The 143,884-nt window shown below is 36.6% G+C and overlaps 9 protein-coding genes, 1 long non-coding RNA gene and 5 other non-coding genes across 25 annotated transcripts in view; 5 read left to right on the top strand and 10 right to left on the bottom strand.

Annotated features, from left to right (window-relative positions):
* LOC132139629 (5'-AMP-activated protein kinase catalytic subunit alpha-1-like) overlaps nt 1–4,334 on the bottom strand; it is a 16,866-nt gene extending 12,532 nt beyond the window's left edge. The window contains exons 1-2 of the mRNA XM_059548127.1: nt 4,167–4,334; nt 559–700 (exon numbers count right to left, since the gene is read on the bottom strand). Of these exons, the coding sequence (XP_059404110.1) occupies nt 559–700; nt 4,167–4,263 (239 nt within the window). The 5' untranslated portion in view covers nt 4,264–4,334. The remainder of the gene's footprint in view (nt 1–558; nt 701–4,166) is intronic.
* Nucleotides 4,335–8,708: 4,374 nt separating this feature from the next.
* Nucleotides 8,709–15,713, bottom strand: LOC132139627 (kynurenine--oxoglutarate transaminase 1-like). Its single transcript, XM_059548125.1, has 15 exons — nt 15,580–15,713; nt 14,007–14,573; nt 13,643–13,732; nt 13,473–13,531; nt 12,674–12,821; nt 12,385–12,534; nt 12,160–12,246; nt 11,946–12,071; nt 10,894–11,014; nt 10,735–10,811; nt 10,503–10,592; nt 10,232–10,418; nt 9,682–9,758; nt 9,495–9,581; nt 8,709–9,050 (listed from the first exon to the last, which is right to left on the bottom strand). The coding sequence occupies exons 4-15, from the start codon at nt 13,523–13,525 to the stop codon at nt 8,991–8,993; spliced, it is 1,263 nt and encodes a 420-aa protein (XP_059404108.1). The 5' UTR covers nt 13,526–13,531; nt 13,643–13,732; nt 14,007–14,573; nt 15,580–15,713; the 3' UTR covers nt 8,709–8,990.
* Nucleotides 15,714–18,099: 2,386 nt separating this feature from the next.
* On the top strand, nt 18,100–20,594 carry LOC132139628 (surfeit locus protein 1). The gene is made up of 9 exons (XM_059548126.1): nt 18,100–18,259; nt 18,400–18,469; nt 18,977–19,104; nt 19,196–19,278; nt 19,360–19,551; nt 19,641–19,713; nt 19,873–20,035; nt 20,148–20,229; nt 20,427–20,594. Exons 1-9 carry the CDS (start codon nt 18,197–18,199, stop codon nt 20,491–20,493), a joined length of 921 nt encoding a protein of 306 aa, XP_059404109.1. The 5' UTR covers nt 18,100–18,196; the 3' UTR covers nt 20,494–20,594.
* An 847-nt stretch (nt 20,595–21,441) lies between these two features.
* LOC132139625 (large ribosomal subunit protein eL8) lies at nt 21,442–25,070 on the bottom strand. Its single transcript, XM_059548120.1, has 8 exons — nt 25,047–25,070; nt 24,176–24,296; nt 23,812–23,961; nt 23,166–23,306; nt 22,739–22,818; nt 22,347–22,477; nt 22,064–22,133; nt 21,442–21,583 (listed from the first exon to the last, which is right to left on the bottom strand). The coding sequence occupies exons 1-8, from the start codon at nt 25,047–25,049 to the stop codon at nt 21,479–21,481; spliced, it is 801 nt and encodes a 266-aa protein (XP_059404103.1). The 5' UTR covers nt 25,050–25,070; the 3' UTR covers nt 21,442–21,478.
* On the bottom strand, nt 22,224–22,295 carry LOC132140128 (small nucleolar RNA SNORD36). Its single transcript, XR_009433721.1, has one exon. It is a non-coding gene; the product is annotated as a small nucleolar RNA SNORD36 (small nucleolar RNA).
* LOC132140127 (small nucleolar RNA SNORD36) lies at nt 22,598–22,674 on the bottom strand. The gene has a single exon (XR_009433720.1). It is a non-coding gene; the product is annotated as a small nucleolar RNA SNORD36 (small nucleolar RNA).
* Nucleotides 23,412–23,483, bottom strand: LOC132140130 (small nucleolar RNA SNORD24). Its single transcript, XR_009433723.1, has one exon. It is a non-coding gene; the product is annotated as a small nucleolar RNA SNORD24 (small nucleolar RNA).
* LOC132140132 (small nucleolar RNA SNORD24) lies at nt 24,037–24,108 on the bottom strand. Its single transcript, XR_009433724.1, has one exon. It is a non-coding gene; the product is annotated as a small nucleolar RNA SNORD24 (small nucleolar RNA).
* On the bottom strand, nt 24,371–24,441 carry LOC132140129 (small nucleolar RNA SNORD36). The gene has a single exon (XR_009433722.1). It is a non-coding gene; the product is annotated as a small nucleolar RNA SNORD36 (small nucleolar RNA).
* Nucleotide 25,071: 1 nt separating the features above from the next.
* LOC132139626 (mediator of RNA polymerase II transcription subunit 22-like) lies at nt 25,072–28,640 on the top strand. 3 transcript variants are annotated; one of them, XM_059548122.1, is made up of 5 exons: nt 25,072–25,183; nt 25,560–25,714; nt 25,807–25,887; nt 25,966–26,174; nt 27,974–28,640. In XM_059548122.1, exons 2-5 carry the CDS (start codon nt 25,592–25,594, stop codon nt 28,161–28,163), a joined length of 603 nt encoding a protein of 200 aa, XP_059404105.1. In that variant the 5' UTR covers nt 25,072–25,183; nt 25,560–25,591; the 3' UTR covers nt 28,164–28,640. The 3 variants fall into 3 exon arrangements, with proteins under 3 accessions (XP_059404105.1, XP_059404104.1, XP_059404107.1); XM_059548121.1 differs by lacking the exon at nt 25,072–25,183 and adding an exon at nt 25,257–25,465; XM_059548124.1 differs by lacking the exons at nt 25,072–25,183; nt 27,974–28,640 and adding an exon at nt 25,257–25,465 and having other exon boundaries at nt 25,966–26,480.
* A 522-nt stretch (nt 28,641–29,162) lies between these two features.
* On the bottom strand, nt 29,163–31,295 carry LOC132139636 (splicing factor C9orf78 homolog). Its single transcript, XM_059548139.1, has 9 exons — nt 31,193–31,295; nt 31,004–31,063; nt 30,751–30,802; nt 30,563–30,633; nt 30,391–30,468; nt 30,072–30,269; nt 29,827–29,963; nt 29,373–29,471; nt 29,163–29,289 (listed from the first exon to the last, which is right to left on the bottom strand). Exons 1-9 carry the CDS (start codon nt 31,270–31,272, stop codon nt 29,195–29,197), a joined length of 870 nt encoding a protein of 289 aa, XP_059404122.1. The 5' UTR covers nt 31,273–31,295; the 3' UTR covers nt 29,163–29,194.
* A 367-nt stretch (nt 31,296–31,662) lies between these two features.
* LOC132139632 (ubiquitin carboxyl-terminal hydrolase 20-like) lies at nt 31,663–49,585 on the top strand. 2 transcript variants are annotated; one of them, XM_059548131.1, is made up of 26 exons: nt 31,663–31,823; nt 32,579–32,677; nt 32,759–32,812; nt 32,920–32,982; nt 33,104–33,238; nt 33,469–33,571; nt 35,897–35,966; nt 36,118–36,231; nt 36,529–36,607; nt 36,996–37,428; nt 37,879–38,025; nt 38,140–38,252; nt 39,600–39,692; nt 40,045–40,217; nt 40,690–40,784; nt 40,936–40,969; nt 41,167–41,212; nt 41,318–41,498; nt 41,676–41,802; nt 43,030–43,199; nt 43,598–43,679; nt 43,950–44,058; nt 44,605–44,707; nt 45,816–45,884; nt 46,007–46,165; nt 48,196–49,585. In XM_059548131.1, the coding sequence occupies exons 2-25, from the start codon at nt 32,597–32,599 to the stop codon at nt 46,159–46,161; spliced, it is 2,829 nt and encodes a 942-aa protein (XP_059404114.1). In that variant the 5' UTR covers nt 31,663–31,823; nt 32,579–32,596; the 3' UTR covers nt 46,162–46,165; nt 48,196–49,585. The 2 variants fall into 2 exon arrangements, with proteins under 2 accessions (XP_059404114.1, XP_059404115.1); XM_059548132.1 differs by lacking the exon at nt 39,600–39,692 and having other exon boundaries at nt 31,665–31,823.
* A 1,717-nt stretch (nt 49,586–51,302) lies between these two features.
* On the top strand, nt 51,303–55,309 carry LOC132130692 (uncharacterized). 2 transcript variants are annotated; one of them, XR_009428757.1, is made up of 3 exons: nt 51,303–51,391; nt 51,459–51,558; nt 53,293–54,075. It is a non-coding gene; the product is annotated as an uncharacterized LOC132130692 (long non-coding RNA). The 2 variants fall into 2 exon arrangements; XR_009428758.1 differs by adding an exon at nt 54,124–55,309 and having other exon boundaries at nt 51,317–51,558; nt 53,293–53,502.
* Nucleotides 55,310–56,084: 775 nt separating this feature from the next.
* Nucleotides 56,085–60,418, top strand: LOC132139624 (prostaglandin E synthase-like). Its single transcript, XM_059548119.1, has 3 exons — nt 56,085–56,315; nt 56,589–56,671; nt 59,337–60,418. Exons 1-3 carry the CDS (start codon nt 56,208–56,210, stop codon nt 59,584–59,586), a joined length of 441 nt encoding a protein of 146 aa, XP_059404102.1. The 5' UTR covers nt 56,085–56,207; the 3' UTR covers nt 59,587–60,418.
* A 9,272-nt stretch (nt 60,419–69,690) lies between these two features.
* Nucleotides 69,691–129,363, bottom strand: LOC132139622 (GTPase-activating Rap/Ran-GAP domain-like protein 3). 7 transcript variants are annotated; one of them, XM_059548112.1, is made up of 32 exons: nt 129,170–129,362; nt 128,868–129,066; nt 108,365–108,434; nt 99,190–99,264; nt 95,680–95,779; nt 93,597–93,715; nt 93,218–93,282; nt 93,045–93,108; nt 92,655–92,681; nt 92,442–92,517; nt 92,094–92,192; nt 91,907–92,010; nt 89,216–89,324; nt 88,977–89,022; nt 88,625–88,731; nt 88,069–88,184; nt 87,004–87,126; nt 86,854–86,928; nt 86,654–86,768; nt 85,562–85,588; nt 85,269–85,373; nt 84,462–84,578; nt 84,054–84,229; nt 83,740–83,898; nt 83,104–83,170; nt 82,921–83,028; nt 82,682–82,800; nt 79,704–79,839; nt 79,321–79,380; nt 75,177–75,395; nt 74,540–74,657; nt 69,691–70,149 (listed from the first exon to the last, which is right to left on the bottom strand). In XM_059548112.1, exons 2-32 carry the CDS (start codon nt 128,966–128,968, stop codon nt 69,984–69,986), a joined length of 3,168 nt encoding a protein of 1,055 aa, XP_059404095.1. In that variant the 5' UTR covers nt 128,969–129,066; nt 129,170–129,362; the 3' UTR covers nt 69,691–69,983. The 7 variants fall into 7 exon arrangements, with proteins under 7 accessions (XP_059404095.1, XP_059404097.1, XP_059404101.1 ...); XM_059548114.1 differs by having other exon boundaries at nt 87,004–87,108; nt 128,868–129,363; XM_059548118.1 differs by having other exon boundaries at nt 69,691–70,134; nt 87,004–87,108; nt 128,868–129,362.
* Nucleotides 129,364–143,884: the final 14,521 nt, after the last annotated feature.

Genomic DNA, 143,884 nt, shown 5'->3' with positions numbered 1-143,884 from the left:
ATGAGAAAAGTCAAATAATCCCTAATGTTTTTGAAGCATGGCTGGATAGCTCTGACATTCCTGTGTCTTTTCTAGCCACAGTACATACAAACAGCTCACATGTACACACACAACTAACAAGGTGACAGAGTAGACTGACCACCAGGGGTGTGCAAAAGAAGGAATTTGATGATCTGGGTTGAATTTTACTTGCAAATTCACATTGATTTTATACAAGAGTTCAAACGAGTAGTTAACATTAAGTGACTTACATTTTAGTGCAGTACTCGATTTGGTTAATGAAAATAGCCCCAAACAAAGATCACAGCAGAACTGTCGTGCATATCTGAGCAACACACAGCGGTTTTGTTACTGAATGATTCAGCGTTTTTGAATGAATCATTTAAGTTAAGAATTCAGTAGTCCATTCATAAAGACAGGCATTCATTCTCAAAAAAAAGAAAAACTCAAAACAATTACGAATAGGTCAAAAAGAGTTGCACATTCTAGCCTCGAAATAGAACATTGTAAATACATAATCTGTGTATCAGAATACAGGTGGAATGAATTAGTACTCACAGTTTGATTATATGTGGGTGACGGAAGAGTTTGAGGTTCTGGATCTCGCGTCGAATCTTCCCCACAACATCCAGACTGCGGATCTTCTGCCGGTTCAGAATCTTCACTGCCACCTGGTGCTTGGTCAACTCATGCTGGCCCACTGCACAGACAGGTAGAAGAAACACGTTTGTGAAGGCTTGCACTGGTCACTGGAGAACATACAATAAAATGTCCAATGTCTTTATGAAAAAGACCCACATGTGCCAGTGGGTGACAGGTCTGTTCTGATAGGGCAATGGACAGTAGTGGAAAAATGGCTAAACACAAATAATAAAATCCAAGCAAGCATTTAACCATGCATACTTATGATAGCAAAATAAAGAGGCTTTAGAAAAGGAGCAGAAAGCGTTCTCTCAATCTTCTGTTGTTGGCAAGGACTACTTGTACAAACCGTACAAATCCAGGTCACTTGGTAATTTGGCTAAAACTAATACTTTATTTCACCTTGTGTTTGTTCCATACTGATAAATCACTCATTTGCTGTTTTTAAGCCCAATCAATTTCCAAATTGTTAGGCCAATGCTGTTTAAGGTAATAATGATAACTACTACAATATATTGTTGTTTGATATTGTCAATACTGGTTTTACATTTGTGTTTACTTTTGTACCATAAACACTGCTACTGTAAAAGTTGTGTCCTGAAGTAACTCTGAAGATACATTGAGCTAAATGATGCTCAAAGTGCTGAAAATCAACACCTTTGAAGCTTGCAGTTACTGTGTGAAGTTCACCGCACATTTTTATTACATTTTTCCATAAACTATTTTTTTACATAAACTAGTTTCTTATAAGGCTAGATATTGCTGCATCAGTAAGTGCTGAAGGCCGTGCGTACACTGAACCATTCCTAGAAGATGTGTATTGTCTCAGTTAAGTTGCAAGATTTAAAAAGGTACTCATTAGATTGGTCATTAGTAGTTACATTGTTCTGTCAGTCATATAACAACTTCCCTTTTCTCAGAAATTCTTATACACAACAAACACACTTCTGTCATGAAATCTTTGGTCTGAATCATTTATTGCCTCATAACCCAGGCAGCATTGCTTTCAGGTTAGGAAGCCATGATTTAGTGTTTTCTCACTGTTGAAAAAAGGCATTTCATTATTGCATCAGATTTCGTGTGGAAAAAATAATAATAATAAGAAGGAAACATGGCCAAGAAAGATTGGGCTTTTTGAAATGTTGGCTGCTACTTGGCAAACATACAGTTATAAGTAGGCCTGTGACTGGGACTATTTTGATTAGCCAAATCAATTAATCTGCCTTCATTTAACCTTATCTGCTTAAAAGCTCATTTTTATTTTTAACATCCTGCCTAATGTTGTCCTTCAAACAGTGTATCTATGTAGGCCATGCTATACATTATATGCAACAAAAGGCTTAATATAAACATTACATTCTAAAACGTGACCATAAATAATAAAGAGAAAAAGAAGCACAGACTAAACAAACACACACATTCACTTATCTGGATAAAGTAATTGTATTACATTTATACTTTATTACAACCATCCCTTTACATTTACAGCTCTAATAAAAATATAACGATAGTAGACGGAGTACATTTGGGACATGTGTACAGTTGAAACACCTTAAAATAACTTGCGTGCACAGGAACCCCGAGCCCTGATCTTTGCTCCACACATGCTTATTAGCGTTCTCTTTGATTATGGGAAATTTGAAAGGTGTGTGTGTGTCTTTCCACTCTGAAGATATTTTTTTTTCTTCCCAATGTGAGATTTTCATTTCACTATGACCCTTCCACAATGAATAGCTTAGTATCCTTTTATGAAACTAAATGTATATCATTGCAAACATTACCCTGTGCTCTAAAAATATACATTTTATGACACCGTGCCATGCAAGGTCTTTGCATAATCTAGAGAAATGTGCGAGTAAGTATATCAACTGTACCCGGATTTGCATCACATGCTTGCCGTTTCGTTGTACAGTGCAATGATAATAGGTTAAAAGTCACATTTACACACATGCTACGCAAATTATGTTTAAAAAAATTATATGAGATATTTCAACTGTCTATTATTAAGGGACATATTTTCTAACATGAATGTTAAAAGTAAAAACTGTGAAAAATACCAAGGTGGTAAAGTGGGTACAGTTGATCCACCCTTTATGGGTCACTATAAATGAATCAGGCTGATGGTGTCTGTGTGTGTGTACTGATATTACCTACGTTATGGGGACCTAATGTTCCCCACAAGGAAACAAGCTTCATACAAAAAATACATCATACTTCATACAGACTGACTGAAAATGTAAAAATACAGAAAATTACGAGTGATGTGTACGTAGGTTAAGGGGTAGGGTTATAAAATATACTGGTGTGTAGGGGAATGAAATATACTGCATGTACAGTATAAAAGCCTTATGGAATGTCCTATAATACCTGTGTGTGTTTGTGTCTGTGTGTGTGTGTGTATGTGTGTGTTAGGCAACAGTCAGTGAGTTGACTTTGTATTTTTACTTTGAGTTTACAGTTTAGATTTGTACTGTTTGCAACATCTTTTTCAGTGTTAAATATTTTTTTTTTTGCAATTTTTTTTTTAACTCAATCTGAATTAAATCGAATAAATAAATCTGAATTAAAAATAAAAAAAATCCACAACTGTAATTGATCACATTTGCAATAAATGGTTAGCGAGCTTTAGAGCATTAAGAATGGGTGATTCAACTTTATCATGGTAACGTTACTGACAAAAATTCATATTATTTACACTCGCAAAATAAATATGTGTAAAAATCACTCCATTTCAGCATCTAGAATTTATGTAGTGATGAAAAAAAGCTGAAAATGTCTCTTTACTGTATTCAGTCTACACTACATGTTAGATGTGTTTCGTCCAGAGAAATGCGTTTCTCACTTCTGTAAAGAGACGTGACTGGCGGGTGCTGTATTTTCAATCAATGATCAAATTTGCTGACGATTATTCTCAGTCAACTTTATCATTACGTTGTTACACTCCTAGTACATACGAAGGCCATTAATTGGCATAAATATACATATCAAACTTGATTTATTAAGTCATAAAGACAATTATGGATCACACAAAACGAGCAAGAAGTTTTTTTTTCATCTGACTAAAAGCATGCCAAATTTACTTTTTTTTATTATTTAAATAAACTACTTTCTTGTCATTCTGATGAAGACTTTATGAGTAGCTGCACCTATAGCTGTTATTTGGCCAGTGCACGAGCGAGTTTATCAATCCTCATCAAACTGCAACTTCAGAATACTAATCACTTCATAAACGATGAAGCTAATCAGGTTAGCTTCGCCCAATCCCTCTACAAACCACACTAACACAACACATGCACGCAGATATTCAGAAAACCACGTAAGCATCGAATGGCTGACACTATGAAGGCTGATCACAGCAGAAAGCTTTGCTGTTTAATGTTTGTTTCATAACTAACGTTGCACTGTCATTAGCCAACCAGTGCTGCAGCTTGTGCTTCTGCTTTAGCCGCATTTAAAGCCTCGATCATCGCCAGTTTAGCTTTACTGTTTTCAATAGAGCTGTAACACGAAACCCCAACCTTTACCTTTGACTTTTCCAAACGTTCCCACTCCTAGTGTGTCTCCGAGAATATAATGTCCGATTTTCACCCTGCCTTCATGTTTCTGTTTGTCCGTCGCCATCTTCGCTCTGAGGCACTACATGAGAGAGGCAGCAGCGGGACGGGACGAGGCGAGGGCGGGGCCTAGAGCGGGGGCGGGGCCGAGAGTGGCGTCTCGACTGACAACTACGGGGACAGAAGAGCGCGCCAAAACAACAAGCGCCAAACGATTGGATCAATGTTTAATACGTTATAACAAAATATTTACTAATTGTACCAACAAAATTAATATAATACATTAAATAAAATAAAATTATAATGAATAATAGTAATGTTATATGACGATGATAATAATGTTAGTATTACTATTATTATTATAGCCGGAATGAGTGATTAACTGGCTAAATCTAAGTGTTTTTTACTGTGGTAGCCTACATTATTGGTCAAAAATGAAAACAATTAGAATACAATCATTATAAAAAGTTAATTCACGGTAATGAAAAGATAAACTGAAAATAATGATTAGAGAAATTTCTGTTCTCCTGATGTACACAAAAATAATTATTATTATTTTGGTTAAATTATTATTAATGATTGAAAAAAAAACTTTTATCCAGCAAATGATGTTAAATTGATAAGTAATAATTCAATTCAATTCAAGTTTATTTGTATAGCGCTTTTTACAATACAAATCGTTACAAAGCAACTTTACAGAAAATTATGTTTCTACAATATTTAGTAGTAGCTAGTAGTTTGTGCACGTTTGACAGGATTTTAGAAAAAATAAAAAATTATAATAATAATACAAGACGTAGTCAGCTAGAGGATGAACTATCAATATTATTAATTAATAGTAATTATATGATGCAGTCACACATGTAGCAATATTTGTTAGTTCTGTTTGTTGATTCAAGGTTAGGATCATCTGGGGTCCTCTGAGGGTCAGCATCATCTCTTCTCAGGTGTTCTGGATCCAGACTGGAGCTTGTGTAAATCCTAATTACCACGGGATGTAAATCCCGTGGCAAAACATAGAAACAAAATAGAGACATCATTAGCATAGCTGCTGATCCAACAAAGTAAAATTAGTTTAACCCAAGCTAAAGAATAAAAATGCAGATGCAACTACACTCACAATTTAAGAGATACATTATTCGAATGCTTGGTGAAAGAGATGCGTTTTTAATCTAGATTTAAACAGAGAGAGTGTGTCTGAACCCCGAACATTATCAGGAAGGCTATTCCAGAGTTTGGGAGCCAAATGTGAAAAAGCTCTACCTCCTTTAGTGGACCTTGCTATCCTAGGTACTACCAAAAGTCCAGCGTTTTGTGACCTTAGGGTGCTTGATGGGTTGTAGCGTGGTAGAAGGCTAGTTAGGTACGCAGGAGCTAAACCATTTAGGGCCTTATAGGTAAGTAATGATAATTTGTAACTGATACGGAACTTAATAGGTAGCCAGTGCAGAGACTGTAAAATAGGGGTAATATGATCATATTTTCTTGACCTGGTAAGGACTCTAGCTGCTGCATTTTGGACGACCTGTAGCTCTTTTATTGATGAAGCAGGACAACCACCTAGAAGTGCATTACAATAGTCCAGTCTAGAGGTCATAAATGCATGAACTAGCTTTTCTGCATCAGAAACAGATAACATGTTTCGTAGCTTGGCAATGTTTCTAAGATGGAAGAATGCAGTTTTTGTAACATTGGAAATATGATTTTCAAAAGACAATTTGCTGTCCAATATAACACCCAGATTTCTGACTGTAGAGGAAGTAACAGTACATCCGTCTTGCTGCAGATTGTAATCTACAAGATTCTGTGTGGTGTTTTTTGGTCCAATAATTAATATCTCTGTCTTATCCGAATTTAATTGGAGAAAATTATTTGTCATCCAATCTTTTACATTTTTAACACACTCTGTTAGCTTAGATAATTGGGAAGTTTCATCTGGTCTCGTCGAGATATATAGCTGAGTATCATCAGCATAACAGTGGAAGCTAATTCCGTATTTTCTAATAATATTACCAAGGGGCAACATGTATATTGAAAATAGAAGGGGACCTAGGACGGATCCTTGTGGCACTCCATATTTTACTGATGATAAATGAGATGACACCCCATTTAAATAAACAAAATGGTAGCGATCGGACAGGTAGGATCTAAACCATCTTAGAGCCTGCCCTTGAATACCTGTATAGTTTTGTAATCGATCTATGAGTATGTCATGATCTATGGTGTCGAACGCAGCACTAAGATCAAGTAAGACTAGAAATGAGATGCAGCCTTGATCTGACGCAAGGAGCAGGTCATTTGTAATTTTAACAAGTGCAGTTTCTGTGCTATGGTGGGGCCTAAAACCTGACTGAAATTCTTCATACAGATCATTTTTATGCAGGAAGGTGCTCAATTGAGCAGACACAACTTTTTCTAAAATTTTAGACATAAATGGAAGATTTGAAATAGGCCTATAATTTGCCAGTACACTAGGATCTAGTTTTGGTTTCTTAATAAGAGGCTTGATAACCGCCAGCTTGAATGGTTTTGGGACGTGACCTAAAGATAACGACGAGTTAATGATATTGAGAAGCGGTTCTTCGGCTACAGGTAACAGCTCTTTTAGTAATTTAGTGGGTACAGGATCTAATAAACATGTTGTTGGTTTAGATACAGTGATAAGTTTATTTAGCTCTTCCTGTCCTATATTTGTAAAGCACTGCAGTTTATCTTTGGGTGCGATGGATGAAACTGAAGTGTTAGACGCTGTAGAATCTACATTCGCTATTGTATTTCTAATGTTATCTATTTTATCAGTGAAGAAATTCATAAAGTCATTACTATTTAACGTTGGTGGAATATTTGAATCAGGTGGCGTCTGGTAATTTGTTAATTTAGCCACTGTGCTAAATAAAAACCTTGGATTGTTTTGGTTATTTTCAATGAGTTTGTGGATATGCTCTGCCCTAGCAGTAATAAATACATATAAATACATATATTATGTAATAAATACATATATTGTTATATCACAGGTTAAAATGTTGATACTAAATAAAATCAAATGTTGATGCTACATAAAATAAATAAATAAAATAAACAGCTGAACTGCTTCTATATGTATAATTAATGTGTATAGCTTGTATAACTTTATTAGGTACACCTGTTCAATTGCTTGATAACACTAATTGCGATCAGCCAATAACATGGCAGCAACTCAATGCATTTAGGCATCTAGATGTGGTGAAGACGACTTGCTGAAGTTCAAACTGAGCATCAGAATGGGTAAGAAAGAGGATTTAAGTGACTCTGAATGTGGATTGTTTGTTGGTGCCAGACGGGCTTGTCTGAGTATTTCAAAAACTGCTGATCTACTGGGATTTTTTTACGCATAACCGTCTCTAGGGTTTACAGAGAATGGTATGAAAAAGAAAAAAAAAATCCAGTAAGCCGCAGTTGTGTGGACGAAAATGCCTTGTTGATGTCAGAGGAGAATGGGCAGACTAGTTAGAGATGATAGAAAGGCAACAGCAACTCAAATAACCACTCGTTACAACCAAGGTATGCAGCATACCATCTCTGAATGCACAACACGTCAAACCCTGAAGCAGATGGGATACAGCAGCAGAAGACCACACCAGGTTCCTCTCCTGTCAGCTAAGAACAGGAAACAGAGGCTACAGTTCACACAGGCTCACCAAAATCGGACAATAGAAGTTTGGAAAAAGTTGCCAGGTCTGATGAGTCTCCATTTCTGCTGCAACATTCAGATGGTAGGGTCAGAATTTGGGGTAAAGAACATGTAAGCATGGATCTATCCTGCCTTGTCTCAATGGTTCAGGCTTCTGGTAATGGTGTGGGGGATATTTTCTTTACACGTGTGTGTGTGCTGAATGTGTGTATATAAATACACACACATTATATAGAATATGAATACATATACAAGTAAAAATAGCTTTATATATATGTGTGTGTGTGTAAACACAATTTTATTTGGTTGTGATTAATTACCCTTAATTGATCTGACAGCACTAAACACAACCCAAATTTTTTTTTTTTTGCCCAGTGGCTGAATACAGGACAGAACAGATGTTGGGCTATTCTCAGAGTAGGTTAAAAACATAGCAAAGGCAAAATCGTGTGAATGCTTGAATGGTGGCTGGCCCTGTCTTTTATCAAGTGGCTAGTTCCACCGAATCTTTCTTTTCCAGACCACTGACTTTCACACCTTCTCAACAAGCCTGACATTAAAGATCCTCACCATAAAAGGGGTTCCAGATGAAGAAAAAAAAAAAAAAAAACCTTTTAAACAGGGGCGTTACCAAAAAGGTTTGAGAACCACTGGGCCAAGCTGAACCAGCAAGCTGGGTTGTTTATTTAACCCAGCATAATGAAGACATCCCAGCTCTCCCAGATGCTCCGGGAGTCTCTCGCAAATGGATAATATAACACAATTACGTACTCTGCTGTAATAAAGATTTAATCAGGATAAAACCGTATATCAAAAGCAAACAAACAGCAGTGGCAAATCACAAAACAGTATATCTAAAAGTATGAGAGAGCTCCAAACAAAAACATACTATTCTGAAACGTCCTGTAAGAGCTGTGCTTGCACAAGTTCTGCTTGATCCCCTTCTCTAATATTCACTGGGTCTGATTCGGGTTCAAACTGATAAGGCAATACTGACACCACTGTTTACCATACACCAGAGTAGAGATGAAACAATATGAAATTATTATCGATGAAGAAAATCACAAAGTGGTTCTCTTGCTTTTCAGTCTGTGACAGGCCTGTACTGCCTGAATTTAGAATTTTCATTTGCCATCACTCCACTGCCTCAGTATGTCCTCTGCTGCTTGCAGGGTTGAGTTCTCCTATTGATGTTTACAAAAATATTAATTAAATAATATAAACAACATTTTAACAAGGCGAACAGATCACAATAGCAATCACTTTTCCTTATTTAGTATCAAAATGTACTATTCACCACATAAAGCAATGCATATTACATCAGAAATGATCAGGGCTATCGAAGTTTACATGTTAACTTGTGTGATTAAGCAACAGTTTGCTTATCAGAGTTTACTAAAAGTAATTTAAAGTAAAAAAAAAACTTGTAATGATGATAACTAAACTTAATAAAGTCTCTGAAGCATAAAATTCACAATGCAGTAATTTCTAATAAAAAGCTAAGCTAATAAATTAAGCATACATATTTTTATTGTAATTTTATTGTAATATTGTAATTATAAAGAACTTAATTTTTAAAATGTTAAAAATTGTGTTCTGCATAATATTGTTCTTGTGTTAAAAAATACCTTTACGAAGCAGAATCGGATGTATTTCTGGAATTGGTCTTTGTGTTCCGGGCTGAAGAACGCAGACACAGGGATAGTGGCCAGTCCCTATTCAGAAGAGAAGAACTTGAAAAACATATTTTGCTCATAGATGTCATATATGAAAAGATTTTTATAACCAATCTGTAAATGCTATGTTTAAGTTTACCTTCTCTTTTATGAGCCATTTCACAAATCTGTAGTCATAGGGTTCATCTTTAGTATCAGGGTCAGTAAAGTCAACATCTTGTAGAAAAAAAAAAAAAAGTTTATTTTATTATTATTTATGAAATAATGTCAAAACAATGCTATCACAGATGTAGGATTATGAGGATTCCCCAACTCACGGAAAACCTGGAAATATCAGGGAATATGTAACTTTCTGGAAATTAATACAATCTTAAATTACAGAAATATTCTATAATAAATATATATTTACAATTTTATAAAAGATATATATTTATCTTCCAGTCAGTGCTACAATATTTTACCAGCTAGAAATGGCTCTATAATATGATGTAAACCCTATTAAAATTAAGTGTATTTATCCAATAAACATGGAAAGTGTGGGAACAAGCTCAAGAAGAAAATTTTCAAAACAAAAACACAAAAGCACCTCATCTCTGGAATTCTCAAATATAAAAATTGTATTTGTATAATCCATAAAGAAATAGTTCCTGCTTTAATACTTTGTTCTACATTTTTTCACTTTTACGTACCAAGATTTGAGATATCTGCGATCATGAAGTATCCTCCCTGGGGTAGGACAGGTTTTAGTCCAACGCTCTTCAGACAATCTGCAAGCCTCAGCCGCTTTTGATGAAGATCTATGGGGAACTGGTGGAAATAGCTTTCCTCTGTTCCAAAAACATCATATTCCCTCTGAAAACCTACTGCTACAGCCTCCTTAAGAACAACATTAGACAACGTCAGCCAACTAAAAACAAATGACACACACTTGACCCCTAAAACAAAGGAGCACTGTTTTACCTGGGCAGCTGTGGCACAGTGATACACTGAGTTCTGATGGACGGTTTTTAAGTGCTTCAAGATATGCCCTGGTCCCATTGCCCAACCCACCTTAATAAAAATTACAGAGTTATTTAATGACCTGCAAACTGAACCTTATCACCAGGAAACCTTCAGGCAGTCAAAGACATTAAGACAAACAGAGGAAAATAACAATGCAAGAAACAAACCCTGTTCAATTTGACCAGCTCACCTTCCATCCTGTGGCACTGAAAGTCTTGCCTGCACTCCCAATGGTTACAGTGCGTTCCCACATACCTGGCAGACTGGCTGTCAAAAAAAAACAATTCTGTTGCTGTAAAAGTCCACAAAATTGTGATTAATTGCATTACCAACAAAGTATTGTCCTTACCGATTTTCACATGTTTTGTTCCATCATATGTGAGCCACTCGTACACCTCGTCGCTGATGCAAATGATGTCATGTTTAATGCACAAGTCAGCAATCATCTGAAGTTCCTCCTGCTGATAGACCTGCAAGAAACCACAGTTCAGGCTTAGGCTGAACATATCTGTCCCAGCTCAGTGTCAGTTTTTTACAATAAATTAATACTTTTATTCAGCAATGACGCATTCAATTGATAATTGAAAAGTGACAGTTAAGGCATTTACCATGTTATAACAGATTTCTATTATAATAAATGCAGTTTCACACTTTCTAATCATTAAATAATAATAATATAAAAAAAAACTGTAACATGGTTTCCATAAAAATATTAAGCAGAACAACGGTTTTCAACATTGATATTATCAAGAAATATTTATTGAGCATAAGACACTGGAGACCGTAGTAATGCTGCTGAAAATTCAGCTGTCATCACAGGAATAAATTATTCAATATATATATATATATATATATATATATATATATATATATATATATATATATATATATATATAATAGAAAACTGTTATTTTAAATGTAAATAATATTTTGCAATATTACTGTTTTTACTATATTTTTGATCAAATAAATGCATAAGACTTCCTTCATTGAACATAAATTTAAAAAAAAATGTTGACCTCAAACATTTGAACAGTAATGGGTATAAAAATTATCCAAATATAAATCTTATGTAATGTGAAATATAGCATTTTCATTACAGTAACACCTGCCTGTTCAGACATATGTTGTTTCTCTTTTCGCTCTCTCTCTCTCTCTCGCTCTATATATATATATTTATGTGTTTGTGTGTGTGGGTGTGAGTATATATAATGTCATGATGAAAAATGTAAATGGCATTTAAAAGACCTAATTTCTTTGCAAAATGTAATTTTGATTTGGGGTGAAACATGACCCAGATATTTCTTGACAGTTTCAGTGAAACTTGCTCATAAAAGTATATATTGGACAACAGTACAAGTAAGGGTAAAATTTTCCTCCATGTGTTGGTGACTGACTCACCTTGCCAAGAGGGTTATTAGGAGTGTTAATGACAATGGCTTTAGTACGAGGACTAAATTTACTCGCCAACTCTTCAGGAGACAGCACCCAGTCAGCACTGGATAGAACAGGACCAAAGCCTTCCCTCTGTCAATACACAGCTAATATTATTCCAAATAAACATTTTAATCTCAGATCAAGTAAATAGGTCCTGTGACGTGATATATGAACATACTGGTTTAAGGGGCACATATACAGCCGTTCCGCCCGCCATCATTACCATTGGCTGATAACAGTCAAAGAATGGCTCCACAATAATCACCTGTGCAAGAAAGGTGAAAAAATGGGCATTCTGATACCACACATTTTGAACATTAAAGTGACAGTGAGTGTCTTTTTATCTTCTACTAACAATGTAATTTTCTGAATATGAATATTGTCTTTATAACAATAATGTTACCTCATCGCCCTCATCAATAAGAGCCTGAAAGGTGCAGAAAAGTGCTTGATATGCTCCTACAGAAACCAAGATATCCTCCATTGGGTCTATTTCCTGGCCAACAATCCTACTGAAAAATTTGGCCAGGATCTTCACAAGATTTGGGTGGCCCTGCATGACCGCATATTGTAAGATTCTTTAGCAAAACTTTACCAATATAATTATTATATTGTGCAGTGGTTGAACATTTACTAAACAGACAGACTGCAAACTGAAAGCGAACAAAGCACTTGTACTTTTAATGTCTTACAAAAGCACGTGTGTACTGGTGCTTGGAGAAACCTCCATTCAGGGCCTTGCAGAAGGCCTCCTGAATGAAATGAGGAGGGGAGAAATCAGGGAACCCCTGACCCAGGTTCACAGCCTTATAGTCAGCAGCCAGCTGACTGAATTCCACCCTACAGATGACACACAAAAGGTATAACATGCAGGTTTAACATTAAAATGAGCCAACATTTGAGTTCATTTACTTGACTTGACAGTATGTGGGAGTAATAATCTATTCTTCAGGTCGTTTTTGGGTAGATTATTACACAGCTCACTGAAATAATAAAATAGCTAATTGGCCCCATCTTGAGACTTAAAACTGTTATAGCGACTACCGCTTTTAAAAATGGAGGACATTAATAATTTGTATATTTATGGAATGGAAAACATTCGTAGATTACATTGGTTGCATAATATTAATAATAAGAACAATTAAAAAACTGAAAAAATGTCGATTATATTTAGGAAAACTAAATTAAAGAAAATTGCAAAATATAAATTTTTAATATAGCCTACTAAGATTTTTTTTTATGCATAATTAAACAAGTATATTTTGCGGTTGCTGTTGACAGGATGTTTTCTAAGTTAAAATGACTTTTTAGCGGAAACGTAGGCCTAGGCATTCCAATAATTAAATAAAATAACTCCATGTAGGCTATTTACTTATTTGGTTTAGCCAACTTATTAGTGTCGTGTAATAAGCCGGATGTATTGCACTAAATGGCTACAGTCTTGCCTATTTTTTGTCTTTCACTTCATTCAAAGCCATGAAACTTAATTACCATATATTCTTGTCAATTCCTTCAATTCTTCTCGCGTGCAATTTACGAGACATATTGCCCTGCATAATCAAGAAGAAAATAATGCAGTAAGATAAAATGACTGCATATTATTAAACCAAAGCTGATAATGCATATATATGTGTAGCGATCGAGTGTGAAATTTCTCATACCTTATCACGAACACCTGCGTTTACTGATCCGACTGACAGAGAAGATCCATTTACCGCCGCTCTTTTCCGAATGCCAGTGTTTCCGAAACACTTTGTGCAGGATTTCTGCTCGTAAATCACACACACACACACACACACACACACACACACACACACACACACACACACACACACACACAATAAGATGAGAATTACGCCAAATCTCTAGCATTTGAACTGTCTAATGATTCATTGACATGACCGCAGTCTTGTCCTTAGGATTTAGATTCAATTGACAAACGAAGCATAAAATACATTGGTAAATGTCGATTTCATACTGTAATATACAAAACTAAAATACAGAACTCCCCGTTTTGCACCAAACCTTGTTCAGTCACTTTCACCAGCTGTTAACGACGTCCACGTTGACTTCTCAAGCGTCTTCCTCAATAAAACTGCGAGCAGACCTCGTCCAGCTGCACTTTTGTAAGACTACTTCTGCTGTGGGCGGGGCCAGTGACTGCTAACCATAACATTGACAATATAGACCTACATGTTGTCATTTGTAATGATAATTCTTATTGTACAACTTTAAATATACAGAACCGACAAAAGAGGCAGATCGTCTTTTGTCACCTAATCTTTGAATCCTTTCTGCCTATAAGATGGCCTTCTTGAGATCCTCACATAACCCTTTTTCCTTGCCCTGTTTGTGTTTCTCCATCTTGGCATCCTTGCATTTCATAATATTTCTTCTTCGCTTGTTTTTCCTCTTTTGCATCTTCTCCTCTGTGCCCACTTCTTTTTTTTTCCCTGAGCCTGCATTTTCTCCTTTTTCAATGATGCACACAAGAGCTTCTCATTGTCTTTTTATTTTCATGCCTTCAGCTTTGTAGAGAACATTGGTCCACCTCATAGTCTCTTCCTCTTTTTTTGCTTTCCCTTCATCCTTCTCTTTAAACAGGTCATATGATGCTTTTTATAATATTATTTTGTGTATTTGGTGTCACAAAATATGTTGAAATGATTTAATGTTCAAAAAACAAATTATTTTTCAAATACTGTACATTATTGAAGGTCCTCTATTCCCCACCTCTCCCAAACGCATAGTTTTCTACAAAGTCCCTCCTTCTGATGAGCGCAGTCTGCTCTGATTGGCCAAATGACCAGTGCATTGTGATTGGCTGAACACCACAAGCACTTGTTAGAAATGTAAGCACCTTTCCATAATCGCAAGCTTCCTCTTTCAAAATAAATGTAAAGACAGTAAATAATATCCTTAGTTTTAGCATCAGTTCAAGCCCGAAAGGGGAACAGAGTCGCATGACAGACACCGTGATAAAGCTTGTATGTGTTTGCAGAACACAAGCCACGGACGGTTAAGACAGCTGACTCCACTGTCATGTGACCCTATCTCTCTCTCTCTCTCTCTAACACACACACACACACACACACACACACACACACGTGACGTCTGACTCCTCATCTGAACAGTGAATAGTAAATACTTAAACTAATAACATAACATACTTACAGTAGCTGATTCAGAAGCACCAGATTGTCGTAGCAAAGTAAGAATTACCTTCTCTCATGGATTCAGGAAACGGTCATCAATAAAATGCGTTCATGTTCTGTTGTAAGTAATCTTAAAGATTCCTAAATGCTCTACTTTTGAAAGGCCAAATTAAGTGCTTTTGCTTTCACCTTGAAAGACACAGCATCTCCCTGATGGCTGCTTCAACACTAACTACACAAATATTTCTACATAGTGACGTAGACATGTGGGAGCGTGTTTGAACGAGCCGTTTTAAGGGGAGCGTGGCAGAGTCTTGACTTTAATAAATAATCTCTCTTTGGATTTGAGACTTTAGAATTTACAAATTCACAGATCTTTTTAATGCACTAAGAGCTTGTAACACTCCAAAGAGAAAGGAAAAAATGAAATTGCATCATATGACCCCTTTAAGCTGCTCCAGGTGAGCTTTTCTTGCCTCAATGAGTGTTAAAAGCTGTTTGTAGTTCTTGCCAGTAAGTGGAGTCAGCGTTCCTTTCACTTTCCTTTTTTTTTAAATAATACTTTTAATTTATTTTTGCAGCAAAACATAACTTAGCTTCTATAAGCAGTTAACAATTTCTCTGACTTATGGCATTTTTAAAGGGATAGTTCACCCAAAAAATAAAATTCTGTCATCATTTTCTACTTTCTTTTCTTTATTTATAGCAATATAGACAATGCAATTATTATAGCTAGAAAAAAGCTATTGACAATAGATGTTGTTTAAGAAGGGACTTGAAAATATGAAATTGGTCATTTGTTCCATAGACTAGGAACAAAACACTAAATCTTCTATTTGTTAGAAAAGATTGAAAGCGTTTTAACAATGTGCTCTGTAACCCAACACAGCTCTCCAACCTGGAGATCAGGGTACTGTGGTCGACCATGTCAAATGCAGAACTTAAACATAAAAGCACCAAAGCCACAGCTTTTTTTCAGTTTCTAATAAAAGTGCAGTTTCAATGATATGTTGGGACTTAAAACTCGATTGGAATTTTTCAACATCAAATGAGACAATGTTTTCAAGAACCTCAGAAAGAAATGACAAATTAGATATAAGCCTAAAGTTATTAAAATTTGTAGAACTGAGATTGGACCTCTTCGATAATGGAGTTACTGTAGCTGTTTTTAAGTTCCAAGTATATAAACTAGTTTTTAGGATAATTAAAAGATCGTGCTCACACTTGATATCTTGAGAAGATGAAGTTGATCTCAGATGTAAGACAAATAAAATGGGCTGGAAATCACTCCACAGTATCGGGCCGCTTGATCTATCAGGTTGAACAGAATTTCCCAAGAACAGCTTAGATCTTAAATGAACAGTTTTCTCATTAAAAGAAATACACTGTTGTTAACAATGAAACAGAAGCATCAAAAAAAAAAATGCTGACAGAAGGACTGAGCACAGAATTAATAAAAAGCCACGGCTGTGGTTTAGTAACACTACGTTTGGGTTTTAACAGGGCAATAAGCCCTGGTAATCAGTACTGGTTTTACCCCCAGTCCGACGCCCCTGAACGTGTGACCATGAGTATGAATAGGCTCTGGCACCCACTGCACAAAAACAAGTGAATCAACAAGATTTTTTTAATTCAGTTACCAAGCGTTAAGTGGGGCAACATAGATGAATATTAAAATCACCCAACACTAAGATTTTATCAAACCAGTTCATTTAAAATAATTTACTCACCCTCAAACTGAATTAGTTTCATTATTCTGTTTAAGATATTTCAAAGAATGAGGGCAACCAAACAGTTGTTGGTTCCCATTGACTTCCATGGTATAAAATTAATTTGAAAGTCAATAAGGACCAGAAACTGTTTGGTTACATTCTTCAAAATATCTTCTTTTGTGTTCATCTGAATAAAGAAACTCATACAGGTTGAGGGTGAGTAAATGATAACAGAATTTTCATTTTTGGGTGAACTATCCCTTGAAGTAAAGTGATTCAGCATATTAACATTCAAATATTTAAAATTCCTTTGACCAAGATAACACTTTTAGCCGATTTCAATATTTTAGTCCAACTTGAGTATGTACCTGTCCACTAGTCTCCTCAATCTTCTGGTGAAGCCCCTGACGAAGAATATCTGCAACATTAAATGATTCAACTAACAGAAATGAGTCAGTAAAAATGCAAATCAACAAGAATAAAGCATACTGGATGAACTACTAATCTCTTTTTACAAACTACCTTTTACCCTTGTTGTGTCTCTGAAATCCCATTCTGGACAGTTTTTCTCTGAGCTGGAGGTGCGGCAGGCTGAGAGGTCTTTGGGACTGGTTTATTCCTGTTCGCACTCACTTTATCTCCTTTTGTTGGCTTTTTTGTTTGTTCTTCTTTGAAGGAGCACCATCATTTACCCCACTGCCTCAGAATGGAATTAACAGGGGAATTAATGAAACTTTATTAAGTTATTTATTTTAACTACTTACTCTGACAATACAAACTTTGAATGAATTAATAAACCAGCAATAAAATGGCATAACTATTCCAGGTGCCTGTTTAGTATTTACTAATTAATTAATATTCAACTGATAATCCAGAACTTGGCCACAGGGTCTTCCTTTGGCTCCTGGTTGTGAGACACTTTACTTAACGGGTCAACTTCTCAAGGTAATCATACTTCGCAGCAAGCCTGGCCATTTTCTATTATAAACAAATTAACAAATAAATAAATAAATACAAATCAAATATAAATATAAAAAATACAATCGAAAAACTGATGTCATGTTGTAACCGTTTCATCAGCTGAGAATGTGTAGAGGTTTTTTTTTAACCTCCTTAGAAATTACAAATCATTCAGATAAAAACACTGGAATGTGCACTAAATAAATCCAAGCCCTTATAAATTCAGAAACATGCCCCGGCACGTGTTTGTATGATCTTGCGCATGCGCAGGATGGTTCGGAATCCCCGGAAATGGTTACATTGAAAACATTCCCCCGAAAGCACAAGGCAGGTTATGCAGTCGACCTGACAGACAGTTGCTGTTCAGGTTACAACAGTTTCAGCTATCATGAGCGGTTTCAAATTAATGCTGATGTTCTCTAATAGCACATCTAAGATCATTCGATGCAGTGTAAGTTCATTTGAAATTTTCCGCCTCAAAAGCAGTTTACCAATAATAATTTTTTTTTAATCAAAACGTTTGTTGTCAAACACTCATACTTGACAGCTAAAGCTTGTTTAATTTGAAAAGTTTGTTTGTTCTTTTCCCAGACTCTCATCTCACCAAAGAGGAGCCTATTTGTGACAGGACAGGGTCTGTTCAGACGGCAGGATGCCCCAGGTTTTGCTTGCTCACTTTTGTTTGCTACATTACCGTTTCAAACTTTGAGGTTTTAATAACTTGAATAAGTCTCTCATGCTTACCAGGGCTGCATTTGTTTGCAAAATACGTCAAACTGTAATAATGCAGAATATTATATATATATATATATATATATATATATATATATATATATATATATATATATACTTGATATGTATTTAAATCTAATGTAATTTAATCCTGTGATGGCAAAGCTGAATTTTCAGCTGTTCGATTTTTCAGCCGTCACTTTTCATCAATCTACTGCATCCTTGCTGAATAAATGTATTATGTCTTTAATAATAATAATAATAATAATAATAACAATAATAAAATGCCAACCCCAAACTTTTTAAAGGTAATATAAAATAAAAAGGTTAACCGTTAGAGTGAGTTTCTAATAGACTTAATATAGCTGAAATATATTCAGGCATTATGCTTGTGCAGTTTGTGGTTCTAAAGTGTTCAGATGTTTTTTTTCTATAGGTAACATAACCAGGTTTGTTCAACGGTCAAGTTCCACTGTTGCAGGAACCGAGAAAGGAGAAGACTCCTTCCTGAAGTGGTTTCTCTTGTTGATTCCTGCCACAACCTTTTGTCTTGGAACATGGCAGGTACAGGCATGAGCATGGTGTTTAAATGATACAAATCATAACTAAAACAGCAATTAGATTTTTGTGAAAAGCCTTCCCTTTGATTTTGTAGTTGAAACGCAGAAAGTGGAAGTTGGAGCTGATCCGTGAACTTCAGAGTCTGACGACTAAAGAGCCTATCCCACTGCCCATAGAGTGAGTCTCTTTAGAAATCTATGTGCCATAATCTCTAGTGTTTCTAGGATGAACTGGTGATGTAATCTGTGTGTGACACAGTCCTATGGAAACTAAGCAGCTGGAATACAGGAGAGTAAAGGTGCGTGGACACTTCGACCACTCTAAAGAGCTGTACGTCCTGCCCCGCTCCCCGGTGGACCCTGAGAGAGAGGCTCGGGAGGCAGGCAGGATTTCCTCCAGCGGGGAGAGTGGAGCTAATGTCATCACACCATTCTACTGTACTGATCTGGGGTACAAACACACACTATTTGAATTTCACTTAATTACACTTGCGTTGCACTCTGATATGGGTGTGTAAAAACCTTCAATCAAATTTTTAGGATCACTATCTTGGTGAACAGAGGTTACGTACCAAAAAATAAGATCAGGCCAGAAACCAGGATGAAGGGACAGGTAATTCTGTCTTTAGCTCTTCTGAATCAAATCTAGGCATAAACGTTATCAATAGATAAACAGGTCTTTCTTTATTAATTTTATCGTTGAGATTTTTTATTTTTCATATTCATTTTTGTATGATTTAAATGTTAAAGAGGAGTTTATGTTTTTTAAAAGGTGACTGAGGATGTGGATCTTGTTGGTGTGGTGCGTTTAACTGAGCAGCGGAAACCATTCATCCCTCAGAACAATGTGGAGGCGAATAGGTGGCACTATCGTGACCTGGAGGCCATGGCGACGGTCACTGGTGCTGAGGAAATCCTCATTGATGCTGTACTTGGTTAGAGCTGCTCTTAATATTAATATTTGGTGAATGTATGGTGTTCAAACTTATAAAATGTTTTGATCAGAAAAGTAGGTGAGTCTTTAAATCTCATTTTTTTTTCATTCAGACAGCACGATTCCTGGTGGGCCAATAGGAGGACAGACAAGAGTGACCTTGAGGAATGAACACATGCAATATATCATCACATGGTTTGTTTAATTTAACACATTACTAATCTATTGCTATGCCTTAAAACAGAACCTGTTTTTATTTAAATCCTGCATTACTCTTACATTGCATTTACCATTGAATTGAAGAAGAAAGTTTAAAAACTATTTAGGAACTATTTGATTGTAATCTTAAAGATGAGCATGAGGTGAACTATTCTTTGTTGTTCTTTTTTTAGGTATGGATTGTGTGCCGCTACCTCCTACATGTGGTACGCAAAATTCATTAAGCGTATAGCTTTATGAAATATATTCAGCACTTTGCCCTTCTGGAATATACGCTTTAGAATTATAAAGCACTTATGTTGAACTCATTACTGTTAATAAAAACTTGGATGTCAAAATTAGTTTGTGTGTTTGTGCATGTGTATGGTTCTAATGCATTACTTTGATGGATACAAAAGCTGTCAAGGCAAATGTAGCCTCTAGAACAGTGGTTTTCAAGGAAGGGGCCACAGGATGAATTGTAAAAAAAAAAAAATGTAATACTAAAAGTTAAATTAAACAACTCATATATTGTCCTCTCAATATTTTAATAAATGCACATAGGAGGCCAAATCAGAATTTCACATCTTAAAAAAAAAAAAAAAAGTTTAAAAACCTCACTCAACACACACTTAAAACATGTAGAAATACCATTAGTATCTACACCTAAATGTTCAAAAATCTTTTCTAATTGCATGTATTTTCTTAAGCTTTAACCTCTTAATGGTCACCCATCCACTCTGTGGTACAAGTTTACTTCTATATTATAATTAAATCCTAATCTAAATCAAACTATACATCATTGGAACGTTCTAAGACTACTAAATAGATATTTTACCAATGTTTTTTGTAAAAAGAAAAATCGTAGAAAAAAAGATTAATTTAAGAGTGCACCTTAGAAATCTACATCATAACTGGAGTTCTGACCTTTGTCGAAGTCTTTTGTACCTTTCACAATTTAGAAATAATAAAATTATATATCAATTGAGAACTTAATCTCAAAGCTCATCCTTTGAAACCCATTTTCAAATCAGAAATTGCATTACCATGAAAATGGTACATCAATGTTACAAAATGTTTTGTTTCATGAATCATAAAAATGTAAGTTTCGATCGTGTACTTTCAAGTCTGTTAAAAAATTTGAGTGACCGTTAAGGGGCTAAATAAAAGCAACAAACACACTGAAAGAACCAGTCAAACTTCAACCAGTTTTGTGGGAACAGTTTTATTTAAACAAGACAGGAGCTCAGCCCAGTTTAGTAGCCAGCTCCTTGGCCTTTGCCTTCTCAATTTTTGCAATGCGAGCAGTTGACTTGTGACCCAGGACATTGCCTCCCCAGTGACGACGGATCTGAAGAGAGAATGGAAGCAGGAGAAGAAAAATTATGATTTTAATGCCTTGCGAGCTACCTCAGCTATATTCATGGTGAGAACAAGGTTAGTGAAGTTAAATTACATTTTTAAATTTGATCTTGCATAATTCTAAAATAAAATCTGGTGTTCATTAATCTTTCCATAAGTCAACAGAAAAATGAATTCTGACAGAATTTAAACTATTACAATCCATCAAAATATGCTTCAAAAGATAATGGATTTTATCAAAGAACAAACAGAAAACTATGGGGTAGTCTGGAATGTCCTATTCAACAGCGAGTGTAGACAATATGATCGCATCGATTTTCAAAGTGGGTACAACATTTTATGAGAAACAAATTCAAACAAATTATAAAATCTGAATTACATTTAGAGATCAGTTATAGTAAACTAATTGAAACCCCATCAAGTTGTAAGTTGATAAATCAATAGTTTATCATCAGAACTGATAACTGACCTCCTCGTATCTGTCATTGTAGTTGGTCTTGATGGCCTCCACCAGTTTAGCAAGAGCTGCTTTGTCTTCGCTGAAGATGTGAAAAAAAAAAAAAAAAAACATCTTAACCACAAAGGTCTTGTGTCCATGATGCCCAGATCATTAATCAACTGCAAATCATTTAGCTCAGGGTTAAAAAGCTCATTTGAAACCACATGGTTGTTCAGCTGAAGAAATTCAGACATCATAGCCATAGGAAGTGCAGCACAGGAAAGTTAAACCTGAGTGTGTGTGTGTTACTCACGGGTTGGTCTGTGTGAAGGCAACAGAGGTGCATGTCTTTCTGTGCACCAGTTTGCCTAATCTGGCTTTGCCCTTGACAATGCAGTATGGGACTCCCATCTTACGGCACAGAGCAGGCAAGAACACCACCAGCTACAAAGAGAATTACTCCAAATCAATCACGCATCGACATCCATCCTCACATTCAGCAGTCTAACAAATCAAAAGCCAAAACAACTCTAAAGAGTCATTACAGAAATACTCCTGTGGGTTGTTGCTCAGGGTTAAAAAGCTCGTATTTTTGATCTTCAGTTTGAATTCAGGTGAAGAAATTCAAGACATCACTGCAGACAACCACAACATTATTTGACAAGATGTATACATGCTGTAGAAAAACAACCGAGAGACATTCACCTCAATGGGATCCACATCGTGAGCAATAATGACCAGCTGTGCCTTCTTGCTTTCCACTAGTGTGGTCACGGTGTTCACACCTGAGAATAAACCGAAGTGTTAAACTGATATTAAAGCCACATGATATACAGCAGTTGTGCTCAAGCAGGGCTCAGTCTCACTAGGATGCTGTAGCAAACATCCAAGGGCTCCCCATTAAAATTATTTATTAATCCCAATTAAAATGCTAATAACTCAGTTTAACATAAGTACCAGAGGTACATATCAGCTTAGATAAGAGGGTCATCAAATATCATCTTGAAAAAAAGAAAAAAAAGGTGGGCCTTAGAGTCGAAAAGGTTGAGAATGATGAAGGCAACTCGTAACTCTGGAAAGGGCTGGACCTTTCGTTGTCTTCAAAGAAAAGACACTTTTTAAAAAGACCCACCTGCACGGAGGACTGGTGGCCTCTTAGTGGGCACGTCTCCCTTTCCAGCAGCCTTCTGTTCAGCACGAGCCAGCAGTCTCTGTTTCTTCTCCTGCTTGGTCTCGGGCCTGTACTTGTGGGCCAGCTTGAACAGCTGGGTAGCTACAGAAATAATTTACATTTATTTAACATTTTGGTGAAAACTTAGGTCATCAGTAATATCACAATACAGTTCAAATTAAATTTTAAGCAGCAGCAATATAATCGTGCATCAGTGATCTTGGTGGAAATTGTCAGCATTGACTATTCAGATAGCAAATATTCTTCACATCATCTGCACATTCCCAAACGTCTAAAGCATTTAGAGGTCGACCAATATCTTGTTTTCAATGATTAACTGAGGCTTATATTTGCTTGGTGGAATTAATGACAAATAAAACAACTATTTAATTCCTCTGTGAGAAATACAGTAACAACATGGTTAGGTCATTGTTAATTTTCTAAGTACAGCACTCTTACATCAAGATTTTATTGTTCATATTACTGACTAAATTCTCAATTGATTAGTTATTGATAACATCCACTACTATCCATCGACCTCTACATGCATCGTTGTATTAACAACAGCAGAAAGACGTAGGAGACTTAAGTCAAGCAAATAACTCACCAGTCTGGCGGTCCAGAGCCTGGGTGAACTGGTTGATCGCAGGGGGGACCTTCAGACGTTTGTAGAGAATGGCCCGCTGGCGCTGCAGCCTGACGTAACGTGGCCATTTCACAAATCGGGTCAGATCCCGCTTCGGCTGGATGTCCTGACCTGGAGATTAAAAGTGCATGACTTTCATTAGCATTAGGATCAACAAACTCTCAGGTACTTTCAAGACATAATATGTGCATCAGCGATCTTGGTGGAAGATTGTCTGCATTATGGTTAAGATAGCAAATATTAATGTCATCATCTGCACTTATTTGACAGCTACACTTTAAATCACTTACGACTCAGTCTCATCTATGGTCCAGTTGTTACTCACCAATGCCAAAGTTCTTGGGCCTCTTCTCAAACAGGGGATTCACGACTTTCTTGGCCTCATGCTTCTTGGCCACTGAAGGGGCTGGAGCCACCTTCTTCCCCTTACCCTTTTTCCCCTTAGGCTGTGGAGAGAAGCACGAGACTTCAGCTCATCATCCAAAATGGGCAGAAACTTGAGAAATATAATTCTGTGGCACATGCTCAGTTTTTATAAAAATGAGTTCTACACAAAAGGTTCAGGTGAAGAAATTCAAGACATCACTGCAAGAGCCAAAACAAAATTACTACCGGTTGTCAAAACACAGTGACAAACGTTCTATCAACTTTACCACTTTAGCATCCAAGAGATACCCGCTTGACCAACTACAGCACGGTCACTAAACATGATTAGATCTTTAATTGACCAACAGGTGTATAATAGTGTACAATACAGCAACACATGCGTGTTTAATAAGCACCACTGGGCCGATCCGATTCATTTTTGGCCTACAAATCAGTCCGCCAACAGGTTAGCATTCGCGTTGGAGCCCACAGTTAAGGTTTTTCACAATAATAAACATGTTAATTGAAAAGATATAGTCAAGTGTGTCCGTATTAATACAACGGATAATAACGTTTAACGGCTTACGATCTAACGGCGCCACAACTCGAGGCGTCAATGCCGACGGTAAACGGTCACTACACAGCTCACCTAAGGTCTCGCATTCTTCTTTAAAATCCTTAAAATCATCACAATTTTCATTCAGAGAGCAAGCGTCGGTGTTTTATTTCCCATAACCAATATTTTATGAGTCAGGCAACACACTACAAAACTGGATGCTAAAGGATTTATGAGAGTAGCGGCTTCCCAGTCAAACCCATCCAACACTCACCATGTTGGTTCAGACGGAAAGGAAGACGAAAAGGACTGTGGGAAATATAATACCGAGATGACATCATCTGTGCGCGACAGAACAAAAGAGTGTGGCTAGTGTTTATTTGGAGTGAAATTAAAAGAATGTTTGCAGCTGTGAGTTGCGATTTTATTTGTGTTTAAGTTACAGCAGCGACAACAGGTTTTTAACCTCATTAATTATTCATGCGTGGTGTATGGTAACAGAAACCTGCACGCGCTGTTTAGTTTCACCGTCTGAGAAAAAAACAAAACAAAATGACGAATGTTGACGGCAAATGCATTGATTTGCGTTGTGTTTTCGCTTTCGTGCATTTCTTAAAATATACATTTTCACAGATTGACAAGCATTTTAAAAAATCGCAACAACAAAACTGGCTGCAGTTATCTTGTGGACATGTAAACATTGACTGTTTATTATATGTATTTAGTAGCGGTTAGTGTGATAACTAATTGCAATTCTAACAGTAATGTCGTGTTTCTGATCCTTTAGCACTGAGTCAAGTGTTACTGGAGAGCGCTGAGATGGCCACACAGAGAGTCCTCCCGCAAAGCAAAGAAACTCTTCTGCAGAACTACAACAAGAGACTTAAAGATGACATCAGGTCAATTCTAGACAATTTTACGGAAATAATCAAAACAGCAAAGGTATGTTGGTATGCAGTTTGCTGTGTGACATAGAAATATCCATATCAATAGGATTATTCATATCAATTATGAGATGCTAATCTGGTCATCAGGTGGAGGAAGAGACTCAGGTTTCCAGGGCGACACAAGCTGAGCAGGACCACTATGAAATGCATGTGCGAGCCGCCAACATTGTAAGATCTACAGTAATAGTATGTTAATAAATAGGCATATCAGACTTGGATAACATTCACATGTGTAATATGTCTTAGGTACGTGCAGGAGAGTCTCTCATGAAGCTGGTCTCAGACCTGAAGCAGTTCCTCATCCTGAATGACTTCCCCTCAGTCAATGAGGCCATCAGTCTCCGCAACCAGCAGCTGCGCACGCTGCAGGAAGAGTGCGACAAGAAGCTCATCTCCCTGCGTGATGAGATTGCCATTGACCTGTATGAGCTCGAGGAAGAGTATTACTCCTCCAGGTACAAATAGACCAGTGTTCCCAAACGTGTGCAGTCACCTCTGCCTTCCCTTGCTTACCAATGCCATACATTTGATATGTACATCCTAAGAACATAAAACAGGGTGATTCGTGGAGCTAAAGGTATTTTTAACTTGCACAACTGATTATTGGCTTCAACGGTTTTCATTTTTCTTAAAATATCATGTGCTAACCATTGTGTTTTGCTATTTGTTTGATTACACCATCCCAGTTTTTGTCCTCCATACACATAATCATATCATACCATTGTGCCTTAATAAGACTGTTCATTCTCGCAGGTAAGACTGTAAATAATGAAAGAGTACATTCTCTTTTGACCCAGCTCAGTCACGTAGTAAGACTCAATTACTAATTAGATACTGTAGGGTTTTATTCCACTTGTCATATTTATATCAAGCCAGACATAATATATTTTACTGCTATGCTTCTGATATGGCAAATTTATAGCAAAATTCATATATCCATAGTGTCATACCCATCCATATTGTAGACATGCCAAAGACAATATCAAGCACTTTCAGTATAACTGGTTTTGCACAAGAAAACCCATCTGTTATATAGTCTGAAATGCATGTAAATACCCCCCCCCCCCCACCCCAGGTGCCTCAAACGATAATGTTTTAGAAGATTTTCGTATATTTAGTATTATTAGTGGTGCTGTCTGGAGTTAATTTTTATAGAGATTAGTATAGGATAAATCTGGATCTTAAGGGCTATTCAAAGATTTTAAATTCAAATTTAAGCTGTCTTTGAAGCACTTAAGTGGAAAGGTTAATAGTAATATGAGAAGAGACATTTTGGAATTATGGAAATAATTTTATACATTTTTTAAGAAAAAAGTACATGTGAATTTAAATTTGAAATTGGGCACATTCATTTTGGATGCCTATAATCAACGATGAGCTGCAAAATTAAAAGTAAAAAGTAATATATGGTGCTGTACATATAGTAAAAATTACTTTAAGAATCTTTAATTAGCTTACTGGAAGAATTTTGTCAAGATGAAACTCTTTGTTATTGTTGTTGAGATTTTCACTGTATATTCATAAATGCAGTGATTTTTTTTCTGTTATACTAATTGAAGTTTGTGAAAACTGGTAAAATATTTGAGCTTCCAGAGGCATACATGTCATGTTCAAAATGCAATATTTATCATTAATGGAGTTTTTGATTTCCTCAGTGGTTAGAAATTGGACTACTCTTTGTTTCTTTGTGGTGACATATTTAGTAGACACAGTGTTGGTCACATTAGTACCTGTTCAAAATGTGTAAGTATATTTGTCAGCTTTTTCACAAACCAACTGGTCATTTCAAATTTCATAAATAAACCAGAGAGAAATTAGAGCACATGTAGTGTCTGATCTATTATTTGCCTGCCTCTGATTTGGAATTTATTCTCTGCCTCTGTTGAGTGCATCATCTAAATTCTCTGCTGCTTACAGCCTTTTGCTTTTCATCTGTTGAGCAATTCTATTATTAGAGACTACACACATCTGTTCAATGCAAACAGAAGAATAATGTCATGTGACCACACGGTTCCATTCATGTCAGTAGCAATCCTGAAATAATGCTTTTCACAGCTTCTTTCCCTGCTTGTGCTTTCTTTCTCAGTTCCTTCATAGGTTGTGTGAGTTTGTTTTTGTAATGAGTGAATGATTGTGCAACATCATTCATTCATACTCCTAATGGCTTTTTGGGTGTTTTAGGCAGAAGTGGACAGAAGAAATATTAGTTTGTGTGTAACGTGTGTGTGTGTGTGTGTGTGTATAACGTTTCTAGCTGTGGACAGTGGGATGGTGTTGAGTTGCCACTTTGTGAGGCCTTTCATCGGCAGGACAGTTGGGGGTCCCCTGAGATGACCTCTGACCCCTCACGTTTCAACCCAGAGGATCCAGACAACTTGGGGACCCAGGAGTCCATGCAACAGCACCTCAACAGTCAGGACAGCAGCACTAGTGAGCAGTCATGAAAGACTGCTGGCTTCCTTCATGGACCAGTTAGATTACACAGCTAAGCAATTTAACATCATAATAAGCCCCATCTTAAACCACCAGCTGCTGACTGCAAATATAAACAATTACTTGAATTGATTATGTGTCTTTGTCCTTCAAATATGGCACACTGAATTAATGCTGAGAACTATTGTAGTTGGTAACTTGCTATATTGGTCTAATGAAGTGTTTGCCTTTCTATCTGTATATAATTAAGTTTAATGTCTCTGAGCGATATTACAAAAATGCTATTTCTTCTTATTATTCTAAAAAACAATACAACTTGTTTAGGCAAGTGGTGTTTTGGATGCTGAAAGAAAAGAAGACCTCTGTAAACAATGCTGCACACATTTCGGAGTAAATTTAGCTGCTACACTGTTACATTTTATTGTATGTTACATAGTACATGTGCACTGTAATGCTGTTCACTTTTTCAAAATGTGACTGCCAACGAAGTGTTCGCTTTTTGTCTTTTTTTGGTTCATATATATGTATATTAACACAACACCAATACATACATACAGACATTAATGTGAAGGCTGTATGGAAAGTATCCAGTCATATAAAATAGACATTTATCGAAGAAGATATATGAAACATTGTACATAGGACAATGATACCCCAGTCCCCTTCAAAGGTAATTTTAGGTTTAGTTAGATGCTAAATCTGTGCTGTGGGTGCTGAGTCACCTGGGTGATCTGATGTTTCGCCAAAAAAAAAAACCACAAGATATGACGCACAGGTGGGCACATTGTCATGATGAAATTGCCAGTCATTGGTTGCCCATAGCTACTGCCGTTCTCCTCATATTGCATCTCTCATCTGCTATTTTTCATATTACTTGGCTGGATACTTTCTGAACAACCTATTTTATAGATGAAACCAAAATGTTCTTCTGCTTTATAAAGTTTGCAAATTTAACCAATTTTTTGGGGGGGAAGTTTTATTGTAAAATGTTTGACTGTTTGCAAGCTATGAAGAAATTCAGGTGACTAACAATGGTGGAGGATTAGTATCGTCGGTTCATCTTCTTGAATTTCTCATAGTGGTAGTCATCTGTGGCCTTCTCGTTATTAGGCCTCTTGCGGTAATTAGGTGGTGAAGCTGGAGAACAAGAAGAGATGTAAACACAAAACACTGATATAAATCCACCAAATGTGTTAAGCAAAATATTGTGATGATCTTACTCTCAGGCACAGGGTTCTCAGTGTCTCCTACTCGTAGTGGCCTGGCTTTGGGTTCTTCTCTGTGCCGTCTCTGGGGAGCGTTTACATCCTCATGATAGACTTGAAGGAAAAAATACAGAAAATGACTTAATCTTTGTTCTTTAGGGAACGATAGCAAATACTGAAATAATTTCACTTGTAATGAGTAAGCAAATGAAAATGAATAGTCCTTGGTTAGTAATCAACAAACCTAAAGGTGATGCACGAATAGAGCTGTAACTTTTAAATGTTTGGATTAAATGCAGATGCGACTGATAACCTTGATGAAAAGCAAATACTACTTCTGAATATAAAATACACAGAGGTTACTGATTCTTTAGAAAGATAAGAAAAAGTGTGAAGACTATGTACGAGCACTAAGCACATGACCTTAAAATACAAAAAGCTAGTTGGTCAGATATTTGTGTGCACTTACAGCGATTATGCTGGACGTAATTTACAGCAATGTTAGTGGGAACAAAGGAGGTCCTGCTGTCCTTCTTTTTATTCCTCTGCTCTGCAAGCAGCTTTGCTTTGGCTTCTTCTGTGCTGATGATGTTCTTTATCTTTGCACTGATAAGAAAGGTTTTGAAGCTGACATCCATAGCTAGGTGGACTATAAAGAAAAATCTCAGATGTGATCAAAGGAAAATGTCTGAATTAGTTCTGGTCTTTACTTACTCTATCCCCAGATCCACCTCTGGAATTCCACTCAACATTTGATTGGACAACATCTCTTCTGTCTTTTTGGCAGAGCTGACACGGATGCTCTCTGGAAGCTCATACAGGAGGTCCTCTGGATTCTTCACCTTCACTTTCTGCTCTTCCGCCTCCACCATGCCTTTCTTTTTCTTTAATTCGGTCTCAATGTACTTCATCCTGAATGAAACAGCATACAAGGAGAGAGAGAGAGATAATATAAGCATTTAAATGGAGACCAAAAAAAAAAACATCAAGGACAAAGAATACAGATGGTTTGCGTGCACTCATATGCATTTACATGTCTGCATCTTCATCTCGTCTGTTAGTCTCAGCAGAAAAGGAGGTACCAAGATTCAAGTCGTTTTCATCAGCTGTCCTGTAGTGGAGGGAAAATTTTTATTATTTCACTTATAATATACAGAACCATCAACATAAAATAAAAAGCAAACATGACCCCATAATATACTTACATGTCTCGGTTTCTGTCTTTCACTTTCTTCATGTCAACAACACCTCCAGTCTTCAGTTTAAATGGGTCGTCCTAATGCACAAAACGGAGTGGCAATATTTTATTTTACATCATACATTTACTGTAAGACTGCAAGACCTTCATTGAAATACAAAATGTAGTTTGCTTAAAAAATAAAAAAAAACCTGCCTCAAGCTCAGCCTCCAAAGGAAGCTTCTCTCCTACAAGTAACGTTGCAATGCTAGAGAAACACAATGGAAAGCAGCATATATTATTTCGATTTTTAATCAAACATAATTGAATGGACAAATTACTTTAAATACATTTAAATAAAAGTTGGAAATTAAACAATGCAAAAAAAAAATCAATGATAATAAGACTTGGGCAAACGTGTAAAACTGTCATATTGGTATAAAAAATAAAAAGCATTGTAAATACCAACCTTACTCCATGCTGCCTTTTTCGTAAACTTTGAAGCTCCTTAGCTTCATCCAGTTTGGACCTTAGAAAATATGAACAGTCGTCTGCATGCAGCCTTTGAATGAATTTGACACTTAACGTTGAATAAATATTTTTCTACACGGTAATGTTCGGTTACTCTATTTGGCTTTAATGTGATACACATATCTACCTGACCACGGCTTTTGTCTCATCATCTTCCTCGTCGGATGAATCCTCTTTCCTCCTCCTGAAATTTTTTCCTGGGGGCATGATTTAAAAAAACGTCTAATTGTATGTTTATTCCTTCACACGTCAGTACCGTGGACTGTGGTCCAGACGCAACGTCGGCGGCCTGTGTGTGTTTAGTAACGGACCGCTTTCTTCACAATTCCCGAAATTTCCGCTGACATCACAATCTCGATATTATCCACTGATCTGAGGTCAGCTCGTCTGTTTTCCATACAAACGTTTAAAGGTGTAAAGCGAATAATTGGACGACGAGGCAGGTTCAAGATCAGCAAACTGACAATGAAAAAAAAAAACGAATTAAAAATAATTACAAAACTATTAAAAATACCTACTCCTAAAACAAGTAGCACGTAAACTGTATTATCTTAAGTAAATTAAAAATCGTTTTGATCAACTGAAAGAGCTGAAAGCAGTCAGTCATTGGCTCTGGTCAAAGCTGTGACGCACACTCATCATGCTGTTGACTTCAGTATGGATGCTGTTTAGTACACTGCTACCCACCACTGTTACAAATACCACCGATTGGCCTAAAATGATCATCTATGAGCCTTATTTTTGTTTCTGTCTGACAGGTAAATGTTTGTTTTTATCTTTCCCGGCTGAAGCGGAGTGCCAATATTAATTTGCTAAGATACCATTGTGTCGACTCAGCGTCTGTGTCTTTCAGCCCGAGTGGAAATATGACTGTTTATTCTGTAAGATCTTGATGTTAATCAGCTTTACGGTGGTAGACGATGACATGTAGAGGAACTGAAGTGCGATTAAAAACAAAAAAAACACCGGATATGCAGAAAGACTTGATTATTTAGTTTTGAGACATATTTTTAAATTCAGAAGAGTGAGGCCGACTCATATTATTATTAATATGATTGTTTGCCCTTTCTTTTTTGATTTCTGTTGGAGATTTTCGTATGGGAAAACAGATCCACAGATTAATACATCTTTATGATGCATTATTGTGCATTTTTCATAATTGTAACAATAGACGAGGTGATACGGGGTGAACGCATCCCTCTCAGTCGTGCTTGGCGCATGAAACAGCATTTTTGGGCTCCTGAGAGTTTAGGCACAGACTCACAGCTACTCGCATCTAGATATTTCACCCTGAGTTTTCTTCTTTTTTCCCCTTTAATTATCATTATTTTTAAACAATGCATTCAGTGATGGCAATTTATGCTATTTTACGCCGATGTTGAGTCTGTAAGTGCATAATTACTTAAAGGGCGAGTTCTTCAAAAAAATTCTGCCATCATTTTTATATTTTCATATTGATGCTGTGTAGAGCTGTACTAGTATGTCTCAAAATGTTCTTTGTTTATTTGAATAGAGTGAGGTGAAAATCAAGATGACTGACAATGGGGATTTCTGTCCTCACTTGGACTCTATTGGTGAAGTTACTAAGGAGGAACTGATTCAAAAATCAAAGGTAACACTTTTGCTAATATTTTAGTCTTAAATGTGTCTTGAGTGCTGTGTATTTAATTTGATCGCATTGTATTTACTCAAGGGCACATGTCAGTCATGTGGAGTAGGTGGACCCAACCTCTGGGCATGTCTACAGGTGGGCTTTTTCCCTAGCAAACATGATAGATGAGTAGAATGCATTTTTAGGCCATGAAAATTTCTTAAAATTCATAATCGTTACTCTCTGTCCTGCTTTGCCCACAGTGTGACTGTCACTATGTGGGCTGTGGAGAATCTTATTCTGATCACAGTACTATACACGCACAGGTGACTTTCTTGTTCATTCAGTTATTCAGTCTATTCTCTGGCATTTGTTCTGTTCAGTCATTATGCATATCAGTTTCTCTTATTCTTTTATACATGTGTGCATCTTATTTGTTTTTTCCAGGCCAGAAAACACAATCTGACAGTAAACTTGACCACATTCAGGGTGTGGTGTTATTTCTGTGAGAGGGAGGTGTTTCTGGAACCAAAGCCAGTTACTCCTGTATCATTAGCTCACTGCTGCAAACCACATGAACAGGTAAAGTCATCAGACTGTTTAAAACAACTCAAAGAAATGTCAACTTTTAGCTTTCTAGGATTGTGTAAACATGATGTATTTGTTACTTCCCGTTTGAGGTTGGCTGTGTTTCCTGCATTATTAATATCTGTCTGAAGATCTCATTTAGGCATAATAATAAAGTACATAATGATAATAAAGTACATGAATGATACAAGAAAGATAATTCTCTTGTTTTTTCATCCCCAAAGGATCCTCTTCCCCAGACAACATGTTACCCGTTAAAAGCAGTGCCTATCGCAGTGGCAGATGAGGAAGGCTCAGAATCTGAGGAGGATGAGCTCAAACCTAGAGGTATCAAAATGTTAAGAGGAAGATAGTACACATTGCATGGCATTTCAAATCCTCAATATAGCTATGACACCCACCTAGACATTGAGAGGGAAATATACACTAACGTTCAAAATATTAAGATTTTTTTTTATGTGTTCAAAAGAAGTCTCTTATGCTCACCGAGACTGCATTTGTTTGATTGAAAAACACATTTAAGTAAAAAAATTTATATTTTGAAATTTTATTACTTTTCAAATAAACATTTTCTAGCTTAATATATCGTCAAATACAGTATATTTCTGTGACGGCAAAACTGAGTTTTCTGATTCTGTGTTCAAGGAACATTTGAAACTCAAGAAACAGATTTGGCTTTTAGAAAACATTTATTACTATTGTCAGTGTTGATAATTTTTGTGGAAACCGTGATACTTTCTTAGGATGTTTTTGATGAATATAAAGTTCAAAAGAACAGCATTTATGCATCCTTTCTGAGTAGAAGTAGTATTGATTTCTTAAAGGGGTGGTTGACTGGTTTGTTTCTAGGCTTTTTTTATTCCATTATTTTTTATTTACCTTTATTCCACACCGATCTGTCCCTTCTTTGACAGACGTCTCAATCATTTCCTGTTTTTATGAGGCCTCTTCCTCAGAAATACGCGATGGGCTGAGATTGGTCAGCTGGCTCAGTGTGTTGTGTTTCGCTAAACCACCTCAAGAGCATCTGAACATCCCGCCCCTCTCAAGCTCAGAATGTGCTACTGTTGTATTTGTAAACAATGACGTCCTCTATATTATCAGCTTATCAGTTTGAGCCCGATTGAGACGCAGAGAATATTAATGAAGAGGATCGCGCAGAACCTGTGCAAGCACGGCTATTAATGGTATGTTTGTTTGTTGTTGTCTCATACTTTCAGATACGCTGTTGTCTGTAAATGCTACTGCTTCTGTTAGCTTTTAATATATGGTTTCATTCTAAAAGCTTTAATACATTACAGCAACCATACGCGCATCCATGTTTAATGCTTCTCATTGCTTTGTAAAAATAAGTGTATAAATGGAACAGTTTGTTGGAGCTGATCTGATGATCTGAAAGAGAGAGAGGGAGAGAGAGAGAGAGAGAGAGAGAGAGAGAGAGAGAGAGAGAGAGAGAGAGAGAGAGAGAGAGAGAGAGATGCAGAGTAGGGCGACGCGAGGAACAGTATTGAGAACCAGTGCTGTAGAACATTGGTTCTGAAACTTGTGAATCCATTAGAATCTGTCACGGTGTCTGGTCGCTGTTTCCCTGGGTGTCCACTAGTGGTCTCACTTCCCCATAGGCACCTCACCTCAGGCACTACAATTCCCACAAGGCCTTGTCCCTTCATCACAGTAATTGCACTCCTGTTAATTGCACTCAGGTGTCTTCACTTGATAGTCATTACCCTGCCTATTTAAACTGGTCTGTTTCTGTTTGTCTCATGGAGTCCTTACTTTCCGTCACCAAGTTTCCTCACGTTCCTTGTGTTCTAGTTTCTTGTTTCCTGTTTGTTTGTTTTTGACTGATGTTTGGTTATGACCCCTGCTTGTTTTAGTTCTGATTTTGGATTACCCTATTAAAGCTCACACTGCACTTGGATCTTCCGTCTCCTGTGTTCCCGTACGTGACAGAATCATTAGAAGACAGCATTGCGATTCATATATGAACAGATTTTTACATGTACCCCTAGTTTTCTCTTCCTTTTATCTAAAGCAGCACAACATGACCTTTCCCCTTTGTTGCGTGTTCCCGGGGCCAGGGTTTTTCTGGGCTTGTGAAGTAATGGACCCGGGAAGCTCGTTGTAGTCCCTTACCAGCCGTTTTTGTAGGCATTAAACTGACAGAATTTTAAAAGACAATATCTCTGTTTGCACTGAACTTTCAGCGCTGCAACTTTGCAGATATTGTTTATGCTCAAACAGCAACATTACAAACGAACTAATGTTAAAAATGTGAAATCGCAATCAACCACCCCTTTAAATAAAAGTTAACTAACCGAAAAAATTCATGTTAGTCAGTTTGAATTTTTCAAATGTCCTTTTCAGTAACTTGTATATTTACTAACATATGGCTATCATGTCCTGCTTATACAACATTTTAAAGGAGCAGATTGAGTAATGTATATATTAAGGAATAACCAGCCAATTACTTGTTCTGTTCTCTTAATATGAGAAGGCATAATGGAAGTATGTCACCCGAATTAAATTGGATCTTATTGTCATTAATTATGCGGAATGACTAAGATTCTGTTCCATACTCCAATGTTGTAGGCGAGTGTTAGTATTTCTCATTATACTCTTTATTCTGCTTAATACTATACCCTTTCTAAGGTCTCACTGGGATGAAGAACATTGGGAACTCTTGTTACATGAATGCTGCACTGCAGGCCCTGTCCAACTGGTGAGCTCACAATTTGAAAGCATAAATGAGCATAATTCAGACAACACAAATGGAAAGCATGACTGATTCAACTGGTTTATTTTTTAGGTCTGTCCATCCTGCTTCTGAAATTGATATAGGTTTTCCTGTTTCTTTGTCTTTTTCTCTCCAGTCCTCCTTTGACTCAGTTTTTCCTGGATTGTAGTGGGTTGGTCCGTACGGATAAGAAGCCGGCGTTGTGTAAAAGCTATCAGAAGCTTATCTCTGAGCTCTGGCACAAGAAACGGTAACAAGCACTGACCTGCCAAAATGTTAACCTAGACCTGGCAAACTAGCAAACTTAATCTTAAAGGAGTAGTTCATGTCCAGAATAACAATTTCCTGCTGATTTACTCACTCCCATGTCATCCAAGATGTTCATGTCTTTCTGTCTCCAGCTGCAAAGAAATTAAGGTTTTTGAGGAAAACATTCCAGGATTTTTCTCCATATAATGGACTTCAATGGTGACTTTAATATATTGAGCTTGGTACTAATTATATGAATCGTATTGTTCTCTGTTGGTTTCTTTTTGGCTCTGTCAAGGCCAAGTTATGTTGTGCCCACTAGTCTGTTTCATGGAATCAAACTGGTGAACCCCATGTTTCGTGGCTACGCTCAACAGGTATATGAAGTTATTTTAGTATTATTTATATACTATTACAGTAATTATTCATATTTTAAAATGTTTTTTGTTTTTACATAAATGTTTGAGTACATTTTTTTTAAAATATATATTTCAATTTTAGTTTTAATAATTTAGTACTTCGACATAAACATATAAGATTTAGTTATAATCAGTTGCCAAGTTAACATTTATAATTTACTTTTTTTGAAGTGTATTTTTTTGTCTAACATTTATATTTTAAAAGCATTTTTAATTGTTTTAGGTAAGAATAACAACACCGATATGAAGATTACAATGCAGCCTTTCAAGACTGTTAATATTATCATATAAGCCCCATAACATTTTTGTAATGTATACACTCTTTTCTTCCTTGCCGTCTTTTAAGGACACTCAGGAGTTTTTGCGATGTCTCATGGACCAACTTCACGAGGAGCTGAAGGAGCCTTTGACCGGCTGCAGCAGTGCTATCTCCGATGTCCTGCCTGACCACAACCTTGACAACCGTAATCATGTCGATGGAGACCGAAGCCCCTCTGAGGAGGAGTTCCTGTCGTGTGACTCTGGATCAGGAAGCGAGAGAGGAGATGGAGAGAGGGCAGGAGGAGAAGCAGAGCTGCTCATCCAAGACGAATGTGTGGGAGTAAGAGGAATTGGAGCAATCTCGGAGAAAGAGAGGCTGAAGGAGAAAAGAGGAGAAGAGAGGACACGGGAAATGGATGAGGATGCTGATGTGGACACGGCGGCACAAGAGGGACAGGCAGATAGAGAAACAGAGGCAACAACTGAAACCACAACTGTGTTGGCAACAGAAAATACAGGTATGAGGTTCTTATAATCATTATCATAAAGTTTGGGGTCTCCAAGATTTGTATGTGTGTTTTTAAATAGCTGTTTTCTATTTAAAAAAAACAAAACAAATCTGTTCATGTGATGGAGAAGCTGCATTTTCAGAAGCCGTTACTCCAGTCTTCATTCTCCTAATCACATGATTATTCAGAATTTTAAATTGCCTTCAGTTGTGCTTGTATAATATTTTTGTGGAAGTCATTATCCTTTTTTCTTTTCTTAAAAAAGAAAAAGAAAATAACAGCTATTATTTCAAATACAAATCTTATTTAATAATGTAATAACCTTTTTTGTCCCTTCATTTAATGCATCTTTGGTGCATGAAAGTGTTAATCTTGCTCCAAACGTTTAAAAGATAGTGTGTTTAGTCGTTTTTGAATGTGAATATAATTCTTACTTTCTGATCCCATTTTCTCTTGCAGAACCTGATAATGAAGCTTCCATGCAGTGTCCGTCCTCTCGTCCCTGTAGCCCCACTCGCAGTGTGTTAGAACTCCACTCCAGACTCTCCAGCAGCCCACCTAGATCCAGCCCCCTCAGAGCTGGACCCACTTATACATTCAAGAGAGGTTTGCTTCTCTCATATCAGTACAAACAAATACAGCATAGTTGAAAAAAAAAATAAAGTTTTAATTTGTATTTTGCTTTGCACAAAATAACCATCATGATTGTTTGTCCTGTAGCTCAAATGCTCCTGAGCACCAAGAAGAAGAAGCAGTCCCGTTTCCGCAGTGTTATTTCAGATATCTTTGATGGATCCATTCTGAGTCTTGTTCAGTGTTTGACATGTGACCGGGTGAGGATAGGATGCAAGGAGATTTTCTGTCTCTAGAGGGCACCAAACACCAAATCACGTTCATCACACTTTAAAATTTTGGCAACACTTCATTAGCATGCATATTACTAGAATATTAACCATTTATTAGTACTAATTATGCACATATTAATGCCTTATTTACATGGCGTTATTCTACATCCCTAATCCTACCCAATACCTAAACTCAACAACTACCTTACTAACTTTTAATAAGCAGCAAATTAGGAACTTATTGAGGTAAATTAATAAGTGTTCCCTATTCTAAAGTGTTAGCAAAAAACTGCAGGATAGTCTGTCATGGACCATGTAGTTTCCGAGGAGATCCACTTCCAATTCAAATCACATCTAGAAGAATACTGCAACAAACTGTATTCATATCACATAAACTTAGGGGCGTAGGTTTAGTCTTACTGTTGGGGGGAACAACAATAATAAAATTTCGCGAAAGCAATTTTTTGAAAAGGACACAAATAATACAGCTCAAATTGTACTTGTAAGGATATGTATACACAGAGGAAAGTCTTTCTATTAGTGCAGCCTATGACTGTACCAAATTATTTTAGACAACTTCAAGCTGTTGTGGTCGCACTGCAACAGTGCTCGTGTCCGTTGTAGACATTACTATCCATTACAGTGTTGCCAACTCTGCCGTTTTCCCATGGAATTGTGCTACTTTATCACTGTTGCCACGGGTTGAAGCGACCCAATAACAGTAAAGTATTTTACCAGGCGACCCCCTCTAAGCAAAGTTTAGTTTGGGCTAGTTTTGAGTAGTAATTGCACAGGTTTTGTTGTGAAAACCTAGCAACCCTTTCCGTCAAGCCGAAAAATACATTATAATCATCTGTATTAAAGAGAAAATAATCACTTCATCCAATGTTTAAGTGAATAAATTAGACTTGACAGTCTTAATTACTGGAGTTCCACAACTACTGACTTTGCTCTCTCTCACCGGACTTGTGTTTGTGTAGGAAGGTGACTTAGACTTTAAAAAAAGATGGACGACGCAGCTCCTGTTCCTTTCATTATAGAGAAGTGAAGCTAAAGGATCTTAGTATGGCCGCTGCCAACTTGAGTAACATGAGTGACATGAGGTGGAGCCGCGGTATCAAACTCCCGCAGACCCAATCAACCATAACGACACGCCCCATTTATATAGCATTAAATTACTAGCAAAAAATCTAACTTATCACAAAAACGAACTATTTAACATATGTCAGCGTGATAGCAACTACCTTAAATGACCAAAAACATCTTTTTGAAAATTGTATTGGAAGCGTAAATTATTTTTTTATTTTGACTCAAGTCCCATTTGTTTACATGGAGAGGGTGGCGTTTATGACGTGTACTGCAGCCAGCCACCAGGGGGCGATCAAAGAGCCCGCAGCTTCACTTTTCAGGACGTGTGAGGCACACCTGGTAGGTGATGTAAAAGAGGAAAACAGGCATTTGGACCAAAGCACTGTGAGGCAAGGGAGGGGGAGACTCCAAATTATTCTAAACTTAAAACGCGCTTTTACCCTGTTTGCGTTGTTTTATTACTTACACCATTATTTAAAGTATAAAACATTGTTATTTACAATACACAGCATGGTTTTAATCATTTAAGGGGGACAACCTTTAGATGGGGGGAGGGGTCCCGACACCCTCGGGATTTCCACCTGTGCATAAACTAAATATTTTGTGACTGTAGAAGCATATATTTTAAGGGTACGGTGTGTTGTAAACTACAGACCGAACAATGTTTCAAAGAAAATATCTGCCTTTACAGGTTTCAACAACTGTGGAGACCTTTCAGGACCTGTCTTTGCCTATTCCGGGGAAAGAGGATTTGGCCAAACTCCATTCCTCCATCCACCAGAGTGCTCCTGTTAAAGCTGGTGTCTGCACGGATGCCTATGTCACCCAGGGCTGGATCTCCTACATCATGGAGTCTATACGAAAGTATAGTGAGAGAGTGATGGGCAAAAAATTATCAAGATGTAGAAAGAGCAAAATAGGGCTATGACAATTAATTCCAATACAGTTAAAAAATTTGGGTTTAGAAATATTGAAATAAGTCTCTTGTGCTCAGAAAGGCTATGTTTATTTAATCAAACATGCAGTAAAACCTTATGAAATATTATCACAACGTACAATCAGTATTATTTTAATACATTTTAAAATGGTATTTACACTTGTGATGGCAAAGCTGCATTTTCAGCAGCCATTACACCAGTTTTCCGTCAGAATTCATTCTAATATTCTAATTTGGTCAATATTTTTTTTACAATGTTTCATTATGAAATGAAATAACTTTTTTACTTTAGTCTTTACTGTCTCTTTTAAACAGTAGTGTGAAAAAGCTGAATGGAAGACAATGTAATTGTCATGAAAACAATCTTTGATCTTTTAATATAACTATGTGTTTATGCAGGTTTGTAGTGTCCTGTATTCCGAGATGGTTTTGGGGCCCAATGGTAACGCTGGAGGACTGCCTGGCAGCCTTCTTCGCTGCTGATGAGCTGAAAGGTGAGGACATTGTCTTTATCATTTCTGAATGTGCAGTTGCAATTATAAATGAGATAGATAAGAGGGGAAAACATATATTCCCTTTTCCACACTGTTGCACTGCCTGTCAATCCTTAGTTGACTTGATATTTATTTTCTTTCCACCAAACAGGAGACAACATGTACAGCTGTGAACGATGTAAAAAGTAAGTTTTCTTGGTGGAAAAAAGACTGAAATGTATGTGATCAAGATATGTAATAATCTAGTAGTTACTATGCTTTTTAAATATTTTGTAGTCTAATCTAAATAGTACTTATGGTTTTACAGCCAAAATCATATCATAGCTGTAAAGTTTAAATGTTTAAATGATGAAACGGGCTCATTTACTCTACCTTTATCCAGATTGAGAAATGGTGTGAAATATTGTAAAGTTCTGCGTCTGCCAGAAGTAAGTAACCCCCTCCATTTCAATCTGCTCATTTACTGGATCACTACATTTACTTTTCAACAGAACTTGTATTCCTAGTGAGTTTGTACGTAATACCGTTTTCAGATATTGTGCATTCACCTGAAGCGTTTCAGGCATGAAGTCATGTACTCGTTCAAGATAAACAGCCACGTGTCATTCCCGTTGGAGGGTTTGGATCTCAAGCCCTTCTTGGCTAAGGAGAGCCCGTCTCAGATAACTACTTATGACCTGCTGTCTGTCATCTGTCATCACGGCACTGCTGGGAGTAAGTTGCTTCTGTGTAATATTGCGAAATGATTGCGTGGCAGGAACTTTGAGATTTTTTTAATGTGATTTGGCATTTATTAATCACTGGCGCTTTTCCCAGATGACAATTAAGACATTATTTTGTCTATAGATTTAATTGAATGAGATAATGTGTATTTTCCCCCCTGCTGGACAGGTGGTCACTATATAGCGTACTGTCAGAATGTGATCAACGGACAGTGGTACGAGTTTGATGATCAGTATGTAACAGAAGTGCATGAGACAGTAGTGCAGAACGCTGAAGCGTATGTTCTCTTCTACAGGTACACTTAATTTTTTGACTTTGTTATGGTTGTTAAAGGGGTCATGAACTGAGAAATCAAAATATCCTTGATGTTTTGACATCACCTGTGCGGTTTCACATGGAGCAGCATTTACTACACAGAGCCGTTGTTCACTGACAATCTACGCACAACCCCGATCATATTTTGCGCAGCTTGTCAGTGAACAACGGCTCTGTGCAGTAAATGCTGCTCCATGTGAAAACGCGCAAGTGATGGAAATTTACCACTGATTACAGAACCGGCTTTATTTACAGTACATGATGCGCATTAAAAATGGCATTTGATTTATTGTGCACCCCGTACTTTGTCAGTTATTACTGATCGTTTAATATGTATTGAGTATTAAAGCGCTTTTAACCTACATCACAGCACCGTCCCTCTATGAAGGATGTAGGCTGTCAAACATACACAACTTTTAGCCAATCATAGCAGTGGGCATTTCCTTCCAACTCTGAATCTACAATCCACCACACCTACTCAAACTGACCGTTCCGATGAGGGGCCTATTGCTTCTAAATTATGATAACATTATAAGTGGACCTCAGACAACAGTACAAAACATCTCTGTTACTTATGTAATCCTTGTTCCCTCAAAAAGGGACCGACTGAAAGGGAACAAAGGCCGTTCATTACCCCTTTAAGAGTGCACTCAGTAATGTTTTTCCTTATTAAAGTTATGGTGAATTGGAATGAAATGGTAATTCATGCTTGTTGGAAATGTGTTTTCATAATTTTTTAAGATGTTATAACTAATTTTCCCCCATCATTCTTCATGGGCATTTAGTCTTATTAAACCCTGCCCCTTTTCTTACAACCCCAAGCTTTCAATCAGATATGCCTCAGTCCAATCATCAATCAATGGATGGAACCAAGTTCCACCCTAAATGCACTCAGATGTACATCATAACACAGAAGAAAATATCTGTCACGACTGTGCTACACATAATGAAATGAATAGTAATTTAAAAAATATGAGTAAAATGATATTCACTCACATGAATGAAGATACCAGTTGTATCAGTAGCTTAAAAAAAACTTTTTTTATTCTACATGAAGTTGGTTGCCCCTTCATGGAAGCTACCATGTTGACCTGACATGACTAGCATCATAACAAACCATCAGCAAAACACAAAAATTTTTTGCGATTGATTCCAGTTGTATTTATATTATTTTATGACATGGAGTTTATGTTCATTTCTCTTTCAGGAAGAGCAGTGAAGAATCTGTGACAGAGAGACAGAAGGTTGTCGCTTTGGCTAATTTAAAGGAGCCCAGTCTGCTGCAGTTCTACATCTCCAGAGAATGGCTCAACAAGTTCAACACATTCACTGAGCCCGGACCCATCACCAACCACACGTTCCTCTGTCAGCATGGAGGTACAATCACACACAAATACTCACAAATGTATATCTAAAACTCCTCCACACTGTTCCTTTTCATACCTCTGCTACTTCTGCTGTAATAAAAACAAGTTAACTCAAAAATAGGATGTCAGTTTAAAGTTATACATCTTAATTTTCAGTATTTTAATTAAGGTTATGCTAATATAAACTAAATGTAAGTATTTTAAAAACGTCCGAGGGCCCTCCTTTTGAAGTTAGCTGAGACCTCCTAGCAGAGACCTGTGGTTAATAACCACTGACGTTGCATTAAGTGACACATTAAACTCCACTATTTGGTACAAAATAATGAAATAATCATATTTTATCTTTTATTTTAACTTTTTCACTTAATGTAAGAAGTAAAAACTTGACTCGGGTGTGATTTTATACAGGAATCCCTCCTACGAAGTACCATTATGTGGACGATCTGATTGTGATCCTTCCCCAAAATGTGTGGGAATATCTCTACAATAGGTGAGTTATGCATATCAATGCACATTTCTGATGTTTAGAAAGTCCTCAGGATGTTTACCACCTCAGTAGAATATGGGATGACTTGAGCTTTTGATCTGGTGAAATCAACAAAACCTCAGTCCAACCCTGAGTTCTGTCGGTTCAAGACATCTGGCGTCATGTGTAAGGAACTCCACCAGCAGTGCAGTGTAAACATTGTTGAGTTATGTGTTTGCTCTTTTCACTGGCCATACTTTGAAAGTTTCTTCATGTCTGAAACATTTTTCACAGGTTTGGGGGAGGCCCGGCTGTGAATCACTTATACGTGTGTGCCATCTGCCAAGTAGAGCTCGAGACTTTAGCCAAACGGCGGAAACTGGAGATAGACACCTTCATCAAGGTGGACAAATTACTTCAAGTGGCATCCAAGTCATGAGTGATTAGTGCCTGCTTGAGTGTTGCCCACTTAAAAGTGTACAGTGAGATGCTACCCACCACCACAAGACTGGGAGGAAGCGTATTTGAATACTGTTCCTCAAGGTTATGTCCTCAGATCTACAGCATTTTTATGTAACATGGTGTGGAAATTCCTCTTGGAAGGAGCATAATGTTCTTGGAAGTGCTTGGTGCTCGTAGAGAGCCAGAGTACTGATGAAACACAGACTGCATGCTGGACAGATCAAGGGTGTGATCTGCACTGCAATCTTACCAGAAGTGCAGCATCTGTGAGATGAATCACTAGCTTTGAATCAGACATGTTTTAAAGCTTAAGAAAAATCTAAAGATCATGTTTGAAACTCAGCAGGTTTGAAAAGAGCACACCAGAATGAAATAAAACATAATTGCTGTATAATACATGCTGAAATGCTCTGGTTGGTTAGAGAGAGTTTGATAATCATGAGGATTATATCTCACTCTCTGTTTCTCTTCCTCTCTCCGTCTACAGTTAAACAAGGAGTTTCAAGCTGAAGAAGCTCCTACAGTCATCCTGTGTATCAGCATGCAGTGGTTTAGAGAATGGGAGAACTTTGTCAAAGGCAAAGACAATGGTACAGTCTCATACAAACAGAGTAATACACATATCAGCAAATATATGATACTGTTTATTTATTTACTGGAGAGAATATGCAGCAAAATAAATAATTTACTCTGTGGCATTAAGTTCACTGGCCTGAGGGAGGTATAGAAGTGTCTGCTTATATTGTGCGACCCTTGTGACATGTTCTATTTGTATTTGAACAATTGACAATGTGAAAATCAACATTGACTATTCATATTTTTAAATAGAAAATTGCAGAATTTATTATAAATAATTTATCCTTGCACATTTTTTTTTATTTGTGTGCCCTTGTAAACTTTGAATATCCCCTCCCCCTTACAGCGATGTCTCGTCTCTGATGATGTGTGAGAGCTGGGTAATTAGTTTCACTCACATGAAATGATAAACAATCCAGTCAATTCAAAATGGACAAAAGTTCATCACAAACTCATTTTTTTTGTCTTGTTTTAAGATGCCCTTTACTTGCATTTAATGTAATTATAGGGAAGAACAGTCAATCACAATCTCCAATAAATGCTGACTTGATGGGTTACTTGAAAATGAAAATTCTGTCATCAGTTACTCAGCCTCACATCATTCCAAGCCTGTATGACTGACTGACTTTTTTCTTTACACAAAGATATTTTGAATAATTTGACTTTCACTATTTGGCCAAAAATCACTGCATTATTTTTTCAAAATATCTTATTTATATATTTTACTTGTATTCAATGGAGAAAAGAAAAATGACTGAAGAATGACGCAAGAATGAGTAAATGATAGTGTTTTCATTTTTTGGGGAACTGACCTTTTAAGGTTTTGTGTGAAAAGCATTGCAAAAGTCCATGTCACATTTAGGATTTTTTTTTTTATCTAATAGTACTCCCCAAAAATTGCCTCTGAAACACATTTAAAACATTGCTCTGTTTGTTTGAGTGTTTTGACCAGCCTAACATGGCAACATCGACTCATCCAGTGGCGAGACTTCTAGCTCTGCCAAGACCACCCTCTGTATTTTCAAGAGAATGTTTGCTTATGCACTGTAAAGGTCATTATTCATTTTCATCGCTGCCTCCCTCTCTCCTCTCTGCTCTCTCTTTCTCTCTCTTCTGGTTTAGATCCACCAGGCCCCATTGACAACAGCAAGATTGCAGTAATGAAAAGCGGACATATCCAGCTTAAACAAGGTATGGACTGTGTGTGCATGCGTCAAACTGAGTTGTCTGTGACTCATTTTGTGTTTCAAAACCTTGTCTGACTCGCATATGTGTGTTTGTATATAGTTCATTATCTATGGCTTGGTTTGCAGGCGCAGACTATGGGCAGATATCTGAAGAAACATGGCAGTACTTGTTAACTATTTATGGCGGTGGGCCAGAGATTGCAGTATGGCAAACCATCAGCCCCCCAGACAATGACACACACGGTGAAAGGAAGATAGAGGCAGAGACCAGAGCCCTCTGAAAGGGTAAGACACACACACACACACACATATATATATACTTCTATTAAATTTGCCAAAAGCGACACTAAATGCACTTATAATGTTACAAATTATTTATATTTTAAATAATTTATTTTCTTTTTAACTTTCATCAAAGAATCTTGATATGTGTTTCCACAAAATTATTAGGCAGCACAACGGTGTACAACAATGATAATGAAAATAAATGTTTCTTGAGTACTAAATCAGCATATTATAATTATTTGAATGAATGGTAGTGAATTTCTTTACATTCTATAATAAAATGTCAAACCAAGTATCATTTGTTTGAAACAAATAGCACAACATTATTTTCAAACAAAATAATTTCACAGAACTTTGTTTTATATGAGTAAAAAAAAAAGATGTTGTTCAAAATTAATACAAGTGTTTAGCCACTTTTTGGTTTTCAAATGTTACAGATCGTGTGTGTAGTTAAAGCTGTGTATTACATCTACTCTTCTGGTTTACCTGTGTGAACTTGAGTGGAACCCTTTATACATCCTCTAGTCTGAGAAAGTGAAGTTAGTTCTGAGGAAAGCTCTAGAACCATTAATGCTAGACTTGTTTCATCAGCGTAAGGTATAGGTGTAGACTGGCTGATTCATCACTAAAGAAATGCATCACCCTTGTGTCATAAGAGATTTACAGTGATTCTTCAATTATAGGGGCACTTCTACTACTTAATCTTGAAAATTGTAAGATCTTCGAACTTTGTTTGATCTGATAAAGGTCTTTATTAACTTTCAGATGGATTTTGGTATAATGTGTAATGTTGCTTTTTGATAGTGTGTGAGATTGGCAACATGATTATAATTTTATTATACTTATTTTACATTTTGGAAAATGTGTTGAGTAAGCTATGTTAGCTGTTATGTTACTTGACGTTAACTTGAAGTAAAAAATAACAACTTAAAGTCCCCATGAAATCCAAATGTAAAATTCTTATTTTTTAATGAAATACTATAGTGTTTATTAAGTATCATTTATCTGTGCACTTAATTATTATTTATTTTGTAATTCATGTGCCCTAGTAATCTTTAATCAAAACGACTCCTCTTCCGGTCACGAGCTATGGCGCAAGGGCGGAGCTAGTGAGGCGAGGGGTAAACAACAGGGGGATAACTGAAGCTGAAATCAATGCATTGACTAGTGATGATGCAAGCCAATCGTTTTCCTCAATAAATAAAAAATTTCTTCATGCTAGGGTGTTGGCGGTGAATCCAATGGAGAGAAATCCCCCCACAACTAACAGAAAAACTGGCATTCAGATCTGCCTCCCATTTTGTTAACGATCCAGTCTATTCCCGAAGGATGAAAGCAAGTCCCGCTCTCCCATTTCAGATGCTGCTTCACTTGGATAAGACGTCACAGTTGAGAAAAAAAAGCCAATCACTACTTCCGTTTCATGCCGACCATTAATGGCGCAGTATGTAATATTGACACCTAGCGGCTGAAAAGGGTACTGGAGTGCAAATTCTAAATATTGTTTCTCCCTCCTCACTTTGCGACAGACCAAAACAAAAACAGACATTCTGACATGGAATGCACATTTTCAAAGTAGAATAACTGGCTTTAGCATTGTTTTTGGGGAAACAAGTATGTGAACTTAGCATGTTTCCCGTATATCTGCAAATGTATTATGGTGTTCTTATGCTTTGGTACAGTAAAACAAAATTACATACAGCACCTTTAAAAAAATAAATAAATAAACAGTTTGTTAATGACTCTCTCAGATCTAAAATCTAAAATTAACATTGTGCCAAAAGGGAGGCCCACTGTCTTTGACTTAGAAAACTCCGGACATATACTACTTGGTGCTAGCCTATACTTTAAAATTATGATGTCCCCTAGGATGATTTTGATAGGAAAAAATATAAATAGTTAATTTTATCATGTAAAATCATCCTAGGGGACAGAAAAGTTGCCATAATAACATAATCATATTATTTTAAATATGATAAAATATTCAGTTGTTATTGATAGGTTTTCTTTGTTTCTTTGCTCTGCTGTAGGTAATGAAGACCCATGTGTGGATGACCGTTACAAACTGTGCTTACATTTCTGTCTCACAAGCACTTTGTGAGCATTTCTGTGGATCTGCTATTTCTGACAGAGCTCTCCTTGTGTAGGGTCTTGTTTATGAAGTGAATAAATCTGTTAGCAGACACACACATAAAACATATTTAACATTCACAAACAAGCTTCATTCATGCGTGCTAGTGATATGCTTGTTTCTGTTGTGAGTGGGACTAAAGGTGGTGATGTAAGCCTTTTATCAGTAGCGCAGAGGTGAATACATAATGCATCACGCAGGAAACATTCAAAAGAGCTCTTTGCTGACGTCTACCTGGGCAAAATAAGGCTTGAACTTAGTTCCTGCATGTTTAAAGAAGCTTTCCATGCCACCCAGATCCACTATATCACAATGAAATCAAGCATGTCGACACTTTTGCAATGAATTAATGCAATGAATCATAATGGTTGGGAAGGATTAAACGGTTTCACTATTTCACATCAAAGTGAGTTCTGTTTTAAGTTCCAAGTCACTTCCTACCTCTGTGATTAATGAAAACCATTTCCGGTTTCTGATTCATCTTAAGTAGCAACCCGCTGTGACGTCATAGGTGGCTTTGCCTTTTCATGTTGATGATAAAAGTTTTCTTTAATCTAGGACTGTTTACTCAAATGCTACTGAAATTTGACTATCATCATACAGTATAAGATCATATTTAATATTATAAGCTCAGGATGTGGTTTTTTGTCTGCCATTTAAATATTACATTTTGTTTTAATGCACTTTACAGTCCTCTGTTTTGGCATAACCCCATGCTCTGGGCCAATTAAAGGAAGTGAATCTTTCCTGGATATCCCCATTTCAGTGCCCCAGCTCTGACACAGGGTTGTGCAAGCTACTATATTTGTTCAGTATTAAATGGTCATCAAAATTTTCTCCATTTCCTCAGACTGGCAAAAACATAATACCCTCAAATGCTTGATGTACTGTCTGTTAAAAGCTGCATCATGTATTTGTTACAATGTTTTAATGATGCAGTACAACAGCCCCAAATGATACTAATGTAACTAAACTACATTTCACTAAGGAAATGTGCAATGAGGTGTATCAGATGTGTTACAAAATGTTAATAGAATGCTGTTATACTAGTTCAAGTATGATAAAATGTAACAGTTTTTATTTATGAAATTTATGAATGTCTTCTTTTCTCATAAGCAGGTCAGAATTGTGCAGAATTGCTGAGTTGTGTATAGGACTACATGGTCTGTTACATATTTTGTTGCAGGAACTTAAAATTCCTAGGTAACTTCTGATGTAATGTTTTTTTTTTAACCCAAGCGATTTAAATGTTAAGATTTGACAAATAGAAATAAAGCCTGTTCTTTCTCCACAGTGTCTGTTTCTTTTATTTTATTAGTTGATATACAGGACACCTCTTGTGACCATACTGTTGTTCCCAGAATTGTCTCCCTCATCGATGAGCAATGGCTGTGCTGGGATTAAACTCCAGTTATAAACTTCAGATCTGTTTTGCAAAACCTAAACCCATTCCCACACTTGTTAACACTGAAATGGAAATTGTTTCTTAACTAGCATTCTAATTGTTCTTTATTTATCTAATGATTTCAAATAATTTATTTAAAGGTGACATACTATGCCCCTTTTTACATTATGTAATATAGGTCTCTGCTGTCCCCAGAATGTGTCTGTAAAGTTTCAGCTCAAAATACTCCACAGATCATTTATTATATCATTTTGAAAATGCCTATTTTGAGTGGAAGCAGAAACATGCTGTTTTAGGTGCCTGTCTCTTTAAATGAAAATGAGCTGCTGCTCCCCACCCCCTTTTCCGTCATTACAGCTCGGACCTGCTAAAAACCTCTGTTTTGGTTCTGATTATCTTATTTATTGCACTTGAACCATAGTTTCTGAGATAGGGTTTTCTGAGTGCACCCATCTGAAGCACATGGACAGAAAGTGGCTGGCACAACATGCAAGTACTAAACTAAGTTCTCATTCACACACAAGTTTACATTAAAAACACACATGCGTTTCAAAAACAGTCATTATGTCAGGTTATTTAGTCATTATGTCACACACACAAGATGTTACATCGAGTGATTCGTTCGCGAACCGGATATCACTTAACTGCAGTGTTTTGAACTCTCTCACAACAGACACGGAAGAGAAGACAATGCTGAATAAAGTCGTAGTTTTTGCACCAAAATGTATTTTCGATGCTTAAAAAAATTCTAACTGACCCTCTGATGTCACATGGACTACTTTGATGATGTTTTTCTTACCTTTCTGGACATGGACAGTAGACCGTACACACAGCTTCAATGGAGGGACTGAGAGCTCTCAGACTAAATCTAAAATATCTTAAACTGTGTTCTGAAGATGAATAGAGGTCTCACGGGTTTGGAACGACATGAGGGTGAGTCATTAATGACATAATTTTTATTTTTGGGTGAACTAACCCTTTAAAACCTGGAAAAGACAGATTTTCATGATATGTCACCCTTAAAATACATTGTGTACATAGGGTTATTTTTGTCTATTAATATACTTTAATTATATTTATAATAAAATAATTTATATTTTTTATTGAGCTTTTTCATTTTAGAACTTATTTTGTGTCATTCAGTTGCCAAGGTAATTTTTTATTTTTTTTTATTTGTTTATTAATTTATATATCCTAATTTCAATTAATAAAATCAGTTTAATTAGTTTTAGTCAACAATAACAGCTAAAACGAGAAATAAATAGCTCTAATTTTCAACTAATAAATTATTTAGTCTGTTTCTTAATGCCTATTATTCTCTGCATACTATCTACCTACCTAAAATTATTTATTTGCTATTATGTTTATATACATATACACACACATGAAAAGCGTTGTTCTCGAGCTGAGCTTTTCCATGGGTCCATCATATGGATAAAAACTGCGTTATTAAATTTTTAGGGATTCATATTTAGCTCCCAGAGCCCCAGCACGATGTACATTTTAGGACATCCTCAGACCTCAGCCATAAAATGAAAAGGCATTCTTTAAGCTTGCTGAGGAACAACTCAATGCTACCTTCATGCTCTGATCTCTGCAACCCCCCACCCTTCGTCTCCATCCTCCCTTTGTCCTCAGACAGCCTCTGGAATATTGCTTCAATCAGCTGCCGAATAATCTGACAGTGAAGGTGAATATTTATATGCAGAGCTCGCTATCAATGCTGATGTCATTGTAAGTCCACTTTCTGTCTGCAGGCTGAAGAAAGGAGAGCGCAGGAGGGGGATGAGAGAAGGAGCCCACCCAACTGAGCGCCTGTCTGTCTGCTGCAAAACGGATTGTAATTTTCTTCCCAAAGTGAGTCGTCATTCCTCTCTTTTTGCGCAATTGCAGCATCTGGCTTCCATTATCTAAACGGTCATTTCTGGAAATCAACATGTTTTGTGTATGACGTGGACAATAACATCTTGCTGGTCTACTGTGTCTAAACATTAGCATGTGTAGCAACAGCAACAGATAAACATTGCATTTCTGAGTCTCAATGAGATCAGGTTATTGTTAGTCAAGATTATGTTTACATTAATTGTTTATATTAACTGATAGTACCATGTGAATAAATTAACAGCCTTGATTAATAAAACATCAGTTTATAACTTTTTAACTGAATTCATTTTTAAAGAAATTATATATTTAGGGTATGAATAACAGTAACATTACTGTACACAATGCACATAGGTGCAAAATCATAATTTTCACTGTCAACATTGTAAGTTATTAATAAAAAAAACTTCCTGTTTTATTAACAATTACAGTGGTATAAAATGTATCCAGATGGTTCAGAAAAGCCTTTTATTTGGTGGAAATCTTCACTAATGACAAAACTACCTGTTTTATGCAGATGAGGTTTGGTAGCTGCACTTTCTGCTCAGACTCATTGCTTGTGAACACTCCCTCTTTGTCTTGCTGCTTTGTAAAAGTTTCATGTTTCGAAGTGTATTGAAATGGCCTTTTTAATATAACATACCCCAATATTTACATGAGGTAATATCCTCATTGCGGTGAAATGTATTTTTAATAGACTTTGTTATTAACACGTGCAGAGCTACATCTCTGTCAGCCCTTCACAGATTTATTGCTCAAACTGTTCAAAGCTAAGACCTGTTAAACGTTTTTCAGATGCACTCTTATTAACAAATACAACACCTGATGCTGTAATCACACTGTAATATAATGATTTGATAGAAATGAATATTCTTAAAACGACTGAGCAATTGCATGAGGTATTGAAATCAGAGTTTGCGTCAGTCGATATTGAGCATTTAATTGTTCATGCTCATTTTCCCGTTTTTACATTTACATCACCTTTGTTGTGTAATTTAAAATTATCTTTTAAGTCCCCCTGCAGTTACTAATTTGATCCCTTAAAATTCATCTTTGATAACCTAAATGACACAGTTAAATATTTTTCTAAATGTTTCTTTATGTAGTGATCTGTTTAAAATGCTCACAGCTAATAATGTGTTGTTAATGTTACACAAACCATGTTCCTGTTCACCATCTCAGACAGTTACCTTCTAAAAACCAACATCCTTTGGTAGAAACACTTTGCTCCAAGTTGATGGGATTAGTTACATGTTTGTGAAGATGGGGCTATTTTAAACCACAATTTTTGAGACTTTGGTAGGCCTATACTGCGATTTAAGTGGAAATGGGAAGCAGTGGTGTTGACCGATGAATTTGCACATGGTTTGTCTTTAAGCATATTAAAAACACATATATAAGGTTTATAAACAATGTTATAAACCTTATTTTCTCCACAGTGGGTCTTCAAAAGCAATAACTTAATGTTAAATGTAATCTTTAGCAAGTCCATGTTTCATACTGTACATTCAAATTTATTTGTAACATGAAAAACGATTGTTTTTAGTATAAAACAATTCTGACTGAATACCTAGGCTGGTATTTTAATTCTTTTACCCAGAGTTCTTGTAAACAGCCATCCATGTTAGGGTTTAGTCAAAAGCTAATTGTTATGAAATGCAGATTATCTCTGATGCCAGTAAGTTGAATATGTTATGTTTCTTTCTCTAGGCTGAATGATGGTCCGAGTGATGTGCATGGAGTGAAAACACCACAGAGACTTTAGCAACAGTGGCGACAGTGATCAGTGTCACACCCAGGAATCTCAGGGTGGGAGGATGCAGCTTCACTCATCTTTGACTATGGCATAATATGGACTGCATTAGCTTCCGATATTCTATATGTTTAGAAAGTAATGTGCGTTCAGACAAAAAGAAAGAGGTGTGGTACTGCAGTTTTCAGATAAACACTCATCTGCGATATCATATCCAGTTTGTCTTGTTTCTAACTGACACTAAGAGATTTAAATATTTCTGACCATGTTCCAATATTTGCACTACACCTACTACACTGACCTCGTAAACTTATGAACTTTCAATAATTCCCTGGCAGACTTCAGTCTAGCCCAGATCTGTTTGTGGTCTGCAGTGCACACTCTACAACGATTTGACTCAGAGTCCTTCTGTCTTTTCTTGTCTCAATGCATCCGTTTCAGTTTTCATCTTGTACTCCACCTTGTAATTGTCACTACCTCCAGGCGGGGGTTTGAACAAAGCATTCCTAGTAAAGACCTACCGAGACATAGTTGCTTTCTCACGCTCTCTTTTCTTTTCATATAGCTCTTTTCACACAGACTCATTCACTGTTTGCCATCTTATGTTGCATTCAACCATGTGACGAGTCCAAGCTGCTGTTAATCAGCGACTGTGTGACAGCCAGTGCTTGAATGAGTAAATGCCTCTTCACTGCAGATGTGTTTCAGTACCTTTTAAAAGTTGATGTCATATAGTGTTTTGTTTAGTTTTTATATGATGCCATAAAGGTTTCTGTTCTAGAAAGCAGTTATCATCTGACCACATTTTGGAAATAACAAACAGCAATGGGTTGTGCCATTTGCACACAGTTGATTGATATGTGGAGTGTGTCTGGCTCACAAAGAGGCCAGATATCAATGGACATGTCTCATTTGCCAAAGGTCACTCAGCAGGACTACCACAGACTCTCGGGCCTCCACTATACTTCCTCTTTCTCTGATGCGGAGGACTGTTGTGATGACATCACAAGCACAAGCTCCTCCCCCTCCTCGAACTATCTCAGAATAGACTGTTGATACTTGTGGTTTCACACTTCTGCAGGATACTCAAACCTTGTGCCAAATATTTCCATTCTTTTTTGGCTCCAAATTCTGTCACTTGCAATATGACAGTGTGACACTGAAAGATGCTTAGTCTGCCCAAATTAAACTAATGAGGTCCTTGTCTTGACTGTGTGGAAAGGAATTGTGCTCTCTGCATCCACAATGTTCCCCAGTTCAGTTCCTGCTCAATTTGAGCAACAAACCCATTATTGTCAGGGAAAAGCGATGGGTCTAGCTGTTATGGATGCTGAAATTGGACCTTATTCATTTAGAATCACCTTTTCTTTTATCATTCTGGATAAAAGAACACTGGTTTGGGAATAGGAATGCAGATTCTATGATGATAAGACTTTAATGGTTTCTTCTCTGAGTAAGGAAAACCTTCAAAATGAACATTGTGATAAAATGATGCTGTTGTTTTAAGCCTAAAAAAGTATATATGTGGCTCCTCTGTGTTTTTTTCTATTTATCTATTTATTATGTTTTTAAGATCTGATTAAACAGTACTGTTAAAGCCTTTAAAGAGTTGAATCTAATCACAAGGGTCTAATAATTAATTGCTTGCTGTGTTGCTGCACTTAAAAGGATATTTCACCCAAAAATGAAATTACTGTTATAATTTATTCAAGGTCAGGGTCCAAACCTGTATGTCTTTCTCTTTCTTCTGCAGAACAGAAAATATTCTACAGAATTGTATGAAAAAAAAGGATATGCCTTTTCACCTCTTGCTTTTAAAAGCGCAAGAGGGTAGTGGAACAGGGGCGTTTTGCAAGGGCTTGAGATGAAAGTTTAGATAGCTAGTGAACGTTTACAAAACAAACAAACAAAACTATTGAAAGGTAGTTCAGTGGAATGCAAACAAGCTATATGTGAACAGCCCCTTACAGAATTCTGAACGCGTTGTTGTATTTTACCGTGCTGCTTTATATAGTTTTTTTTTCTTCAGTTTTTTTTTAATGTAAACATGGCTTGACCGACATGTTTGACCATTGCATGTGTGAGTGATGGCCGTGTCAAATTAAAAAATATAGCCTAAGTGTCTTGAGACCTTTTTTTGGTCCCACTTTATATTAGGTGGCCTTAACTACTATGTACTTACATAAAAAAATAAGTACAATGTACTTATTGTGTTCAAATTGTATTGTAAAACATTTTTGCTGCTATTGAGGTGGGATAGGGGTAAGGTTAGGGAGAGGGTTGGAGGTATGGGTAAGTTTAAGGGTGGGTTAAGGTGTAAAGTATGGGTCAACAGTGTAATTATAAATGTAACTACAGAAATTAAATACAGATGTAATTACATGTAGTTTTTTTTTAAAATATAAGTACAATGTAAAAACATGTATGTACACAATAAGTACATTGTACTAAATTATTAATTAAAATGTAAGTACATAGTAGTTAAGGCCACTTAATATAAAGTGGGTCCCTTTTTTTTCATTCCATACCCTGTTTTCTTCCCAGTGTTTTCTTTTAACCTTCAGTTCCTGTATGTGTAGAGGCTTTCAAAGCCATTGTAACAGATTGAAAATTACATATTTAACTTAACTAGGCTATTAAGTAACAAATTGGTTTTGTAGATTTTCTTAGTAGCCTATATAAGACGGGCAGGGGAAAAACGGAAGTCTGTACTTTCAGTGAAAGTGTTTGTTATTGGAAATAGGTTGGGCTAAACGGTCTGGAGTTCGCATATAAAAACTTCTCCAAACGCGTCTCCATCATAGCGTATACACACACACACACACACACACACACACGTACACACCCACGGACTCAGTGTGTCGAAGTCAAGATGCTCGGAAGCGATGTGCTTTTGTGCTTCATCTTCTACAGCACGCTCCTAGTCTTAAAGATGTATATCATTGCCATCATCACGGGCCAAGTGAGACTTAGGAAAAAGGTAAGTTGCGGAACTTTTTATTCATACTTGTAAAAACAGTTTTCATGCTACTGCACCAAACACACCGACGCGAGAGAAGCGTTCCTTATGGAAGCGCTTCTTTGTCGCGTCGAGCGTGTGGAGTGTTTTTGTTTTGAGAAATCCGTATAGTCCGCATATTGGTGCTGTCTGGATTAACTTCTAAAATCGCTGAAGGTAGTTCAAATATGTGTTTGAATAGAATGACTTGACATCTAGATTTTCTGTGTTGTAAAACAAATGTTTGTTTGACAGGCGTTTGCTAATCCAGAGGACGCTGAGAGACACGGAGGTGTGCAGTTCTGCCGCACTGATCCATATGTGGAACGCTGTAGGAGGTAAGAGCACAATACTACACTCTTGTGATGCTACTAATTAGAGTGCAACTACACAAACATGTATATAAACTTTATCTTTTCCTTTTTTCTTTTTCTTTTTTGCCATGTTACACCTATTGCATGTCAGTATTAATGATTTACCATAACATCAGCAATGTAAAGAAACAGCTTTAAAGAATAATAACAAAATAGCACAAAAACAATATGACATTTAATACAAGAAATGTAAATATAAGATATATGAAAAGTACAAATACAAAAGCCTCAAAGTGCCATTTGAACTTGTATTTTAAAATGAGCATTTTTGTAAGGCTCCCATGTACGTTCAGTTATTTCACTTTAGGAAAAAAAAAAAAACTATACATTGCCAATAAAGAGGCTTTTGCATTTGATCTGATGATACGTACATTAGGTGAATGTATTTTAGGGGGTTTTATGTTTCATTTCTATGTAACATTGATACACTGTAATTTTGTACAGTGAATTTCTGGCATTTTTATAATCAAACTTATTATACTATAGTTATTTACTATTAAATGTATTTGTATTTCCTTAATTTCCATGTACATGTTTTCCGTTTATCTTCAAACATTAGTTTTTTTATTTTTTTTGGTCACATGGTTTAAATTTTCTGGCAGGAATATTTTAAAATGAGTGTTTCTGGTCTGTAAAAACATTGCGTGTCTATTGGGAAAGTTAAGCTTTAGTCTTTTTCCCAGTGGGCCCATTTAGTTGGAAAAACTGCAGGATGTCTGGCAGATTTTCTTTAGTTATTTTCTGTAGTTTCGAAATCTTTGGAAAAAGAATACCGGTATGACAGATATGTGTGAAAGTTCACAGGTCCACAATAGGAAGTATTTATAATCCATAATAGACTACATGAAGATAAGATATCTTTATTTTCCCAGTTGCATTATTTTTAGTCAAAAGTTCTAAAGGTACACGCAGTCTCCAGCTCAACTTCTCTCAGTATGTGTATTTATGTATGTGGACGCATGAGAGAAAGAGAGACAGTGTATTATGAGACTACACACTTTAAAACAATCTTAGACTTGGCTACCTGTTAGGAAACATTCATTACTTTAAGCTGCAGGCCACTGCAGGGTACTTCACGTGTTTTGTTTGGCAGTTTCTAACTTATCTTATGGAAACTTGCCTGCTCTGCCCAGTCACAGTCCGCTCCACTCTGAAAATGTAGATTGCTCTGAAATCCCTCAATTTATATATTGGCGCTGGAAATTCTTGTTTCCAGTAAATAAATAAAGAAGGGTATTCACTGATGTGTCCTGAGGACCTGAGAATAGCTTGTAGTTGCCAGATTGGTAAGATACGGTAGGCTAGCAGGAGCAAGTCCTGACAAGACCGTTATCTGACCCTAATTGCAATGCATTCACAAAGGTATTTCACTACAACCCAGTGGCTAACAAATATGTACAAGTGAACAGAAACAGGATGACAGTGTTAAATAAAACTAATGGTTGAAAATTCGTGTTTGGATCAACAACTTTATGTTTGAAACCAAAAATGGTATCAGTGACAAACAGACACATTCTTGATCCTTGGAGAAGTCTACAGAAGGAAAAAAAAGACGTAAACAAGACATTTCTATAACCTGTTAAGATAATTATCTTATATTAATTTTATATTATGATAAATCACCATAATGTTTCTCAATATGATAAATTGTATTATATTTTATTTTTTAAAAATTATTAATATTATTTAGTTACAAAGCGATTTGGCAGATCACTATAGAATTAAAAGATGTGTGGTCACAGGTCACTCCTGTTGCATACAATCAGATTATTTATCAGGATCTAAATCTCGAACATTTTCTAATAATGGATGTGGAAAATGGTGATTGGCACACAAGTGAAAGTTATTTCCTTTTTTAAAAGTGAATCTCAGCAGGGAATGACATATAATGGAAAGTCCTGCGTCAAAGAGATGGGGAAGAATCTGTGTAATCACAAGGATGACCAAGCACTGTTACGTAGCTGCTGTGCTGAGTTAATAATGGGAAATGTGATTGACCATAATGTATTCATGGAATTATGACTTTCAACATAGTATGATTAATTTCCGTTAAGCAGGTACAAAAAAACAGCTTCCTATTGCTGTGACTTGTTCATGGGACAACCACTGCCATGACGCACTGTGAGAGTGATTCAGAGTGAAAGTTAATTTACATCACAAGATTGTGTGAAGTTGGCCATGTTCACTGTCCAGGCATACTGCCATCAGACAGAGCCAGACAGTTTACAGCTGAAGCCCTGATCAAAGCCAGATGTTGAGTGTACATTCCTCAGCTCTTGGGTTCTGAGAAAAGCAGTTTTCCATATGTATTTCTACAGTCTGGAACATTCAAGATACCTCAAAGAGCTATTAAATCAATTACAGCGCTTAGAGTATAATATTAGCAAAAAGGAGCTGAAAGAGAGGCTAAAAAGACAATGTGGGAATGCTTGAAGGATGTGGTCAAAACTGAAAAAGAACTATGATTAAACAAGCATGGTCATGCTATGCAGAACTATAACATCATTCATAAATGGCAGCATAACTATTTGTTCAGCTTCCAGAAGTTCTCCTTCTCTTTACACTCATATTAAATGTCCTTATTTGTGGTAACTGTTTGTGTTGTATCATGTGTTTTTTTTTTTTTCAGAGCACACTTGAATGACATGGAGAACATTTTCCCCTTTTTATTTCTCGGAGCCATCTACTCCATGACAGGCCCCTCGTATGCAGTTGCACGACTTCATTTTCTGGTCTTTTTCCTGGGTCGAATTCTTCACAGCGTTGCGTACCTGTTGGCACTCAAAGCACCGACACGTTCATTTGCATATGTCATCACTCAGGTGCCTTGCGTTTCCATGGCAATACAGATTATCCTGGAAGTAGCCTCATTCGCTTAACCCTCTCAATAATGGACTTCTGTGATTGATCAAGACTTATGGTTACAACTGTGATGGACTGCTTTACAGACTTACTCAACACTCAGCATCTCAACACTAATTGAATTCAAATTTCACTTTAACATCAGACTTAATAGCTTTGTTCTTAAATCCCAACATGCATTGCTGTTTTTTTTTTACGGACACTATGGTTTGTATTGTGGTTTGGTATGTGTATTGTCGTATTAGTGTACAAATGAAGGTTATTTAATGTGATTTATTTTCACAATCAGTTTTGCATATACTCGGCATATTTATATATTTGATACAACAGGGCTTATTCTCTTTGAATGGACCTCAAGTCTATAGCGCAGCTGTTACTTGCAAGAATTTTGGTTCAGTGACCACCAGCTTTTCACTTTCATACTGCAAAGCTTATATAAGCAATTACTGCTGAGGTCAGTTCGGGTCCATGTGACTGTTCCACACTTGTCAAAATTCCTCTGTTATTATAGACCATGAGCCCTACAGTGCCCAGGCCTTTCAAATTTATTGTAGCGTTAAACATAAGCCGTTGCACAAACCCTGTCCTTCCTCTTTGTCCACCAGGCTTTGGGTTTACAGCATTTAGAGAACAGCGGGGTGCTTCACTGAGGTTTTTGTCCTCAAAAATGCTAATTTTGGTATAATGTCATGGTTGTGGCAATTCACCACAAAGCAGTTTTGTTATATAAATATTTTCTGTTTTCAAGGTATTATTTTTTATTTTTATAATATCATATAATTTGTGTAGTGATGTTAAAGTTTCTAAAGTGAAAATCATAGTTTTTATAATAAAGGAATAATGAAAGGTTTTGTGTGTTCATGGGTAATTGTGATACTTTATTGACTCATAAAGAAATGAGAGACAGTGCACACTGCATATGTTAAAAACAAGAGCTCGGAGAGAAAGGGATAAGAGAGAAAAATCAAAGGAGATGGATAAGAATTGCTGCCAAGATAAATATAACATGGCAGACCATTGCTACTTCTTGGTACAAAAAGGGCAGGAAAAAGACTGACAGGAAAAGATAGACAGGTTCAGGAAAGTTATGTTTTTGCTTCACATTAAGATAAACCAGACCGCATTATCATGGATACCACAAATGTCCTGACTCAATCTTAATGAAAACTCCTCTGCCTCCAGTGGTGGAAGTAAATCAGGATAAATATGTGAAAGGACAGCAGAAAAGTGATCTTGCTGGAGAGCATGATGGGAAGTGGGTGTTTGAGTTTGCATTTGAATGAATCTAATGATACATAGTGATCTGAAACATGCCCTTGCTTGTCAGTTTCATACATGCCTGTGTGCTCTGAAATTAAATCTACAGAGATGTTCATAAGAAAGCCTTCAAAAAAAAAAAAAGGGGAAAATATGGTGATAAACTGGGTCATATCCTGTTATTAAAAAAGTGCAAAAATAAAACAGCTTGTTGTGAGTGGGCCAGTACTCTTAAAGGGACAACTTTGCACATTTGTAATCTCTGTGTAAATGCATTTATGCCACCTCTGAGCAGTTTCTAAGAGTCTGTTTGAAGACACCTATGCCACTTCAGAAGCACTTTCATTCCACCTTATTATAAATTTGGCATTAGAGTTGTAGTATGTATCCTACCCATAAGGCACTACTTTTAACCTTTTAGGTGTAAATAAGGTACAAAGATGTTCCTTTAAGAGTACTGCCTGTAGTTGAGCTGTTTTGAGAGCAGCTTTTCTAAATTATTTAAAATATATATATTTTTTTAAATAATGCCAATAAAAAAGGTAAATTAACATTTACTCTATTATATTGGACAAGCCACAATTCAAAAGTATGCACATTTTTTTGACAATATTAATAAAAGTGCTCATACTCAATCTGAAAAAGCAATATAAACAGAAATTTTAGCAGTGGGCGAATTTCCAAAATTAATATTTATATGAATATTCACAGTGAAACACCTGGTTTGTCGATGAAACACTGTCATCAGACTTTACTCAGGGTTGCACCACATTTAGTTTTTGGCAGGGATGAAAACCAGGGCTCTCAAGTTATAGCAAAAGTTTGGCGTGAGATTAGGGGAGGGGCCACTCAAAGGGGAGGAGCCATTCAAATATTTGCAGCACCCAGTTCTCTCAAGTTTTTGCTAGGAGTTCAGTTTTACCCATTTGTTTATAATCGACCTGAACAAATAGAAATGATAAAAACTGGTAAATCTGATAAAAAAAAGAAATTCCATCCAAATAAAATAATTAGGTTTATTTATTTCAAAAGTATCAAAAATAAAGAGAGAGAGAGAGAGAGAGAGAGAGAGAGAGAGAGAGAAAGAGCACATTTCAGCTTATAAATGTTTTTTTTGGTTTTTTTTACACATTTTGATGTCTTGATGAAGGGGATAGGGGGCTTCCACTTAAAGCACTGTGACTCAAGGCCAGACATTATCACAGTCATTCTTTCCAGAGCCAAACCGTTCCTAGTTTTGGTTTGGATGCTCTCTGCATCTGCATCTGAGTGGACAAGCAACAGTGCTTTAAATGGGAGCCCTCTCTCTCTCTCTCTCTGGGATTAGGTCAGTAAGAATAGTAATAAATTTTTCCGTACATTTCTGCCATAAACGGAGTCACCACTGATAAGCTACTACAAAATATTAAAGAAACATTAATTTTCTGTACAGTTGCTTTGCCATGATTTGTATCGTAAAATGCACTATAATCTAAATTGAATTGAAAAAAAAATTGAACTGAAAGGGATAGTTAAGAGCTTTAAAGTTTGTTTCCTCCCAGCATTCACTTCAGTTATAGATTGTATTTGAATTGATGGTTTGGTATTTAAGACTTTTATGGCATTTTAAAGTTTCAAAAAAGTTTAAAGAGAACAATATTTTTTTTTTCTTGAAGGGGTTTTAATTTTTTGATTTGAAGAAAATGGTTTTCTCATGTGAATCCCTCATGGAGGCTGTTGTATAAACCTCCAATTCTTTAAAAAAGTGGAGATCTACAGTGTAGAATACTTCACAGTGTACTGGCTACAAACACCTTTGTTTCTAAATTCAATGAAATGGTTTTAACTGAATGTTGTTCTTTTTAGGCTTCTGACACCGCATTTCATGTATTTTGTGAGTGTTCAAGACTGGCTCCACTTTTTGTATTTTTGGAAAAATTTTAATGGGATTTTCTTTTGCAAGTACAACTATCATGGCGTGAACGGTGTGTGCTTGCCAATTTTTTTAATGGGACACATTGACTTAGCAATTCTAAAAAATAGAAATGCTAGCCTCTATAATTTCTTCAACAAAAACATATGGACATCACAACCCTTACAAAAACTAATCCTTGGTTTTATTGAAGTAAAATTTTCTTTTGTGTCATTTCTGAATGTTTGAGACTATAAAATCAATCAGACAACTGTATTAATAAACCCATATCCATAGGCAACTGTCTGGCTACGACTGTAATTTGTAAATACTAAAATTTAATTAGAATTTAGTTATTTATCTTTATATTTTATTTGACCCCTATAGAAGGTTTTTTTTTTTTAATTCCATAATAATTTGGGGAAGCGGCACAACAATACAATTCTGCATGGGCACCTATTTGAACAGCAGCGGCCCTGAGAACTTCCCTCTGTATTTGACCATTAATTATAGCAGGACAAGCTATCAATTATTTCTCAGCATATGAAATACAAGGTGTGGCGTGAGGGTGTGTGAACGGACTGAAATGAGCGTCTCACGGTGAATGCGTGAGACTTGAGAGCCCTGTGAAAACAATACTGTGAGGGATAGAAGTATAGCCTACAGTGCGTTCAATGGATTCTACTGTTTAACAATATACCGACTGTTTAGCTCATGATAAAATAAATATTCATAAAATAATAAATAAATAAGCAGCAAAAATAAACAATAAAACAGTTGTAAAAGTTGTGAGTTGTGACAGAACCGTTACAGTACCCTACTTGACATCAAAGCCTCGTTTTCATCCTCGTTAAATTCAGTATGGCGTATAACCTGATTGAGGTCGTGTTAGGGCTATGGATGAGCTTTAGAGACAGGGACCAATCAGGTAGCAGCTTTTCACCTTTCAGAAATTTGCAGATTCGGCGTCCCCGAGGACAACCACCACGGCATGCCGCGCACACGTCTCAGCGAGGATTGTGTTCTCACATTGATAACGAACTCTGCGTAAGTTTTTCCAAGAACAGGTGCATCTCAATAAATTAGAATGTTGTGGAGAAGTTAATTTATTTCAGTAATTCAACTCAAATTGTGAAACTTGTATATTAAATATATTAAGTGCACACAGGCTGAAGTAGTTTAAGTCCTTGGTTCTTTTTAGGGGTGCTCCGATCACGATCGGCCGATCGTTATGCGCATCTCGTCAGTAAAGCCGGTTCTCTAATCAGCGGTAAATTCCATCAGCTGCACTATTTCACATAGAGCAGCTGTTACTACACAGAGCCGTTGTTAACCGAGAAGCTGCGCAAATCCACGTGGTCCAAAGTCCTCTTTTAAGATGAGAGCAAGTTTTGTATTTCATTTGGAAACCAAGGTCTTTGTGTCTCGAGGAAGGGTGGAGAAGCTTATAGCCGAAGTTGCTTGAAGTCCAGTGTTAAGTTTCCATAGTCATTTGGTGTGCAATGTCATCTGCTGGTGTTGGTCCACTGTTTTTTTTTGAAAACCAAAGTCACTGCACCGGTTTACCAAGAAATTTTGGAGCACTCCATCCTTCTTTCTGCTGACCAGCTTTTAGAAGTTGCTGATTTCATTTTCCAGCAGGATTTGGCACCTGCCAACATAAGTTGGTTAAATGACCATGGTGTTGGTGTGCTTGACTGACCAGCAAACTCACCAGACCTGAACCCCATAGAGAACCTATGTGCTATTGTCAAGAGTAAGATGAGAAAAATGAGACCAAACAATGCAGATGAGCTGAAGGCCACTGTCAAAGAAACCTGGGCTTCCATTCCACCTCAGCAGTGCCACAAACTGACCACCTCCATACCATTCTATATTGGTCTTATGAAGTATTCTAATTTGTTGAGATAGTGAATTGGTGGGTTTTTGTTAAATGTGAGCCAAAATCATCACAGTTACAAGAACCAAATACTTAAACTACTTCAGTCTGTGTGCTTTGAATTTATTTAATACACAAGTTTCACAATTTGAGTTGAATTAGCTACTAAAATAATATGAACTTCTCCACGACATTCTAGTTTATTGAGATGCACCTGCCTATAAATGGAAAAATTCAGTTTGGGCTGCAAGAAGCCAGAAATGTCCTATTAAAATTAAACGACGTTTCTCCGAGTCTGAGATTTGAATTCGAGACGTTTTCAGCACATTGTGAAAACAGCACTGTATCATCTGTCTGTTTGGATTATATGAAATATTTAATTATGTAATTTGATATGTCATTGAGGTTTTTATGATCATTAATTGATTCTTGTATTTTATTTTCCAACAAACCTTGATGGAAGCATTCATTTAAAAACCGTGGAAAAGTTTTACTTGTAGGTTTAGCTTTGCATTAGCCTACAATATGGCACGAATCTAATGTGTGAATTGGGTAAAGTTGGTTTTATATTCAGACATTCGGACTTCCGCGTTCAATAACTTTGTTAATATGCACTTGAAAAAGCCACTTTCGGTCAAGTATCATTACCGACCATGATGAGCACAAATCATAACACATTTTTATGTCGAACTCGACGTTTTAAAGAAGCTGACAAACACACTTACCTCTATGGAGTGTCGTGACATCATCCTTATTTTAGGGACTATCTACAAATTACGTGTTTCTATTAAAAATAAATAAAAACGTTTTTATTTATTTGCCTCCAAATGAACAAGAACTGTGTTGATTTGTTGGTTTTAACAATGACATGATTTATTTCAATAGGTTTTGAAAGCATGGTTCAACTTCTCTGAAGCAAGTTGGAACATCTTGTCTGGACCCTACAGAACATACTACAGCCCATGTATTGCTGTTTTATTCACCTCTGTTTTTCTACCACCTATAGGTCATTATAAAACTTCGTCCTTTCGTGTTGACATCAAATAAGAACTTGCTGACTTGAACTCTGCTGCTGTCTCGAAAAACCGTTTAATATTAGACCACTGTGGTTACAATATTAGACCACACATTTTTTTTTAATACTTGTGCACAACAATATAGGGATAAGTTACATGCAGCCGGTTGTTATCGCAGAATAAACCCCGACAGGGTGATCAGGACCCCGAAGTGATTCTGACATAACAACCAGTTGGATATATATTATCCCACTTATTACATGGTTAAAAATATTTGTTTTGACCTTATATGTTGATTGTTAAGTGTTTTCAGTCAAAAGATGGCGCCAGACAGTCAACGGAGTGACTCGTTAGTAGTACAGGTGTATCGACAGAACACCGGTCAAGATAACTCGTAGTACCCGGATGAGCGGTGTGTTAATAATAGTTAAAGGTCCCATTTTTCGTGCTTTTTTGAAGCTTTGATTGTGTTTACAGTGTGCAATATAACATGTGTTCATGTTTTGCATGTAAAAAACACAGTGTTTTTCACACAATTCACCTATCTGTATACCGCTGTTTTCACTGTCATAAAAACGGGCTGATGACTTCCTTGTTCTATGAAGTCCCTCCTTCAGAAATACGTAACGAGTTCTGATTGTGCCAGCGGTTCCTGTGTTGTGATTCGACAGCAGCTGAGCGCACACTACCCTCCTGGAAACGCGATTGGGCTAGTTTTGGACTAGTTTTGAGAAGCAAGTGGGCAGGATTGTTTGTTTTGAAAACCTGGCAATCCTGATCTGAACCATAGACAGTAGAAGAACGCATGTGCTGGGGATGTACTTATAATCACAGGAGCGTTTTTACTGACGAGATGTGCATGAAAATCACATTCGATTTTTTTGCACAGCCCTACCATCAAGTTAACAAAGCTAAACAGCGTTGCCCTTTGTGTAATAAGTTACAGAAACTGTTAAACGCACCAACTTAAATAATAAAATACACTTACCGCTTGTGGTCCATAAACAATGCCTTCTCCAGACAAAGAGGGAACTGCTCCATCTTTCAAGAATTATCTTTGTGCGAATCCAGCATTAAACTGATTGAGATTGAGGAAGCTGTCCTCAGCAAAATGTGTGGCACATAGTTTTACATGTGGATTATAATTTTCGGGAACCGAGTTAAACATAAATTGTAACCAATAATCTCTAAGTACAGCAACCTTTGGAAGGCCAAACAAAGATGATTGGACTCCGAAATGAAAATAGCAGCGTTTCGACGACATGGTGACAAACACAAACGCAGCTCTTCCTCTTCTCCGTCGGAAAGCAACAAGGCCACGCCCCCTTTTTGTGTATTCATGTGGGTGGAGGTTAGTCAAAAAACTGTTTTAGTGGCGTCATTACTGCAGGAACTAGAGGGATGTAGTCCAAACGGGTCGTTTTTTGTAGGCGAATTCTGTTAAATAAAATATCTCGCTTGGCATTGAACTTTGAGCTTTAGAATTTTACAGATATTATTTATACTCTTACAACAACATAACACACTAACTAAAGTTTTAAACATGGGATCACGAAGAACGGGACCTTTAATAAGCATGTCTGTAGTCTACAGAAACCTGTTAAAACACAAACTGCATGGTCAATTTCATAAATATTTATTTAATATCAATGAACAATATTAACTACAGCAGTGGGCTACAACACATTTCAAATAAATGTTATAATAATAATAGTAATATTTTGAGGCCACATCTGAAACACAAACATTTACAAGTAGTACTTGGCATTAAAAACGATGGCAATAGAATGTTTTAAGACACTTGGTGTTTTTTTTTTTATTATTCATTTTTGTTTAATTTCAGATATCACAGAGTTTCTGAAACAGTCTAAACAGTTAATATTGATATAGAAACAAAACCACTGCAAAAACAGGAGGAGTGGGAAGACAACGGACAGTATGCCAAAGGGGAAAAAAAGAATATATATATATATATATATTCCATCAGTCTCTGGCTCACCCATTCTCTTCAAAGACAACAAATAGCAAAACTTTTCATTTACAAAAATATTACTGTTTTCCCTTTTTATTCCAGGCTGCTACTAGTGTTGAGTGGTTCACATTCAGATGGAGAAAGGCTGAGAGTGGGGTGGGGGTGGGGGGCGGTGTACATGCATTCAGCTAAGCAGTTTAATACTTACACCTCTCGTGCTGTTCCTGAGGCTCTTGTGTTCATGTCACTTTGATAAAATTCTTTAAACATCTCTGAGTTTGAACTGTAAACAGCAGAATCAATATTCTCATTCTCAAATTACACAGCAAAAAAAATTTATCTGTATTTTTGTTTTGTTTTCCAGACAAAATATCTAAACATTCTTAAATAATTCATTTTAAGACTTTAAGACTTACTATATATATATATATATATTAATGCTTGAATCAAGAAAAAAATGGGGCAAAGAAAATAGGAAAGGTCTTTATCTCTTTGCTTCTCAAAATGATTGTTTTTTAAGATTGTTTAGATTCTACTAGAAAAGACAAAGATTGGTGATCTATCTATCTATCTATCTATCTATCTATCTATCTCTCTATCTATCTATCTATCTATCTATCTATCTATCTATCTATCTATCCAAGTAACCCTGGGTTGAATTCCTTTTTTTTTTTTGTATCAAATTCATGAGAAGAGTAAAGATAATATACATCCTAATTCTAATCCATTAATACATCAAATCCCTTTTATTTCGTAGTGGGATTGAGTGGAGGCATGCAGGTGATCCAGAGCCCTTTTCAAGAAACAACTTAAAGAATGCGTTTGACTGTGTGCCTGTAAATGCGTATATTCATGGATCAAAGCTCATACTGTTAGCATAGTAACCAGCAGCAGATTTACCAGATGTAGTGACCAAATTGTGTTATGGTTTTTGTTCGCTTCTGCCTCATGATTTATGCAATCCATGGTCAGTCTGATAGAGTGTGCTAGTGGTTGACGACTGCAGTTGAAAATGGCACTTGTGGGAGACTCCTGCCCTTTCTGCAGAGGGATTGCATGTCAGGCTTTAAAAGCATGGTGAGGGTGAAGGCAGGTTAGATCATAACATTGATATACATAAGAAGATAGTTTTATTTCTCCATAATACAACAAGAAAGGTATATATATATATATATATATATATATATATATATATATATGTATATGTTTACATTTGTATGTTCATGTGCATCTGGTCTGAGATGCATATAGAGTTTTTTACAACTTTGAAATAATCACACAATGTACAGTACAAATCACAAACATAGAAAACATTTAAAAACACAAAATTACAAGTTAAAAAATATGTTTCATTGTTTTTAGGAGCATCAATCTTACATTCAGGCCTTGGAGTGAAAAGTAATATTTTGCCTTAACTTAAATTGTGGCTCAAACCTTTTAAGAAGGGTTTTAATTATCTTATTTCTGTTCATATGGCTACAAGATTGCTACAAAGCTACAGATTTGTCCCGAAGTTTATGGAGAATGTGTCTCACCAATCACAGAAGCTAAATCCAGCCTTGACTCATTTAGATTTTTGGAGTTTTTGGAAATTTTCTGTAAATTTTTTTCTTCTTCGAACAGAAATCGAGCATCGCGTTAGTTCAGTCAGGCCACGTTAGTCATGCTTGCATCAGCTCACAGTCAGCTGTTCTTGACGCGTACCAATCCAGTCTTGACACCTATCACCTGCGGTCTATTTAAATTCCCATTCTTCAGTGTCTCTTCCGTCGCATCGCTGCTTGCAATTAACTCCCTCCTCCAACCCCAACTCCACCAACTGAACCTGTAATCCGATCAAACTTTGTTCTTTCTTTACAGTCTCTTTATTGGAAGCAGTCTCTATCACATTTTGTTTATAACTCATGTAATTGTGAATTGTAATTATGTATGCTTATAATGGTTCTGTTCTGTACCCCAGGGGGGTTTGTCTTGCTGCTCTCCCCGCATGTCTGCATGGACAGGCGTGTGGAGTGTTGCCCAGAACATAGCCATACCGCCAACACTAACTGTATGCAATTATAATTGTCATAAATATACTTGACGGAAGTGGTCCTGATTGAATTTGGAAATGATAGTTGATAATCTGATTTTCTAGTTGTATTTCTATCTTTCTTATAGAGTAAACACAGGATCATACACATATGCACACACATGCATACATCCACCAGGAGTAAATTTTGACATCACCACACTGTAAACTCATTCTCCTGTAAAGTTTAAAGCTCAGGGGATGCATTTGCACACACAGATGACTGAGGAAAACAGAAAATTCTACGTAACATGGTTAAAAGAATAATATAAAGTAAAAGTTAGTAGGAGGTGAGAGGTGCACTGTGATCCAAAGACTGTGATTGTCATCACTTAAGGTCCAAAACATCCTCCTCAAAAGATGTGGCGAAGGTAAAAGGGCAGGACGTGGGTGGGCTATCATCTCGAGGCTCCACCTCAGAGCCAGATGAGCAAAACTGCTGGACATCAGTTTCTCCATCTACAGACTCCATTCCCACTCTGATTGGACATATCCTATAGTCAGTATACATCGCTGGTATGTTCATGTCTAACATGCAGAAATAACCTTTCATTTCCTGTACTGGACTGGGTGATATATAGCTTAAATTACAGCATGATATTTTCAGCCTATTACCAGAAAACAGTACTTTTTTGTATAAAATGAAAGTTTTAAGCAAGGACACACTAAATTGATCAAAGGGTACACTAAAGAAATTGATAATGTTATTATAAAATAATTAAATTATATTTAAAAAATTATATTTTGATCAAAGTATCCTGTAAAATGTATTACAGTTTTAACAGCTTTGGTAAGAATAAGACTAAGAATAAATTATTCTTGAGCACCAAATCAGCATATTAGAATGATTTGTGAAGGATCATGTGACAATGAAGTAATGATTAATGCTTAAAATTCAGCTTTGGCATCACATAAATTAAATACATTTAAAAAAATATTTTACAATTAATAATATTTTACAATATTACTGTATTTTTTTTAAACAAATAATGACTCCAAACCTTTGTGCATATAGTGTGGGTCTATATTTCCAGTAACTGTAAAATTCTCAATTTTTTCAATTAAAAATATAAAAATCTGTAGTATAATATTTTAATAAATGTTTTTTTGTGTGTGTGAAAATTTTTAATTGACAATTCAACAAACTGATAAAATGTCTCAGGGAATGAGACACTGCATCCTCTAGGGGTCGATATGGGGAACGCATTGTCGTGACCTGTGTCTAAAGCATACAATGAAAAAACACCAACAAGTTGGTTGGGGACAGCCCCTGACGTCACTACCGGTGCGACTATAAACAGGCTCTGGGAGAACACGTCATTCATTTCTTCGTCTGAAGCTTGCGTCCGAAGCATGGCAGGAAGCAAGAGGACACAGTGTCTCGTTCCCTACTCAGGGAACCATGGGTACATTCGTAACCTGAGACGTTCCCTTTCAAGGGAACTTCGAACTGCGTCCTCTAGGGGTCGCTATGGGAAACAGTATACCCACGCCGCCATGCTGAAGGGAGTGCAGACCTGAATCATGGAGAGCACAGAGTACCAACTCTACCATGCGAACTTACCACAGTGTGGATTTTAGAAAGTGCGCAAAGACTTCACAAGCAAACTTACCATAACATGGATTTTAGACACTGTTCTACGGGGGCTCTCGTGGCACTCTGAAAGAGCAGATCATAGAAGGAAAGATGCATCCCAAAAACAATATGTTTGAGAGTCATCAACTCGAGCTATGGTAATAATGCTGGAGCGGCTAGCAGTAAATTTCTAGCTGAGGGGAGGGGCAAACACCCAGCTCTCAAACGAGGGGGAGCTTGACCTACCGCATATTCCACCTGCAGAATGTTCCATGCTGGAACGGCAAGCAGTAGGCTACCTAGCTGAGGAAGCACAACCCCAACTCTCAACAATCTCAACAAAAGGGGGGGCTCAACCTTCAGCCTGATCATGAGAGTCAGAAGGGTAAGCGTACTGCAAGCTAGCCAAAAACTCAGTGCATAAGAGAGGTGAAGGAAGGGCCTAGTTTACCTAATGCTGCTGGATGCCAGGTGCTCTGGGAAAAACAGAGAACTCTCACATGAGAGGAGAACTCAGAATTCAGAAAGAGAGTAGCGTGCTCATAGGAAAACCTTTTTGGTAAAGGGGAGCGCTGCTAAACTACCATGAGAACAGCCCACGGAGCGAGGAATTCAACTCCTCACAAGGGGAGAGATCTCAGGCACTGCTTGAAATGTTTGATAAAAAACATACTGGTTGAGTGGTGCCCAATGAACCAAGGTCTAACCAACTCGAAAGAATGGAACAAAGGTGAGCGTGTATCCCTAACAGTACCGGATTTCAGAAGGTGCGCAGAGTCTTGCGTGCACATTTACCACCTATGTGGATTTTAGAAAGTGCACAAAGTGCTAGCATGCACACTTAACACTTACGTGGATTTTAGAAAGTGCGCAAAGTGTTCAACGTGCACACTTACGACCGTATGTATTCAGAGAGTACACAGAGCTTAGCGTGTGTACTTAAAGTTTCCTAAGCATCGCAGAGGTGCCGAACCAAATGGGAGAGGCAAGCTCAAATACAATCCCTTGAGGCGAGGGGAGCACTGCCTGAGACAGCATTATACAATAAGATTCTTGCAAATGAAAATTGCAAATGGAGAGCTGGTGGTTACAGGGGAATTAGGAAGGGGGAGGTAAGGGCAGGTGTAAACCCCCCAAAGGGAGTGAGTAGATACTCAAGTATCACTCTGATCCGCACGAAAGCATTGACGCCTTGTCTGGAACACCTCCCTTTGCCTATTTTCCTTTGACCCATGATTCCTCCTACACCTACCCGTAGATTAGGAGAGGAGCGCGAGCTGCAACACTAGACTTCTGTGCCAGTCTCTGATCCTCAGACCAAGACGGACCAGGATCCCTATGTTGTTCAGGCTCAGACCTGGATGTTCGTGTAGGATTGAAGGCTGCTGAGCATGCTTTTACCTCCCTGAACCTCTCGACCAAAACGGAGGTACCGGAGCATCAAGAAGAAAACCTTACTTTCTACCTGATGTCTGCCAGGTTCACCAACAGATGTCTCCCTGTTACTACCATGGCCACCATAGACCTGCCATGGCAGAGGCTGTCTGCTTAGTGGCACAGAGTGCAAAATCCATGGTGCGGCGCAACTCAGCTTCCTCATCCTGAAACCGTTTTTGCACATCACCTCGATATTGCATACTCGTATGCTGGAATCGATGGATTCGTAAGAAAAATGGCCTCTTCCATTTCTACTCGATCTCTGTATGGAGATCAGGAAAAAATGGAAGGCTCACCTGAGCTGGAGGGCTATGGCAAGAAAGATAACGCTCATCGAGACGACCTTGCGGCATCACTTTCTTAGCACGCTTTCACGGCAAGTCTAACCTTGCCGCGGCATGATCCATAACCTCCAACAGCTCGTGGGAAGCAGATGTCTGTCCCTCTTTCCTCAAACACAAATGCACGCAAATCGCCCCCTCAAGGACATCGCGTGAGTGCTTTTAGCCCAAACAAACAAGACAGAGATCGTGAGTGTCATCGGGTACCAAATAACGATGACATGGATGCACACATCCTCTAAACATTTTGCTAGTGCTTTGCAAGGAGGAAGTCTTAAGAGAAGACTTCTCAATGTGTTTATCGCGACGCGGAGGATGCTAAATGCTCTGTTTGTGTGAACTAAACTTCCTGAACTCCTCAACCACTGTCTCGACAGAGGTATCGAAAGTTAAAAGGCGAGATGTATCCTAATAGACTTATATCTTAAGAGAAGATGCTTCCCCCATGGAGAGATAGCATTGCAGCTTCTCCTTAACTGGTGGCATCTTCTCATAACCATTCTCATGCATCCCCTTGATGTTGGCATAACTAATATGCTGGAATCTGTGGATGCAGATGATAAATTTTTGATGTTTTATTTTAAACATTTTTCAAGGCGGAGTACAGCATAAACAAAAGGAAATTACTGATAGGGAGAAATTTCCCTTCAGATCCTTTCCATGTTCTCACAGCGACGCAACGTGCAGCAAGCATTCAGCTCCCACGGGAGCTAAACAGGCTCTGCCCACTCGCTAGATTACCAAAGAAATAAAGCTTGAGCAAAAACTGCTGCCGCTAATAGCATCGCTATTTCCGCGAAAGGCGAACGCACTCATGCAAATGTTGGTACCAACTCGGGTAATTTATTATATACTCACATCCCCTTGGAGTCTCGTGAATGCATGACAATGAGCACAGCAGAGCGCATCCAACTCCCTCGAGAGCTGAATGCTTGCGCTTGCTCTTGCTCTTCACTACACACACACACATACCACAGTATACGAGCAAAGCCTCTGGCGAGAAACATGCACTCCTAAACGCTGTGCGTTTAAAAAAAACAGTCAATGAAGACGAAGAAGAGAATGACGTGTTCTCCTAGCACCTATTTATCTATAGTTGAACTGGTAGTGACGTCAGGGGCTATCGCCCACCAACTTGTTGGTGTTTTTTCATTGTATGCTTCAGACACAGGTCACAACAAGGTGTTCCCCATAGCGACCCCTAGAGGACGCAGTTTGAAGTTCCCTTGAAAGGGAACAATTAACAACAATGTACCAATTAATTGAAACAGTTTATGAAAATGAATGATTTATGAAAATAAATCAAACTTACTCACACTTTTGAATATATAATGAATATTCAATGTGTATTGCCCAGCCCTACCATCCACCCAATACCACACACACACACACACACACACACACACACACACACACACACACACACACACACACACACACACAAACACACACACACACACACACACACACACACACACACACACACACACACACACACACACACACACACACACACACACACAAACTTACTGCTCAGTGGTGCTGATCTCTGCTGTTCTCCTCTGTTCTTCTTCCTTGGTTTTCTTGCTCATTCTTCTCTGTTTCACTGAGTTACCATCTGCCTTACTGCTGGGTTCCTCAGTCAAACCTACAACAGGTACAGAGGACACAGACAAACTCAGACACACACAAATTCATAGACTACTGATCATAATTCAACATGTTTGGCTGTAATTATAAGATAACATTAAATTGCACATCCAGGAGGTGGAATAGTAGGGGGGTGGGGTTTGGGGGTTGTGTGAAGTGTGGCAGTCTACTACATCTAGCATTTTATCTAATGTGTGATCAGGATGTCTACTCCCAACACTTCATAATGAAAAATGTCTGTCTCATCTCAGTTTGACTGCAGAACAAGCATTACAACAGATCAAGTATGCGAGTATCGTTACAGTTTTTTTTTAACACTCATAATTGAAAGGTTAATAATAAATGGTACTGAGCTGCAACACTTGGAGCTTTAATGTCCAACCCTTAAGACAGATCTCCAGCAGCACTTATGCTGCCGCAGATTTCTTTCGGTATGTTTCTTGCCAGCTTCCCACTGAGCCACACAAGCATAATGATAGCTTTCAGTTTAAGAGTGCACAAACACAGAGACACTCACCCAGTAGTTCTTTCCGTGTGCGGCTGGCGATCTCTTTGATCTCCATGCGAGACAGTGAGAGGGAGGTTGTGCTTGAGATCATGGGAGTGGAGCCGATCAAACTGGGGGCAGGTGCTGTGAGCACTTTATTGACCAATGGAGATTTGAGGGGCCTTTCTATGCTCCGTCCAACTAGGTTGCTCAACGGGATCTTATAAATGTGTTTTGAGGGAACTTCACCTTGAAGAGAGAAAGGGATGGTTGGAGAGGGACAAAAAAGAAGAGAGAAAACTAAAGAATGAGAAGTTAGAATTAAAGGTGTAACTGCTACACTGTTAATAGTCCGTGTAGGTCGAGAACTACTGCTAGGCACATTAACATTTACTCAGCATAGAATGAGGTAAGAACACACACTGCCTTCTTTCGTAAAAACACATACAGAAATGCACTTGCACACAAGAGTCACTGCTGGATCCATGATACTGTAATTAGCTCAAATGAAATAATTTTTTTTGCATTTGTGGAATAACTAGAACACAGTTTAATATAATTCTGAAGCAACAGTCTATTAGTAAACATAGACTACCATTCAAAAGTTTGAGGTCAGTAATTTTTGTTTTAATGTTTTGAGTTGGTAAGCCCTTTACGCTCACGAAGGCTGCATTTACTTGATCAAAAACAGTAAAACAGTAACATTAAGAAATATTACAATTTTACTTGTAAAATAAATTTTTTTTGCATATGTTTTCCCTCTCTAAAGTGTGGGCTTCAGACTAATGACTTGAACTTGAGTCCGACTTGAGTCTGTTTTTAGACTTTTACTTGTGACCCAGTTCACACTTGATCTGATGACGCTAGTTGCGTTATTTATTTACAGAGTGGCATTGCTTGCTTTTTGGGTGAAGTGAGCCTAAACTTATATGTGTTTACATTTGTCAACTGTCAAACATTCTGATCCAGATTAGGTAAAACAGTTAATTCAACCCAATAGACAAAATAAAGCCCATTAAACTGGAACAGGAATGGGATTTTTGGGAAATTTGATGGTCCACTACTAGTAAAGTCTGATTGGTTAGGACATTATTGATTTTTGTTTTTAATGCTGTCAGTTACCACAGAAAAAATACAACAACAAACAAAAGAAACATTAAAATGAGTTTTTTTTTACAGTAGACATCTGTAAGGTAAACATTCAGCACCACAGATTTATCACAGTTGACTAATTTTCTATCCGCTTGACTAAGACTTGAGACTTGATATAGACAACTAAAAGAATAGATAGGGCAAGCACATGGGAATGACAGGTGTTTAAAGGGAAAGTCAGTTAATCAGTGCTTCTGTCTGCCTGCTAATGAACTATTCCATGCAAAAATCATGTCTTGGGTAATTCTGGGTAGAGCTAGAGCAGGAAATGATGGAAACCGCTAGGCCACTGGACCAAAATTGGGTTATAAATGCAGAGTTGAAGGGTTATTTTCACCGGTGTCTCAAAAAACAAAACAAACAAACAACATACATATATATGCTACCAGATGAAGCTTCATAATAAAGAAACAACACAATAATAATAATAATAATAATAATAATAAAAAACACTTAACATAAACCATAAGAAATGCTGCTTTTATTTGAATGAGATGCGTCAATATGCACATGCTGTGTTACTGGATATGCAGATGAGGTAGTGTTACTAGTACTAGTGATACTATATTTACTACAGTATCTTGAATACCGTGGAAGCAGTATTGACATTTTTTGTAATTTTTTTTTACACTTTCTTTCTTTCTATTTTTTTTCTTCCTTCTATTTTTACAGGCATATTGATTCAGAGCAAATAATTCACTCATATTTTTAGTATCAACAAACAAGAATCTTGAAAACTGTAGTCATGTTAGATAAAAGAGCGAGGATCTGAGACATTGCCCAACAGCATACATAAATTTCCAGGCGAGGAAGGATGCTTCCCCTTTTAAGTTAATTTTGAGCAATTAGAGAGCCATAATCAAACACAGGACTATTTCATTACAAATACATGCGTGTGTCTGGAATATACTGAAAGTATTCCAGAGTTATTTTTGTACCATGGGACAGCAAGATACACAAAAGGTAATGGTACACTATGCAACTTTTTAATGTACAAAATTGATTTAATGAGTGAGTACATCATGAATCCATCTTTCAAAACATGTTTTTGCCTCACCCTGAATCACTGAGGAGAAGCCCAGAATTTGAGTGACTCGTCATATACATAAACCAAGTAGGTTTATATATTCACAGTGTTCTTCCGCAACACACATGCCGTTTTGTTTTATAATTGTTAGAGCACAATAAGTTACGATTTCAGTCAGGACCACTTGTTAATGTCAAAATATTGTAGAGGTCTTATGTTTGGCTACAGGCTTCGCACTGAAGGGTTCAGATTCTGAGCTATCCACAGGCAAAACCTCACTGAGGTTTGAATGCCCTGAAGCCTATACAATTTCCAGATATTTTTACATGCACAGTTATATACCAGTAGAGTAACTCCATTCTGTGAAAATATTGAACAATCGGAGCAACATGTGCTGGATAGATGATATATATCCATGGAGTTAAGTGATCATGTATCTACATAGGAGGAGTTGGGGATGGAGAAGGGTAAGTGCGTGTCTGTGCGACAGACTATGGCAAGCGTGAGTACGGATGGTCTTATATATCTTATTAATTGTAGTGGGAGGAGTTACTATCAACTGAGCATCAGCTGATGCTTCACTCACGCCGTGTTCTTCATTTAGAACTATCTGAACTACTTCATTTAGATTTAGTGTTACAAGAGATTTAGATTATTACAAGAGATTTCAAAATAATTGCTGTTTCAGATAAATGCTGATCTTTTGAACTTTCTATTCATCAATGAATACTTGAAAAAATACATTACAATTTACACAAAAGCAGCTCAGCTCAGTTTCTTTAGTACCAAGTCATCATATTAAAATGATCTCTGATGGATCATGTCACACAATGTCATCCCAGGAATAATTTATATATATATATATATATATATATATATATATATATATATATATATATATATATATATATATACAGTATATATATATATATATATATATATATATATATATATATATATATATATATATATATATATATATATATATATATATAATTAATATTTATATATATAATCTTACCAAACCCCAAACGGTAGTATTTGTAAAATAATAATAATCTCATTTGTTATATACAGACTGAAAAAAATAAAAACTTACAACAAGAAATGGTAACACGTTACAATAAGGTGAAATTACTTAAATTTAGCTAATGCATTAAGCATTTACAGCATTTATTAATTCAGGTTAATGTTAATTCACAAATATAACATTGTTAATTATTAATTCATGTTTGTGGGAAAAGCACTCATGTCAGGTTATACAACTTGAAATGTTAGAAATGTATAAGTAGAAAGAACAGATTAATAAATGCTGTAAAAGTACTGTTCATTTTTAGTTCACGATACCAAATGAATTAACTAAGGTTAACAAATTGACCCTTATACTAGAGTGTTAGTAATTGGTGTATAACGCAGATGTGTTGCATTGCGAAGATCATGTTGAGATGAGTCATGGTATGCTTTTTCCCATGGTGCAAAAATGGCAGACACAGACAGTTGGCTGGATGTTTAAAAACACCAGGATGTGGATTTTGTCACAGCCCCCTTGACATCCCTCTTCAGGCCTCTTTGTGTAGACAAAAGTGCTAAGCTCTGAAGGGCCGTCCAGTCTGTGTGTGTGTGTATGAAGAGGGGCTTATGCTCTAGCAAATGTGTCCCATTTCCCTAAAACATCTTTTCAGTCATCTCTGTTTGTATGTATCTGTATCTCTGTCTGTCTATTGATTTCCTCTCCCACCTCTCTATCTCATTCACTTCTGTTTCTCTCCACTGTTCTTTTTCCCATAGACTCCTCATGCCACCATTTCTCGCTTTTTGTTTTTTGTCATTCTTTCTGTGAGACTGCAAGAAGGGACACATTATGTTAGCTGCATATTTCACTCAACACCGGCTACATGCGTCTGTTAATTGAATAAAAGGCAGGGTGAGTCTCCGTGGTAATGTGCATTAATGAAGCAGCATGGGAAATGTAGGCAACAGAAAGGCCTGCAGTACCTTCAGAGTCTTTAGACATGTAGAGGGATAGCTTGGTGCCGTAGGGGATCCGAATACAATCTGGACCAGGGATGGAAGAGAGCAATATATCAACCCAACCCACGCACAGATTAAAAGACCAATGCATTGTAAAATAATAAACAAACACAGGTTGACGACTTGCTTATGAAACTCTGTACCCTTAAACAGAAGAAATGCATCATATACTTAGCCAAAGTCATATACACAGGCAAAAACATCATATACTTAGGCAAAATCACACACTCTCAAATACTGAACACAAATACCCAAGTTTAACTTCTATATTAAGTTCAATAGCATGGGAATTCAGTTTAATCAGTAAGGTAGAATGTGTACATGTTCCATCAAGAGCAGAAGCCTACCATCTCCAAGCGGTGAAGGGAAGACAGGCATCTCGTAGCCGGTGGGAGTCTGAGGGGAACTCTGGGAACTAGTGTCTCTGGAGCTACAGTTAGAGGCAGAGTTTATAGGTGCTGACGAGATGAAATAGATATCCGACTACAGAAATAAAGAGAGGAAGAAATAAGAAGATAAAAACGATGAGAAATGCAGTGTTGGGGAGTAACTAGTTACATGTAACGGCGTTACGTAATTTAATTACAAAATTATTGTAACTGTAATTAGCTACAGTTACTAAGAAAAAATGAGTAATTAAATTACAGTTACTTATGAAATTTTTAACGATTACAAAGGGGATTACATTTGAATATTTACACACATCCACAAACAGATTTAACTGATTTCTTTCCCAAATTGCACTGACTATTCTGAGACTTACCGCCCTAATCATTTCCGGGATGCGGAAATACAGTCTGGTTCATAGAATCCAGTCATAAAAATGGAATGCCTAACGCGGACGGAATATGCCACATTTTGGATGACTAAATCAAAAGTAGGTCAGTACACTTGAATCAAAACATGACATCGACTAGTGTCTGTTAATATAAAGCCCCAAAAATGCAATATATGACTCCTGCACGTTCTGCGTGTCTGTGGAAATCAGGCGCGGACTGGACACCGGGAGAACCAGGACAATTCCCGGTGGCCGGACAGCCGATTTTGCCCCACTATTTAATATCATTATTGTATAATTGCCTGCCGAATGTACTAAAGCGATCATTTGCGAATCCGCCATTTGATAATTAAATCTCTAATAAATCATGAATTGTTAGTCATGACGCGCGCGCTCTCCGCGCCTCCGCCAAACGGTTTGGATCAGACTCAGAGTAATCAATGAGAGAGAGAGAGAGAGAGAGAGAGAGAGAGAGAGAGAGAGCGAGAGAGAGAGAGAGAGAGAGAGAGAGAGAGGATTGCTGGAGCAGAGAAGCTGAACTACTGTTCAGGGTTTCAGGTCAGTTTCATCTGTAAAGATGCCTTTTTGTCTTTGTTTTTTTATTTATTTAATCAAGCAGCAGCACGTTGCTCATCAGTCATCACTCAAAATACTATATAAAGGACATCATTATTATCTGTTGTGATGTTACAGTAGTAATTTAGCTAAAAAAAAAAACAGATTTTTTTTATAGGTTTAGGGGGAGCTACGACAGACAACAACACAACCCTTACGAAATTTAACATTTTAATTTTTAACTATAAATCCAGAGAAAATGGTTACTATTGTTTAACTGTGATAACCAAAAATGTAAAATTATTTTACAAATGTATTTATTTATCCATTTGCAAAAAACAAAACAAAAAATAAAACAAGCTTATTTTACTTTTAAATAGGCTAATAAAAGCATGGTAATTTTTTGTAAGGGAAAAACATGACTCCTGTACAGTATTAGGATTTTTTCTATAAATATATTGTAGCATTGTAGAGTATTGTATTGTAAAGTATAGTTTTGTTCAATCTTGAGTATTAAAGTCATGAGAGAGATGGATAACAGGGCAAAATAAAGAGACGTGAAGGTGCAGTTCAGGAGATAACTTTTAATTAATTTGCATGTCCCCAAATTAAAGATTTAAACCTTTTTTATGTCAGGTCCACACAAAAAATAGTTTTGTCCATGAATTAGTTTGTATGAGATTGAATTTTCCAGTCTGAATTCTTTTCCCAGTCCGCCCCTCCTGTAAATTAATGGCAAAGACATGGTTTCATTTACTACACATAGGCCTACTGAAGCTCGCAGTGTTTTCAACCTCTGCCATCTCAATATAGGAGTACACGAGCACATAAACATAATTTCTAGAACTGCTCTGTGTCACTTCATGTGCATTTTACTTATTTTGAGAAAACTATCATCATATACAGAGACAGCAGTTTCAAAAAAACACCAATGTTTCAGGAGTTTATTACACAGAATACGTCACATGCTTATTAGATAACTGTATTTAAGTTGATGTATATGCTTTTATTTATTATTCTTTAATTTTCACAAATTTAGAAAAGTAATCAAAAAGTACTCAAAAGTAATTAGTTACATTACTTTAATAAAGTAATTGAAAAAGTTACACTACTATTACATTTTAAACAGGGTAACTTGTAATCTGTAACCTATTACATTTCCAAAGTAACCTTCCCAACACTGGAGAAATGTGACCTGACTGATAAATGTTTGGGATGGAAATGTATAATTTATTGTCATACAGAAGAATGCATCATATAAAAGAAATGATACTGTCATCAAAACATTTTCTGCCATTGCTAATACGTTTTCCATGTGTTCAATCTGTTAATTCTTTTCTAATAGAGTATACTACCATTCAATAGTTTGTGGTCAGTAAGATTTTTTTTATAAAAGGAAATTAAAGCATTAAATTGACCAATAATGCTGGTAAAGACCATTATATAGTTACCTATTATATACCTATCAAAAATCTATTTCAAATAATCTGTGTTCTTTGGAACTTACTAGTCATCAAAGAATCTTGAAAATGTTAAAGGTTTTCACAAAAAAAAAAATCAGTTTTTCAAAATTGATAATGACAAAATATCCATCACATAAATGAATTACATTTTAAACTACTAAATGGTTATTCTAAATTATAATTATAATTACATTTTTTACTGCATTTTCAATTAAAGAAATGCTTGAGCATCTTGGTGAGCATAAGAGACTTCTTTCAAAAACATAAAATCTTAAAGACCCCTATCTTTGAAAAGTACTCTATAAAGAGTGTTGTAGTATTATAGTAGATTTAGGATTTATTTACACTTTTCATTGTAAAATGCATAACTTTTGCCATGGTTACACTTTTGTTTTACACTACTCCTGTATTTTGACCCCTTGAAAATGCTGCAGACCCAGTTTTAGTTTGAAAACTCCAAATAAACATGTAATTTACACCAAATATACAATGGTATTCATAGGTATAACCTTATGGCTGGAACACTTACTCTGGACGCAGTCAGTTGCAATTCTGGAACGACAGCTGTATATACTAGGTTGCCATTAACAACTAGCCGGATCTCTATGGAGTCAGTGGTGAATGCAAGTATATATGGGAACGCACACACTGTGACACAGGAAGTGACAAAGAGATTTGTAATCATTTCCACTAATGCAAATGCAAAATAATTGTTGGATTGTATAAAAAGTAATAATAAAGAATATTCAAGATCCTAAAGGTACTGACCAATAGCGTTGGGCATTTGGTTCCAGCTGAAATGGAAGTCTGAAGTGTTGGGTTGAATCATAGGTGTTGCACCGTTAAACGGACACACCTTCTTATAGATGCAAATATCTGTTGAAAGAGAAGTATAGCTTTAGAGGATCTGCTTACACAGATACAGTCACTGATATTTTAATAGACACTAACTGTTATAGCAAAGAAGTAGTCCAGCCTCTCCATCTTCATACACATCTATGGCAGCAACAAAGTTCACCTGGAAAAAAGTAATAGACACTGATGTTACAAATCAAAAACTGAAAGCAGTTGAATTGTATAATAGTACTGAAAAAAGGAAGGATATCTGGATTATGTTATATTGTGTAAATTAATGTGTACACTGCTGCTCACCTAAGCTGCATTTTCTATACCAAAACACAGTAATATTGTGAAATATTACAAATGAGTGTTTTTATATTTTATTATATTTTAAAATTAAATTTATTCCTGACGGCAAAGCTGAATTTTCAGCAGCCATTACTCCAGGCGTCAGTATTCACAAATCATTTTATATGCTGATTTGGTGCTGATTTCTTACTGTTATCAACAGTTAATATTTCCTTAATATATTTGTGAAAAATAATGATGAATAATCCAAATGTACAGTGTTTATTTGAAAAAGAAATCTTTTGTAACATTATAAATATCTTTACACTTTTGATCAAATAAGTACATCCTTGCTAAATAGAAATATATGTATATATTTTTTCCCAAAAAAGAATAATCTTACTGTCCATAAACTTTTCAATAGTAGTGTATGTATGTATTCAAGTGGTTGTTTCTCACCCGGTTGGAGTCTACATGGTGTAGTCTGTAGGCATCTCCTGTACTCTCATTGATCAAGTCAAACTGATGTCTGTAGGCCACACAGATCATGTGATCATTCTCTCCTGTTGGACCATCGACCAGGGCCATGACCACCGGGGAGTCACATAAGCAGATCTCCTAAGACAGGGGACAGCAAGCATCCGAAATGTTGAGTAGCTAAATGTCTGTGAGAACCCTTCCTATAAGCTGCAAGTGACAGTAAAACACATTTAACTTAAACAGCAAACTTCAATGCATGTTGTGTGAGAATCCATGCTGAATCCGTGTCCTACTCGTATGTATTGGAAATCTTCCACAGGTGAGTCAGTGGTCCCTGTGACTGTAGCGATAGAGCTGAGGCAATCCACGCGTGACTGTTTCCTGGTGATCAGAAGGAGCTTGTTTCTTATCGCCACAATGATTCTGAGCTCCACCCCATGATGCGTGTTTATGGAGTAGAGATGGCAGCCTGAGGAAACACATTTCTGTTACTTGATCGTTTCATTAGATAATTATTAAAAACTTCAATTTTGTCAAAGAGATGGCATGGCTTTACTTGGCTTAACTACTTGTTTGTAAATTAAAAAGTTCCAGTTTCAAAAAGTTGCTTCACCAACACTCATATTTAGAGTTTTAATAATATTGTCGTCATTTAAAATATTTGGGTGGGTGATGACTGAGGTCTTTCTTTCGTACTGTACCTTTGGTTTTCTCAAGCTTGTTCTCTCGACTGTCACACTTGGTGCGGACAAGCTGCCGCTCCTCGATCCCTCGTTTGAGCGTGCTCAGTCTGTAAACATACAGTCGAGCATCTTTCCCTGCAACACAGATGAAATTGGATATAAAGCAATGGAACTTAAAGCTTAATTTGATGTAAAAAGACTCAAGCACGTTGGATAAGTTTAAATATTCAAATGAGTGTGATTAATTCTTTTTGTTTAGTGAATTCTACAAACAACAGCTTTCAGTAATGTTACTATTTGATATTAGGCTCGCAACAAATGAGAGACCTGTCTCATCAAACTGAATGACATCTCAGCTTATGCAACATGTTTGGTTTTCAAATGCCTGTCATAGTGAATGAAAGTTGCTTGGTGACCGAGTTGATGATGGATTCATTATTTTCCCTCTGCAGAAGCTGTGCTTTCCAATCAGAGTGAGAGTTTGCTGTCCACCGTCTTGAACTAATGATCAGAATAGAAGATGGCGGTAGACTCTAAATTACATGGATCTCTACTCTGGGCTTCTCTTTATAATGAGCTAGACAATACAAACCAGAGATAGTGCCTGTGTGTGTGCTGGAGATACCATTTTGTGCTAGTCCCTGTTGGCTAAAGATGCTCATTAGAGCAAATACCAAGAGTTTCCTTTGTCGCGTTGCTTTGGTCTCTTTCTTTCTCACGCTCTCTATCTTTTGGCAGATCATTTCACAACCCATCTTCAACCCACATAAGAACAGTGCCATAATCATATGTTCATATTAATATAAAAACAAACACATATCTTACCCTTATCTGCTCTTGCAATGAGGAGATCCTGAGGTTCAAGCACGTGCATTTGTTTTACAGTCAAGGTTTTGTCAAATACCTGCACCGGAGGCAGAGTTGGTGTATCTAGACCAGCATGCAAAGCAAGAATAGTTTGTGGTTTGTATGGTAACTCAATCCCCCACTGAGATTCACTTGCTTCGATTAACAGACACATTTGATAACTATCACTACTAGATACATTTAGAAATGTTTTGTAATATTATTTATAAGCATTTATTTCTAATGTAGTGTTGTGGTTTTGCATTTCATACCTGCATTGGGGAAGAGTGGATCTGATGCTAAGAGAAAAGACAGAGGTGATCAGATTTCACTTTTTTTGTTAAAAAAAGTGCTATGTGTCAGAATTCATGCTCTGCATTTAACCCATCCAAAGTGCGTGCGCGTGCACCCAGAGCAGTGGGCAGCCATTTATGCTGCGGCACCCAGGGAGCAGTTCGGTTCGGTGCCTTGCTCAAGGGCACCTCAGTCGTGGTCTTGCCGGCCTGAGACTCGAACCCACAACCCTAGGGTTAGGAGTCAAACTCTCTAACCACTAGGCCATGACTTCCCCCAAAACTGAATCAAGAGTGCAATTAAAGTGATCTATAATGTTACACAATAATTTTTCTATTATAAATTATACTATAAATGTTATTTTGAAGAATCCTGAAAACAAAAAAGAAGATTATTCATGATTATTCAGGCTATTCAAAAAAAAAAAAAAATCAGCACAACTGTTTTGTTTCTTTCCTTTTCATTTTATTTTCTGTCTTTTTTTGATAAGATAGTAAGTATTAAGAGGAAGCAAAGTGGGAGAGAGAGAAAATGAATTTTCAAACTCGAAATGCCCGCTATATATCGGCGTGCTGCCATCAGGCAATCAACTCTGACAAACAACAGATTTCAACACGGATATTTAAATGAAATATTTATTGAGCAGCAAAACAGCATATTGGAGAGATTGCTGAAGGATTGTGACAATGAAGACTATTCAGTTTTCCCATCAAAGGAATATATTACATTTTAAACCATTAAAATAGAGAACTGTTTTTTAAATTGTAAAAATATTTCATAATATTCCTGTATTTTCATAATATTCCATTGTATTTCTGATCAAATAAATGCAGCCTGAGTGAGCGTAAGAGACTTCTGTCAAAAACTGGTGCACAAATTGCTGGTACTAGTATTTTTGTGCTTTTTGTCTTTTAAAAGTTTGACAGTCCGTGTTTTCTGTTCCCTTTTATTGGATGGAAAAAAAGCTGCGTCAAAGTTTCTTTTTGTGTTCACATTTTGCATGTCATTTTTAAGAAAACAGCTAGCTACACTGACCAATTGTGTTGTTTCTCATGAAAAAGCAATCTCACCCTCCAGTAGCATGACCCCTGCTGAATCTGTGGCGACGAGTAATGACTGTCCCCATGAATCTCCACAGACTATATCATATGGGAAGCTACTGCAGAACGACTGTGACTCCCAAGGCTGCAGAGAACATAGGAACAAACAGTTAGAGATGAACCATAAGCAAAAGAACAGCCTCTGTCTCACTTTCCTCTTGCCCTCTCACCTCTTTCCTGCAAAGGCCAGTGGTGACTAGACTGGTGGGTGCATCCCCTCGAACGATAGTTTTCAGCTTCAAGGCCTGGACATAATATTATAGTTATAAATAACATTACTCATATTGTGACATTAACTTTTAGACAACTGTAGTTCCTACCTGTCCCACACGAACAAACTCAGCCTGACGTGCCTCCTCTTTTTTACGGGCGGATTTGGGCGACTCTGGCAGTACGTCGCTGAATGAGCGTCGGTTCAGCATGTTCTGCGGAGAGAAGGGAACCTACAGGAGCGGTATAGATAAAGATGGGTCTGAGAGACTGACCCAGAAACAGCCAGAAAGACCGAGCAGAGCAGAGCAGAGCAGAAACTTACAAGTTCTTACACCACTGTACATTTCCAGCCATCGTAGATAGAGATAGGAATGAAATAATGTTTCAATTCTGATTCTACTTCACAATTCTTGTTACGTGAATTCTGTTAATAGCTCTTTCAGCAGCACCTTTCCCCTTTTTAAAAAAGATTTGTACTATACAATACTTCTTCTTTTTGATAAAGACCTGACTCAAGGTCTAAGATTAATTAAAAAAAAAAAAATTAAACCTCACTGGTTGAACTGTTTGCGTGTGAGAGCAAAAACAACAGAAAGGTTTACTGTCAGTTTAGTCTTTGAATTATTCGGCTAAAGTCTTGCTCTTTCATTAAAATAAATGGAACCGGTTCTTAATTCCCAACCCTATTAAATGAAGAATAGAAGATCTGTACAATAGAAACATTCATAGACAACAATAAAAAGACAATGTCCACCTCTAGTGCCAGCTAACAGGGGACTGCAACAGAATAAAAGGGCTAAAAGAGAGAATAAAAGAGAAAAGTGTGAAGAAACTGAAAATTGAGGTAAAAGTTTGAGGATATATGTAGTGAAATTTATGAAAAAATATTGTGCTAAATCAGTGTTTCTCAATCTTTTTAACTCCAAGGCCACATTGCTCTTTGTAATTTAGTGGATAGGGATTTTTTTTTTTTGTGTATATTGTTTACAAGTTCTTACCAAAAAATATTTTAAAACTTGGCATAACTAGAAAAATGAGCAATCATATTGACTTTATAATTTTTTTCGTGGAATAAAAAGGTTTTATTTTATTTTAAACCATCTTGAGGTCCTCTTGGAAGTTTGCTGAGGCCCTCTAGTGGGCTCTGGCCCTGACTGAGAAACTGTCCATACCTTGGGCATGTCAGGCATGAGATCCTGGTACAGGGATCTAATCAGCATGTCCAGTGTACGCTGACGTTTCTGAGCAAAAGTGGGGGTCTCAAGAGTGGCTTTTTCTCCATTTATTACTACAGGAGACAGAGGGATAAAGGTATTATGTAACAGAATTCCCCTTAGGAAACAGCATGACACAGTTTACAAGGTCTGTCTAATGAAAGCATCTGCTTTTGGAGTTCATGAGCCAAAACAAATCATTATAGCTGGCAAGAGAAAAGCACAGGTGTACATTCTAACAGGAGATCTGTGTACTGCAGACAACATGAATGCATATTTAAAATGATGTAATATAATCTATTTTTGACTGGGATAAAAAAATTCATTGTGACATGAAACATTAGTAGAGTTAGATTTAATGCCTTGAATATTATTAATAGTATGTGATATGGCTGGTGTTCACAGCTGACAGGCTTGGTTACATCAGCAGAATGTTGTTACATTTTGGTGAAAGATTATGAAAACAACTGATTTAATGCTGTCTACAGCTCTATGTACTGGTGAATTTACTAACATTTAACTAGTAAAAAGTCCCTGAACTCCTGGTGGTCTGTGAACACTGGTGGGGAAGGGAGGGGAGGGCCAAACAGCGGCACACTCTCCTCTGAGAAAATCTTCAACCTGCGACATAAGAAAATGATTAAGATGCAAATAATATACTCTACCATTCAGTAACATTCTAAATGTCTTTACTTTCATTTTTGATCAATTCAATGCATCCCTGTTGAATAAAAGTATTAATTTCATTTTTAAAAATCTAACTTAACCCACATTTTGACCAGTAGTTTATATATAATAAATTAATATTTAATATATTATTAAAACAACATTTAACATACTTTTAATATACAAATAAAAGTTTTTACCTGTAACTATCATTCTGGCTATTATATCGAACTAAGGCAAAAATATCTGTGGGGTACGTAAAGGAAATCATTGAATTGCCTGACGTGCAAAACTAATTTACACAAAAATCTAAATGAATTTATATATATTTTCTAAACTTTTGTCTTGTAAAGAAAAAAACATCACCCATAAATAGCCTAATCACTGTCATTGGGTGACTCATTGCATCATTTCCACTCAGCTTGAGGATGAAGGATACGTGTGAAATGGGAGCGAATCATAGAGGGTTTGAAGGACGGCGAGGCGTCATCTCCCTCCTGAAACACAATGGTCACGATGTCGTTCCCAATGTGTCTCTTCCTCTCTACCTGCACAGAGTACAATAATGACAGCTATAATCATGCATTCATGAGCATATTTCAAAAGGCTGCTTTTGTTTCCTGAAAGTATATAACCATTTTATTTCTCTCCAGTACGAACAAATGAATGATAAAAGTTTCATTTTGAAAAGAGCACATGCCTATGTGTGTGGGTTTGTTGTTGCGTTTGGCCTGTGCACATGTGTGGAGATTCAAAAGCTTCTATATGACCTCTGACACCTCAAGCCTGTTAGCCAGAAAGCATAATTGAGCTTGTTAATGAGTCTTGGCCATTATGGCCAGAAAGGAGCATTTATCTTTTATCTCAAGAGCACACATACACATAAAACATCCCCTTAAAGCTCAATTACTACATGGCTGCTTTTCACCTGCCCCTCTCCACCAGTATCTCTCTCATTCTTTCTCTCTCTCTCTCACACACACACACATGCATCCAGACACAGATACATGGGTGTGACCATGGGGTGTGACAGGAATGAATATTTACTTATTGCAGTGACAGATTCATTTCTACTGAGAGCTCAATTATGATTCTCTGCCACTTCCCCTCTTCCTTACACAAGAGCATCCTTCCAATGACATACTGTGTAACACTTGAACAATAAAACAGGCTTTCATGACTGAATCCAACATCTTTCTAGCATCTGATAAGCAGGGTTGAGCCCTAGGATCAGTCAGTTACCCCCCCCCCCCCCCTCCCACCAAAGAAAAAAATTGCTCACCCTAAAGCCCTTCCAAACCTGTATGGTGTTCATGCCACAGTAGAGTTTTTGTGAATAACATGTATAAAATTTCCAAAATTGTGAATAAAATTTCCTAAAAACAATTATTTGGCTTTGCCTCCAGAAAAGTCATTTGACTGGAGAGAAGAAGAAAATATCATCAGACCAATATAATTTCATAGCACCATTCACTTTGATGGTGCTTGTATGACATGTTTTTTTTCTGTTTGGAGCTACAGTATGAATTCACTTGATCTGAAAATAGCTGTAAAGGTTCTTAAATACTTCTTTTGTGTTCCACAGAAGAAAGAAACTCATTCGGGCCTGTAATGTCGTGAGGGTGAGAAAATGATGACTGAATTTTTTGGTCAACTCTCCCTTCAAGAAGGGTTTTTTCAAGAAAACACTCCCCCTTCCATGTGAACTCTACTTTATTTCTGAGTCTTCTGACAGTTTGGTTTGCCTGCATGCTTTAATGGGTCAGCAAGCGACTTTTAAAGCGCATCAGCTCTCCTGCTCATTTCATGAGCGGTTCAGCAATGGTAAAGGTAGCTATTGACATGAAGGGCTGAAGAGGCTCTCGGCTGTAGACTGCCGAGACCTTGAACCGACAGAAATACTTTTAAAATCCTGCTATTGTGAATGCTTCCACAAGCAATCCAGTGCACAAGAGCGCTACTTGTACTCAATCAGACATATGATCTGATAGAAAAGTGAGAAACAAAAGGAGAGAAATAGAAGGATTACTGTGTGATATAATCAAGAGAAGAGAAGGATATGAAGTGAGAGAGAGTGAAGTGATTGACGCTTGATGTAATCAGGATATGGATCTGAGGGGGGAAGGGGAAAGGGAATGGAGAAAAGAGAGGGAGAGACTGACCGCTGTGATGTCCAGTGCTTTTGGATGTTAAATATAGCCTGTTTTCCCCTCACCACCTACTGAGCTAAAGACTGCCTCCTTTGTGCCTCAACAAACACATGCAGCTCTCTTTTCTCAATCTCACCATCATTCAGAATTCCCTTTGATTCTTCCTCCTCCCTGTCTGTGTCCTCTGTTACCTATTTGTCTGTCTCTCATTCTATTTGTAGTTTTACATTGATGTGTTGTTTTTGGTGGTTACTGGAACCATAATGTGTCTTTAGTTGTGTCTATTTGGACATGACTTGTTTTAGAAAATCCCATTTGGATAGTGATCATATCAGAAATGGACTGAGAATAATGATATGAAAATCTGATAAATATTGTCATACTATGGTTGATAATGGATGTTTGACAGATATTTAAATTCTATACTATTTCGTCTATTAAAAAGTGTCAAATTAGTCATTTCAAATGCTAAAAGGGGAATTTAGGCAGCACAAAATTATAATGTACAGAGTTAAAATTACATTTAACACTGTTATTAAATTATTGATGTGTTCGAAGGTTAACTCTAAGAGAGCTTTAAATTATGACAAAGTTAATCTAAATTTAAAAATAATAAGGATGAAAAATGTAATATTCATTATTGCCTGATATATATCCAGGACTGACTGATGTATAAATCCGCTAGATTGTTCTAAAGTTTTGGGTTAGTAAGATTTTAAAATAAAATAAAATTAATGTTTTTATTCAGCAAGGACACATTAAATAAAAAAAATATATATAAAAAAGGTATTTTAAACTGTACAAATATTTCACAATATTAATATTTTACTGTATTCTTGATCAAATAAATGCAGCCTTGGTGACTTCTTTCAGAAACATTTAAAATCTTACAGACCCCAAACCTTTAAACGGTAGTGTTAAAAACAAACATTATGGTACCAAGTTGTGTGTTATGTAGCTTATGTTAAGCCACAACTTACCTGTTGTTTGTTCTCTTTAGAATAAGGTAACATGGTTGAAACATGCAACATGAGCTCATGACCCTGATAGACTGTGTAGATGGAATTTATTCCTGTAGTGTCATCTAAACACAGAGAGAGAAAGAGAAAAAAACATGAATGTGCAAAATTCACTTGATTCATTTTTTTTTATGTGTATTTGTCCTACTCTTAGTATCCAGTCCTCCGCGATACCCTGCCCAGCCCTGCAGACAGATCGTGTCACCAAGGAGATTCAGAAATTTATCGAAAGTCTCACTTCCCGATTCTGAAAAAAAAAAAAAAATTAACCTTGAACACAGAGCATTAATAAATTTAAGTGACATCAAGGGAGTCACCTTGTGCTGGTCACATTCTACAGTTAATGTGAATTATAATAAAGAATAAATATGGTATATTTCTGATGTCTATCAGAATCGATGTCTATTCGGCTGTTACTAATTAGTATTCAACAGTCAGCAGAAAGGGAAAGAAATATTTAGTATTATGAGCATGTTATGAGTGGTTTTGTGCTCACCATTGCTGAACATTTCATCATCTGTCAGCTGTCCATCTTTGGCATAAAGAACACCAAATTTAAAATTTACACTGCCCTGTAACAATATACAAACACATGTGATGAGCATTCAGGGGAAATTCATACAAAAATGGATATAGAAATAATTAAGAAGGTCCTTTGTTTTCATTTCATACACAAATCAACCACATACACACATCTGACAGTACACACCTCTTGCTCCTCCAGCACCAGTAACTCCTGCCAACAATTCAAAAAAGAAAACAGTTCAAAACATCAACTATATCTCTGTACAATAAAACATTCAGTTTCCATCGAGGTTACATTTCTAAACACCAGTTAGGAGCACTAATAGTGTGGCTTACACAAACATTACAGAGAGCGTATTCATGTATTCAAATATCTGAATGCCTCTGACAATCGCCTTTGATTAGCGGCACACATTTCCACAAAAGCAAAGCTCTCTGGTGCAACAGCAGCTCAGATTGTGCCTGCATTTGAATCCTAAAGTGAATATGAAGCAGAACAACGAACCAGAGCAGAAACAGACAGTAATTAATAGAGAAGATGACGTGATGTTGATTGACAGGTGTGGGTGGGCACCTTCTGAATCTCTGGGTTAAGGATCTCCCTCGGGCCCTTTTCAAAACGATCCACATTCATGGCACTGGAAGGTGAAAGCTCAAATGAATGAATTTGAATCTACTTCACTCAAATTAAATCTTTTCATGTGCATTTGTTTACAGGCAAGAAGGATGCATTACAAACAGACTTACCTTAATATAGATTTGACTGATAGTGTTTTTGTTGGACTGTATGGAAGGCTGATTTTAAGAGTACCCTGAAGGAGAAGGCCACATTTCACAAATTAATACTAACATGAAGTGAAATATGACGCGGCATAACAAGCCAGTATTGCTGGAAGCTACGAAACAGGGTTTTATAAACGAGACCTTGTTGCTCATTGGAAAGTGACATTAAATACTGTGTGCTATTCATGGTTTTTTAGGCATTTAGTCTTCACATACCACCTTTGAGACAACAGAGCCAAACAATGTAGAGTCACTTCATGAAGAGGTCAATCTGTTATGTGAGTCACTGCACAGAGCAAAAGTGACCCACACACATGCTGTTACCTGTCAGTGGCTGACTCACCGTCTTGCGCCAGAGGATGGCTCGATACTGTGGGATCCTCTGGTTGTTCTGATCTGACAGAACCACAGACATGAAGAAGGGGTTCTTCTCAGCATCCGTCCCCACATAGTTTTGATGAACTACAGAATAAAGGGAAAGTCACTGCAAACCCCTGCAATGCCTCTGGATTCTTTATTTAAATTAGCTACGCAATGCACATTGCTTTTCGGTGGATGTACTTAATCTCGATGTTAAATACTTTCACAGATCTTTGTTGGATCAAAAATACAGTCACATTTTAAAAGAAATGTCTTCTATTGTAATATATAATGTGATTTATTCATGTGATGGCAAAGCTGAATTCTATTTCTTCAGTGTCACATGATGCTTCAGAAATCATTCTAAAATGCTGATTTGAGGCTCAAGAAACATTATTATTAGCAATTTTGAAAACAGTCATCCTGCTAAATATTTTTGTGCAAACTGTTTTTAAGGTTTCTTTGATAAATAGAAACTCCAACAAAACAGCATTTATTTAAAACAGAAATCTGTTGTAACATTCTTAATGTTTTTATTGCCACTTTGCATCAATACAGTTTGTCCTTGCTGAAATCAAGGAATCATTTCTTTAAAAAAACAAAAAAACAGAATGACCCTTAAACTTTTGAATGGTAGTGTTGACACACACACACACACACAAACACACAAAATTGCTATGATGCTTTTCTCATTGAGCAATAGCTGTGTTATTGACAGTACAATTAAACTTCAGTTCTCAATTGCTCATCTTATGCATATTAAAAAAAAGTTTTAGTATTTGCAGATGGAACAGATAGTGTCTATGATCTTCCCAGTGGACTGTGTACTGTACGCGAAGGGACTAAGATGTTGCTATTGATTCACATGTAATGATTTATACATGTATTTTATGATTATAAAGATTTGTAGTAATTGAAAAGATTTGGCTTTTTTTTTCTTCTGGGCTATTTTCTTTTCTATATAAGGTTACTTGTGCCTTCTTGATGTGCTGCTTGCACAATGATGCTGATAGATGCCACACCAAAGTGCTGTGACCATGTGAACTGTCCTTAGAGACGTGACTATGAAGATGCCTGTTTATTTAGATCTATTCCTGGCGCATCAAAATAAAGAGGGAAAGAGGAAGGCAGGGATGGAAGCCTGCTGTTTGAGGAGAATATTTTGGAACGAGACATGCCTGTTTAAAAGACAGAAGACAAATGGAAAGAGGCTGAAATCCAATTAGAAGACAAGATCTGGTCTGTCTCTGCATCTGCACCCTTCCTCTACTGTGTATTCAGTCTCTCTCCTTCTCTCTTATTCAATCTCTCTCTCATAGAATAAAAGGTATTTGGAGTGATTTAAATCAATTAAAGAGACATAATGCAGCATCTGCCTCGAGAATTTGTGCGGGAAAACCAGTATTTGTTTTTTTATGTGAGGAAGGGAGAAAAAGAATGCCAGTTAAAAGAAAAAGAGAATGATGAAGCATATAGCAGAATGTTTTATACTAAAACACTAGTTTTAAGTGCTTAATTTTCTTCAGCATAAGAATGCAAACATTGGAAAAAAAGTTCCATTTCAAATGTTCCTGTGGCTCGGTGGTAGAGCATTGTGTTAGCAGTGCAAAAGGTTGTGGGGTTGATTCCCAGGGAACACACATACTGGTAATAAAAAAATATAGCCTGAATACACTGTAAGTTGCTTTGGATAAAAGTATCTGCTAAATACATACAAAAATTATAATATTTAATTTGAAATTTTTAAATGGAACTGGTTTTGAATAGGAACTCAAATCCCAACCCTACTCAAACTGTGTTCAATTATTCCCTGCCTATTTAATTCAAGTTTTTCTATCCCATATATTAATAAAAATATGCTAGCCAAAATATAATTGAATTGGATTTCTCAAAACAGTGTTATGCTCTTCATTATGCTTTGTTGAGTAAAAAGAGATCAAATCCCAACATGGGTACGTGTGCATGTACAGTATGTGTATGCAAGATAATTTGCAAATCTGTGTGTGTGTGTGTGTGTGTTTGTCTGTGTATGTGTGCATACTCTATACTTGGCAGTGGAATCCCACCTTTTCCCAGGAAGTACTTGAAGTACCATCTGGTGTGATACTCTGGGTTCTCCAGATGGACGTCAGTTCTCCTCCATGTTCCAGGCGTATGGTCAGAGGTCTACAGAAAAGTCCCACCAAGAATTTAACCAATCAGAATTATGAATTTTTTTCCCGCGCCCTGCAACATTTCCATTAGCCCCAACAAAAAAGAGTGATCAATATTTATTTTTAGCTGTGTATTTTTGTTAGAAATATTTATATTTAATATAAATATAAATGTATATTTACTATATAAAATGGGTTTTCTTTAAAATTTCTGTTTATTCACAAATACATTTTTTTTTTCTTTAAACAAGGCAGTTTGCACAAAGCTGTAAATGATACAACTGTAATGTTACTTTACAATCACATTTTGACATATGGTATATGATGTAAAACATTACTGAATAATTTTTTTAAACAGTTTTTTTGCCTGCATGCTCAAGACTATCACAAATCATTCTTGTAAATTCAAGAAAACCTCTATGTTAACCAGCCACATAATATTATCTTCAAGACAAGTCAACAGAATTTGCAACAACAATAGGGTGACCATCAGTGATGCGCGGGTCAATGTATTAATAACCCGCACCCGACCGACGTTTTCAACTAACCCGCCCGCAACTCGGACCACAAAAAAAAAAAAAAATATTGTACCCGACCTGCTTCCTGACCCGCATTTTTAAAACGCAGTAAATGCTCATCGTAGCGTCATTGGGCCATAGGAACGTAGGCAAAACTAACTAGGCAAAAAAAAAAAAATACAACAACACTTAATAAATTATAATTTTGTCAAGAATTATAAAAAAAATCGTCAGTAAACTCATCATTTGTACTAAAATAGTCTGGTCTGGCTATGTCTATTTGTATGTTTCTGCAAGGTCAGCAGACATTGAGGCTCGGGTTTTTTCCGATCAGAGCTCGTGAGCGGAGAGCGCATTTCTGAATATCCCGCTCCGCTCGCTCATTCCGTGGTGTCTTGCTCAAACCAGAATGGCCTGCTGGTTCGAAAATATGCAAGGAGTCATTTTATTGTTTAGTAATAAACTGGTGTTTTCTGTGTCGCTGCAAAGATGAAGTTGACAATGCAGACTCGCCATGAACGCCAGAGAGAAATGCACATTTCATATGGATTACATCATCAGAGTGTAGCCCATCTATTTTGGTTTGAATATTTTTGTTTAAAAGAAGACATTTCAAGCTTTCTGTAATATTTAGCCTATATTTCTCAAATCTGTGAGGCACACGCTGAGTTTTGTTCACATGCAATGCAAGTGATCCTGCCGGCGCCTTATTACATTGTCTGCTAGGCTATTTGCTTATTTAGGCTATTAAACACGGGCAACTGATTGATAAAACATTGATCAAAATTAAGATACAATTTATAAAAAAACGAAAATCTTTTAAAAATAGTTTTCTATAAAACAAAACTTAATGAAGTCGTCAAAATCATGTTTTACCAAAAACAGCGCTGTTGCTCCCCATGCAGTCTTCTTTGCTGCCTCCATCTCTATGTGCAGACTGAGCTCGTGCGTCATCTTCATGCCAGTTATTCAGCCAATAAAGTGTAGGCCTAGGTATTTAAAAAATGTGTCTAGTACTATATAAATGACAAAGGTTTAATTGGCATTTTTATTTCAAAGGACCCGACCGACCGCGACCCGAATATCATTAAAAATATTTTTGGATGACTCGTAATCGCCGGCAATCGCGGGCGACCGCAGGCACCCGCTCATTTTGGATCAACCCGCGCATCACTGGTGACCATACATCCTCTTTTTACTGGACACGTTCTGGCCATGATTTCTAAGTTGCCTAAAATGTCTGGGTTTTGGCTTTGTTTTCCTATTTACATGCTCTCTATGAGTCCTCATACATTTTATGAATGCGCATTTATAATGCTTGACCATTCTCTGTAGATCCCACTGTCTCGCACACCATGATTGGCCCATTATGTACAATGCCTTGCACGCTATTGGTCAAACTACTTTTCAATCATTACCTTCAGCAAATATAAAAACGATAGGAAAACAAAGATGAAACGCAGACATTTAGGCAATTTAGAAATTATGGCCAGACAACGTCCGGAAAAAAGAGGACAAATAGTTACCCTAAACAACAATGTAGAAAAGGTAATAAAAAAACAAAATTTTCTGTCCCAAATACAAAAAAATAGATTAAATGTAAGATTTCAGCTGCAAAGCAACACTGGCTTGAGAGGGAAACTCTCTCACTTTTTTATTGCTTTGTTGTAGGGCCGCACACATACATACAAACACAAACATGTCTGGTACACCTCTGCTAATCTAATAATCAATCCTATCATGTTCCAGTAAAAATTCCAAACAATATTTTCACACTGACAAATTATAAATAACTAAACAACAGCCTCCCTATTTACTCAGAGGAACCCTAGGAACCCTAATCTCTATTGGTGACAGTCCAGCCTAAATCATTAACAACCAATCAGAGGTCTGATTTGGTGGGATACAGCATTGGGGGTTGGCATAGCTACAGTCTGGTGCTTGAAATGAAAAGGACAAGTGGATGGAGGGAAAGAAGAGAGAGAGATAGAGAGAGAGAGAGATAGAGAGAGAGAGAGAGAGAGAGAGAGAGAGAGAGAGAGAGAGAGAAAAGAGGGAGAATAGGAGAGCAAGAACATTGGGGACTGATTGAATCACTTGGCTTCGATTGTTGTTTTTGCTGATGCTTGTATGTTTCATTGAAACACCTACAGACACGCTCACAAAACAGAAAAGCTGGTTTTGATTTGTTGCCCACTGCCAGATGAATACATCTGTACTCTTTCTCTTTTCTTCATCCTTCCTCCCACTTCTTTTAATCTGTGCTCCACTTCCTGTGCACCTTCAGTGAAAATAGTGAAGTGACATTCAGCCAAGTATGGTGACCCATACTCAGAATTTGTGCTCTGCATTTAACCCATCCAAAGTGCACACACACAGAGCAGTGAACACACACACACTGTGAGCACACACCTGGAGCAGTGGGCAGCCATTTATGCTGCAGCGCCCGGGGAGCAGTTGGGGGTTCGATGCCTTGCTCAAGGGCACCTAAGTCATGGTATTGAAGGTGGAGAGAGAACTGTACATGCACTCCCCCCACCCACAATTCCTGCCGACCCGGGACTCGAACTCACAACCTTTCGATTGGGAGTCCGACTCTTTAACCATTAGGCCACGACTTCCCACGACTTCACATCTTATGCATGTATTTACATACATTGTATCGCCCCCGTGCCTGCAGTGCTGCACTGACTTGAACCCGCAGCCATCAAGCAGATGAGTTCAAACCCTTGTTGAATCTCTCCACGGTCATGAGAACTTCAATACTAGTAGAGCTATTTAACCTCTAGCCTGGCAATTTTCAGAATAGTTTTGTAACACTTTTGGATCTTTTACAATTCATCACATACTGTGGGCAGTCTGCACACACACATTTCACACTGTACAATATTTCATCATATCTTACCTCTTCTATTGATCCATTCTCCACTCTGAATCTCCCAGCTCTCTGTATGGCCCCATCTGCATCACTAGAGATGAGCTGAGGTGAAAGACAGATATGTCATGATCTTAAAACCACCTGCATCACGTGGAAGAGATTAAAGAGTACAGCTATACAGCAGGGTCCAAAAGACTAGTACAATGCATTTCTCTAAATTATTATTGCTAATTATATTATCAGCATAAAAATTTGAGTGAGAAATTGTGGCATTGTTCTTTTTGTTTCAATGCAGTATATCATTCTTATATGCTTTCATACGTTTGGGGTCAGCAAGGTTTTGTTTTGTTTTTTATTACTTTTATTCAGCAAGGATACATTACATTGATCAAAAATGACAGTAAAGACTTTTACATCTGTTACATCTACCCTTACCCTTATGTGCTGTCACATGTTAAAATCACATATGAAATATGTAAAACGCATGTGAAGCACATGAAACATGGTTTTGGAACATGTACAGACTTGGTGAGACATCTTTAAAAAAATGTAAAAACATCGCAACACCAAACCTATAAATGTATGTAACATATATATTAATGTTTAGATATCCTGAAAACTTGTATTCATATATGGACCAGATATACTAAACAGGGCAAATTAGTGTGAAAGTACAATCCTATAAAAACATTGATGAGAGTGGAAAGTTCTGTGGTTGCTCTACTGACAATGCATGAATTAAAGAATATGGACACAGTCAGATCATTTTCATAATGACCAGAGCAATCTACCCAGAGCAGTGCAAATTTATGTACAGCCGATAATCAGGTGTGTGTAATATTCTAATAACATGGGCGCAAAATGTATTAATACATACATTTTTGGGCATTAAATTATGGCACAAGTACCAGTAAACTGACTACCGCAAACCTTACTAATTCACCTTGCTCGATTCATTTACATATTCCCCTCCCATTATTTCTGCATCTAAAAGGGAAACTCCTACAAATGCATATGCAACAAAGTTAGCCGCAAGAATATGTCCATGCCGTTTCATCACTGAATAACATATAATGTTTTATTTCATCATAAAACGGACATAAAATCCATAAAACACTTCTTAAACCACTGGCTTTTCACTTCTATTAAATGAAATTCCTGCCTTTTTTTATTGAATTAGCCATCTAAAACATTTTGACACTGATGACGGCCTCAAACGTGGACAGAGTTTCTTTGGTTTCAGCTTTTCAGAATCCTAAAATTAAATTAGATTTTGAATTACTGATTTTTATTTCAAGTCACAGTCTAAGAGGTCTGAGTCTGCTGAAGAGATGCTCGTAGAAAGACACAAGAAAGACAGAGAAAAGGCAGCATATAACAGTGACACTCTCAACACAGACACACACAGATGAATTTGTTTACATGAAAACCCTTCAATATGAATGCAGAAGCAGCTGCACACTAAATCAGAGACTAATTACAGGCAAGTGATCCCTGTGTGTCTGATATGTGTGCAGCACTGATCGTTTCATCTGTGCTCACTTGCTCACACATACACACACGCATACACTTCTGTCTTAACACCTATTTGTAAGAGAAGTAGTCTCACTGAAAGTGTATATCTGAACAGATATTGTGTGTGTATGTGGGACAATCACTTGCACCTGACACGATGTAATCTGGTCTTTGCAGTAAAACTGCAGCATCCCCCCAGATGGAATAATGTTGGTTGCTAGGCAACAGAACACAGAACCTCTCCCATTTCCTTTTTCTTCAGTCACCCTGTTTTCCTCCTCACATTTCTCCCACCTTTCTTCTCCACCTGTTGGTCTGCCTCCCTCTCTTTCTCTTCCCTCTTTTCTGTATCTGGCAGACCAAACTGCTAAAAACAGACTGCAGCTGCACTGCAGCCAGAGAGAGACTAGCTGGAAGGGTGTGAGATTGACGTTGTATGTATTTGAGTGTGGCAGATGGCCTGCCTTGGCCTCAGAATGCCAAAAGTCCAGGCAGACGATTTTAGATAAACTCTTGCACTCAGACTAATCACTTAATAAGCACCATTTGACATCGTAGTTGAGATAAATCAAGACCAGAATGGAAAAAATAGTTTATATGAAGTTGCTGTTTCTATAAGTGTATGCTATGTTAATGAAGAAAACAAACTATCCACTTCTTCAAATATCTGAACATGATGCTTCTGTTCTTCTGATTAATCATCTGTATTCGTATTGGATGGTGGTGTAGGTGTTTGTATTGGGTGAGTATTGTGGTGTACACTGACATTGTGTAATTATTAATATATATGTAACACTTTACAGTGTCAATTTATTATTTCAAACATATTTCAATATCTTTTTTTATTTGTATATATCTGTATTAGATTTGTATTGTTCAGTAAACATTTTATTTTAATATATTTTATTGACACTATAAAAAATATATTTAAAATGTATCAACAGTATTTGAGCTCAGTGGAAAATTAAAGCCTATATTAATTTACATTGAATGTACACTGACTGCAAAAGAGTGGTGGTTAAATTATTAAAAAGGTTTTGTGGATAAATTTCTTCATGTCCGAAATGGATGCAAGGAGATCAAAACCCTTGAGACAACTTGACATTTGCTCATGACACATGCCTACGATACACAAGATCCCTCTAATGCAGGAGCACACAGAGACACATTTACGTGTCTCATAAGATAGTTTTTTTTGCCCAGTGACATTCTGTGGTGCTATTAAGGTGTTTTGATAAATGCCATGAGGTTAATGATAGCAGGATAATAACAGGACAGTCTACCAAACTCAAGCAAAAGTTCAGAACACACACACACACACACACACACACACACAAATATCAGAGAAGCATGAGAGAGAGAGAGAGAGCAAGAAAAAGAGAGCACAAGAGAATCAATTCTATTGTGACTGGGATGTAACATTGATCTTTTTAGAGAGCTTCTGAACGTGTTCTCATGCCCCACACAATAGAGTGAGTGAGAGAGAGAGAGGCAGAGAGACAGATGAGAGGAGAACAAAATATGGAGAGCGGCACAAATGGAGAAAGCAAAGCATTTGAGTCTGAGAGAAAAGCAAAAGAAAACATTTCCATAATCTAAATCAGTCTACACTGTGGAATGAAGCTTTGGGTGAACTGTGAAGCACAGAACAGGTTTATACAATGAGACCATCAAACAGTGGCAACTGCAATTACCATAAAATTATCACAAGTCTCTTTCATTTTTGGAAGGGGCAGGAAATTAATCACTGCAAGTTTTGTGCTACTTAAACTTTTTTTTTTTTGCTACTTAATTTAATTGCATACAGATTAAAATGAAAAGTATAAACCCTGTTTGCACAACCTGACATCCAGCTATGGGCAAATGCCAGAGGAGCTGCTTCATGTGCCCTTTTGGTGAGTGGTGGACCTTTATTTTTAAAGTTTAAGGGGCACAGGTTGTAGCAGTGATATCAAACCAGCAACTTTTTATTTTATTTTTCTGTGTGTGTGTGTGTGTTTGTGTTTGTGAGAGATATACAGATGAATGCACATCTCATTCTTAACTATTTCTCTATAAAACACATTAAAAAACACACATACAGTACACAAACTTAATAATTAATTGCAGAATGAGTGGCAAAAAGGAGAGTGGAGGGAAATTATATAACTGGTTTTAGTTTAGTTATATTTAACAAATCAAAGGATTTCCCTCTAACACACACTCAAAACATACAAATTAATAAATCATATGGACTTGATTAAAATAAGTGCGCTGTTCTTTCCCACACAATGCATTTCACACCAGAACTACACTCAAAGTCCTTGACAAGTGGTCTGAACTCACAGATAACTTTCAGACAGCCCGTAAGTAAACAAATAAATTGTGTCCCATCTTTTGAACTTGAGTCTTGTGAGAGTGACCCACCCACAGCATTGGACACAGTGAGCGTGAGTCATTCTCGATGCTTCATATGATAGAGCTGCAGGCAACATGCTCTACTGAGCCCAACATGCTAATTTTACACACCGCAGTCACTCTGCAGCCATCCCTCCCTCTGCTCAGCATATGTGTGTGCATGGGGTTTGAAGGCGTTTGGACTTGGTTAGAATCAAATAATTATAATAAGAGCAATACATCAGAGGCAGAAGATGCATACTGGGAGATGTGTATGTGTCATCTTGCAGCATTATAAGCATGTCTGCACGTCTCCCGGTTCCTAACAGTCAGCAGAAGTGAGAAAAAAAGTGTTTATTACATCTGAAATCAAAAATGCATGGATTTGCTACAGGGGGCCTTTTTTTCGCCCCCCAGGCATGTGAGGGACATTTTATTACAGATGCACGCACTTTTTTCACGTCTTCTGAACTGTTGACAACAAACACCCACTTACCCCCATTGAAAGGCTTGGAAGAGCAAGGACAATATTTAATATAACTTCGACTGGATTATTCTGAAAGAAGAAAGTCACAAACACCTAAAATCTCGAAAATAAAGGTACAAAAGTTGTCACTGGGGCGGTACCTTTTCAAAAGGTACATGTTTGTACCTAAAGGGTTTATTTTGGTACCTTAAAGGTACATATTAGTACATAAAGTGTGCATATTAGAACCTAATAGGTCGTACCTTTTGACCGTCCAAGTATAGCTTTTGTATTTATTTCTGAGAGTGTAGGATGCCTCGAGGGTGAGAAGAAGATGGATGAATTTTTATTCTCGGGTGAACCATTTAAATGTTGTGGTATAGCAAATATGTTTTTATTGCACACTTGCTTTTGTTAACAGTGTTGTTTAGGTTTTGGTTTAGGGTTTAGTGTTGGTGGTACGTTATTTTTTAAATATTAAATAAATTAACCTTTTAGTACCATTAACCTACCTTAGCAGCACACATTACAAAAACCAGAATAATTAAATGTTGCCAGATTCACATTCATATGTTTGGAATAAAATGAGCACACATTTGTCACTGCTCACTGGATATTTTACTTAGAACAGGTTAGCTACACAGCCATTTGTTGACATAACACAGTGTATGAGTGCCCCTTGGTTTCAGACTGGATTCCAAGCCATTTCAAACTCATGGGTAATGATTCCAGTTCAGATCTAATTCAGGTAGGCTTTAGACATAACCAAGCAAATTTTCAGTTTACTTTCTTTTGTTACTTGCTTTATGTTTATGTTCGAAATAAAGCATCCATTCATTCATTCATTCATTCAAATGAGACTACATGTAACACCATTCCTGTTTCTCAATTCTACGAAAAAGAGTAAAAAAACTCAATACTTGAAATTTGTTTGCTGTGTCCAAAAAAAAAAAAAAATGCACTGAGCACTTTTTTTTAAATAAGAAAGAAGCTAGTATCTTGGCAATATCTTAGTGATAATTTTTTGGGATACACAGCAAACAGATTTCAAGTATTGAGTTGTTTACTCTTTTTCATAGAATTTATTGATGAATTGTCATAAGTGGAGTGGATTAAAACAAACACAAAATCATCCTTTTCCTCTTTCTCGATAGAAATGGAATCATAATTTTTTTTTTTTTACTTTTTCAATTGATCCAACAGGTGCCATATAACAACAACACCAACAAAAAAAATGTACTTCTAAATGTTCATTTAAAGAGCTGTAAGAATGACTAACAATCAAAAAAAGGGAAAATCCTCATGAAAACTCTTCTTTAAATCCATACAAAAGTAAGCAATATAATGGTGAGAGACTGAGGAATACTGAGGACATTTAAGGCATCAGCACATATAAAAATGTGTCTGGTTGGATAAAAGGTGATGAAATGAAAGAGGGACAATGAAGCATTGTTCTGTTTCACTCTATATCAGATTCCTGTTCCTCAAGGTTCCTGTTGGTATTAGAAATATTCTCCAACACATCTTCAGCCTGTGTATTGGTGGGTAAAGTGGGTCAGCTGTGTTTTTTCAATGATTTCAATGATGTTATCGGCTTTCACACACTGCAGCTGAGTCCTGTCATAGACTTCAGTGAAGCTGCTTTGATGATGACAAAGCATTTTCATCTGCTCTCTTTGAAACACTCTATCTTAGACTCCTTTATATACTGATTCCTGACCAGGTTTGATGCAACAAGCAATGAAAGGAACCTCTTAATCCTTGACAGTGATAAGTGATTAGTGACACTATATTTTATCAGCCAGTTAGTTTTATTTCTGCTGTGTCCCACCAGGTAGCAGCACACGGAGTGAAATTTCACTAAACCAAAACCTTGCTCCTCAATGCACAGTAAATAATGAAATAAACATAAGAGATGAGAGATTGATTGTGGAACTTTACAAACATTAGATACTGAAAAATTCTTAAAAAAACAACAACAACTATTTAAAAAAAAAAGCATGCCGTATGGTGATGCATAAGTGAAATCATAAAAAAATAAGGTATGTGCCTTTTATTTTCATGGTCTTCAGCTGTGGTATGTTGCAAAGTGTGACATAATGAGTTATTTAAGAGATCTAGTTCACATACTCTTCTGACTGGCTGAAAATTTTCTGCGTTGCCCAGCATTTTCACTTTTGATATGAACAGAAAAAAATGCTTGTTGCTGGAATCAGGGTCATAACCACCATAGACTATGAGGGGGACAATTTTTAGGTGGCCTGCCAGTGGTCTCGTAAATGTCAAATTGATCACATCAAACAAAGACTGGCTTTACCATTCACAGAAGAGCCCATGCTTCAGATTTAATGATAAAAAAGTAAATAGCTCAAATGTAATATTTGACATCTGTTTTACAATAAATATTCATGAATAATATCCACTGATGCAAGCCATTTTTATTTATTTATTTTTATTTTGCTGCTTGGAATTGAAATTAGTCTATATAATTTATGTAATTCATGTAATATCCTTTGTAATTGAATGTGAAAGATAACAAACACTAACAAAGACATTTTCGGCATATTTGGCATATGATTAAGAGTTAATGGAAGTATATTTTAAAATATTTATAAATAAAACGGTCCATTACATTTGTAACACCACCTAACCAAATAAAAAAGTATTTCTCTAATGTTTAAGATATCGTTATGGCCTAGGTTGGAATGATATTTTCTTGGTATATCATTAAATATATTAATTAAGGAGCCATTGATATTAAAATCCATGCATCCAAATAATCCAACTTATCTATAAAGTATGCAAAAAGCTGTATTAGACGCCAAATCAGTAGCATGTCCGAATTCAACATGGCTGATGTACTGTATTCCATCCATTTATACTACACACATGAATATTTTATCAACAATAGAGAAGTCATAAAATGCAGCACATTTTGCTTTCCAACAAAGATATTGCATTGGCTGATGTTCTGTGTTCAGGTCTAATGTCTTGCTTGAGTTTTCTATTATTATAGGTTATAGAATCAGTTTCTAGATTATATATAGACTCTTTTAGAAATGGTGTCTAAACAAGAATCACTTTGACATTAAGCCATCATGCAGCTATGAGAGGACGGGGGACTTGGGAAGCTTTTAACTCAAAAACCTCACACACACACACACATTTTATATGCACTTATATAAAACTGACTGAAACATACAGCTAGTCAGCCATGCATAGATTTTACATCTAAAACATCCAGAGCAGACACACTTAATCGTTTGGTTCTCAGGTTGCAGCCTATGAAAAATATATGAAAAATGTATCCCTCTAACCATGTAGTGTGTGTTAAAGCTGTGTGACTCTCTACCTTGTGTATGTTTGCACAATGTAATTGTATAATAATGTAATGTGGTCAATACTGCAATTTTCCCTAATGATGATTACACTATTAAATGCAAAACACACACATAAAAGTGTAAATGTAAAATTATGCAACCACTGGCATGAAAACCATAATAGAATCAATTAATAGTATAATATAATAATTGCAGAAAAACATTGTCAGACAGATACATACAGAAATCCATAATAAAGAGAGACACATTCTGGAATAATGAATGCAATTAGACAAAGCAAATCGTTAGAGAAAAAGAGAGAGACAGTAGAAGAATCTTTCATAATAACCTCAGCCTGGTTTAAAAAGAGCAGTGTGGCAAAGCAAAACAAATAAACAATAAGAAACAGATTAAAAACAAAATAATCATATGGAAAAATAAAGACAGTTAGCATAACAAAGATAAATATGGCTTGCATGCTAATTAAAAAATAATAATAATAACTAGATATTTCTTGTTTTAAATTTACAATGGATATAAAAGATGGGTAAGCAATCAGATGGTCATTACTGCAAAATAAACCCCAACAGAGAGAAGAGGACACCGATGGGAAACATATTACACGGCTACTCACTAAATAAATGGACATGAAATACTGATTTGAGTAGAAATTATTTTATTATGTAACAAGAATGAGACTGTAAGATGCCTTGTAGAAACTGTAGAGAAACAGAATACAATCACAAACAACGGTCATTATTCAGAAATATCAGACTGCAAAATGCTACGATTGACAAGTACCAGAATCAGAAACAAGTACCCCTGAAAAAGATACAATTCATGTACACTTTTCTAAACTTTCAAAACAATTACTATGCTGATAAAATAATCTATAATTAAAATAAATAATTTTTCACTACGGGTCTCACACGGTAGCTTTAGATACCAAATCACAATGGCACATGCAGTAACAAATGCCCTTCTTGCTCCTTTTCTCATACAGACACATACAGTTGTATACACACACATTTATATTCTGCATCTGTCGTGCATGATAACGCATGTGGTTTTGTGACACGGTTCTATCTGACACAAGGTCACACATTTCTTTCTACCCACAAACCTCCTGCACGTTTCACATGGGAAGTAGCATCTAGTGTGGTATTAAGCCACTTCCTCCATGCAACAACTATCTGGAAGAGACAGACACCGCTGAAAGAAATACAGCCACACTCAATACAACACGTGCGTTTGACCAGACAAAATACTCTGAATCATATAAATGATGCTATACTTGTGCCTATGCTCCCAAAGATCTTGGGTGAGGGTGAGATGATGTTTAAGTGAGAAATGTACGTAATTACAAATATATTCAAATCTCATCTGATAAAACAGACAGAACCGCAGACATATATAAGGAATCAAACAGGAACACATAGCTACTCCTTTTACAGCAGTGCACAGGTGGAGAAAAATAAATTAGAAAAAGGGAAATACATAAGAGTTAAAATATGACAGTCCTCACCAGTTCAACTGATCCATAGTGTTTCCGGCTGAACTCTCCCCGCCTGCACCCAAGATCCTCTGATGCTGAGCTGCAAAACAGAGCACATAACCATTTCAGCTGAATTCATTAAGTTTAAGAGCACACGATAAGTTTTGCACTTTATTCTCTTGGAAAGAATCAGCTGAAATACTTGTATATTAAAACAACCATATTGTTCATGTGATTTCCTATTGATAAATGCTTTGCTATCTGCCTCATCACCACATGTGAAAACACAGCATTTTAGTTTCAATACCAGAAAATTGTGTTCCAAAAAGTAAAAGCCCCGCCCACTCACATCCCTGTGATGTCGCAGCTTCATACTTTTTGAGTGAAGTAGTTTCAGATTATTAGAGTGAGAACCACATGCTCAGTGACTCAGCTGACAACTAGACACCTCAAAACCTCAAAGAGGATCTCTCCTGTTGAAACCACTTCACAGGAAGACCATAATGACACTAAAGGTGTGTAATTTCTGTGCCACTAGCATTGCCAAATCAAATACCATGATAATAACTGTTTCAAACAGGTTTCCCAAATATTCCCCTCCAGAGCTCAACATTAAGGGTGACCCACTAGACGGTATTATCACACCTGATCTGGACCTCACTACTTGAGCCCTGTCTGCCATTGGCTGGACAAACACATAGCCCCGCCCTCAAACTGATACCATTTTTGCCAGTGTTGCTATGTCAGGATGAGATGCTCAAACCCCAAAAAAAAAACATTGTTTAGATGCCACCAACCGACAGTGTTTATTTTTCAGGGGCATCAACCTACAAATGGCTTACTTATAGTTATATTATGAGAAAGTATTTCAAAATTATAAAATACAAACATCACTTTTAATAATGCTGCTGTTCAGTCAACTACTTGTGATTCTGGTTAACTCCTTTTTCATAATATTTGCTGTATCGAAGACAACATTTCTTCTGACTGAGGTTTAAACAGTTTATATGCTAAGCCACATGGACGCTTACATTTATTATTACTTCAAGTGCAATGTAAATCGTGCATGTGAGCAAACACATTTCTTCTCTGTTCCTCATTATGTTTCCATTAGTGCAGAATGCAGCTAAGAATGTCTTTACTGACAACAGAAGAGATACTGTGCATGTCATGCATGTATATATATGGTGCAAAGTTGTAAGCAACCGGAATCTGCAGACTTAAAATACTGAGAAAATCAAAATATTGAGAAAATCGCCTTTAAAGTTGTCCAAATGAAGCTCTTAGCAATGTATATTACGAATCAAAAATTAAGTTTTTATATATTTACAGTAGGATATGTACAAAATATCTTCATGGAACATGATTATTACTCAGTATCCTAATGATTTTTGGCGTAAAAGAAAAATCAATAATTTTGACCCATACAATGCATTTTTGGCTATTGTTACAAATATACCTCAGCAACTTAAGGTCACATATGGTAAAATGTGCTTAATGGTACTCTTACAATATATTAAAGCTGAAAGTGTTATAAAAGTAAAAATATTTAATAAATTAAATACTATGTTATGTATGTGCAGATCCCATGTAGGGATGGTTGTATGCAATATGTTTCTGATAACAAGGCTGTGCATGCGTTCTTGTTTTTTTTATGTAGCTTTAGAAGTTTTAACATAGATGCGTCATTTCCTATGCACTTCTGCTATGCACCATACTGCATAATGCTCTCAGATGGGGGGAAGGGAGATGGTTAATTGAAAGATTGGAAAAAAAAATGAAATGAGATAAAAGGTCGACTTCAGAAATGGCCTCATAATCTTGTTAGAATGACCCACTGGTGAATTACAGTCAGTTACATTTAAAAATGCACAAGTGATTCTGACAAACAAGACAAGGAAAGAAAGGAATGGCTCATTAGATGATTTACTGTGGCACAGGGATGAAAGAAACCTGCTTCAAATTCAGAAACACTACCCTCGAGGAGAAAACAATTAACACCTGAGGTCATAAAAACATCATAAGATGCAGAATGGCTTATTGTTTTACTCATATCTTCAAACAACCCTTTGATTGTTGCTCATGATTGAATGGTTCTATTGATATAAAGAATCATCTCACAAGAATGAGATATTTTTAAGAAAAGAAATCCTATAGGCTAATGGCGATGATAGTGATAGTGTGCCGGCTAATGACCGTGTTTGTGATTATGATAATGATGACAGCAGCATTACATAATTAGCGTAGCCATTATCCTCTGGGAATACTGTGAAACCAAATACGGTCAAGTTTGTTCACAGTAATCACTCCTGTTTTGCATCTGTGATAATTTTGTTATAATCTGGCATGATATAATGTTTCCAATGATCCAGAGCTCAATGCTTTAGACATCTGCAGACCACACATTTCTGATATCTTGACCGAAGAAAAGGTTACAAGTGAAACTGCTGCAGACAGTCTGACAACGGACGTCTGACAACGGACGTCTAACACCGCGATCATTAAGAACAAAACTGCCCTCTGAGCTCCAACTTTCTCATTATGCACCAACTCTGCTGTAGAAAAAAAACACAGCACTGTTAAAACAGATTAATATAATTAAGCCAACACTGCAACGGGAAGTCAGAGAACTTTCCTTTGAGAAAATGTGTGATAAAAATGGATAACAAAGACAAACACATGCAAAAACAGTATGGTAGAGAAAGAAGGCCATTGAAAATAACTTATTTTAATTGAAAAATTAACACACTGCAGATTTATTTTATTTTTTTATTTAGGTTTGTGGCAATAATTCAATATCAGACTGGCCGAAATATGAGATTGTATTTATATAAATTGTTTGGATGGAAATGGTAGGCTATATGTTTAGTTTTACCTCAAATGTCACAGGTCAAGAGTTTGAAATGGCTTATGTGTTGCATTGTTGTGATGACACATTTGTCATGCTGTGCCAAGTGGTATTTGTGTGGCTTTCTTTTGTAAAAAATAAAAATGCTGTGATCCGCTTCTGTTGCTTTAGTTGGGACATGTCAACAGGACAGATGGATTTTTGTTCTGCACTAGTTGGATGGCTATATTATGTTGTCATGTAAATAATTGCTCAGTGACATCATGCACACCTCATCTTGAGGTGTTGAGGAAAACCTCTTATGACTGTGGATGCCTCACTGTCACAATGCTTTACTACAAATACAGCACAAACCGTCTTAAAAATGAATAAAAAAAACCCACCTTTCCTTCGATTTTAATCTTAGAAAACATCATGTTTATTGTGACACTAGTCGTACAGTGGTGCATGGATGTTCACTCTACCGAGAGGCATTGGCATGAATAATTTACCTATTTTCCGTACTAGTATATCCTTCTACTACACAGTGGGAAAGTCTAAAACATGTTGTCTTAGCAGAATTGTAAGCAGCCTATACATAAGACAAAGCTACAAAGGTTTTCTCTTTCTCATCTGAATTCAATCTACTTTAGATGAAAAGACTTGTGGACTCTGCTGAAGCGAAATAAGGGAATGTGTTCTCTGCTGAAGGGAAACAGGAGCGCAGTTTCTTAGAGACAGTTAAGCTAAGCCAAAAAAAAAAAACACCTTCAGAACACAGAGATAGAGATGTTAGACAAACTGACAAGCCCATGTCACCACTGACATTTATATCATATTCCCATAACACAAAAGTGAATGGTGACTGAGACAGTCATTCTTTTTTAACAAAGAAAGTCACAATAGGCTAATATGAGGGTGAGTGAATTATGAGAATTCTCGTTTTTGGGTGAAGTGTCCCTTTAAAATTAAAAACCGCAACATTATTAAAACACACACACAGACATTCGCGAACATGTAGGAGAATTAAACTATAAGCTTTGCATGCAAATTTGTAAAAAGAAAGATGATTTATGTTAAAAGTGCTTATTTCCAATATCCGCATTCGATATGTTGATTGATTATGGGAGAGCGCAGCTTGTTGCACGTTCAGATGAAATGCAAGAGTCTAAAACACCTGATACTGCTGCAATACGAATGTCAGAATAACATACACAAAACAACATCTGGTCTTAAATATCTGAATGTAAATATCAATATCTAAACGTATAAAACATACAGTAACTGAATGCTTTACCGTTGGTTGAAAGTCAACAGTTTCGCAGCAGGGTCTGCAGCGCTCATGGCCCCATGCGATGTTATTCTCTCCCGCAGTCCAAATTCTTCTGTCTCTCGCCTTTTTTTCTGAGTCTTCTCTTTTAAAGAGATAGATTAGTAACCATCATAGTCCCTACAGCTGCTCGTGCTGCTGTATCACTTCATTGCGTTGCCCTTTAGTATTGGTACCTCGTTTCTGCCGGTCTCTTTCTAAACGCACTTGATGGACGCAGTGGTTAGTTTCTTATGGACACACAGGACACACCTCGCGCATAACTGAAATTACAAGATGCAGATTCTCGTGGACTGGAGTCCCCTCACGGCCGCGCGATGGGCTCGTAACCGAGAGAGCCAGGTGGAGAGCCTGTTAACAGCATCTACAGTATCTGTCTCTTTATGTGTATGTGTTTGTGTGTGTGTGTGTGTGTGTGTGTGTGTGTGTCTGTTTTTTGTTGCCAAATCAATACAAAATTAGAATAGAAGAGGAAATATTAAAGTAGCTTATTAAAGACACTAAATTAAAGCTATGAACCAAATAACATAAAAAGCAGCATACTGTAACACTCCAATACCAATTATTAAACGATTCATGCTTTAATTGCTATTAAAAAACAGCACAAAAATATAAATGTGATAAAAGCTTAATAGCCTACAGTTAAGTATAATATTTTTATTTTAATGAAAATCTTTTCATAAATAATATTTTATGTTTATTATTTAATTACATTTACTGTCTTTACGACAAATAAAAAATTTTTATTGTAAGGAAACACTAACTTATAAAAGAGTTAACATTTAACTTATTTAAAGAGTTAATTAATTAATAGGGGTTTTGTTTAAGTTACTAGACAAGACAGGTTTCTATCTCTGTGTCTTACACATACAAAAACACTTGGTGAAATATTTTAATTAGAATATTTAATTGCATTTAAAGGGTGAAAGATTGTTATTAACTGAGTGTATTCACTGAAATACTGAACAATTTCCTTCCATGTCTGTTAGTTTTGCTTTCAGCCTCATTTTTTAGACATTTACACAGCCGCTGCCTGAACAGAATGTAATGCTAAGCAAGATCATCATGCTGTAGAGCCAGACAGTTTCTCATTAAGATGCTCATTTACATTAGAAAGATTCAAGCTTGCATGATTTTTAATAATGTCACAACTGGTGACTGTGACTTACAGCTGCTTCATCATGGCAAAGCAATAACTGTTTTCATCAGCTCTGTATGCAAACACATTACTTTATGAGGTAAGACCATGCAAATGAGGATAACCATAGTTTCCACTGGAAAAGGCAGAGCATTAGCCATATGTGTTTGCATGCACATGAGATGTGACTGTGTGCATGTTTATGGGAACTGTCTCCAAGGTTGCTGTGCACTTTGCATTTACAAAATGAACACCTTACACTAATGACAAACATCCCTCCTCCTGTGTATGTGTTTCTAGACAGTACCCCACCACCCCCCACCCCCCGCCATATGATCTCATAACCTTCATTCTTCTTCCCATTGCTCCAGGTCTACCCATAATCCTTCTGTCTAGTACAGAAGTGAGGGGCGCAATGAGGTCATGGTTCAGACAATAACCTTTTCTTCTCATTTAATCTCTCTCTCCCTCGACTCACCCTCACTGTCTGATGATGTCACACACTCAGAAACATCTCCATGCCTGTTCCATTCAAACCTGCACATGCAGAACATGTAACTCTTTAAATGCTAGACAGTTGGTGAGACAGAGAGAAAGTGAGATTATGAGAGTCTTGAATATATTTAGTAATAGAAGAATCTTGGGATATATAGTAGGAAGTGGGCGGAGACTAAATTCAGACTAATTAATGCTTTTCATTACTATTACTAGCAGAACAGCATGTTATCAGCCAAGCTGGGGCATACAGTAATAGACTCCAACACAAATGTAACATGAGAGCAGTGTGTTTCTGGTGGTATGTAATTCCCTCCCTGCAGACATCACAGGTATGGATGACTGGGAACAGTTAATGATTTTGGAAACCTATATTGAGAGAAAAATTGGGATATAGTCATGTTTAAATATGAAATATGAAACTATAAGGAAAACAGTACAATTAATTATTTGACTGGGAAAAACAATCTTATATTTTATAAATGACAATGACTTAGTCCTCTTGGGGTAAAAACACATAAAAAAAGCACTGAAAACATGTAAAGTGTTTAAGGAACTGCAATTTTTGCCTGGAAACTGATGAACAGAGGAAATCAAACAATGTACAATGAGATTTGTACATAAAATCAAGCCGAGCGTTTGTGGTGTTTTTGTGCTGAAGGGTTTGCGTGCAGGTGTGTGTGCACACGCTTTTGTGTGTGTTTGTAACCTAAACTCTTTTGTCTTGAGGCTTGTGGGTATTATAGCACCAAATGAAATGTGCGGTTGAGCACCTTTATTGTCAACATAAGAGTTCAAATTACAGGTGTAATTACATACAGCTCCACACACACACACACACACATACACACACACACACACACACACACACACACACACACACACACACACACACACACGCACACACACACACACACACACACACACTTCACAATACATACACACACACTTCACAATACATACGTACAAATAACAAACGAATGTTACACAACAGTTAAAACCGTAATGACATTTTTAGACTAAAGTAGCAGACAGAGAACACAAAGGCTAATGACAATAAACAACAGACAGGTGCAAGGTAGTCTTATTGGAAGCAGCTAGTGTTTGAAAAATTCAGCACATGATTGCAGGGAGAACATCAGCGTTCATCTCACATTAGCTCTGCCAGCTGAATAGCACATTAGTCAGGAGTCATATGCTTTGCATATGTGGTCAGGAAGAGTGAAGCTATGGAATACTGAAGCAGATAAAAGTATTTGTGTGTGGAAGTAGGGGGCATGTGAGTGAGCTGAATTACAAATCAATCTCCACAGGAGTGTGGGTTATATTTACATGTGAAAAGTTAGTATACTAATGTTTAGTTAGTAAACTTCATTAAGACCTAGTGATCATATGATCAGGAATCATACTTTTTATTCTTTTAAGACTCTAAAAAAATCCCTTTAGAATTGAAATGTTTGTTGATTGATAGCAAATGGGAAAATGGCACTTAGTTCCACAACTTTCGGACGTCTGAATTAAACAAATGCACACATGCCAACATTTACACATTAACAATAACTATTCACTTTTCAGAAATTTGGCCCGAAACTCACTTTCTAAAGAATGAAACGTTAGAAACCTTAGTTTTTCAGACATTGCAAAGAGGCTGTTGTTGTGATAGACATTAATGTGAGTGCAACTCAGGGGCAGGGTTTCATATTTTATTGACACTTTCCTGGGCGCCGCCATTGGCTAGTGGACCCCCACCTGCTGTTAGCATTCCATTGACTCCCATTCATTTTGGCGTCACTTTGACAGCGAATAACTTTACATCTGAGGTGTTTAAAGACCCTATTTGTCCATTCATTATTTCCAAAGAAACACGAAAATGTATAAAAGGCTCCATTACCTTGTATCTTACGTTGTGGCTCCGTAGAAGCAGTTTTTGTAAAAATAGGCTAACGATTGCATCATAACCTGTGACTCTCTGTCGCATAGTAGAGAAATTACTGTATGGACAGGTGGAGAAGCTCACATGCAATCTTTTACTGTCTATGAGGCTATCGGGGGGACGTGGAGGCATAAAGTCAAGGGAGAAGCCCATAGAGAGTCCATAAAAGCAACGGGACAAAATTATTCAACAATGTCTGCAAGATTCGGTGGGTGATTCAGATTTGGCACAGCGGTTAGAAGACTTACAGGTTGCTCACGTGACATCTACATCATCAAGTTCAGTTTGAGCCTGCGCAGTAAGCTCGACCCCCAGGAAGTAAGTGCTTCTAATTGACTTCACTTGTCTCCGTTGAATCCAATGGGGTCGCTGTGTCCAATTCTTTAACTGTCTATGGTGCAACTTGTGAGTAAATGCAACATTTCACATGCAAAGAGGACATTTACATAGAAGCCTTACAGGTACAGCAAAAATACATTTAATTCTATAAACTGTGAACTATGATTGTTTCTGGTTAGCCTCAATGTTCACCACAATTTCTGATGAGTACTGAATTGTGAGAAAATTAAGCACAAAATTAAATCTAGACGTGGCCCACCACAGGACAAAATTTTTTTTTTGATATAATCCAACTTTATATTAAAGTTATATAGTTTCTGGCGCTCATTACTAAAAGTTTATTTTAATGTAATATATTAAAATGTTACATTAAAATAATTGTATTGTAATTTTGTCAGAAATATGACAGAAAGAGTTACTATACTAGAATACAGGGGTGGAAGATATGGAAAAAATATCATATCACGATTTTATTATTTTTTCACAATTCTTTGTCATGTTGGTTTTACTATTTTGCAAGTTGTCTGAGCATTTCAGCAAACTAATTTAATTTGCTTGCAACAGTCTGTGATGTGGGTGTAGCAACGTTGAAAGATGTGGTTCAAACTTCCCATTGTTGTTCAAAAGTCCTAGAAAATAACTCAGTTCTATGACATTTACAGGTGCTGGAGCTTTCACAATTGCGTCAACTTTACTTTCCATTGGATGCACTAATTTTTCGTCAATTGTGAACCCAAGTATTCCATTGAGCTAAAGAGAAATTAGCATTTTGATTTCTTCACTCTCACTCCATCTTGTTGAATCTGTGACAGCACTTTGTCCAGTACCATCAGGTGCTGTAGAGATTCCATAGGCCAGACAATGGTATTTAAAGAGGCCTTTGTATGTATTTATGGTAAGGTACTGCTGAGATTTCTGATACAACTCCAACTGCTGATATGCAAAACATGGGTCAATTTTGCTTTGGAGCAAATGGAGCGTCACTTACTACACAGAGCTGTAGTTCTCTGACAAGCTACGCAATATCTAGATATATTTATCATGTCTGTGAGGTATTTATTCGTTGCGTTTTGGTTCATTTTTATGAAGTGCTCATATTCAAGACCAGACGGCATAAAGCACATCATGTTGTTTTCTTTATTTAATAAAATCACATCTAAGTTTAACGTTTAAACATTGTTATATGCTTGAACTGTTTTAGTATATCTATTTATTTTAGGTAAGTCGTGATGATTTGAGAAGGCTAAATTGATCACACATGATCATCTTACTGTCTGCCGCAGGCTGCTGGTCATTACTTTAAAAAACAAAAACTTTTATTTAAAGAACAAAAAATTCTCCAAACATTTTTCAAAATTAACTTAATATAAAAACGAAACGGAATATAAATCACTTTGCCATTACATACAAAACTGAACTATTTTTAATAGCTGAAACAGAAGGCTAGTATAAGCTTTTTTTGGAGAAGGGGCGGGCTCAGGCCGGTAATTTTGATAAGATGTTGGACACGGGCAGGGCTCGGGCATGAGTGTCTTAGGCCAGGGCCCGGCTCAGGCCTAAATTTGAGGCCTGTGCTGGGCTCTAGTTTACAGACGATCGTGCAGTTAGCTGACACTTGCAAAAGCCTGCAATCACGGTGTTTATTTAAACACTTTCGCTTTCTTTATTCTGCCAGTGCCATGTCATAATGCCATGGTAGGCGCACATAAGAGCATGCTCTCTCTGCCAGAACCGTCTTGCAGCACGTCTTCGCAAAATCCTTGTTACAACGTCATATACTGTAGATGGCATTGTCTCATCTGGTGTTCATAAGTGTCTTCATATTGCATTTGTAGCTGATAACAGAAAATCAGCAAATATTAAAAAAATTACAATTGCAAAAAAAATCTTTTTTTCCTGCTTGAGAATTTCTGTCCAATGAATGGATGACCTTAGCACACGTGTGGTTTTGTTTACAATTTCTGGCTCACTTGCAAAAAAAGGCAGTGTGAAAGCGAACCGCACCAAACAAAAAAAATCAACATTGAATTTGACCTTCCTGGTATGAATACACCCTCACTCTTGAAAACATCTTCCTCTCGCACATGTGTTGTGCGTTACATGTGGGGGATATTACCAAAACTACTGTAAGGCATCATATAGCTGTGCATAAAAAATACACTACATATTGCATAAGATTGAGTATGGAATATCAGCTCAGATGTGATCATATTACAGCACAGAACAGACATTTTCTCTAGCTGCTTGAAGCAATATAAGCTCAACAGGAAATCTTTTAGCTAATATTTCTATTGTGCCTTATCAGATATCAAATGTGCTACTGTAAGAACCTTGGCAATTACCTTTTCCTTAAAATATGACCCTTTTTATAAACCAAAATATATTTTTCCTCAGGTCAAATGTTGTGTATCGACAACATGCAGAAGACTGGTTTGACAAGACCATTACTAATCACAAGTAAAGTAGTAAACTAATCAGTAAACTAATCTCTCCGAAAATATCAGATGAATGGGAGAGTACAGCTAGATTCTGATCCCTGGCACAGAGCTGATCTAAGTACAGGCCTTACAAATAAATAAACTATCTGAAATTTATATTTGTATTTTTTTTTTATAAGATATAGATATAAGACTTGCTCGGCTTCAGTTTAACAAAAACCCTGAAGGGGATCATCCAATTAAAAATTAATACAATCAGCAGATTAAATGCATGTTTTTGTGTGCTTGACTGCCAGCGATTTAAATAACCTACATACAATAGGTATTATTTCCCCATCCCGAATAAAACCTTACCTATTGATGTTCTGATACTTTAAGCAGATCATGGGTGAATCCCTGACTTCTGGGGATTGTGGAAAAAAGCTCAAAATGGCAAAGTTGAAATCCTTGCAACGGTAAAGATGTCAATCCTCATTACGACAGAGAGAGAGAGAGAGAAAAAATAAAATAAATCCTCGATGCTCATCAACAGGATCCTCGTAAGTCAACTGGACTACCCTTTCACCACTCCTATCATGCATGTTGTGTTTTTTTTCCCCCTAAATATGTGTAGGCCGATAGAATAACTGTCTGGCAGAATATTGCTTTGCGAGCTGTGTTGTTTGTTGGAATATTTTTGTTGTCTGTGTACCTGAGAACTATAAATTACCACTCGACTGGTCCTCTGCTTTTCCTCACACACACCTTGGAGAGCAAAGATCGAGTGGGCTCAAAATCACATGAACATATTGTGTGTTTGCTTGCCAAGTACAGACTTAAGCACAGCACGATCTTTTCCCACATAGATCAGCCTTGATGTAAAACACCCTCACAGACATCATGCTATACAAGATCAGCATTTTGCACTATCAACAAAAAAACGTTCGGTCCATTACATATTGAGTATTACAAATATTTGGTAGCTTCTGGCTTTCATAGAAACTCATAAAATTATTTTTTTCTATTTGTACAAAGTACAATAAAAGTATCATCAATGCATCCAAATTGATTTGGACCCTACCCTTTTTGTTTTGGCAGAAGAAAACAATGCAAATGCATAGATTCAAACATACATTGGATAATATTGTATTTGCATGATTCTATAATATTCTTTGGCATAAATTTGTCTTTAGTGTGATTTTTACTTATTATATTAGTCATGAAATTTTATGTGCCAACATTTAACAAAAAAAATCAAATACTGTATCAGGAACGATAATATCTGTCAATTGGAGTTTAATAGGGGTTTAACGGTACGCAAAAATCACGGTTCGGTACGTACCTCGGTTTTTAAGTCACGGTTCGGTTCATTTTCGGTACAGTAAGGGAAAGAAATGCAAACATTAAACTGCAGGTTGTTCATTACTATAAACGTTTTTTTAACAATTTGTTAACAAATTTTTTAAATACTTTTTAATAAAATATATATAAAATAAAAAAAGAATAAGAAATAAAATACTGCTGCAAAGTACTCCACTAAATAAAATACTCTCAGTCTCAAACCAATATCATACAATAAAATATAATGAAAAATATAAATAAATAACTATGATTACAGTGCAGCATTACCAATCCCAGCTTGTAGGCCTGCTCATATTTAAAAAAAATATATTTAACTTTTCCAAAGTGTAAAGTGCATCAACAACAGTTTCAGTTTTTGGACCTGCTCAGATTTCATTATTGCGTTGGACTGATCGGAATTAAGAGCAAAGGTCTGTTTAATGCCGACGGAAGCTGCGTTTGAATTACAATCGGTTTTTTCCCCCTAGTTGTAGTGATGTCCACACTCGCGTGATGCCTTTTGGAAACCTTAGGCCGTTGACACACTGGCATATTGCACCTGTCAAACATAGTCTATTCTGCCATCAATACTGTTGACGGTGTCTTTTATCAGTAGGCTTTATATTTATGCTCAACATGAAGTATAGATATTGTTGTCGTGAAGACAAGATCCTGGTCTGTCGGCGGCCTCCCTCTATATTACCTACAGTAGCAGCAGCACGCCAGCGATGCGTCAGGCACGATTCTGGTGTGTAAAGACACCGAAATCGCGAAGCAACTGACACGCAGCAGAAACGCAGGCTCACGCCACGCAGCCAGTGTGTCACCGGCCTTAGAATCAGCTGCAGGGCGGGATATGCGCTAAACGCGGAGACTTCTGCCACTTAATATGTTCGTTTGGAAATACGAAAATGTACCTATGTTCCGCGTACAAAATATTGCATTCGGTCATTCGGTACACACGTGCACCGTACCGAAAGCCCTGTACCGAAATGGTCCGGTACGAATACACGTACCGTTACACCCCTAGAGTTTAACCTACTCTAACCTACACTATAAACATTAAACGGGTCATCAGATGCCCATTTTCCAGAAGTTGATATGATTCTTTAGGGTCTTAATGAAAAGTCTGTAACGTAGTTTGGTTAAAATTTCTCAGTGGTACTGTAAAACAACACACTTTTTACCACGTCAAAAACAGCTCTTTTCAGAGCAAGTTGTTTTGAAGCATTTTCCTTTAAATGCAAATGATCTTTGCTGACCCCGCCCCTCTCTTCTGAGCCCATTTACTTTAGCTACATTCATCGTGAAACTTGCTAATTAGCACATTATTAGGAAAGGTGAATTGCAAAGATTCATCAAAAAACCTTATACTCACTTCTGTAGGTGAAGCTGGATCACGAATTATTTGTGCGAACATAGAGGCGTTTAGGTAGATTGGGGGGTGCATTCCCTTCAGAAACAAACATAATCCACTGCGTCTTCAGCGGCTCAGATGTCGGGCATAAATGACTACTGCTATGTTTATTATTACATCCAAAAACAGAACACCTCAATCGCCCGAGTACCTGTGTAACCGTTATGTACTAGAACCGAATCAGAATGCAGATTAGTGTCACTAATTTAAGCGATTGACTTAAATATTTGTCCTGATTCTCGAAATGGACGTTAGAAGCATGGGCGTCGCTTAGCGGGGCTAAAGTGATTAGCTCCATAAACTGTACACAAATTCATGATCGCATCAGAGTCTGTCTTCTAATTTCATATGAAAATGGCGGCATACTTCATCTCCTCACCGTCTTTAGCACAGTCTTCAATCCGCAGACCACGGCGCACATCGAGCAGACTCAAACAGAAGTAGAAAGGACACGAGTGCCGCGTTTCCACCGAAATTACCAGGAACATTTGTACCAGGAACTTTTTTCCCCAGGAACTTTTCCCCCCCAGACCTGTTGCTTTCTGCGTTTCCACCGCGGTGTAAAGTACCGGGAAGATTAGGCAAATAGACTGGTGACGTAGGTCTGCGCACGTTTCTCAATACAAAGTACGCTGATTTTGGACGTGCATCCTCAGTAGTTCAGACTTTGTGCATTCGACTCGGGAGTGTGATGTCCATGACGACGCAAATCCTGTAAATCTGCAAACAGCAGCGTACTAGGTGGTTTTGTATTTAATATTGTTTTGTATTAGCCTTAGAGTAAGGGAAGCACAACTCAGCAAATGAGAGTATCCGAGGAGCTTGTGAATGCTATGTTTATTTATTTGAAATATTTTTAATGTTATCCATGTTTTTTTTTTCGGTTCAGGCCCCGTTTAAGCACCGGTACCATTTTAAAAGTATAGATTTATAACCGATATTGTAAAAAAACTCAAGCGATACCCAACCCTACTTAGGAGTCATTCTTGTTTACATCTGCTCCTGTGGTGAAACAATGGCGAACTGATGACAGCTCACTAAGGGCAGGTCTTAGGTAAGAAGCAAGTCCGTCTGTGCTGAAACGCTACTGTCAATCAAACTATCATGGGAGGGTCTGTGTGATGTCACAAAGACAGGCATCTGAGATCGGCTCGATTTGAGAAAGGGGAAATGATTTGACAAGATAAAAAAAAAAACACTGGGCGGACTTTTATCATTATAGGGTGGTTGTGTACACACACTGCCAACACACAGTTCAGTTGTAAAAGTGCATGTAACATCTAATGACCCCTTTAAATAAAATGTTAAAGCTGTATTAAGAGTGGCTTTTGTTAAAATGTTATGAGAGTTTGAGAGAAACTGTAGCCATCATGACTTACAGTAAAAGAGAATTTTTAAAAAAGGAACACAGAAGGGATTAGGCCTGTCAGATCTGTAATGAGGACATTCTGACCAGACAGGGGATGAACCTTTTCCCATTCAAACTGATCTGAAAAATCAAGACTCTGACTCAAACATGCACACACATCTAAATACACATATATCTGACTCTGGCCAGCTGTGTCACAAAGGTTAAGTCTTTTGATTATAATAAAAAGTGCGGTCATTCCTCATGTTGTGTGTCTGACAGTTTGACATTTTCAGAGTATAGTCTATGAACTGCTGACATTTTAAAACAGATCAGACTGAGGGCAGAGGCTGGAGCTAAGCTCTCCCTGAGGAATAAGAATGTACTAAAGTAAATATTCTTGAAAAAAAAAAATGCATTACACAAAATTCTTATGATCAGTGTGATTTATTATTACGAATACAAATGCAAAGTCTCTCATTTTAGCTGTTTATTTATACATGTTGGATTTAAGAATAAGAATGCAGTTGCATAAGCAAAACTTCATACTAACCACATTAAACCTATGCTCCATGCCCTTTAGAGAATATGACAGGCTGAATCGAATAGGAGTAAGCAAGTTTAAAACACGTACAAACAGAGTCCATGCAGACGGATGTAGATGCAGCTCAACAGCAAAAATTCCTACTAGGCTACCATTTGTATTGCGCCTCAATGGGTGTCATATGGTACTGCAAGACCCATGGCAGGGGGAAAATAACACATAATTGACCTTTCTTTTGGTAAACATAAAAGCCTTTGGGCAAACCAAAAGACACATTGTATTTGTTGAAATAGTTTGTATCAACAGCTTGCATACTACTAGTCAATTCAAAAATATCAACTGACTTTGAGAGTACAGCTAAAATGTTTTACCTGGTTCCTTCATCTTAAAAGCCAATGCGTTTCATTTATTTAACCACAGTGTCCTCTAGTGGTTACTTATGTATATTGCAGAACCAGACACAGTTGGTAGTTCACCTTGATCTACAAATGTCCTTTCATTGGTTTCATTAAAAAAAGAATCTTATTCAATTCGTGATAGTCAGTGAAATAACTGATCCATCGACAGCGAGGTCTGAGATGTATTGTGAGTTACCATCCAATAAAAATAACTCTTGCACATGCATAAGAATTACAGAAAATATATATAAAAAATATATAAAATAAGGCTACATTGGTAGTATACACATTTATAATTTGAATACACATATTTTTATTTTAATATATTATCATTATTATTATTATTATTTAAGAAATGTCATAAAAGCAAATCCAACTTACTTACTTTTTGGTTAAATTATGTATAATAAATCAATCTTTTCTAACAAAAATAAAAACTTGTCATGCCTAAAATTGCATATATCAATTTTTTTTTTTGAGTCATGTGAATATATTACTTGTATTAATTATTTGCAGATATAATATCTAAATTATGTTGCAATATTAATGAAAAACTTGGTTTGAAACTGTAGATTTAGCTCCTCTGGCCTAGCTACAAGATATCAGCATTTTAATACTCAAATATTTTTATTTAGCAGTGCAGCAATTACATGAGAAAACATAAAACAACAAGCTTCTTTACAATATAATAACATAATGGGCCATTACCATTTCCAAATATTTCCTTTATGTCTCTTTTGAGTCAAATTAAAAAGGCCTACAGTACAGTATAACACCATGTGAGTGGGAATTACACATGCAGAATTTGCTTCAGTGAACTCCAGTGCTCCAGTAACTACACTTTGCCTTTCACTTTTTTTTGATAGAAAAATTTCATGTTAACCAAGTCAAAGATCCCTTGCCATCCTAAAACAAATTTAAGCAACCCACATAGCCAAATTATGCTACACACACCCAGTGTGAATGCCCTTGTGGTGGGGAGCAACCACCAGTATTTTAAACAGTTGTCCGGCCAAAAGCTAAACTCCGAAAAGCTCATCCATCCTACACTGGTGCGTTCCAAGGCTACTATAACGGGAAGAGAGTCTTTCCTAGTGAGGCTTCCTGGAGCAAAAACACTAATGTGTAGGTATGCGTCTTTAAACCTTAAATGGAAGCATATGTGGGCGCGGAATGAAAGTTTACATAGGCCTGTAATCAAAGCGGGAGTCTTTCTTTTGTTCCTCCACTTGATTTCTGTCTATTTTTCTCCGCAAATGAGGAGGTTGTGCTCATGCACATGCAGACTGCACAGCTGAGAGTGATTAGTGTTAGTTGTAGTGCTAGTATTATCAAATTGGTACAAACTGCAGGGCTGGCTGTGCACAAGCCAAAGAGAGAAAGAGAAAGATGGCTGAAAATAGCAAGAACTGTTAATTCTTCTCTCTAATAGTCTCTTTGCAGGCACAATCCAAATGATCCAAATAAGATTCAGGAGATACTGTACAGGCAAATGCTCAGGTTACTGCATGAGTTTGTGTTCAGCTGCTCAGTATATATACATTCACACTCATCTCATCTCCACACTCTGAAAAGTGCCATGAACGTTCTCACTCTCATTTCAAAGTTCATCATAAATTATTATATATTATTAATTATTTTATACAAATATACATAACTTATGCAATTGTTAATATTAATGCAATACAATAAATTATTTATTATATACTTAAAAAAAAGTTATCTGTAAAGTGTATTTTGTGCATGTGGAGGTTTGCGTTTAACTGCTAACAGTGGTCCTTTGTAGTATTTTTCTGTGGAGGATGTGAGCAGTCCACTGTTATTGCTGCCTTTTCATGGATACTATACAAAGGAAGCAGGTAACACAAAACCAACTATCAAAACCACAAGAATATATTCATGCTCATTTCCTCTACTTAAAAGGAAAAAATGGCTATAAAACACTGCAATACTATCTATGATCGCATTATTGGGATCTGCTATTGTATATTTTACAGTTTGTCTGCTTTGAATAATGATATTATATTATCTGTTGTTATTAATTATATATTTTTATATATTATTATTTAGTAATAGTAAGTGAGAGTTTGGAGTTGATAATAACATTGTTTAACTATTTATATTTGAAACAATGAAAAAGACAAGAATAAATAACAGGTATCTGTTGGAAAGTTGCTTACAACTAATTCCTGACAGAGAGGCTATAAAAAGAAGATGTAGAGAAAGCTAAATAAATGGTGCATAAAAGAGCACAGAGAGGACCTTCACTACAGGAGGAGTTCACTACAGAAGGGAAAAAAGGAAACAAATGAGCAAAATAGCAAAGCTGTTACAGACACACCAATGGAACTCCATAATGGACAGCAATGTTTTGTAAACAGCCTTCAGCAATTTCACAGCGTTTCACCAGAATTTATATGTGAATAGATGCACAATACAATGCATGTGTGTTTGTGTGTGGCCTTCAAAACAACTGAATTTTCAAGTTATCCTCTGCCACTTGAGAAAAATCTCTTCATGATAAAACAGTACGGAGGAATGAAGTGAAAGCTGAGGGCCTCTCGCCTACACATTGTTAGAGGCTGATGCATTCTCCTCCTCATCAATGTCCTCGTTTGTGCACAATAAATCTGCCCGAAGGAGTAATTTGTTGCTTGTTTAGGAAGAATGCAATTTGTGGTTTATATGGAAAGAGATTTGTGGAACTTTTATAGAAATAAGGTACACTCCATGGAGCCCATCAAAGATATTAAGCCATTTTGGTCACACTTTACAGACTTCATGTTTCTGTCTATTACCTGTGAGTGCTTCCAATAATCACAGCTGTGGTGATTTCAGACCAGCAGCACTCTTGCTTGTGTGATACTGCTTTTATACAGTAATGGCTCAACATACAATATGTTAATAATGAGATAATTTTTAGTTAGTTTGTCTAATTGTATTCAATGAACTAAAAACAGCAGAATTAGCCGCTGTGTTTGCAAGCAATACTCACTAGATTTGTACCTGAATTAACTGACCTGGTTGTAAGAATGGTCCAATGACATGCTCATAAAAACCCTGGCTGTGTCTGAAATCACATACTAAGTACTTTTAATAAGTACTTGTTTTGCAAATGTTAAAAAAGTGTGTTCTATAGACTATGTATGTATTTGGTATGAATGTTATCTGGACTGATGTACTGCATTCATTGTCATGTGACCTCTCTTGCCATCAGTTGTGTTGCTTTACTTCCATTCACAAAACCTCTCCCCTTTTGACTTTTTGTTGTTTTATGAATATTATGAATTTGGACATGTTATTTTTTCACATTCTATCCCCCACTGAACTATGCTATTCAGAAGCAGCCAGTCACTTGTTCAGTTCATGAATGAATCAGTGTTGTTGAACAAATCAGTTGAGTAAATGATTCAATGACTCATTCAAAGGGCAGTCACTTGTTTTGTTCCTGAATGAATCAGTGACTTGAAGTAATCTGTTTGGTTTGAATGATTCAACAATGTAAGTCGTGCACTTGTCGCCACCTACTGATGTAGCTATATAACCTGCAGAAAGGGTCTCTGAAAAATCTCCACCACTACGCACAGATTGACAGTCTCTCTGGAACACACAAACACGGACACGTGGAGTAATTAGAGTGCTTCCACAGTTATATTTGAAGACCAGAACTGATCAGGCATATTATATGCCTACTGATCAGTTAAAATAACACGTAAAATTATTGTAATGTTGTCAATTTCTACTCCATAAACACCAACAAATATGCAGAACTAGGGAACTTGCATTAGGCTACTGTACATACAGACTCTCTCAATTCAAAAATAACCTAAGATTCAGCAGAAATATTCTGTACTGTACATAAAGTATTGTTTCAGCATAATACTGCAGTCTACATCACGATGGTCCCAGTAGAGTCTATAGGCCAAAATGGGGTGTGACCTCTCTCTCTCCATTTCTGACATACAGACCACTTACAGCTCATCAGCTAAAGCACCGGTACCTTTGTTGGTGTGTGTGACACTAATGCAATACCATTATTGAGCATGAGCTTTAACACTGCTATCATTTTATCCCTTCACTTTAATTGAGCGAAATGGGACACTCCTCTTGCAAATGCAAGAACAACGAGTTGATACTCGAGGTGCGCATTTATAGGAAGGAACCATTCTCAATCATAGCATATAGCTGCCTGAGTACACCTCCTGTTTTGCAGAAAACCTGGATCCCCTCTCAGCTGTTCACAGTGAATCCCAATGGAAAAAATGAGTTACTGCTGTTAGAGGCTGAGGTTTCAGTGCTTAATGGACCAGGACTCGATTTAAACTCCCAAAAACCCACAAGCCCTGCTGCAACAGTATCAGTCAGTCAGTCATTTATATCTATCTATCTATCTATCTATCTATCTATCTATCTATCTATCTATCTATATATATATATATATATATATATATATATATATATATATGTGTGTGTGTGTGTGTGTGTGTGTGTGTGTGTGTGTGTACACACTATGTGTGTGTGTGTGTATAAATATATATAATACAAGCTTTTATTTATAGGCCTATATGTATGTGTGAATGTATGTATATAAATTCATGCCATTATATTCTATTTTTCCTTTATTTTATTTCCTTCTATTCATACATTTATTTACTCCACTCTATTTATTTTCCATATTATCTGTCTTCAGCATTTTTATTCTATTCTATTTCAATACTTTGAGTGCTGTATGTGCTTTTGCAATATATGCTGACAATCATGCCAATAAAGCTATGTTGACTGAGATCCCTAGCGACAGCCTTAAGACCCTTTAATTTGCTGCTGGTCCATGCCAAATCCCTCCGAAAGCTCATCCAAACCCATACACTTGAGTAAAACATGTATATCTCAGATGCCGTACAAACTGCTGTGATAATTTACAAACACACCATCCGGTAGCCGGATGATGCGGTGGTCTCAAAATGCCCATTCCCCACAAGAAGACCCTTCCCCTTATATCAACTCACCTCGTTATTTCGAAACTGCAGCCTTTCCTGAGTAGCAGGGCTCTCTTTCGCATGATTCCCGTTTTTTCTCGGCCCAAGTACATATTAATATCCGAATTCATGGTGGTGGGATAGCAGGGCACACGGGTCCTGACTGCAAGCGCAGAGAAAGAGGCAGCGCGAGCGCTGATGATGATGGTGATGCGGCTCTGCTCCGCGTCTGGCGAATGGAGAACCGGGAGGGCGCACAATGAGAGAGGGGAACATAAGATCAACAGTGGGTCCTCCTCCACGGGAAAAGCAAAAAAGTGAGCCACACACACCAGAGATGATATGATTTAAATGGATAAAATGTGCTCAGTGTTGAAGAAGAGATTCGTAAACTCCATTAATACCGGTTCCCTTGGATCAAAAGTGGAACAACTCGTCGGCTAGATAATCTCCGGGTCGATTCCCCGTTCCCCGTAGTTTAGGGCACGTATACTGGAGTAATATATCGCTCCAGCCGTTGAGTCTGCGCGGTCCTAATGTCTACCCAGAAGAATGGAAGAAAAAAGAACCGACAAGAATTTTTATGGGTGGCGACTCTCTCAGATGAACGAACATTCATTCAGCGAACATAGTCATTTTTTCTGGAGGTGAACACTTCTTCTGGTGAGAACAATTTATACAAGTTTTAATTTCTTTAATTTCTTTATCTTTAGCTATAGATTACACTCTATTCTGAAGAATTTACTCAGGGAGCCAAACTTCAAACCATCACATACAATTTTAGAACAACAGATAGATACTGACATCTAAGAAGTGTGAAAAACAAATGTTTGTGTACCTGGAATATTGTCCCCACAAGTATAGCCTAGTAATACCAGTAAATTTTGACCTTGTGTGGACAGGTTTTGGTCCCTTTGAGGAAACAAGCTTTTTTAAATTATACAGAAGGAAGTGTTTTGAAAACCTAAAATAGCTAAATGTTTTATTTGAGGGGTAGATTTAGTGGTAGGGTTAGTATAAGGGGGTAGAAAATACAGTTTATACATAGGCTACAGTAAAGACAATTACACATATGAAACGTCCCCATTAAACATGGAAACTAATATCTGTGTGCACCTTCTGGCTGTCGTCTTCTTTGTTTCAGATCACTAAGGCTTCCAAAATATATATTTTGGAATATATTCCAAAATATATATTCCTTATATTCCTTAGCTGGTATGGACCGCACTGCTGAGAGACACCCATCTTTATAACCAGGCTACAGGATAGACGTATCACTGCCACATCCACATGATTATCACTGTTTGCTTTAAGGACTTATTAAAAGTCTTAATTGTTATGTATTTCTAAATTCATGGTTCCAGGGGGTTAATGTTAAAGCTCTTGTATGTTCAATTGCTCTGGGAGCAGGAACCCCCATAAGGAACCATACTTCCAAAGATAAATTGTGTTCAATAAACTCAAGTAAACTTGCCAAAGTGGTTCCTGTCTGAAATATATATATATATATATATATATATATATATATATATATATATATATATATATATATATATATATATATATATATATATATATATATATATATATATATATATATATATATATATATATATATATATATATATATATGCCATTCCAAAGTTTGGGATCAGATTTTTAAAGATTTTTAATGTCTTTTAAAGAAGTTATTACTCCAGTCTTAAGCATCACATGATCCTTCAAAAATCATTCTAATATGCTGATTTATTATTAATGTTGGAAAGTTTTAGCTGCTTAATATTTTTTTTAATATTCGTTTTTCAGGATTCTTTGATGAAAAAAAATAAATAAAATAAAATAAAAAACAGAAGAAAATAGAACACTGTTATTTAAAATTGTTGAAAATCATTTTTTATTATTATAAAAGTCCATTGTTTACTGGATCTGAATACACATACAGACAGGGCTGGGAAGGTTACATTTAAAATGTATTTCACCAGATTACAAAATACAAGCCTTAAAAAGTAATCAGTAATGTATTTTGTTAGATTACTCAGGTTTAGTAACTTAATCTAAATACTTTAGAATACTTTGAAATACTTAAGCTTTTTAACACTAAGGAACATATTAACTTGATTTCTTGTTTTTATGCTTTGCAACTCTAATTAAAAGGGCATCTACCAGTCAAGATTTGTGTTTCCTTTGCATTTTATATTTAACAACATCAGTTTTCCACAGAATTTCTATGAACAATAAAAAATCTTCCAATCAATGTAAATTCGAAATTGTACATATTGTCCCAATCTTTTCAGAGTTTCATTAACACTCTTCAAAGAGTTACTTGTTTAACACTATGAATGAGTTATATGTACACGGTATATTGTTAAAAAACAACTCTGGTCCACACCACAGTGTTAATTTTACTTAACACCAGTGCAAAGAGTTACAATTTAACACCTTTAAGATAGATTTTAACTCTTGATATTTTAACTCCAGTGTATTGAGTTAGCATTACAAAAACTATTTAATGAATGGGATTCTGTGCTGTTTTTATGCTGCAAGCTTCAAAACGAATCCAGACACACCAAACACATAATAAAAGTAGCAAAGTTATACAATAGATTGGTTTAATGAATGGACCAAACTTTAAGTGTTGATAATCCTTTCTATGGAGAAAAAATTGGCAAAAAAGAATCGCTGAGTCAAAAGTGACAGGGTTTGTTTCCCATGGTCGCAAGCAATGTCGTTATTAATGATTCTTTTGGGAAACACGTCTCAGGGCTTGCAAAATTTCAAAATCCCTGGTTGCACTTCGGCCAGGCATTCTTCAGGTTTTGGTAGCCCAAAATGAATTTAACTAGCCTGAGAAAGAGAGAAAAAAAAGACATCGGCTGAACTTTACTGTGGACAAATTATCATGAGCAGCAAAAACTAGTAGCATATCAGGATATAATGATTCAATAAACTTACGATGCAATAAAATTCACAATACAGATTACACAACACAATTTTCTTACAATTTATATATTAATTTTTTTTTTTACAAAATGAAATTTAAGACAAGTTATAAAAGAAAATGTGTCATTTTATTATTTCTCAGACAAAATGCTGCATTTTTCTTTGTGAAATTGAAATGTTAAATAATAAAATTAATTTGAAATTTAAAAACAAATCCTAAATTAAATAAAAAAATTATACAACTAAAATAAATATCTTCACAATGGCTTTGTCTGTGCTATATTTTAAATCAGAGGAAACCATTCAGATTAACTATCCAAAAAACGATGCTAAATACATGGTATTTGGATTGTATAATTAAAAAATTTAAAGTAAAAACAGACATGCACATGTCACTCTCTGACAGCAGATGCTACTAATGGAACACCAGGTATTTAAAGGCTGCTGCCTCTTTACGACTGAATGCATGGATCCAATATAATAATGCAAAGGAGATTTCTTTCTCCACTGTGTACGGTCACTTAAGACATAACTGACTGTTTACGATAATACTTGCAGAGACAATTATTTTGAGATAATTTTGTGTGTATGAGTTCATTCAGAAGCAAGTATAAAAAAAAGAGGAATCAGTTCTGTGTAAGCGCATTGTCTGAAATGCTGCTCTCACCTCTACAAGCGAGTGAACAACGCGAATCAAGTTATGAATTTTAAGATATATAAAGTTAAAAGTTTTACGCAGATTAAAGTGCAAAAGAACTATAAAGACCAATAGGTATCACTTTACATTAAGACCTTATTAGTTAACCTTAGTTAATGCATTAACATTCACAATGAGCAATAGCTACATTTGCTACAGAAGTTATTAATCTTTGTTAAAATATACTCAAATACTAAATCTTAGATCATGTCAGCTCATTAAATAACACAGTTGCAATTTTGGATTTTAATTACGTGTTATTAAATGTCAGAATACCTAAAATTAATGAATGTTCATAAGAATTTTTCATTGGCAGTTTGTTAATTGATGGATTAACTAATGTTAACTAATGAAGCCCTATTGTGAAGAGTAATTGAATAAAAAATTATCAAAACACTTTCAAACAATATCTAGGGCATGTTGTAATCCAAATTAAAAAAAAAAAAAAAAGGTTTGAAAATAAATAGCATATTAAGTCTATATATTGATGTATTTGGTGCTGTGATGAACACCATTGAATACACAAATCAAATGGCAATTTAAAATTATTTAAATATTTTTTAGAAAGTAGAGCAGCTGTTTTATTTATGGGGTTTCCAGGGTAAAGGCTGCATTTTCTGCAGTTTAGTGCCATCTGCTGTCAGAGAGTGAATATGCTTTCATTCAGCATCTCTCAGTGTTCCTCCATGTGCTTCTCATGTGTGCTTGTTTACATCAGAGCGCACACGTGTCTTTCAAGCAGCATACAGCGGTGTTGTGCATTTTGACTAGTTGATGGGAATAGTATTCTTAAAATGCATTCCAAATTCAGAATAATTTGTAATATATAATTATTCACGGTATTTAGAAGTGCCCACGATAACAATACTGTGAATATTCATTAAAGTGATATATCGCATTACCGAGTACGGCACATTTAAAATCAATATATATATATATATATATATATATATATATATATATATATGTGTGTGTGTGTGTGTGTGTGTGTGTGTGTGTGTGTGTGTGTGTGAATTACTCTAACCAACAACACAAAGATGTACATTCACAAGACTTGAACATAAAGATTCACAATCACTAATAGCCAAATAGAGCAGATGTTCTCTAATGGATGGCATGTCTGTTCTGACTGAGTCACAGATTGCAGGGAAAAAGTGATGCAAATGCAGTGCAACTGATCACATAATTGTTCATAGTTACAGTAACACAGCAAAATAAGCTTATCAGCTTTTAAAAGGTAGACAAAAAGCTTCCTTTATTTAGTTGTTTACGTCAACCATAGTATAAGACTGTTTAAATTAATTTTAATATTGCCAACTGTGTGCGAGTGTTTGTGTGTTACAGTAATTCTAGAACGGTTACTGGAAGAACTGTCTGAGCATGACTCATGTTTATCTAGTGGCAGGCAGCAGGAATCATGGTTGTCTTGAGTTCATTTTAATTTGTTCTAAAGGTGTATATGTATGTCTCTTTCTGAGTGTGTTTTATGTACACACATATACCAACTCTCAACATACAGCATACATCATGATGAGCACGATAATTTGGTTAATTTGATGTATTTTAATATTTATTTTATACACCTGTACTATGAATGACTCAGCAATACTGTAATGATTACAGTCATGTCAATAAAGCTTTGTTGGTTTTGACTCTCATCTGGAGAGAGAGACTTATGCACAAAGAAACTGAGAAACAGTGAACAAGAGAGATTTTAAACAAACTTTAATTGGCAAAGATGTCTTAGTAGAGTAATTGTAAAGACATTTGATCAGTCAGTTTTTTTTTAACTTGGCAACAGCTCAGGCAAACAAAGTGAATTATAAAAACTGATAAAAGTCAATGACATGCCTATTTGTGCTATGCAAGAGAGAGACTGTGTCCAGCCTCGCCTTGTAAGGATTCATTGTTGTCCAGATGGTAATACTGTGTACATTTCACTCACTGAAGGAGAATGTGTGGTTTGTGTGTGTGTGTGTGTAGAACTTGGCTGGGAGGCAGTGTGTTGATTTTTTGGAGACAGCAGGATAATAAATAAATTTTTGGTTATTGTCAGACTTGTCTAATGTGCAACACTGCGAGAAGATGATTTGTGTTTACTAAATTAGTGAGGCAGATGATTGTGGATGTGAACATGTGAAGTTAAATTGTTATTGCACAACTGATTGCATCATTTGTATTCGATCAGGTTTCTTAGTTGTTGTCACAATGATATTAGTGTATCTTGATCAAACGTATATGCTGTTATTCTGTCAACAATTAATATATATTTGACAGAGGTACCCTAGATACGTCAATGGATGATTGGGGAAGCTCTGATCAGCTGATAACGTGACTCTGATGAATGGGAGCACATTGAAACATGGAAATTGAGACCGTAATTATCTGTGATCAGTAACAACCATTAACAAGTGTCGACTGACAGTATATATTCAGACCTAGAGTTAAGATTTAAGCATTATGGGAATGTCTGTGTAAATTGATCATAAAGCTGTTGAAATTGTGGCATGGAATTCAATGAGAGGGTTTACACTGTTACGGGCTGTGTGTGCTGGTGTGGAGAACAGACGAACAATGAGGATAAATCAAAAGAGTTTAATAAGCATCAATAGCTTTAACATAGGTAACAGATAATCGCGGACAGGGAGGAACTAAACAGACTGGCTTTTAAACACAAGGGAGGTAATCTGGGGAATGGAGAACAGGTGGGAATTAAATCAATTAACTAAACAAGGAAAGGGAAATGACCAAAATAAGGAAACAAAGTCCATGAATGTAACCGTTCGCCCCCTCCCGGAACGGTGCGTCCTCACATATGAAACGGTGCGTCCGAAAGAGAATTTCCTGTGGAGGCAGGGTGGTGGTTCAGGAGGCGGGTGTGGGGCAGGCAAAAGGAGAGGGAGCATGCAACCAGGGTGGAGTGAATGGAGGGAGGAGCCAGGGAAGACCCCGGAGGGGGAGGAGCCAGATGGTGCTCCAGAGACCAGCCAGGATGACGATCCACGGTCGAGTCGTCGGCGGGAGGAGCCATGGTGGAGGAGCGGATGACACCAGGGGGCTGACTGACAGAGACTGCGATGGTGGGAGAGGAGTCCAAGATGGAGCAGAGCAGCCACAGAGCCAGGGTGATGCAGAGGGTCCGGAGGTTCAAGGGTGGAGCAGAGAAACAGACTGGTCGAGGAGGTGGGAGAGAAAGGCTGGGAGGGAATACAGGAGGATCAGGGCTGGACGGAACCAGCGGAGAAACAGGAAATTCAGGGCTGATTTTACTGTATTGTTGAGCAAATAAATGCAGCTTTAAAAAGCTCATTCTTAATGATAATTCTTACAAAAACATATAAACATTGTTAAGGTAGACCATAGATCTTTAATCAGTGCCGAATTCTTCAGGGCAGTTTTCATGACATTTTGACAAGTTCTATGAGCAAAGACAGTTGTCAAATCACGCACTTACAAGACACTTCGACTGCTAGTGAGGTGAATGGGAATACTGGCAGATATCTTTCTTCTGGTAGGCTATTATCAATGTCCTTGAATGAATACCATAATAATACTTTTTTGTTGGGAAGTGTTGTGTTCTTGTTGAGTCAGTGCTAAATGGGTCATGTAGGTCCAGCTGGAATGTGGAATTATACATTAGAGTGTTAAGCACCCTGTATTTCTGTGTGCATTTTCTTACAGACCAAGCACACACTCACACACATCTTCCAAAGTGAACATTTTCCAATGACATGGGGTGCTTGCGTTTTGATGTTTCACCCAGGGTGCATTTCTGCTCAGACAGTCTTAAGGTTAATCCTTGAATTAAAAAATAAAATAAAATAAAAAATACACACATACTGTATGCATACACACACAGGGTACATTGTGTCCCTGGGCATCTGGAGGAAAGATGAGAGCTACTAAGAGATTTATTAGACTCACTTCATTAAGTTGTTGACACTCTCTCTCTCTCTCCCTCTTTTTTTCTCTCTCACTCTTTGAAGTTTCATCTTACGAGAACTTTCTCTTTTATCATGTCTTCATTCTTTCCTTCCATTTGGTGACCCCTTTAAGAACACTTCCATAGCAACCGCAAGCACATTTGGTGCACTTGACCCATCCAGCTGGTCACTATGTGCCCTGCAGAGGCCCTAAACTTAGAGCTAGTTTTAATGAGTACTTCATTATGAAATTATTGTTGGTTGAGAATACATGAATGTGAATGAAACAGTCATTCATATTGATTGACCGAGGAAAAATATAATGAATTTATGCATTAAAGCTGAAGGAGATGATTTCATGAATAAATGGGTGCAATGAGACTTGACATGCTTCAAGCAATAACAAATTTAACATGGGAAAACATTATGCATTTAACTAATCTTTTATGCTAATTAATATTGGAACAGAACAATGAACAGAGATACATTTATCTAAAAGTAATGGCAAAAATAAGTAGAATCAATTTCCATGATTTTCAGTTTCCACAATTGTTTGAAATTCATTTTGTCAGCTGGTCAGTTTTACACAGTCTGTTATAAACATAATTGGCTGCTTTACCTGCCATTCAACACTGGAATTATGTGTGAAATACAGTAGGTACAGTATGTGAAAGAAAACACACATACAGTGGGTATAGAAAATAACCACCCCCCTTTAAAATAATACAATTTTGTTGCTTTGCAGCCTGAAATGTAGATGGACACAGTTTTTGTTATATTCAGCAGTATTCACTTTAAGTGAAAGACATAACATCGACATGTCAGAAAAAAAAACAGAATCGCTGTTGGAAAAATGATCAACCATTTGTTTTGTTGAACCACTTTTTGCTTTAATTACAGCCATTAGTCTGCTAGGGTATGTCTGTAGTAACTTTGCACCCACTGTACAATATTTTACATACATATTTCATGATTCCAGTGTTGCATTTCTTCAAAATGTGCCTGACCAACCCAAATAATCCACATGAAGCTCTTTCTCACACACATACACCCACACTGAGGCAAGCAAAACATGGACACCTTGGATTGCCTGGGAGCTCAGATTAATGCAAATTCTTTGGCTGCAACTGACCATAGTGCTGATAAATCTCATTTGCATCTTTTACCATGCAAAAAAGAGATATTCTTTACACTATAAGGCTGCTGACTCTAACACAGACATGTAGATGATAAATAATCCGTGTATCATTCGTTCTTTCGTTTTTCTAATTGAAACCAAAAATGGAAAAATAAAAAAACGACTTGTTTTTTTTTAAAAATCTGTTCCCAAAACCAAAAATGAAAAAATGGATTAAGCTTTGTTGTCCGATTTTCAAATTTATGCTAATATAAAAAAAACAACAAAAAAAAAAAAACGTGCTGTTATACTCCCCATGGGAAGATCACCATGGCAATATGAACTTGTAGTGAAATGTGTAGGCTATGTGTGACTTTACTTTTTATGTAGGGATTACAGTATATTGTATATAACAAATATCCTCATGAAACATGATCTTTACATAAGTTCGTAATTATTTTTGGCAAAAAAGAAAAATCTAAAATTTTGACCCATACAATGTTTTTTGGCTATTGCTAAAAATATACCCCAGTGACTTAAGACTAGTTTTATGGTGCAGGGTCACAAATGGTTTTTTTGAATGGTTTCATCCCTCTTCATTTTAGTCTGGTGATGCTGAAATGTGCTGCTTGTGTACTGGATAATGAATGTTGTCTTTTGCCCTCCCCTCTGTATTAAACAGAGGAACTGTTTGCATTGTTCTCAATAATAGCTCTAACGCTCCAAACCTACAAAAGGTCATCATATCCTGAGGATAATGTTTTATCAATCACTTATCCTCTTTTTTTATGCCTTTCTTCCTCTTGCCCTTTGTTTATGGTGCATGTGCATGTCTACATGAAATTACAAGGTAAAACTCTTAAGTTTCTTAAATGTGATTTAATTTTCTTGTCAGGGCATGTTCCAAACAGTGTAACCAGGTTCCAACCATCAAAATTCCAATACAGGAAGAACAAACAAAAGTAAAGGAAAAAAAGACAAAACAAAATATTTATATGAGAAACATCGGACACGTTGGCCACTGGCCCAACAGTCACACTCAGTTCTTTTTTTTTTTTCTCTCACCCTTTTGTCCAAACAATTAGACTCTTTATAGTTAAGGCTCCTCCCCTAAAATTCAAACATGCAAATGGCAGGGCTATTTCAATTACAATCTGCATAGCTTATTTATCATATTTAACATCAACATTCAAATATGAATGTCAGCATCTTCTTTATCCAGCTCCATTTTCATCATGAAAACCAACAAGAAACTTAAAAACGTATTCAGTGTAATATCATTCAACATTCTCAGTGCTTGAGCTCCTCCTCCTTTGCAATGGTATAAATCAAGCTTCATGTTCACAGGCCCCTCCTCTCAGAAAGTTCCAGGAAGTTGGTAAGACAAAGAGAATCAACATTAACAAACAAATCATTATTTGTCTAATTTCCATTCATCTTTGAGTCTTTTATTTTGATAAATGTATGAGACAAAACATTGAACAAAATTATCTTGAAAACAAAACCCATTGTTTGGTTACAAACCTCACTTTATCACATGTTCTAAACCTACAAAAGGTCATATGCTGAGGATAATGTTTTATCAATCACTTATCCTCTTATGTGGGTATGAATCCTCTTTTTTTATTATGCCTTTCTTCATCTTGCCCTTCGTTTATGGTGCATGTGCATGTCCAACACCCTGACACAGCACAATCAAAGTGAGAAATTACATTTCTCATCCCCTTAAGAACTGCTGCATCTGCCTTTCCACAGCGGTCTGTATTTATTTGTTTATTTTACACACACACACACACACACACACACACACACACACACACACACACACACACACACACACACACACACACACACACACACACAGATCACTAAATAACATGCAATTAAGTGAAGCCATAGTTTTATTGGGAAGGAGGCCAAGTGAGCCACTCTCCTCCAATTGTTAAAAATAGCCATTTAAAGCATGCACAGAGTATTAGGCTGTGTGCATGTGTGTGTGTGTGGTGCAGGTACTGTACTCCGTGTAAAGGGGATCTCAGTTAAATGAAAAATCTCTCTTGCTTCTCTCTTTCCATTAATTAACCCTTAATGGACAAAGTTTACATTTAATGAGTGTAATTCGCATGTAATCTCCCTCGGTTGAAAGGTCACACAAAGCACTCCAGTGAAGAACTCTGCGTATTTTAGTTGGTGAATAATTCCTTGATGTTCTAAAGAAGGAAAAAGAGCACTTGTTCGCTCACCATTACCTGTTATTTGAGCCTCATTGTAGTCATTGTATTGATTTTTGTAGATGAGATGGATCATTTGTGGATATGGACACACTCTTTCTGTTTTTACACAGGGTGTTTGGAAATTGACAATGTGTTAGTTTAACAAAAATAATTTATTTTTTTTTGTAATTTTTGTCATTATAAGCCATAAATTGTCTTCAGGTATAGTGCTGCTAAAAAAATAGTTCATCTGCTTCATTTCCTGCACTGCTCAAATACACCACAGGGGGGTGCCAGGATATTTAAACATTTCGATTAACAAACAAATCCAAAGACATGCATCTACAGTATTTTAAATGTCATACTTCCAAAAAATATTTGAATGTAATAATCAAATGTTACATAATTTATACATATTTAAAGGAAATATACCTCTATTTTGAGTCTCTCAGCATGCACAATCAAACCGTAATACATACTTGATTTTTATCTGAGATTTTAATTGTCTGAGCTGTGAATACTCTTTTAGAACGTTCAAAATAATCTTCACTATTTTATATCATTTTATTATACAGTTATAGTTTAATTACTGCTGTTTAAAGAGCTGTAGAAAAAAAAGTGACAATAATACAACATTTGATCAGATCTCAAACTATATCAGAAATAATTTTGGCCCAATAGTTCTGAAAATGATCATTACTTTTTGAAATAAAAGGAATTATTTATGCAACACTGGTCCTTTTAGGAAAATGTAGGTGCATGAAACAAGTTAAAAGTGATCCACCTGATTTTGCTTTCCTCAAAAAAAAAAAAAAAATTCTGCAGAGAATTGATTGTGAGGACACAGAGCCACTTCATGGGTGGTATCGATCTGCTCAACTTCTTAATAAGTCTAGCTTTTGGTCCAGACACCAGTTCTTGCATTTTCTGGCCCAGAACTATATTTTGAGTGGTCAGTGCTTGGCTATTATTAATTCAAGATTGCAAAGGTGTGGAAAAGCAAAGAATGAAAAGGATACAGAGTAAGGAACAGCTGACAGTCCAGATCAGTGCTCATAATAAAGACAGACTAATTCATCGTTGGAGAGGTCATTAGTTCCCAATATAAAATTGCTCATTTTATTATTACAGGATGTAGTGCTTTTTTACAGGTTGGTAACTTTTTTTTTTTAACAATAATTTTATTTTCAAAGATTTACATACAGATTAAGACAAGAGTTAAATTTTTCATTATGACACACATATTACATATATATATATATATATATATATATCATACATAAAAAATAATTAAATAAAAATAGTAATACGTAAGTGAACTCAACTATAACCTTAAAAATAAATACATAAATATACTAAAAAAAAAAAAAATAATAAAAAAAATAATTATACAGCAATAACATACTTGTCTATATATTTTCCATGTCCATCAATTCCACAAAAGAGTCACCATCTAGACTGTCCAAAAAGTCATAGAACACTTTCCAGATGGACCAAAATACTTGAAGTTTGTTTTTCAAAAAATAGGTAATCTTTTCTAAGGCAAGGCATGAGGTCATCCCCTTTATCCATTGAGACACTCCAGGACTTTCTTCTTTTTTCCAAGAACATGCAATTACACGTTTAGCTTCCAGCAAACAGAGATTTAACAACAATCTTTCATGTTTGATCATTTTAAAGTTCAGAGGACAAGTATGTAATATACACAACCTGGGATCAAGAGGAATTACTTTACCAATAATTTGACTTGTAATATTCAATATTTTAACCCAAAAACAATTAACTTTAGTGCATTCCCAAATACAATGGAATAAAGTTCCCTTCTCTTGTTTACATTTGTAGCATATATCAGGAATATTCGGTTTGTAGTGATGTAACTTAACTGGAGTGATATATTGTCTACTCAACCATTTATACTGAAGCGGTCTCAAATGTGTAATCGTTGTCTGAGTTTTGGCTTTCAAACATGCTATTTGCCACTCTTCCTCAGTTATATCAGCCTGCAGGTCAGAGCGCCATGCTTGAAGTCTGTCATTAAATGATTCTTTAGATTTGGCCACAAACTGTTTATATAACACCGATATCTGTCCTCTACCTTTCAAACAGTTAAGTGTAATATTTTTCCAAAGTAGAGAGAGGAGGCTCAACCAAACTTTGGCCTTGTCTTGACAGAATGAAGCTACGTAATTGCAAATATTTGAAAAAGTGCTTTTGCGGAATTCCAAACCTTGTCCTAATTTCTTCAAAGGACATTAAGTTTCCTTCATTATAGAGATCACAAATACCTTGAATTGACCAGATTTTAAAAACTTGGTTCATCTCTACCAGGGCGGAAATTTTCATTACCAAAAACTGGTGAAAAGCGCGAGAGTTGTGGTAAGTCACCTAGATGAATGAAGGTGAATTATAGATTCTGATATGGGCTTATAATTTGCTGATACAATTTCACTTACAGTTGGTGTTATTTTAATCCCGAGGTAAGTAAAACCTTCTTGTGAGATTGTAAAGGGTGACTGAACTGGGGGGAGAAGCCTTTCTGCCTTATGGAGGAACAGCAACACAGATTTAGAATTATTAATTTTATATCCTGAGAATTCTCCAAACATTTCAATCTAATTCAGCAATGCAGGAATAGACCGTTTTAGATTAGAAGATAATATAATTATATCATCTGCGTACAATGAAATGCGGTGTTCTGAGGAGACAATTGCAATACCTGAAATATGTATGTGATTACGAATTGCCATAGCCAATGGTTCGATTGCTAAGGTGGAAAGCAAGGGAGAGAGCGGGCAGCCCTGACGTGTTCCCCTGTAAAGCCTGAAAGGGGAAGATACTGTTCCATTTGTTAATATCTCAGCTGAAGGGTTAGCATACAGGATCCATACCCATTTCATAAACTTATCCCCAAACCCCATTCTTTCCATAGTTCTGAACAGGAACTGCCACTCAATCCTGTCAAATGCTTTTTCAGCGTCTAATGAGATTAGTGCATTATCACAAGTATTAGATTTCTCATGTAATATATTCAATACTCTACGAATATTATGCAAACCTTGCCTCCCCCAAACAAAGCCATTTTGATCCATGTGAACAAGCTTGGGCAAATGTATTTCTAATCTCTTTGCTAGCACTTTGCAAAGAATCTTTAAATCATTATTTAGGAGAGAAATTGGTCTATATGAACCACAATCAGTTGGTGACTTGCCAGGTTTTAAGAGCAAAGTGATCACCGCAGTATTTAGAGAGGGAGGCAAAGACCCATTATTCAGGGATTCCTAGTACATATCCAAAAGGGGGCGAATTAACTTATGATGGAAAATTTTATGTAACTCTATTGGTATGCCATCAGGCCCTGGGGTCTTTCCTCCTTTCATACTGATAATGGCCTCAAACAGTTCCTCAGACTTTAGGTCATGTTCAAGAGATACCATGAAACCCAAATCTGTGGACTTGAAGCCCAAGGCATCCAGGAAAACGTTTTGTCTCTCTGCGGCACTCTCCGAATATTCAGAGCTATAAAGAGTCTCATAGTTCCTAAATATCTCATTTATCTCAGTTTGATCGAATGTTATCTCACCCTCCTTTATCTGAATGGAATTTATGGCTCTTTCAGTTTGTAACTGCTTAATACGCCAGGCTAGTAACTTATTATTACATCCTCTTATTGTTTGTATTTTGTTGCATTGTTTTTAATTGATCTTAAATTGTTTAAATAGATTTTTTTATTGTATTGTGTAATTATTAAAATTTCTATTATGTATTCTTAATCATATTTTGTTTAGGTTGACTTGTAACATCTTGTCCAGGGACTACGGATGAAAAATAGCCCTTGGCTAATTCTGGTACATTTACAGGAATGTTTTTATTAATGTACAATGTCCCTGTCAAACTAAATAAATAAATAAAATAAATAAATATCCGCCCTCTCCCCACCCTCATAAGTCTGTTTTAGTCTCATCAAACTTTTCTTTGCATGATCTAATGAAAGCTTATTATATTTAATTTTCAATTTGTGCAGTTCCAAAAGAAAATCAGGAGTAATTTTTTGGTATATTTCAGATTCAATTTTCTTTATTTTGATTTCAAGGTCTACCATTTCTACTTTACAGCGCTTATATTTATAATTTGTGTAACTAATCATTCGCCCTCTTATA

The sequence above is a fragment of the Carassius carassius genome, chromosome 4 (genome assembly GCF_963082965.1).
Source record: "Carassius carassius chromosome 4, fCarCar2.1, whole genome shotgun sequence".
Taxonomy (NCBI): domain Eukaryota; kingdom Metazoa; phylum Chordata; class Actinopteri; order Cypriniformes; family Cyprinidae; genus Carassius; species Carassius carassius.
This window is presented reverse-complemented; position numbering and strand designations above follow the sequence as displayed.

Excerpts from the sequence above, each read along its gene's own strand:
- LOC132139627 (XM_059548125.1), bottom strand. The coding sequence starts at position 13,525 with ATGTCTCGTAAATTGCACGCGAGAAGAATTGAAGGAATTGACAAGAAT. Across the intron at positions 12,072-12,159 it reads TATATGTGCCCCTTAAACCA|AGGGAAGGCTTTGGTCCTGT; the intron begins GTATGTTCATAT and ends GTGTATTGACAG. Across the intron at positions 10,812-10,893 it reads AACAAAACATGTGAAAATCG|CCAGTCTGCCAGGTATGTGG; the intron begins GTAAGGACAATA and ends TTTTTTTGACAG.
- LOC132139628 (XM_059548126.1), top strand. The coding sequence starts at position 18,197 with ATGAGCGGTTTCAAATTAATGCTGATGTTCTCTAATAGCACATCTAAG. Across the intron at positions 18,260-18,399 it reads CTAAGATCATTCGATGCAGT|ACTCTCATCTCACCAAAGAG; the intron begins GTAAGTTCATTT and ends TTCTTTTCCCAG. Across the intron at positions 20,230-20,426 it reads ATGCAATATATCATCACATG|GTATGGATTGTGTGCCGCTA; the intron begins GTTTGTTTAATT and ends TTCTTTTTTTAG.
- LOC132139625 (XM_059548120.1), bottom strand. Across the intron at positions 23,962-24,175 it reads GCCCAAGAACTTTGGCATTG|GTCAGGACATCCAGCCGAAG; the intron begins GTGAGTAACAAC and ends TTTAATCTCCAG. Across the intron at positions 22,134-22,346 it reads GCCTTCACACAGACCAACCC|CGAAGACAAAGCAGCTCTTG; the intron begins GTGAGTAACACA and ends TCACATCTTCAG.
- LOC132139626 (XM_059548122.1), top strand. The coding sequence starts at position 25,592 with ATGGCCACACAGAGAGTCCTCCCGCAAAGCAAAGAAACTCTTCTGCAG. Across the intron at positions 25,715-25,806 it reads AAATAATCAAAACAGCAAAG|GTGGAGGAAGAGACTCAGGT; the intron begins GTATGTTGGTAT and ends TCTGGTCATCAG. Across the intron at positions 25,888-25,965 it reads ATGTGCGAGCCGCCAACATT|GTACGTGCAGGAGAGTCTCT; the intron begins GTAAGATCTACA and ends AATATGTCTTAG.
- LOC132139636 (XM_059548139.1), bottom strand. The coding sequence starts at position 31,272 with ATGCCCCCAGGAAAAAATTTCAGGAGGAGGAAAGAGGATTCATCCGAC. Across the intron at positions 30,803-31,003 it reads AAAAGGCAGCATGGAGTAAG|CATTGCAACGTTACTTGTAG; the intron begins GTTGGTATTTAC and ends GTGTTTCTCTAG. Across the intron at positions 30,270-30,390 it reads CGAGATGAAGATGCAGACAT|GATGAAGTACATTGAGACCG; the intron begins GTAAATGCATAT and ends TGTTTCATTCAG.
- LOC132139632 (XM_059548131.1), top strand. The coding sequence starts at position 32,597 with ATGACTGACAATGGGGATTTCTGTCCTCACTTGGACTCTATTGGTGAA. Across the intron at positions 32,678-32,758 it reads AACTGATTCAAAAATCAAAG|GGCACATGTCAGTCATGTGG; the intron begins GTAACACTTTTG and ends TATTTACTCAAG. Across the intron at positions 41,499-41,675 it reads TCATCACGGCACTGCTGGGA|GTGGTCACTATATAGCGTAC; the intron begins GTAAGTTGCTTC and ends CCTGCTGGACAG.
- LOC132139624 (XM_059548119.1), top strand. The coding sequence starts at position 56,208 with ATGCTCGGAAGCGATGTGCTTTTGTGCTTCATCTTCTACAGCACGCTC. Across the intron at positions 56,316-56,588 it reads AAGTGAGACTTAGGAAAAAG|GCGTTTGCTAATCCAGAGGA; the intron begins GTAAGTTGCGGA and ends TTTGTTTGACAG. Across the intron at positions 56,672-59,336 it reads TATGTGGAACGCTGTAGGAG|AGCACACTTGAATGACATGG; the intron begins GTAAGAGCACAA and ends TTTTTTTTTCAG.
- LOC132139622 (XM_059548112.1), bottom strand. The coding sequence starts at position 128,968 with ATGAATTCGGATATTAATATGTACTTGGGCCGAGAAAAAACGGGAATC. Across the intron at positions 88,185-88,624 it reads GGACTTTTTACTAGTTAAAT|TAATAAATGGAGAAAAAGCC; the intron begins GTTAGTAAATTC and ends TGTCTCCTGTAG. Across the intron at positions 85,589-86,653 it reads AGGGGTCATGCTACTGGAGG|CATCAGATCCACTCTTCCCC; the intron begins GTGAGATTGCTT and ends CTTTTCTCTTAG.